Source organism: Phyllobates terribilis, unplaced genomic scaffold (assembly GCF_046119375.1).
Source record: "Phyllobates terribilis strain yellow unplaced genomic scaffold, ASM4611937v1 Scaffold_11__3_contigs__length_659146591, whole genome shotgun sequence".
Lineage (NCBI taxonomy): Eukaryota > Metazoa > Chordata > Amphibia > Anura > Dendrobatidae > Phyllobates > Phyllobates terribilis.
Genome location: NW_027362771.1, coordinates 459726278 through 459870456, shown reverse-complemented (window position 1 = coordinate 459870456; position 144179 = coordinate 459726278).

Sequence of the window (144179 nt, the reverse complement as noted above, 5' to 3'; positions counted from 1 at the left end):
CGCCGGGGCAATGTCACACACGTGCCTTGTATGGCTCACGTGTTGAACCTGGTTGTCCAGCAATTTTTAGCCCACTATCCCAGACTAGATGGCCTTCTGCAGAGGGCACGGTCGCTGTGTGCTCACTTCCGCCGTTCGCATCCCGCAGCTCAGCGACTTACATCTCTACAGAAGTCGTTGGGCCTGCCACTTCACCGGCTAAAATGCGATGTGCCTACCCGGTGGAATTCAACTCTGCACATGTTGCAGCGACTGTGGCAGCACCGACAAGCCCTGGTGCAATACGTTCTGACGTATAGCCTGGGCCAACGAGATTCAGAGGTGGGGCAAATCACGCTGGAGGAGTGGTCTCAGATCAGGGACCTATGCACCCTTCTGCACAGTTTTGAAATGGCGACGAAGATGTTTAGTGCTGACGATGCCATTATCAGCATGACTATTCCGGTGATTTACATGCTGGAGCACATGTTAAACAGAATTCGGAGTCAGGTGGTGGCACAAGAGGAGGTGGAGGAAGTAGAGGAGGAGGAGTTGTATGCGGAAGGGCTAACATCTGCAAGGTCCAGACGGTCGGCAGCACCAAGGCGGCAGGCATGTGAGGGTGGGGGAGATGGTTTTACCAGGGCGCATGGTAGCAGCCAAACTAGTGAGGAAGGTGCAGGAGCCCAGGAAGAAGTGGAGGACGAACTGATGGAAGACTCATCAGATGAGGGAGACCTTGATCACATTTCTGTTGTGCGAGGTTGGGGGGAGAGGACAGAGGAAGGAAGCATGATTGTTACCTCGCCACCAACACAACAGGGACTTGGTGCTCCTGGATGCGCAACACACATGAGTGCCTTCTTGCTGCACTACCTGCAACATGACCCTCGAATTGTGAGAATTAGAAATAATCCTGACTACTGGGTTGCCACACTGTTAGATCCCCGGTACAAAAGTAAATTTGCAGAAATTATTCCTGCCATAGAAAGGGATGCACGCATGCAGGAGTATCAGCAGAGACTGTTGCAGAATCTTACATGTGCTCTTCCACAAAATACCAGTGGTGCACGTAGTGAATCTCACAGTTCCAACTTGCCAACCGTGGGACCGTCAAGTGTTCAGCACTCAAACCGTAACAGAACCACAGTATCTGGTGGTAACATCAATTTTGCGGAATCATTTCACCACTTTTTTAGCCCATCCTTTGCAAGGCCACAGGAGACAAGAAGTCTGACACATAGTCAACGCCTAGAGACGATGGTACAGGAGTATCTCCAAGTAAACATTGAAGCCACGACTGTGTCACTGGACCCTTGCTCTTTTTGGGCTTCCAATCTGGATAAATGGCCGGAGCTAGCCACTTACGCCTTGGAGATCTTGTCATGCCCCGCAGCCAGCGTTCTGTCTGAACGTGTGTTCAGCGCTGCTGGTGGTGTGCTGACAGATAAGCGCACGCGGCTCTCCACTGATAATGTAGACAGACTCACGTTCATAAAGATGAACAAATCATGGATCCGAAACGACTTTTCTACCCCTGTGTCATCCTGGGGAGAGTAAAAGCTTGATGATTGTTTAAAATCACCCTACCAACCGTTTTAAGCTTTCAAATTACTAATCATGTTTATCTGTATCTTGACTGGAAAATAATTTGGGCTTTGTAGCAGTGTGCAGCACTGATCCTATTAGGCCATCTATAATAAGCTCCACCAGATTTAAAATTAAAAATAATTTTTAGCTGCATCTAGCCCGGAAAATAATTTTGGGGCTCCGAGATGCGCAAGACACATAAGTGCCTTCTTGCTGCACTACCTGCAGCATGACCCTCATATTGTCAGAATTCGAAGTAATCATGACTACTGGGTTGCCACACTCTTAGATCCCCCAAACTTTTCGATCAACCTTTTCATTTTAATAAAGACCAAAAAAATGGTCATTTTTGAAATTATAAGCATTAGCAGGTTGTTAGAAACTGAAATCAAACAGTTTTCAACTCAAAACTTTATTCTAGGTGATGTTACATTTTCACATAGGACCCCTTGTTCGAAAGGAGCTTCTGAACTCTCTCGTCCATTGAATTTGTCAGGTTTTGGATGGTTTCTGCTTCAATTGTTTTGCATGAGGACAGAATACCCTCCCAGAGCTGTTGCTTAGATGTGAACTGCCTCCCGCCATCATAGACACTCCTTTTAATGATGCTCCAAAGGTTCTGAATGGGGTAGAGGTCAGGGGAGCATGGGGGTCACACCATAAGTTTGTCCCCTTTTATGCCCATATCAGCCAGAGATGCAGATGTTTTATGTGCAGCATGAGATGGTGCATTATCATGCAGAAAAATGATCTTGCTGTGAAATACACGGTTCTTCTTCTTGAACCATGGCAGGAAGTGCTGTTTGAGAAAATCCACATACATTATGGAGTTCATCTTTAGCGCCTTCAGGGATCCTAAAGGGGCCGACAATCTCTCTCCCCATGATTCCAGCCCAAAACATTACTCCACCTCCTCCTTGTTGGCGCTGTAGCCGTGTTTGCGTGGGGTGTCCATCAACCAGCCATCCTCCACTCCATCCATCTGGACCATCGAGCGCTGTACGGCACTCATCCGTGAACAAAACAGTTTTGAAATCAGTCTTCATGTAATGTTTGGCCCACTGGAGCCGTTTCTGCTTGTGTGAAGTGGATAGAGGAGGTCGACAGGATGGCGTATGCACAGCTGCAAACCTCTGAAGGACCCTGCATCTTGTTGTTCGGGGGACGTTGGAGGCACAAGCAGCTTCAAAAACTTGTCTGCTGCTATGACAAGGCTTTTTTGCCGCTGCTCTTTCAACCTGACGTAATTGCCTGTAGGAAAGAGTCCTCAATTTGCCCTTATCAGCACGCACACGTGTGTACTGTGAATCAGCTACATACTTCTTGATTGCCAAGACACTTCATCCTGATCATTGCACAATGTTGATTGTAGCCATGCCTTGACCTAAACACTCCACAATTTGTTGCTTCTCAGCAGCCGACACATCCTTTTTCTTTCCCATTTTGGCAGAAAATGTAGGTACTTCTTAAGTAGTCTTGCCTTTCATTGGACACACCTGCCAAACTAATTAGCACTGGTGTCTGCAATTGCTTACAGTGATATAAAGAGCCCTGACACACATCACCATCAATGAGTTTAACTGACAAACAAACAAATTCTTCCCTTATCACTCCTAAACACTTTTTGCATAATAATTTGGAACACAGTGTACATGTGCTTTTCCACAAAACACCAGTGGTTCACGTAGTGAATCTTACAGTTCTAACTTGCCAACCGTGGTCTGTATGGAGTTGTTCAATAAAGGGCCCAAAATTAAGATAACATAGATGGGAGAGGTCTCTATGAATAGGAATTCCTAAGTATTTGATACCCTGTGAGGGCCAGGCAAAGGGAAAGTTGGACTGGATGGAATCCTATATGGATTTGGGGAGGGAGACATCGAGGGCCTCAGACTTCGCTGCATTGATTTTAAAATTTGACCATGTAACAAAGTGATCTATTTCAGCCATAACAGCATGGATGGATATATGTGATTGAGTGATATATACTAGGACATCATCAGCAAATAGAGAGCACTTGTACTCGGTGCCTCCCACCTCAATCCACCTAATATTGGGGTTATGGCGAATTGATGAGAGCAGGTGCTCCGTCACTAGGATGTATAAGAGAGGGGACAGAGAACATCCCTGCCTTGTCCCATTGGTGATTGTGAAAGGTGATGAAAATGTTCTGACGCGCCCCCTGGGCCTTGGGACACCCGGAGCCGGACCCTTTTTGGTGGATGCTGGTGGTTGTAGTCTCCGTGGCAGCAACCCGGTTCCGTGGCTCAGGGCGGTCAAACCAGTGGCGGAACTATTTATGTGGTTTTGATGTTTAAATGTCCGACTACGTCACCCGTGGATTGCAGTCAGAGTGAACCGCCGCTCCAGGGCAGACCGCTGAGGCTGGTGTTGTGGGTGCAGCAGAGCGTAGCATAACTCCCCACGGGAGGAGTATAGCCTCAGGGCAGTGTATGCGGAGGATGGGGGTGATAGTGCAGGGCAGCAGCAGTAATGACACGGAGTCAGTGATGCAGTCCAGGGCCTTTACTCACAGTTCTTATTATCCAGACCACGTCTGCAGGTAACGGCTGCCCACGTCGTACTGTGCTCACCAGGTGAGGGGCTCAGACAACTACCAGATAACTTTGGAGCGCTTCACAGGACCCCCTTTGTGTGTCCTTTGTCTGGCCTTTCTTACCAACCCTTCTGTCCGGCTGCCTCGGGCCTCCTCTTGGTAAACTTGGCGCCAGTTTCCCTGACCCTATGTGGTGCCATCCTAGCGGGTGTAGCGAGGGGCTGCGCCACATAAAATGTCACAGCCTCCTGTTTCTAGCTGAGGGTCGTTTCCTGCCTCCACTAGTTTCGGGGACCGATCTCCACCTTTGGCCTGACCCCTCCACGCAGGTGCATTCTGGCGTGCGGTGGTGACTCGCCCGTCCGCACCCCTGAGATCCCTTCGTTCCTCGTTCCTGGAGCCTTCTCCGCTCCTCTTCCTTCCTTCTCCCTCTTCCAGGCCTGGGCCTCTGTTACTAGGCCCGCCTCCGGAGCAGAGCTCATGGAGAGCCCCTGCTCCCTGCCACTTCTGCTCAGACTTCTCTGCACTGAACTAAGATGGTGCCCACCTTTTATACTCCCTTCTCAATGCACCCAGGAACTGCTTCCTCCCTGCTCCTGCACTACAGGGTTCCCCTTCCTCAGTGTTCCCTCCCCCCACTCCAGCCAGGGACAGGGACTGTCGTGCCCATCTCAGGGGCTTATTGGTCGCCCTGCCCCACGGCAATGTGGTGTAATGCATGCAGGTGTCGGGTCCTGATCCACACTACATCCTTACCTGAGAGTGAGATATCACACCTCTGGGTGAGGTGCAATACCTCTGTAGCAACCGAGCCCTCAGGGTGCAACAGTTCCATTTATCTTCAGCCTAGGTGACGTATTGCGATACAGGGCCATGATTTTGGCTATAAAAGGGTCCCCTAGACCCCTACCCCAAGCTTTTTAAGAGAATCATATATGGCGTGCCAGGAGACTCTATGGAATGCATTCTCAGCATCCAACGAGAGTATCTAATTACAAATTTTTAACTGCATCTAGCCCAGGAAATACTTTGTGCCTAGTAGCAGGGTCTGCTAGTCAGCGGATTATCCCGGCTGTTAAGCAAGCTACACCACCTGTAGTTTGGACACTTCATTTTTTCAAAGGAAATGCTTCGGGACCACGGGATACTCAGTGAAGAGCATCAGGAGGCACCCCAAGGCATAGGGGCTGGGACTGGCAGTAGGATGCCTTGCGGTGGACAGCCGAGCTCGATCCTTATAAAAGCTTTTTAACTGCAGCAGCTTTAGTGGACGCTACTGGAGCTGGAATTACGCGGCTGCTGGCATGAGACTTGCCCTCCAATAGATCCTTGTAAATGGATTTAAAGTGTATTCATTCAAATTAGAGAGACAATTTAAATTAAAAAGCTTAGAGCTGCCTCCACCACAGGGGGGCTCGCTCGACCCACCAGCGGACAGGCACCAGTATTGGGAGAGGGGGGCTGGCCGTCAGGGTTCACCGCGGCTCTGGCACAAACCCGGCGACACGGAGGTGTCACGGGCAGGAGCGGACTGGCCGTGTCGGCTTCTCACTTTTTGGATTTTAGAAGGGCATGACGTGCCTATATCTGTGTCTCCCCCTCCTTTTACTCCTCCACCTCTTTTATTTTCGCATGACTATATGTACTTGTCACTTTTCCATGTGTTAGTTATGTCTTCTGAGCAGTTTGTCAGCTTTTGGACACCTTTGAAGGTGTTTTCTATGTGTTTCTATGTGTTTTTGTTTGCCTGCCATTGGTTTTAACGGTGTTCGAAGGTGTTCGACGAACAGTTCGACGAACAGTTCGGCAAACACACGGGTGTTCGACGAACCGAACCGAACTCGAACACTACGGGGGTGGCTCAACACTATTTGTGAGCAGAAGAGAGCAGTTGTGGAGTACCAGCTGCAACAAGGCCGTCGATATTCAGGTCAGACTCCACACATAAGACCTCAGGAGTGGACCTGGATGTCTGACATATGTACCATCCTGACAAACTTTGAGGAGGCCACCAAGATGGTGAGTGGCGATGACGCCATAATTAGTGTCAGCATCCCACTTGTCTGTCTTTTGCAACGCTCTCTGCAGAGAATTAAAGAGGAGGCATTGCAGCCAGAGTATGATGAGATGGATCAAGAAGCCGTAGCGGGCGATTACACACAGCCCAGCCTCATCTCATCCCAACGTGCATTGGGGGACAAAGAGGGAGAGGAGGAGGAGGAGGAGGAGGAGGAAGAACAGGAGCTGCTATCATGCGTTGTAGACGGTAGTTCCTGTACAACTGTCATACCGTCGGTTCAGCGTGGGTGTCCTGAGGACAGGGGGGAGGAGGAAGAGGAGGAGGAGGAGAGCTTGGTCAGTCGTCATCTTGGTGAGGACACGGAAATCTTGCCCGTTACCAGTCTGGCACGCATGGCTGACTTTATGTTACGCTGCCTTAACCGTGACCCTCGCGTTGTCAAAATGTTGGGTGACAGTCATTACTGGTTGGTGACACTTGTAGACCCCCGCTACAAGGAGAACTTTCACTCTCTTATTCCTGAGGTGGAGAGGTCTACAAAAATGGGGCAGCACCAGAAGGCCCTTGCTGCAGAACTCTTAAAAAAATTCCCATCTGAACACGCTAGTGGCAGAGGTCACAGTTCATTGCCCAACCAAGGCGTACAGGCGAGAGACATGCAACTCCAATCCAGCAGAGGCAGGGGAACACTGTCAACGTTCTGGGACAGTTTTCTGACACCCGCCCAGCTTACAGGCCCTGAGGCGCGGGGTACTCTTACAAGGAGTGGAAAGTTTCATAAGATGGTGAGGGAGTACCTTGCCGACCATACCAGCGTCCTCCGTGATTCCTCTGTGCCTTTTAATTATTGGGTATCCAAGCTGTACACTTGGAATGAACTCGATCTGTACGCCTTGAAGGTCCTGGCCTGCCCTGCCGCTAGCGTGTTATCGGAGCGTGTTTTTAGTGCCGCTGGGGGAATTATAACTGATAAGCGCACTCGCCTGTCAACTGACAATGCTGACAAGCTGACCCTTATCAAAATGAACAAGGGCTGGATTGGGCCAGACTTCTCATCACTACCAAATGACAGCAGAGTAACATTAAGTCAAATCCACTGTGTTATTTCGGGAGGTGTATTCACATGCACTGCTTCACACCCACACATGGGTATACGCTTCCTCGTTTCGGCTGTTTTATCTTCTTCTCCTTATCCTCAGCCTCCACCACCACTATACCACCAGGGTGCCAGCATTGCAAGTTCCTCCGTCCTTATTTTTTGCAGCTTTTGCTTGCAAGGCATAAGCAAATAATATGGGACACCCACTCCCCAATAATGGGACTTATGTTTGTAATATGCTGTACTGCATGGCTCTTGTAAGGGGCATTGCAAGTTGCTCCGTCCTAATTTTTGGCAGCTTTTGCTTGGAAAGCATAAGCAAATATTATGGGAGACCCACTCCCCAATAATGGGACTTATGTTTGTAATATGCTGTACTGCATGGCTCTTGTAAGGGGCATTGCAAGTTGCTCCGTCCTAATTTTTGGCAGCTTTTGCTTGCAAGGCATAAGCAAATACTATGGGACACCCACTCCCCAGTAATGGGACTTATGTTTGTAATATGCTGTACTGCATGGCTCTTGTAAGGGGCATTGCAAGTTGCTCCGTCCTAATTTTTGGCAGCTTTTGCTTGGAAAGCATAAGCAAATACTATTGGAGACCCTCTCCCCAATAATGGGACTTATGTTTGTAATATGCTGTACTGCATGGCTCTTGTAAGGGGCATTGCAAGTTGCTCCATCCTAATTTTTGGCAGCTTTTGCTTCCAAGGCATGAGCAAATACTATGGGACACCCACTCCCCAATAATGGGACTTATGTTTGTAATATGCTGTACTGCATGGCTCTTGTAAGGGGCATTACAAGTTGCTCCGTCCTAATTTTTGGCAGCTTTTGCTGGGAAAGCATAAGCAAATACTATGGGAGACCCACTCCCCAATAATGGGACTTATGTTTGTAATATGCTGTACTGCATGGCTCTTGTAAGGGGCATTGCAAGTTGCTCCGTCCTAATTTTTGGCAGCTTTTGCTTGCAAGGCATAAGCAAATACTATGGGACACCCACTCCCCAGTAATGGGACTTATGTTTGTAATATGCTGTACTGCATGGCTCTTGTAAGGGGCATTGCAAGTTGCTCCGTCCTAATTTTTGGCAGCTTTTGCTGGGAAAGCATAAGCAAATACTAGGGGAGACCCACTCCCCAATAATGGGACTTATGTTTGTAATATGTTGTACTGCATGGCTCTTGTAAGGGGCATTGCAAGTTGCTCCATCCTAATTTTTGGCAGCTTTTGCTTGCAAGGCATAAGCAAATACTATGGGACACCCACTCCCCAATAATGGGACTTATGTTTGTAATATGCTGTACTGCATGGCTCTTGTAAGGGGCATTGCAAGTTGCTCCGTCCTAATTTTTGGCAGCTTTTGCTTGCAAGGCATAAGCAAATACTATGGGACACCTACTCCCCAATAATGGGACTTATGTTTGTAATATGCTGTACTGCATGGCTCTTGTAAGGGCCATTGCAAGTTGCTCCGTCCTAATTTTTGGCAGCTTTTTCTTGGAAAGCATAAGCAAATACTATGGGAGACCCACTCCCCAATAATGGGACTTATGTTTGTAATATGCTGTACTGCATGGCTCTTGTAAGCGGCATTGCAAGTTGCTCCGTCCTAATTTTTGGCAGCTTTTGCTTGCAAGGCATAAGCAAATACTATGGGAGACCCACTCCCCAATAATGGGACTTATGTTTGTAATATGCTGTACTGCATGGCTCTTGTAAGGGGCATTGCAAGTTGCTCTCTCCTAATTTTTGGCAGCTTTTGCTTGCAAGGCATAAGCAAATACTATGGGAGACCCACGCCCCAATAATGGGACTTATGTTTGTAATATGCTGTACTGCATGGCTCTTGTAAGGGGCATTGCAAGTTGCTCCGTCCTAATTTTTGGCAGCTTTTGCTTGCAAGGCATAAGCAAATACTATGGGACACCCACTCCCCAATAATGGGACTTATGTTTGTAATATGCTGTACTGCATGGCTCTTGTAAGGGGCATTGCAAGTTGCTCCGTCCTAATTTTTGGCAGCTTTTGCTTGGAAAGCATAAGCAAATACTATGGGAGACCCACTCCCCAATAATGGGACTTATGTTTGTAATATGCTGTACTGCATGGCTCTTGTAAGGGGCATTGCAAGTTGCTCCGTCCTAATTTTTGGCAGCTTTTGCTTGCAAGGCATAAGCAAATACTATGGGAGACCCCCTCCCCAATAATGGGACTTATGTTTGCAATATGCTGTACTGCATGGCTCTTGTAACGGGCATTGCAAGTTGCTCCGTCCTAATTTTTGGCAGCTTTTGCTTGCAAGGCATAAGCAAATAGTATGGGAGACCCACTCCCCAATAATGGGACTTATGTTTGTAATATGCTGTACTGCATGTGACGCGCCCCCTGGGCCGTGTGTACACGTGTGTGGGATACCCGGTGCCGGGTCTCTGGGGTCTGTAGTCTCCGTGGCGGTGACCCGGTCCCGTGGCTCAGGCTGGTCAAACCAGTGGCAGTCTTTCTTAGGTTTTGAGGTTAATTGTCCGACTGCGCCACCCGTGGATTGCGGTCAGGAAGTACCACCACTGTGAGGCAGACCGCTGAGGCTGGTGTTGTGTGCGCAGCAGAGAATGGGATAACTCCCCTCGGGAGGAGTATAGCCTCAGGGCAGTGAGTGTGGATGATGGGGGTGATGGTGCACGAGCGCAGCAGGAATGACTCAGAGACTTTGCAGTGCAGTTCAGGGTCTTTACTGATGATTATAACGTAGACCCTCCTGGGAGTACTGGCTAGCATAAGAGGCCTGGTCAGTCTGTGAGCAAGCAGGAGTTCCCCTGGGTAGAAGTAGCCCACGTCCCTGAGTGTACCGTGTAGTGCTCACCCGTATGGCTGTTGACTCTGACTGTTCTCTGTTCTCTGACTCACTCAACCCCGCCCCAGATCCAGTTTATAAGGGCAGAATTCTCCCCTCCCAGGACTGGGGCAGGAGGATGTTGCATGTTTAAGGGATCCTGACCAGGAAACCTCCCACTTGCTCTCCGACGTAATATCTCTATTACTGTGGGGACCAGACCCCTGGGGTGCCACACATGGCTCTTGTAAGGGGCATTGCAGTTCCTCATAATTTTTGGAAAGCCTTCCATTCACTGCTTAGGCCAACAGTGCACAGGAGATCCAGTTGCTATAAATGGAAAAAAAGGTTTAGTTAACGCCCTCTGACCTCCATGTCATTTCCAAGGGGCATTGGAGTGCCTCGAAATTTTTGGTAGGCATTGCACTCACTGTATGCCCTATATCTGTGTAGCCGAACTGCTCCTTTTGTTACAGAAACATATCCTACAAGACATATCTGGTTGACTGGCCTGATATTGATGTGAATGGTCCCTGTTCCTCCTGCTCTTTCTCCTTTGCCCCTACCTCATCCATCATTTATCACCTGAAGCTTTGTTTTAACGGGAGTCATAGAACTTGGATAGTAGCAGGAAAACATCCAGCAATCCTTGGAGGAGGTAGGATATGAGCCAAAACGCTGACCACCTCAGGCCTAGCCGCTACTACATACATGCGCTAGCATTACAACAAAACAAAGCAGATGCTAACTTCTATCATCATCATCATGCTCCTCACCTTGGCACTCTCAACTCCCCTGATGGAGAAGCCAGGGCCCAGCGGAGGAGTCTGATAGTCCGGTGGGCTCGGCCAATGCTGCCCTAAAGCAGGCCAGGCTAAGAAAAGTGTGGGAAAGGTTACCGGGACTAATAGGGGTGGCTGGGGACCGAGTATGGACACCCGGCCACCCCCTGGAGGCTGGGGAGCAAGCGGGGACACCCGGCCACCAGGCGGCTGGGGACTGAGTATGGATACCAGGCCGCCGACAAAGCCATGGCGTGGTGGCCAGATTCCGCCTCCACATGCCTAAAAGGCCCAATTTAAAGTGCAAGCAAGCAGTATGGTATTGCAGCCTGGGGGTGGGTGGGTGGCAGGCTGCATACTTGCGCTTGCATTGCAAGGAATGGGAGAGGTACAATTGAACACTGCCCTGGGACAAGGACTTGAATGGGGATGGTTGCAAGTCTGCAACGACAGGTGCAAGGTGGGAGGCATCTTCGCATGTACCATGAACAGGGGTTTGGCATGCACACACTACAGCGGAATAGGCTCTCCTTCCCACTAAATGCACTGGGGAGGGCACAGGTAATGTTTTGGTATACGCGCTTAATCTTATGTATAAGGCACACCAGAACAAATAGGGGCGGCTGGGGACTGAGTATGGATACCTCGCTGCCGAAGCAGCAATGAGGTAGTGGCCAGTTTCGGCCTCCTCCAAACTTAAAGGCCCCATTTCAAGTGCAAGCTAGCAGTATGGAATTGCAGTCTGGGGGTGGGTGGGTGTCAGGTGCACACTTACACTTGCATTAAAAGAAAACATAGCAGATGCTAACTTCTGTCATCATCATCATGCTCTTCACCTTGGCACTCTCAACTCCACCGATGGAGAAGTCAGGGCCCACCGGAGGAGTCTGGTTCTCTGGTGGGCTCGTCCAATGCTGCCTAAAGCAGGCCAGGCTAAGAAAAGTGTGTGGGGGGATGTTCCAAGGAGAAATAGGGGCGGCTGGGGACCGTTTATGGACACCCGGCTGCCCCCAGGCGGCTGGGGACCGTGTGTGGACACCCGGCCGCGGGGCGGCTGGGGACCGAGTATGGACACCCGGCCGCCGGGCGGCTGAGGACTGAGCATGGATTCCAGGCCGCCAGCACAGCCATGACGTGGTGGCCAGATTCCACATGCCTGAAAGGCCCAATTTCAAGTTCAAGCAAGCAAGCAGTATGGTATTGCAGCCTGGGGGTGGGTGGGTGGAAGACTGCTACTTGCGCTTGTATTGCAAGGAATGGGGAGGTACAATTGAACACTGCCCTGGGACTAGAACTTGCATGGGGATAGTTGCATGTCTGCATCTTCTGATGCGGCAAGGATCTCTTATGATGGGCACACTTTTAGACAGTGACCTGGGAGTCAGAGATGCTTCCAGGGGTCTTCCCCATGCTGTTCCCATGTCTTTCCAGCACTTTATGCATGTGTCACACAGCACATGGCCAGATAAGGTTGTAAAATGTTAAAATGACATTTCCCGGTGAATGCATTTGTCATAGTTGAAAGCAATACAAAAGTGCAAAAACGCATAAAAAATGCTACTTGTGAACATAGTCGAAGGTGTGGAGGAGTATTTTTGTTTTTGGTCATTTATTTTAACTTATTCACAAGTCTTTTCCCTGGAAAGGATGTTCCTTAACATATTTCACAGGAAAAAAGTTTCACTTTCGTTTTTGTACGTTTTATTGTGAGCCCGTAAAAGTGGCTTAATACCTCTGACCACGTTGTTGACAGCAGTGACCTGGGGGTCAGAAATGCTTCCTGGGGCGATCCCCATGCTGTCCCCATGTCATTTGAGGACTGTCACTATCGTTTTGGGCACTTGTTAGGCTTTTAAAAGACTGCCGGGGGTGCCACCGCAAAAATGCTCGAGTCTCCCATAGACTAACATTGGGCTCGTTGCTCGGGTCGAGCACCCGAATTTCACGGCGAGCTCGGCCCGAGCTTCGAGCACCCGAGCATTTTAGTGCTCGCTCAACACTAATCAAGATGCTTTAAAGATGTCGTTTTAATTTTCCTTCATTTGCATATCATTACCATGTCTATCGATTCTTTGATTTCCATTATCCCATGACTTTTCCTTCTTGGTGTAATTTCAATGTTGGGAAGTAATCCTATGACTAAGGGCTCTTGGACGCCCGAAACGCGTCAGATTTTTATATCTCTGGAATCCATGATTTTAAAGATGTCCTAATAAAATTTAGATATATTTTACCTATTGTTGGATGGATATGCCAACTATTTTCCTTCTTTCAATTTAATCCGTTGTGAAGTGTAGATAAATTTAGTGCATACTCTTGTGTACATGGAGATAGCATAGATGTTATTCTTTTTTGCATTTTCGATTCAGGAGCATGTTTAGTTCTATCTTATCACTTATTGCCATGTCAGGTGGTGTTTATAACTAGCATTAAAAAAATACTAGTTTTACATATAACAAGAACACATAATGGATTTCAGTAACACTTGACTGCTGAGCTGTTGTGTTTATAATGTTGGATCGATTGGATCCTCCAGTGAATTTGCTCCTCATTATGGAGGCAGCAGGTAGATGTTTGATATCAAGCCAATACTTAGCCCTTCACCCTTGTAACCACATATTACTATGCTAGGACTATCTAGCAGTCATTACAATGAATGCATGATTGGAAATAAAATAAACCAAGATATACACCCTACAGCAATTTCATGCAATGGTTCAGATAATTGCTTTCACCTGCTTGATCCTTTTTTATTAAAGCAAACCACAGCAAAGCTGAAGCGATTGTCGATCTTTTTGACTACCGTACATTCTTACATTTCTACTAAATAAAAAAATAAAAACTATAAATGAGTGAATTTAAAGGAATTTATTAAATGAATACAAACCCTTTTCTAAGACCCTGAAAAGAGGTAGTCAATATCGGTGACTATCTAGGGTGTCATTTACACGTGGGAGTAATTTATTGATAAATTAATAATGATAACTTTCTACTAATAAATTGGTTTGTATTCTGATTTCGACAGATCCAAAATTCTACAAGTACCAGAAAATGATAAGTGCTTTGCTTTAGTGGGATAATGCCAGGACCTAGAAGACTTAACACAAATAGTATTTACAGACCACGTATAGGGGGAAATCCCTTTTTTGGGACAATCCTCATTAGTCATAGCAGAAATCAGTTCTTGCTCTGGCTGACACAGGTTCATGCATGCATCATATTGCTGGATATTCATTTGAATAGCCAACATGTCTGTAGCATTTTCCCCACAGCAGGTGCAGCGCTGGTTTTACCTAATAATATACCATCAATCAAAACAATAATTAAATTAAAAGTGATCATTAACTTTTTTAATTGCACCACTTGATAGGTTTTTAATCATGGATGAGTTTTCTATGCAAACTTCTACTATTATAAAATGTGATTAAGGGATAACTTAATAGTGAGGAGCAGCAAAAAAGTGTGTAGGCAACACATGGAAAAGAATGAATATTAAAAGTGAATGCCTATGTCCATTATTCAGATGTTCTGGTAAGGTCTTATTCAGATATCTATTTTTTTTTATTCTTGCATATGAGATAAAAATAGATTGGTTTCCGCTGGATCTGATTTTCATTTTTAGTCCTTGTATCCTTCTTTAACGTCAATGTGTCATTGATTTTTCTTGCATGCAAAAAAAAAGTTTCAAAGTTTCTCCTACCCATTAAAAAGTGAAAATCAGACAGTACTTGAATGATTCACAGATGGCATCCTAATGCAATTTTTTTTTGAGAACCCATTCACTGGATTATGCAAGTTTGATCCACAAATTAGATAATAAGCAGGCATGTCTCGGGTTTTTTTGGACAATGGATCCTCAAATAATGAATATGTGAATATTCTCATTGACGATAAATAGTATGTGCAATAAACAAAGAACTTGACACTCCAATTTAGATGCAAAAATGATTGAAACTATTTTGTGACGGCAATCAATCACATATATACAAAATGTGACGTTTTGGCTTTTTTTAGCCTTCAGCAGAATTGAAAGCATACAGAAGGGAAATATTTTTCAATAAGATTTTCATTAAAGATCTAGACAATATAACAAAAAAATTTAAGGTATATACAAAAGTAAAGACAAAAAATAATATATGAAGATGCACAAAGTGTAGATTAAATGTCATCTAAATAGAAAACATAGGACAGTGTCCAATATCTACAGTACATGGGTTTCTAGCACGAGATCAGTATATATATTTTTTTAATTAAATATGATATATTATTTTTTGTCTGTACTTTTGTTTCCTTCAATCTTTTGTTCAATTTTCTAGATCTTGAATGTAATTCTTGTTCAAAAATATTTTCACTTTTGTATATTTTCAGCTCTGATGAAGGCCAAAATGGGCCGAAATGTCACATTTTGTATATACAACTGATTGCCAGCACAAAATAAAGTTTCCATCACTCTTGCATCTACATTGGAGTGCCAAGTTCGTTGTTTATTATATGTGTGGAGTGGAATCCTACATGATCACCCATTTCGAAGAGAGTGCCATGCAGTCCTTTAATTATATAATTGGTATGTGTCCTATCAGTGACGAACCAAATATATAAAAAATCTCTGAACGAGGCCAAATTACAACATTTAGGAGAATTGATAATATTTCACTGTTCACATTACCTTTAACTTTCATGTTAACTTTTTATTATTATATTAACTTTACAATGGCTTCAATATTATTATAATATTAATAGAATCATCAGTGATAAATTGCTTTTACTCCAGTGTAGACTAAGACTTTTCCAGCTGCTAACGCCTATTATCTTCTCATTTGTAATCTTCATGACAGTCATTAAGATTTCTGATGTGCTGTCTTCATCTTCGTGAGAATGGAATAAATAGTTATTCGGTAATTGGCATCTAAAGCTTTCTTTTTACCCATGGGCCTTACCCTGACAGCAACTCATCTCTTCTACAGCTAGAGAGGCTTCAAATGTCAGAGCTTATTGATCTGTCAAAAAGATGCAGGCCAGACATTAACCTGTTTACTGCTGGGAAGCCAATATCCTGCATACATTTCAGTATGTCGGCGGTAAAAATCGGGCTGAAGTAGTTAAATTCAATCAGCCTTAAAATATATTTCTTTGGAATGAGTGTTCCTTCCAGTTTAAGAGAAGACATCTTCTAAGTGATTGCAACCACAATCAAAATGTGAGAAGAACAGACTTTGGCTCAGATAAGACAATCATTGTATAGCAGCACTCATTGCTTTGCATTTATAACGGTTGAAAAATGGAGGGTGATTTGATGTTACCAGGCCCTGCAAAATATTATGTGACCTTTCTAACCTTCTTAACCTATATAAACTGCACATCTAGTAATTTAAGACTCATACATGCAGCAAAGCTATGTGCATAGACTCTATGCAGGAGCACACAGAGTCCACGTAGGTTCATATTAGAAGTATCACAGAATATTGTCTCTGGGAAACAGCATTAGATGAAGATTGCAAAGATTTTTCCTAATCTAAATGTATTACAATTGAAGGTACAGTATGGGCCATAGCAGCTTATCACCAGTAGTGTAGCTAGGGGTTCAGCATAGAAGGAACAGGGGGTTAAAAGACATCTGAGTGGACTTCTAACCTAGGTAATGACCGCATTTACAACTACAATGGTGCACCCTTATCATAGAGGGTATAAGGGACCCTCAGCAGATGACCATTCTGTTACTGAAAAAACTCTATATAAAGACCTAGACTAATATAACAAGCACCATAGAGTGAGCCTATAGTGGTAGATACCAGTTTTGCAGAACACATTATAGGGAATTTGTCAGTAGGCTTTACCCCCGAGGCCATCTATATGAGTATGAAGGTCATAGAAAGCTGAATAAAATGATACCTTGATATCTGTGATCCAATGTCTTATTACTAAGAAATCCATGTTTTTATTATACGTAAATGAGCTCTAAAGAGCTATTGGCCGGACAGTGATAGATAATGATCATAATAATAATACCTTCTGAGTTCTTACACTTATAATTATAATGACCGCTGAGTTATAAGTTATAATGTTACCTGAGTAACTCCCTTATATAGTAATAATGACCCTTGAGTTTCCCTACAAAAGAAGTAATAGTGAGACAGAAAATAAAAAAAATCATAAATAAAATCACATATTCCAAGAACCAGGTGAGTCCACTAACACAGTCAGTGTCCTGGTGTCACCTGCACCAGGACGGACCCTGACATCCTTTGCCTGGCTCTGACACTATGTAGGTTGCAAGCCTAAAGCAACCTGTAGCCTACAGAATAAAGTGGGCCATCCTGACGTACATCGCCCACAGCCATATTAGCACCTCGGGTAGTGCGTGTTGTGACATACAAAATCTGCATATTTTTTCACAGTTTAAAACTAATGTGTGATATTTTAAAGCTTACTAAAACGATTGTTTGACATTTTACTCAAAAAGATGCAAAGAAAGAGCTTTGAATTTGAGGCTATTCATCAAACATTGTGCACCCATTTTTATGAAAATGGTGCAAAATCTGCCATCATAGAGTGATAGATCGAGACAGTCAAAAAAAATTACTTACAAAATGGAAATGATGAATTGGAGGCCAAAATGGAGAATCTTTTTAACACCATCACTAAGAACTATGCATCAGCATATGGATCTTAATGGGTAAGAATAGGTGGACATGTCTTTCAAACATGTTTACGTCCATTTCATAATAAATGAGATTTAGTATTACCATAGAACTTATTCAGATCATCTGGGTTTTGAGACTAATAGCTCAGTTATGATATAACTTTGCCTTTGTGGACTCCTGTGGGTCTAACATTTTTTCCAGAAGAACAGAGCAGTAGGCAATTCAGAGCTATACAGACTCTGTGTACTTCCATATCTTGGCATTGCAATTTGCTGAGACATATCATGGTTCTATAATAAGGCAAGACAGGTTAGAGAATTGAGATGTGAATGATGGCTCCTGACTCAACCCAGCAGGTCTGGTTGGCAGTACACCACTTTTACATATCCTGAGAAAAGGAGTGACTACTAAAAGACTCTAGACTTGAGGAGAAGCTTCAGTGGAACCAAAAAAATCAAGCCAACAACAGCCGAGATCTCAATCTGCCCTTGCGACGCCTTCGGCCACCATTTTCCCGCAGTCCACCGCAGAGAAAACGATATGAAGTGCGGGGACTCCGCCAACATTTTCTGAAAGACTGGAGCCCGCTGCAGCCTTGCACTGCCGAAAAACCCCTCCTCAGCAGAATAGACCCCACTCCTTCTGCCGCTGTATTTCCATGCAAAACTCATGGAGAATGTTTTTTATGGAAGTAAATACCAAATCTATGGCTCTGTGAAAATAACGGACAGAACACAGATTACATTAATGTGCAGTCCGTGTGTGTTGTAATTTATTTATTTATTTATTTTTTATCCATAAATGAAAATTACTGATCACTGGTAAAAGCTGAACAAATACTGATGAAACTCGGATTCAAAACACTAATGACACCAGTACTGTTTTTTCACGTACGTGAACAAACATGGATGTCTGAACAAGACCTAATGCTTCTGATTGACACCGTTGACACGGGTAAGTAAGCCTATTGTTGCACTTATGCCCTAATATCATATAAGCTTTTGCAATCACTTATTGATTAGCCCTATTATCTCTAAATCATCCATTTGTATCACTAGGGTCCACAGGTGTCAGGATCGTCTACTACATTTATATTTCTAAAGTGTAGATAAAATCTAAAATCAGCTTATGTCTGATATAAAATTGTCCAAATCTAAAATTTTAGTTAGTTACTCTTGAACTATAGAATTACATGGCCACTTCCTAACTTTTGATTTAATTGCGTAGTCACACATCCCCTATGTATATATTATTTAATAGTGACATTTGATGTCAGGAGAAAGCAGTAAATAGTAATTGAGTTGTAAATGTGGAATACAAATAAGGAAATGTCAGCCTGAATCTGTACATGGCAGAGGTAAGAGCACTTAGTGCTAACAAGGGGAAGATTCACAGCTGTGTCTGCCTCTTAAGTGAGCTCTTTATTCACAGGACCAAGCTCCGATAATCTTGTCTGACCTATTCCTGAGATAGCCCCAATCCCACTGGAATCAAAAATACATTATTATATCCCCAAGTGACATGTCTGACCTATTAAATATTTACATTATTTTTTTAACTGATTGCAGTTTTGTGAAAGAAGCAATATCCACCATTAGTCAAGTAAACGCTAGAAGAAAACATTTATCCAGAAGACATTTTCCATCTCGCATTAAACATTAACATTGCATGGCAAGATATGGTGATGAGATCACCTACTCCTTGGGTAGTCAGGGATGCAAAAGTAGGGATGTGAAAAATTCTGTCCAGCAGCAGTTTTAAATCTGTCTAATTTTATTTACCAGAATTTGAAACCAAAACCCTAGTCTATCCAACACTAGTTCTATGTTTAATGAGAGTCCTTGTTCTTAGCAACCAATAACTGTTTTTACTTTTAAGTCTCCTATCATGATTCTTTTTCATCATCTGTTTCACTGAGGCATCTCCTCAAGTCTAGAGCCTTTAAGGGCTCGATTATGCTATTGACACTTGGCTCAAACTTTGTCAGAGTTTTAGCCGAGCATCAGTTTACTGTGACCTGATTCTCTTGCATGAGAGAATCGTAGCACAGATGCGAAAAAGATGGAGAACTAAATTTCTCCCTCTTCTCCATTGTCCGCATCTGCGCAAATTGAACTGTACTCAGATGACATCCGAGAGCAGTCCAATGTTTTACATGCACCCATAGGCTTGAATAAGTGCGCGCGCTCCGATTTACGGAGCCACTCGATGCATGCCGAATTGGCATAAGAAAAAAATAGCAGATCTGCACTGCTCCATAGCATAACATTGTTCCGAGTGCTATCCAATAAAACATCAGATAGCACTCGTCGAGTTATACGCTCATGTGGGTGAGCCTTAGGCCCACTCCTTTTCATAGGATATGCAAAACTGATGATGTGAACCAGACCTGCCGGATTGAGTCAGGAGCCATCCTTCACTTCACACTTCTTTAACCCATCTACTCTTTTATAGAACCATGTGATATCTCAGCAAATACTTTTTGTTACACGCACGCCGCTAGGTTCAGATAGGGCGAGACGGGTTTCATGAATTCTTTAGAATCCTGGGAGAACCGTTACTCAGGGCGACCATAGACTGCAGCTTCTCTCAAGCACACGATAGATTCAATTGCTGACCAGACACATCTGACAAGAGTCTTTTTCAACAGTTTAACAGTGAAATTTAATCGTAAGCACGGCCAGTGCAATTCAGGGATATTACAGCAACAATCTTCATTACAGTACCGTCTGAGTTTCTTGAGCAACCGGCTCCAGTAACAATACAGTAGTTTCTTAACAAGGCACAGTATTACAGTCTTTTCAGTAGCATAATTCAGCATAGATTAGATCTCTTAGCATCACACTTGTATGCATACACAACCACAGGCTTTTCCTTCACAAGGACACAATAGTACACAGCATTCTTTATCCTGCATGGAGATGGAGGGGGGGGGTTTGATGAGGGAGATGATCCCTGTGACACAATTCCTTTCAGTCCTTATCTTCCTGCCTGATAATACTCTGCATTGTTAGTTCAGGGAGTTTATCTGACCTGTGTTTAGTTTCTCTCCTGATCTGAATCCTGTTCAGTTGCCTTCTGTCAGATCCAGATAACACACCACCTTTCTCTTTGGCTTCAGCCAGACTACCATAACAAGTTCCCCACAATCCTCATGGGGCTCTGCTAAAACATTCCCTGTCTCCTGTGCATGTGTTATTTGTAACAGTTGCTGGATGATTTTGAAGCAACAGCACTACTTCTGCATGTCACACTCTTCCCTCCTTTTTGAATGTTGTCCTCGACATTCGTCTTAATTGGTCAATTTTACCAATTCTGAGACAGTGGTGAAAGTTGAATAACTTTATATACAAATTGGTATAACATTTATAAACATTTATGATAACCTATTCTACGACCTTTTTCTTCTGGTACTCCTGTAAGAAATAAACAATTAACACAATCAGCGTCTCTTCAGCTGGAGCTCTTCGTACGTCTTCAACTAGCTCTCTCTCACTAGGTCTTAACAGTTCTTTGTTTCTACAAGGACTTTTAAGGAAAATCAAAGCATGAAAACAAGTCTTTCCACCAGGCAACATCTTCCATACTGCCTCTCGGTGGTGAATACCACTCCAGTGGGCTTATCTTGTCCGTAGGCAGAGATACCTGTTTCCAGTCGACAGTCCTTGGCACTTGACTCATTTGACCAAGTGTCTCATACGTCAGCATCACGAGCCTCCTCACTTCTCGAGTTGACATCCTCCTGGTGAGTTGTTCCTCAGATACCACGGGTTCTGCGGTCACAGGAGTTTCTTCTGCCGCACTCACTTCCCGTGCCTCCTCAGATGCTCCTGGAACTGCCTCTGTAAGTTCCTGTACTTCTCTGGAATCACATGTTTCCACACGGTCTGGTAATTCCGCTTCTCTGTCGATCAGTCTCTCCAGTGACCGGTGTTCGATCATCAGATCTGAATTGGACTTCATCTGTACTCCTTGGTAGAAACTCTGGAGCCTCGGGACTTAGTTCACTCTCCTGAGGATGGTACATCCCTCTCCTTGCCGGTCCGACAAATACAATGGTGTGCTCTTCTTAATCGGAACTTTCAAGGTCACTATCCACCACCGGAGCTTAAATCTGTGGTGGTCTCTTAGTCGGTCAATGTCGGTCTGCTTCTGGGAAGTCTTGTTGTGGTGGGAGATAATCACAGGGTAGTAATAAATTCTGATGGACTATTCTGGTTTTATTGTCCCCTCTTTCCAATCGAATTTCATACATTGGATTGTAATCGGCTTTCCTCTTTACGACCACATATACCTTGTCTTCCCAGTACGAACAAAGTTTTCCTGGACCACCTTTCTCACGTACGTTTTTGACTAGCACCCGGCTTCCTGGTGCCAATTCTGCGCTATAACATTTTTGATCATAGTACTCCGTACTCTTGCTCTGTCCTTGCGTAACCACTTTGGACGCTATGTTGTATGCCTCTGCCATCCGTTCCTTCCATTTCGGAAACATAATCCGGACACATACTGTAAGTCTCTGACACAGGAGTATCAAACATGATGTCGATTGGCAGTCTTGGTGATCGTCCATACAATAGGAAAAAGTTATAGGCATGTACCACTTTTGACAGAGAACTCTTCCAGTCTTTCTTCTCGTCAGCTGTTAAAGTGCGCAACATCGACATTAATTTCCGGTTAAAATGTTCAACTTGTCTATTACTCTCTGGGTGATAGGGCGTTGTGTGGGATCTCTGAATTCCAAAGAGAAAATTGAATTGGCAAAGAGCTGGTTCTCAAATTCTCTTCCTTGCTCGTGGTGCAACCTCATAGGGAACCCAAACCTCAAAGCAAAATCATTGAAGATCTTCTCTGCCGCTGTTCGACCAGCTTTATTGGTTGTGGCATATGCTTGGGCAAATCGAGTAAAATGGTCCATCATCACCAATATGTATTCGTAACCACCATAGCACGTCTAGAGATGTAGAAAGTCTATTGAGACCATCTGAAACGGATACGTAGTTTGGATGTTACCCATAGGTGCCCTTGTTGATGTATTGGGACATTTATCTTTCCACTCCCTGGTCACGTACCTCTCAATATCTCTCTGCAAATTTGGCCAGAAGAAACGTTCACGGAACAAGTTGGTTGTCCTTTCCACTCCCAGGTGTCCCATGTCTTCATGGAGCTCTTTGAAGACCAACCTATGGAATACTCTTGGTAGTACCAACTGCCAGTTTTGTCCTCCTTTACGATACAGGATACCATCTTCACTGAGGTAGAGCTTCGTCCATTCTTTAACTAAAACAGATGATGCTGGTGACTCATTATCTCTCTCCTGTTTACTTGGAAACCGATTTTGGTCCACATAAAGAAGTATTCTACCAGTTATCTGATCTTCCCGTTGTGCTCTACAGATTTTTCCTTTTGGTAGTTGTTGAATGGACAGGGGGTGATCTTGTTCTCTCGCTTTTATGGTGGTTTCCACCATCAACGGACACCACAATGGTGTGTCTTCCTCTTGATAAGCTTGTATTGCTTGGTTAGTGCTCTCAATTGCTTCTAGACTGAATTCCTTCGAGCATTCTTGCATGAACTCCTCAGGCTCTAGTGGCATTCTTGACAATCTGTCAGCATCCGCATTGCATTTTCCTGGCCTGTATTTGATGTTGAAATTGAAGTCAGCTAGTTCAGCGACCCATCTCTGACCCGTTGCATTCAGTTTGGCTGTATTGAGGACATAGGTCAAAGGGTTGTTGTCAGTGTATACCTCAAACCCTTTGCTGTAGTAGAGATAATCTCTAAAGCGTTCACAGATAGCCCATTTCAATGCCAGGAACTCCAATTTTCCAGAATGTAGATGGTAATTCTTCTCAGCGTCTGTCAATGTTCTAGAGCCGTAACTGATGACTCTCAATTTTCCATCTTGATGCTGATACAGGGCAGCTCCCTGTCCAACTTGAGAAGCGTCACAATGAAGAACAAATGGTAAGTTGAAATCAGGATATCCCAAGATGGGTGGTTTTACCAGGTAGTCTACTAGTTCTTCAAATACGTCCTGGTGGTCTGCTGTCCAGAGAATGGGCTGTTGGGACAAAACTGCATTGTTTCTTTTAAGCCCGGTCCTACCCACATTCTACTTTTTCTCCGAGAGTGTTGTTGACTCTGCCCCCCCCCAAGAGGAGGTATAGCGGGGTGGCAATCCTGGAGAAGTTCCGAACGTAAGTACGATAGTAGGAGAGTAATACTAAGATCTGCCTTAACTCCCCAACAGTAGAGGGATGCTTGTCTTTTAAGGCCAGTACCGGAGCGATTTCTGCTGGGTATATCCTTCTCAGGACACAATTTCCCTTGAAATTGGACTTGCCTTTTGAACAGTTCACACTTCTTTGTGGTCAACTTAACCCCGTGTTGTTGATACCACTGTAATACGGTCCTCACATGTTCAACATGCTCCCGGAAGGTTTTGCTGTGTACCACATTGTCATCCAAGTACGGCTGGCAGATATCATCCCTCTATCCTTCCAAACAGGTTTCCATACTCCTCTGAAATTCTGCTGGAGCTGAACTGAGCCCAAATGGTATGCGGATCCACTCATATAACCCCCACTGTGTGATGAATGCTGTCAAGGGTCTACTGGACTCTTCAACAAACCCTTGATGGTATGCTTTACCTTGATCAAGGACAGAGAACCAGGTACTTCCTGATAGGCTATCCAGCATATCTTGAATCTTTGGTATCGGGTGCCGATCAGGTACTGACTTTCAGTTTAGTTCCCAGTAATCACAGCAGAGTCTCAGCGTAACGTCCTTCTTCCTAACACAAACAATAGGAGAGGAATAAGACTACTTCGACTTTTGGACCCAACCTCTGTTGATTAGATCTTGTAAATACTCTTTCACTTCACGATGTAATGGTTTCGGTACAGACATGTAACTTCTGGTTACTGGGGTCGTGTCTTTCAAATTGATTTTCAATTGCAATGATGGGATACAGCCTATGTCAGAGTCATCTTTAGAGAATGCATGACACTCTTCTTTCAGCATCTCTTTTGCTATCTCTATATCTTCAGCACACAAGTGTTCCAGGGATACTGGGGGATCCCAGGACCCTGAGGTGGGTCGTGCAATTTCCTCCCCTGGGCAACTCTCTTGATGGGGAGACTGAATTCACGGTGGACCCCTGGGCGGGTCTCACACTGGCTGGATATACCGTTTTAACAATTTCAATGTGACCTAACAGTATTTGGATCCAGTGTAATTCATCACCGGTACTGTCACTTGAGCAAACCCACCAGTAGAAATCGTAAGCACAGTCTCACCTTGAACTAGGCCTTTCCGGAAGTTCTGAGGAGTCTTTTGGCACTCTTTTTTGGACTTTTCTTCCCAGTTCTACCCGGACTCCACACCTCAACCCCACCATTTGGTCTGCAGGGATGATGGTTGGGCGCCAGCCTACCTTGACTTCTTTTAGGTCCATTGTATTTCTTTACTCTATGAATCACATTTTCCGCCATGGCATTGGGTATGGCAAGTGATGTGGCATCCACCATCAGCATCCCTGACTTGTGTTTCATGCTAACCTCACTGATTACATTTTAACCCAGGATAGGATCCTCTGCCACGTTCTGATCACTGGTCACGAGAAAAGGTACCAAAAGCTCAATGGTGTTGCTGTTCTTCATGGCCCTCAGTTGGAAAGTCACTTCCACACAGCCTATGAAAGGGATTTAGGTCTGGTTGACAGCTTTGACGTGGAGTTCCACTGGTCCTAACAGTTCTTTTAGCGACCGAAGGCCAGTATGTGGCAGGTAGCGCCTTCTCCATTTTTCATTTAAAAGGCTCGCTTTGGCTCCTGTGTCTCACAGTGCTTTTACCAGGAGTCCATCTAGCTGGCACTGTATAAAGCACCTTTCATCGATTAGGCCGATGAGGCTATCTTTACTGAACGAGGAATCCTCCTCCCAAGAGAACATAATTTGACCTCCGCACTGGGCATTAAGTAACTGATGCCACTGCCTCTCTTGCAGCTGTTGTAGACGGGAACACACTTGGGGATAGTACTGATGCAGCCGTTTTATCTCATGCGCCGGTCTGGGGTTTGGTAAGATTTGGATTTGCATCTGGGGCCTCCTCCGTGTCGTGGTTACCAGTCGCCCTGCACTGGCAACCTCCTGTCTTTTAACCCAAATGACCGTGACGATTGTCATTCTTTGGCATAATGTCCTTCCTCACCACATCTTAGAGAGTGGACACACACTGTACTCTGATTTGATGAACGGCACACTTCACAAGCCAAGTATCTTTTGTTTTGGAACCCACTCCTGGGTCTGAGGAATACAGGTTCTGGCCTGGAACAAATCAACTTTTCCACCTCAATCAACTCGGCTCACAGTTCTCCTATTACTTCCTTCCAGTCAGCGCTTGCAGTTCTCTCTTTTGTTGGTGATTTAAGGTTCCCTCTCGAAGGTGGCACTGGAGGGTCTCCATGATGATCTTCAGACTGGCCACCGGGGGTCTCCAACTTCAGCTGACTCATTTTGGTGATTTTAGGAGCAGAGCCTTTCTTTAACTTCAGTTCACTCTCTGACTCCAAGCTAACTGCCTGATTCATTTTTTCAATTAGGACTTCGTCCAGAATGCCAGAATCTTCTAGGTACTGTTTCAGCTGCAACTTCTTGTCTTTGCTGATTAACTCTGTTCCCAATGATCTCAAGAACTTCTTCTGGACTAGTCCAGCATCAAACTTCTCCTCCACTTCTACATCTCTGGATGCAAACAGCAGTCTATCCTTCAGTTCAATTGCTCTGAACAAGAAACTTTGGAGTGATTCATTATTTTTCTGTGAGAGGTTAATGAGTCGGTGGAACAATTCTGAAGTACTCTCTTCTTTATAGTACCCTTTGAAAATCATCTTTAGCTGTTGCAAGGTCAATTGACTCTTCATTTCTAGCATACTACGGAGGTTCAATCCTGGGCTGATCGCTTTCACCACCCCCTCAGCAATCTCATCTGGCTGGTAGCCGTTCTGTAAGCCTGCATCGATCTGGTGTAACAAGTTCATATAAGACAGTTTATCTTTCTGTTCACACTCTCCAATCTGTCCCAGGATCTTGAATTCTTTCCTTATGGTGATTTGTGGTGTTAGAGAGGACTGTCTTCCTGATTTATCTAACCCAAGCAGGGTAAAGGTTCTATCTGAATCTTGTCACCCGTTCAGAAGTTTTGGTCGATTCCTGCAGGGCTGTTGTTAGGGCTTTGAATTGTTCTTTCAATTCCTGTAGTTCTGTCTGCGGACGGAGATTCCTGCATTTGGTAATTGGTGCCGCCCCTCCATCCTCCAACTTCAACCTGGTTAGAAACTGTGTTAGCTCCTAGAGGAACATCCCCATGACGTCTTCAGCTTCTTTCTCCCCCAGCTCATCCATTTTTGCATTAATGGCAGGTAACAGTTGCCTGCGGTTGTGTGCTGCAACTCAGGGGGCATTATCCTTATACATGTGGGTACTCAGGGGACATTATAATTATGTTTGCAGGAGGGCATTATTACTATGTGTTTTATCACTGTCCTGCCCATAGCTCTTGACAGCTCATTTTGATATAATAAAAACATGGATTTCTCTGGAATTAGGCATTGGATCGCAGATATCAAGGTATCATTTTATTCAGCTTCCTATGACCTACATGCTTATATAGATGGCTTAGGAGGTAGATCCTACTGACAGATTCCCTTTAATGTATTCTGTAAAATTTCTATCTACCACTATATGGTTCCTGTATGGTGTTTGTCATATCGGTCTAGGTCTTTATATAGTATTTTTTTTTTCAGTAGCAGAATCTGTTGAGGGTCCCTTATGCTTTTTATCATTAAGGTGCACCATCGTAGTTGTAAATGTGGTTACTGTCAAGGTTAGGAGTCCACTCAGATGTCTTTTACCCCACAGCCTCCCACCGTGCTGAACCCTTTGCTACGCCTCTGGTGATAACTATTCTCTGAGGGTTCGTTAACACGAGCAAATAATCATTTAAATGATGAGCGATGTGATCTTTACTCACGACTATGTCAGACAGGAGTTTATAAAGAACAAAAATGATGAATTAATTGATTAATGATCTTTTCATTAAAAAATTGAATGACTGTTTTTGGAAACATCATTTAGTCACTCAACCCATTCACATTACACAATTATCGTGAACGAAGGGTTGTTAGAATCTCACTGATCATCAGCCAATGTAAATGGGCTTTAAAAGCTAAAAATGTTCCAATTACTTCTTGCATTAATAAGCAGATGAGGACATTATATCAAGTTTAGGAATGTAATGCAGCGATAAAACTGAAGAAAATGTTATCGGAAAAGATATATATTGGTATACAGTAGTTGAACTATGGCTTTTGGCCCATAGCCTTATATTAATGTTTTAATGAGCTTCACCAAATGCAGCAAATTGAGGTAAAGCCGTGTACTTTTTTTTTTTTACATAATTCATGATCGCTTGTCAACAACATCACTCCTGCTATCCTCAGGGAGAGTAAAAGTTGGCAGAGACATGAACATCTCTTTGCCAAAGACCCTATAACTTATTTATCAGAAGGATTCATCTGGATAGCAAACTATATGTATATGTACAATGTAAGAGATCCATTGTTGTAGACCAAAAGTATTCTACAAGAGCATCTTTTGGTACAAGTAAACATTGGGTTATATTTTATTTATCTATTATCGCTGTATAAATAACATAGCTATCTTAATAAGTGTTCCTAAAACAATCAGTTTGGAACATTTTAATATAATTCATTTTTATGAAAAAAATCATATCTCAACTACAAGGTAATAAATGTGATAAGAATGAGGCCTAATTTCAAAATTTTGGAATCTTTTAACATCCTGAATGAAAACTATTTACTGCAAGGTGACACCCAGAACTCCTGGCCCAGAATCCTGTTTTCATTGCCACACACTCTCCCAAGGAATTGAGTTAAAGTGGTAATTTTCTTGAGGTGCTGATCCCTTATTTAATATGCAGCAGAATTATGCCTGGCTTCCCAGTGCCCTAATATCATTTTTTATGGTACCAGAGAATAATAATCCTTAATTGATAGCTTTTCCAACTGTTGTCAGATGATTTATCCGGAATATATTCTGCACTGAAACATAATTGCATTAGCTCGGCAGCTGATTTATTGCTTTTTTTCCACAGTTACTAGGCATTTAGGACTAATTATTTCTCAGATCCAGTTTGGCTTTGGACACATGGTGAATCATCTCTGTGTGACATGACTAACATTAATGAAACTTCTTTATTCCTAATTAAACAGCAAGGGGTAAAAGTATTCTTCTTTCTCTAATGAGAATTTAAAATTGGGCTACAATCACAAGCGCGCACATCAAACAGCAGTGAAAAGTAACTCAGTAGCAAACAGGGAAATGCAGATGAAAACACTTGCTTTAAACAACACTCATAATGGACGCTAGTGAGAGATTAGCGCTACATACATGGGCGCACAGTGTACAATAAAATGGGAACATTTAATCATGAAACAAAATGTTATGAGCCTTTTCATATATTCATAGCTTGTTCATAATGGGACACAAGTGTAGGAAACAGTATAGAAATATAAAGGGTTGAATATATACAGAGCATTACAAACTCTACCTGCAAAATGTCCAAAACCTGTCCTATCCCGCTAGATCATAGGAGATAATATATTTATACATAAAAGCAAATTGTTATAATAATGTTATAATAAGGGTTATACTCCCCACGATGTTCCTTAGTCAGTATCAGTACAACCTTTTGTTTATTAATAATGGCTTTTTGTAATAAATTCATGTATTGGAAAAAGATGGAAACAAAATCTTCATGAGGCGCAATTGAAAAAAATAAATAACATACTGGCCTTTGGGTTTTGTTTTTACGATGTTCACAGTGCTAAAAAAATTATCTGTTACTGTTACCCTCCTTCTCCTAGTCGGAAGAGTTAAGGTGATACAAAATTGTTAGAGGTCTTTTTAATGTTTTACTACTATGAAAAAAATAACAGAGACCCATAATGTTTTTATTTTATTTTTTTCTAAAATGTTTTCACTTTTAATGTGATTAGAAAAGGGGGTTATTTAAATTGTCATATTTTGATATTACAAAAAAATTAATTGTTTCTTACATAATCTATGTGATGAAATGAGATATCAACTCAGTGGTTAGCACTGTTTCTTTGCAGCGCTGGGGTCCTGGGTTCAAATCCCACCAAGGGTAAAATCTGCAAGGAGTTTGCATGTTCTCCCCATGTTTGTGTCGGTTTCTTCCCAAATGTCAAAGACATACTGATAGGGAATTTAAATTGTGATCAACATTGGCGACAGTGATGATAATGTCTGTAAAGCACTATGAAATTAATGGCGCTATATAAGTGAGTAAAATAATAATAACTTTAGCAATCTCTTGTTAGAATTAATTCTATTTAGATGCTATGGTTGCTGTTGACTACAGCATCTAAGGGGTTAAACAGCTGCAATCTGAGCTAGCTCCGAATGCAGCATTCACAAGCGAGTATCAGCTGTATAATACAGCCAATTCTCACCATGTATGGTGAGCCAGCTCCATACAACTCCTGTGTACATCTGCCATACATATTCAATCAATTTTGCTGAGAGATTAATGAAATGGAAATTATTATATCACCCCTATACAATCTTGGGTATAAATAGATCATAAGATCTCTGTACGGATCGATGTACAGATAGTTTACTAAACGAAATAACCCCAATGTTATTAATCTGTCTTGGCACTGTAGTCCACATATTCCATTTATGAGCCTTCTCTGGCCCTGTCATTTGAACACTAGTACCCAAAATCCCACATAATATTCCGTGTGTGGTCTAAATAGGAACTTGTATAAAAGTAAAATTGTGTTGTCATCATCTGCATTTATGCCTATTTATATGCATCTCATGATCTTATTTGCTTTGGCAGCTGCTGCCTGGCATTGGTTTCTACAATTCTGCTTTCCCTCCTCTTATATGACCAAGTCATTTTCCATGTCAGTTTTATGCAGTGTTTTCCTATTTAGTATGCAATGGTGACACTTATTTTCCCTTTCCAAGTACATAACCTTTTATCGGTGTTGAAGCTAATTTGCCATTTCTCTCTCCAAACTTTTAACGTATCCAAATCCATTAGTAACATAATAATGTCTTCGCCTGTGTTTATTACTTTACACATTTATGTAATTGGGCTTTGGTGGGATTGCCATGAGTGTCAATTAATAAAAGGGTATGAATAATATGGGATAGAATACTCCTTGTAAATAGTATTGTGTAACATATACATTCTCTTTTATTAGGTAGTGCAAAAATAATAACATAATTACTGTATTCATATCTTGTGAGGTTTTCACTGTTGCAATGTATTTCCTATTATTCTTTTATTGTATCTCTTAAAGAAGTGACCAATTATATATTTTTTTTCAATATACAAAAAGTTTTAGGCAGGTGTAGCAAAAATGATGCAAAATATGATGATTTAAAAAACTAGAGATAAAAGTTTTTTTTATCAATTAACAAAATGTAAAATGAATGAACAAGCAAGAAATCTAAATCAAATCAAAATTTGATGTGACAGCCCTTTTTCACAAAACAGCATATATTCTTCTAGGTACACTTGCACAAAGTTTTGTAAAGAACTCAGCAGGGAGGTTGTTCTTGACATCTTGGATCTTCTGTGGATGTAGGCTTGACCAAGTCCTCCTCATGTAATCCCAGAGAGACTCTGTGAGGGCCATATCCTGATTTCCAGGACACCTTGTTCTTCTTTATGCTAAAGTTCATTCTTATTGATATTATTTGTATGTTTGGGGTAAAATTCCTGTTGCAGAATAAATTTGACACTAATCAGAAATCTCCCCTAATAGGATTAATAGTATCCTCAATGCTGAGAAATAAAAAGTAGTCACATATCCATCATGCAATATCATCAAGGAGGCATCTGATTGGCTCCAAATTTATTAGGCATCACAACAATAACCCCAAACAATATCATAAAGAACTATTTTAAGTTTAAAGAAGAACACAAAATCTTGAAAGTGAATGGCCACCAGAGTCATGATATCCATATCATCTAGTCTGTCTGGAATTACACAAGCCTAAATCTACAGAAGATCTGTGGTTGTTCTCCAAGATGTTTGCAACTACCTCCCTCCCTGACAAGTTCCTTAAAAACTTTGTTCAAGTATATGTAGAAGAATTGATGTTTTGATGCTGCTTTGAAGAAACCTGAAGAATTGAACTGGAATGTAATTTGGTGTGCATGCAGCATGTAAGAGCACGTTCACACAAATACCTTGCAATAATTAAATAAACCGCAATAGTGCATGAAAATAATAAAGGGTACTTAGTTAACTTAATCTTGATAAAATAATGAGAAAGCTATCCCGCCTCATCACGGCGACCCTTATGAGACAGTCCTAACTCTAATATTTAAAACCTTACTGTTTGTCAAGTGATATACATGTGGATAAGGGCTGAGAGACTGAGACCTATTGATGTTTATTTATTTATTGCAGGGTATTTGTGCATTGTGTTTCTGTCTTTGTTTTTTTTTGCTGCTTTGAAGGCAAAGGCGGTCACAGCAAATATTGATTGATTTATAACTCTCTTTTGTTCTTACTTTTTGCATTTTGTTAATTGAAAAAAATAAATTATTATTATTTTGATTTTTAAAGCATTATTACTTTACAGCATTTTTTTCAACACCAACCTAAAACCTTTGCCCGTTATTGTGGATTGTCTAAATTGTGTAGGAATTATTGGATTTCTTACTCTGTAGTACAATAACTGCTTCTCAGCCCTTCGCTTTAAGATTAGAAGACATGTTAATAAAATATAATAATATAGCTCCTAGTACAACAGCTATTATATAAAACAGACAAGCCTTTGAATTTACTGCAGTATTTTATTTTCCTGTCTTTTTATTGTTGGTTAATGAAAATATTCTTCAGTTTTTCTTATATCGGTTTTAAGTAACATTAAAAAAAAATATTTGAGCTACAACAATCTACAAAATATTTGTAGATTAGACATTATAAAGTCAAATTTTACATTGCCAGGGACTGAAATGAATTATATGTCTCTTTGAAGGATGAACCAGTGGTTGTCCTTGACAAATATTTTACATAAAGTCACACCGATATCCCAGCCAGTTATTGCCAGTGGTGCGCTCAATCTTTATGTATATTTTGTTTCATTCGCCACTCTCTGTCTAATCTTAGAGAAAGGTTTACTTTCTAAATTTCATTCAACAACTTTTTATTATCAGGGATGTGATAGAAGCATTACTATTATGGAACATATACTGATATCCACATTTTGTTTTCTCTTCCAAAGTTAAAAGTTAATTATTATTATTATTATTTATTATTATAGCGCCATTTATTTCATGGCGCTTTGCATGTGAATTAAGAGTTAACATTTAATTCTCAAGGACTGCATACTTTTTTTTGCCTCACCACATTCATCCATTTTTAATTTTTCAACATAACTGTTAAAACCCTTGCTTTTTTTTCAAGAGTTTAAAGCGCACCTGTCAGCAAGATTGTGCTCAGTAAACTACATACACTGCCAGATGGGTGACATTACACTGATTAAAATGATACCTTGCTTGATGAAATCCGTCCTGTGGTTCTTTTATAATCTTTATTTTCATTCCTGAGATAATGATATGCTCATGCTTCAGGGTGGCCTTTGGGGAGGGTCTTTATCTGGTGCTCTGCTAATGTGTTCATATGTATAGCTTCTGACAGGTCACTGTGCCTTCAGTGACCTTCCTCCAATTTTATATACTGCATGTATAATCGTGGTACACATCAGGAAATTTGCCTGCAGCAAAACGGCCCCACCGCCAGCACATGCACAATAGCATCTCTTGTTTGCCGAGAGATGCTACTGCGCAAGCGTAGCCGGCGGCGCTATATTGCTGAAGGCAAATTTCTTTTTCCTCCAGAAAAATGGCACCACTAGCGATGCTTGCGCAGTAGCATCTATCGGCAAGCAATAGAAGCTACTGCGCATGTGTGGGTGCCATTTCGCTTGCAGAGAGATGCTACTGCACATGCATGGCTGGCAGCACCATATCGCTGCAGCCAAATTTTTTTTCTTCTAGCAAAATGGTGCCCACGCGTGCGCAGTAGCATCTATCGCTTGCCGATACATGCTATTGCACAAGCGGCGCTAGCGGCGGAATTTTGCTGAAGGAAAAATAAATCTCCCTTTAGCAATATGGCGCCACCGGCTGCACTTGCGCATTAACATCTCTCGGCTCATGCGTGGGCTATGGGGCTGTTTTGCTGCATGCAAATTTCTTGATGTGTACCACCATTACCCAGGCAGTATTTAAAATAGGAGGCTGGTCACTGAAGGCACAGTGACCTGTCAGAAGCTATACATATGAATACATAAGCAGAGCACAAGATAAAGCCCCTCCCCAAAGGCCCGCCCAGAAGCACGGGCATATCATTATCTCAGAAATAAAAATAAAGATTCTAAAAGAACCACAGGACGTATTTCATCAACAAAGATATCATTTTAATCAGTATAATGGCGTCAACCTGACAATGTATGTAGTTTACTAAGCACAATCCTGCTGACAGGTGCGCTTTAAGTGTTTATGCCCATCAATTTGTTATTATGGAAATCACTAATGATTGCAGTGTAGAAGAAGTTAAATATAATATTTGGCCACCATCATTAGTAAGATATATGTAATTCCCCAATCCCCTCTGCATAGCATAAAAAATTCCTTTTATTTACCCATATACAGTGCGGTCTCTGGTCTTGATCTGGTGCCTCCTTTATCCCCGGCAATCTCCATTCCCCTACTTTTTTCATGTTGATGACACATCTTACGTCATCCACAAAATGTCCCCCATCATGCTCCTGTGCAGGCGCAGTTCTCTCTGCCCTGCTGAAGGCAGAACAAAGTACTGTAGTGCGCATTCGCAGGCTTTACTTCTGGGTTATTGAAGCTCTTTGGCCTTTACGAGGAAAATGTGCGCTACAGGACTTTGCTCTGCTCTTACTAGAATAACCCCCCCCAAAAAAAAATTGAGTGTGTTTGTGACTGTTCAGACACCAGTATATCTGTTTAAAAGATTCTGGTGTGGGCCACATAACTATAACTGTGGTTTTGCAGTTCCACGTTTCAAATCTCTGTATTATCCAGCTTTTGGCCTTTTTTCCGTAAAAAAAAACCAGTAATAGTGTCTCGCTGACTGTTCAGACACAAATATATCTGTTTAAAAGATTCTGGTGTAGGCCAGATCACTAGAACGTTGGTTTTGCAGTTCCATGGTTCAAATCTCAGTATTATCCAGCTTTTGGCCTTTTTTCCGTAAATAAATAGTGTCTCCCTGACTGTTCAGAAACAAATATATCTGTTTAAAAGATTCTGGTGTAGGCCAGATAACTAGAACTTTGGTTTTGCAATTCCACGGTTCAAATCTCAGTATTATCCAGCTTATGGCCTTTTTTTCCATAAAAAAAAAAAATAGTGTCTCCCTGACTGTTCAGACACAAATATATCTGTTTAAAATATTCTGGTGTAGGCCAGATAACTAGAACTTTGGTTTTGCATGTCCATTGTTCAAATCTCTGTATTATCCAGCTTTTGGCCTTTTTTCCGTAAAAAAAAAAACAGTAATAGTGTCTCCCTGACTGTTTAGACACAAATATATCTGTTTAAAAGATTCTGGTGTAGGCCAGATCTAGAACTTTGGTTTTGCAGTTCCACGGTTTACATCTAAGTATTATCCAGCCTTTTTGCATTTTTTACATAAAAAAAAAAATTGAGTGTCTCGCTCAGTATTCAGACACAAATATATCTGTTTAAAAGATTCTGGTGTAGGCCAGAGAAATAGAACTGTGGTTTTCCTCTTCCATGGTTCTAATCTCCTTTTTATTACCCTTTTTCCATTGATAGTGCGAGTGTAAGCTATTTTACTTCATTTACAATGGGCAGGGCGCGTGGCAAGGGATGTGGAACTGAACGTTCTGGTGATGGTGCGTGTAGAGGACGGGGCCGTGGCCAAGGTGAAAATGTGCCACAACCAACAGCCACATCTTCTCGCTCCCAGTTCTTGACCGAATAACTAGGGAAGCATACTACAACACCAGAATTGTGAACTGATCAGTGTGAACAGGTTATTAATTGGATAGCAGATAATACTTCCAGTTACCTGGGCACCACCACCTCCGGTCTGTCTTCCACACGGTCAAGTTTTAGTAGCCGTGAGTCTCGACCGCATACTCCTCCTCACCCTGATGCGCCTTCCTCCCACCATGCCGAGTGTCGTTAGACAGCAACTGATCCCACAGTTGGACACTCTGAAGAGCTGTTCACTGGTCCATTTCTAAATTTATGCCCATTGCCTGCTCCGCTTTAAGTGGGGGAAGAGGAGATCCCATGTAGCGATGCCCAAATATTTGAACAGCCACGGCCAGAGGTGGACGATGACGAGACACAATTGCCACGAAGTGAGGAGGAGGATCGTGGTGCGCAAGTGGATAAGGAGGAGATGGTGGATGATCTAGTAACTGACCCAACGTGGCAAAATGACAGGCAGAACGAGGCCAGCAGCACACAGGGGGAGGGAGGCAGAGTACCCCAACAGGCAGGAAGAAGCAGCGTGGTGGCCGCACACAGAAGGCGGGCAACAGTTCCCCATAACACCAACACGAGGGACGTTGCCAGTACAAGCGGTAGGTCTTCCAGAGTCTGGAATTTTTTTAAAGACTCTGCTGATAACCCCAAAAAGGCCATTTGTAACACCTGCCATGCCAGCATCAGCAGGGGTGACAAAACTACCAGCCTGACCACTACCAGCATGATCAGGCACATGTCAGCAAAGCACCCGACTTTGGGGGCCAACCCCAGGGTCCACGACCAGTGTCAGCAGGTGTCACCACTGCTTCTTCCGCTGTTGTGCGTGTAAGAGAACCCCCTGTTGTGTGTGCAAGGCAATCCCCTGTCCATACTGCATGCAAAGATGCCCCCTCCTCTCAGGCTTCACTTGTTATGGCAGTTTCTCAAGAAACAGCATCAACGTTCATGTCCACGTCCCACCACAGCTTTTAATTGTCCATATCCCAGACCTTTGAACGAAAGCGCAAATTCGCAGCCAACGCCCCACAGGCCACAGTCCTAAATTCGCACATTTCACGACTGCTTGCGTTGGAAATGCTGCCTTTTAGGCTGGTGGAGACCGAATCCTTCTGCAACCTTATGGCGGTGGCCATCCCTCGGTACTCAGTCCCCAGCCGACACTATTTTGCCCGATGTGCCATCCCCGCACTACACAAGCACGTGTCCCAAAACATCTGCCGTGCCCTCAACAACGCAGTTACTGGGAGAGTCCACCTGACAACGGATATGTGGACAAGTGCTTGTGGCCAGGGATGGTACATCTCCCTGACGGCACACTGGGTAAACATAGTGGAAGCCGGAACCCAGTCAGACCTTGGGACGGAACACATCCTCCCGACACCGAGGATTGCGGGCCCTATGTCAGTCAGAGTTGCCCCCACAGTGTACAGCTACTGCGCATCATCCTCTTCCTCCTCCTCGTGTTCAGCCTCCGTCTCAGATATCACCACATCAGTTACAAGCTGGAATCACTGCAGTACTGCCTCAGCCAAGCGGCAACAGGCTGTGCTGAAACTCATAAGCTTAGGTGATAAACCTCACACTGCTTGTGAGTTGTGGACAGCTGTGAAAGAGCAGGCAGATCTATGGCTAAGACCGCTGAACCTACATCCAGGCATGGTCGTGTGTGACAATAGCCATTACCTGGTGGTGGCTCTGAGGCGAGATCACACACGTATCATGCCTGGCTCATGTGCTTAACCTCGTGGTTCAGCGGTTTCTTAAATCGTACCCCGAGTTGCCAGATCTGCTCATCAAAGTACGCCGCTGGTCAGCTCATTTTCAGAAGTCAGCTACAGCTTCCGCCGCCCTTGCTGTGTTGCAACAGCGTTTGCAGCTTCCGGCACACCGACTGGTGTGTGATGTCCCCACACGTTGGAACTCTACCCTCCACATGTTGCAAAGGATTTGTGAGCAGAAGAGAGCAGTTGTGGAGTACCAGCTGCAACAAGGCCGTCGATATTCAGCTCAGACTCCACACATAAGACCTCAGGAGTGGACCTGGATGTCTGACATATGTACCATCCTGACAAACTTTGAGGAGTCCACCAAGATGGTGAGTGGTGATGACACCATCATTAGCGTCAGCATCCCACTTGTCTGTCTTTTGCAACGCGCTCTACAGAGAATTAAAGAGGAGGCATTGCAGCCAGAATATGATGAGATGGATCAAGAAGCCATAACGGGCGATTACACACAGCCCAGCCTCATCTCATCCCAACGTGCTTTGGGGGACAATCAGGGATAGGCTGAGGAGGAGGAGGAGGCAGAACAGGAGCTGTTATCATGCGCTGTAAACAGTAGTACCTGTACAACTGTCATACCGTCAGTTCAGCGTGGGTGGCCTGAGGACAGGGGGGAGGAGGAGGAGGAGGAGGAGGAGAGCATGGTCAGTCGTCATCTTGGTGAGGACACGGAAGTCTTGCACGTTACCAGTCTGGCACGCATGGCTGACTTAATGTTACGCTGCCTTAACCGTGACCCTCGCTTTGTCAAAATGTTGGGTGACAGTCTTTACTGGTTGGTGACGCTTTTAGACCCCGGCTACAAGGAGAACTTTCACTCTCTTATTGCTGAGGTGGAGAGGTCTACAAAAATGGGGCAGTACCAGAAGGCCCTTGCAGGCGAGTCAGACGCAACTCCAATCCAGCATAGGCAGGGGAACACTGTCAACATTCTGGGACAGCTTTCTGAGACCCGCCCAGTTTACAGGCCCTGAGGCGTGGGGTACTCTCACAAGGAGTGGAAAGTTTCAAAAGATGGTGAGGGATTACCTTGCCGACCGTACCAGCGTCCTCCGTGATTCCTCTGTGCCTTTTAATTATTGGGTATCCAAGCTGGACACTTGGAATGATCTCGCTCTGTACGCCTTGGAGGTCCTGGCCTGCCCTGCCGCTAGAGTGTTATCGGAGCGTGTTTTTAGTGCCGCTGGGGGAATTATAACTGATAAGCGCAATCGCCTGTCAACTGACAAGCTGACCCTTATCAAAATGAACAAGGGATGGATTGGGCCAGACTTCTCATCACCACCAAATGACAGCAGAGTAACATAAAGTCAAATCCACTGTGTTATTTCAGGAGGTGTGTTCCCATGCACCGCTTCACACCCACACATGAGTATACACTTCCTCATTTCGGCAGTATTTTACTCTTCTCCTTATCCTCTGCCTCCACCACCACTATACCACCAGGATGACCATGGTCCGTGTTGCCAGCATTGCAAGTTCCTCCATCCTAATTTTTCGCAGCTTTTGCTTATAAGTCATAGGCAAAGACTATGGGAGACCCACTCCTCAATAATGGGAATAATGTTTTTAATTGTATCATCGGCATCTCTGCCCCCTGCCAGGCAGAGACGCCGTCCCTCTCACCGCCGTGCACCCCGCCTGGCGTCCTCCTGCGCTCCTCTTCCTGCTTCTGCCAGCGTGCGCAGCTTCCCGGGCACTGTGCTTAGGGCGCACGAGCTCCCTCTTTCTTAAAGGGGCCGCACGCGCCGCCCTAAGGAGTTTCCGGCCAATTGCCGTAGGTCCTCCCATATATATAGCACCTCCTCCAATATGGAGGTGCCCGAGCAATAGTTGATGCACAGTATACTTACCTCTGTTTCAGCCCTCGGGTCCTGCTGCTTGCCTGACTACTAGTCCTGCCCGCCAGCCTGACTATCAGTACAGTCCGCCAGCCTGACTACTCTCCAGCCCGACAGTCTGTCTTCCGTTCAGTCCGCCTGTTTGTCTATGGGTTTTGCCTGCCTGCTTACCTGGAAGCACCTGCCTGTTACCGGTCAGCCTACCTGGAGGCTCCTGCCCGTCACTTGCCGTGACCACCTGTCTGCCTACCTGGAGGCTCCTGCCCATCACTTGCCGTGACCACCTGACAGTCTACCTAGAGACTCCTGCCTGTCACTTGCCGTGACCACCTGACAGCCTACCTAGAGGCTCCCGCCTGTCGCCTGCTGTCTCTGCCAGTTCATCTACCCGGATCTCTCGTCAGCCTGCCTGCTGTGCCCATCTGCAGTATCGGTCAGTCTCAGCTATCTGACCCGTGGGAGTCACCTGCTCTCTTACAAGGTCGTCCCCAGAGTAGCACCTGGTCCCTCTGCTCGGTCTCTCCCTGGTCACGGAGTCGTTACACGCCGTACGACCTAGGTCGGTCCGAGTTGATACTTAGTTACACCCCTCTGGGTCCCTCCTTTCACCGCAGCACAGAGGTTCCACCACCCGGATCGGTTACAGTTTGCTCGGGCCATGGAACCCGGTGGTTCCCAAGCTCCTTTGCTCTCTGACCTGTACCAGGAGGTTTCTCGTCAAAGAACCCAACAGGAAACCATCCTGAACTTCCTGCGGAGTGTCAACTCCCGCCTGGACACTCTGACTGTTCCACCTGTGTCCGTCTCGAGTCGTGCAACTCCCGCTCTGGCAGCGCCGCTGCCCACCAATACCATGGCATCCAACCCAGGTCCCTGGCTTTCTGCACCTCCTCGTTTTGGAGATGACCCCGCTCTAGCTCGGGGTTTCATAAACCAGTGCACCTTGCACTTGTAACTTCTGGCATATCAGTTTCCCTCCGACCGGGCCAAGGTGGCGTTCATCATGTCTCACCTCACTGGAGAAGCACTGGCATGGCTAAATCTCCTGTGGGAGAGAGGGGATCCCATGGTGTCCAATCTATCATCTTTCCTCGCTGCTTTCCGGAAAGTCTTCGATGAACCAGGACGAAAATCCTCTACTGCCTCCTCTCTGCTTCGTATCCGCCAATGGAGTCTCACCGTGGGTCAATATGCCATACAGTTCCGTTCCCTCGCTTCTGAGCTTGCCTGGGACAATGAAGCCCTAGTGTCCATCTTCTGGGAGGGCCTTTCCGGTCTGATTAAGGACGAGTTAGCTGGCCGGGACATTCCTACCACCCTGGATGATCTGGTGTCGCTAGCTACTCGGATCGACATCCTTTTCCTGGAACGTGCTAAAGAGACTACCCGGGAGCAAAGATTTCCTCGTCTTGCTCCTACTTTCCAGAGACCTGCCTCTCAATTAGCATGCTCACCCGAAACTATGCAGGTCGACCAGACCAACATGGTCCAATCTCGCCAAGAGTCACGCCGAGCCGAGGGGAGCTGTTTCTACTGTGGCAGTTAGGAGCACTTCATCCGTTCCTGCCCACTGAAGCCGGGAAATGCCAGTGTCTAGGACCGCTCGGAGAGGTCATCCTAGGCAAAAGTCAACCCTCTCCTTCCCTGACTTTGTCTGTCTGCATCTCCTTGGGAGAGAACCGCTACTTTGAAATTGCACACCTAGATTCCGGAGCTCCTGGGAACCTCATTTCCCAGTCTCTGGTAGAGAAATATCACATTCCCACCAAACCCCTGGCTGAACCATTGGCAGTCACCTCCGTGGATGGAAGACTCCTTCCGGTGACCATCCTGCTCATCACAGAACCTATAACCCTGCAGGTGGGAATGCTGCACTCTGAGAGGATCTCCTTCCATGTGCTTTCCGGTCTCTCTCACTCCCTATTGCTAGGTCTACCCTGGCTACAGAGGCATGAACCCGTGCTGAACTGGCAATCTGGTGAAGTTCTCCGTTGGGGACAGGATTACCATAAGACCTGCCTGGTCCCGGTCCACCCGGTTCGTCCGCCCCTCACCCTGGTTAATCTACCAGGTTTACCGGCACCTTACTGGTCCTATGCAGATGTCTTCGACAGAAAGGAAGCAGAGACACTGCCACCTCATAGGCCATATGATTGCCCGATCGACCTGGTACCTGGTGCCACTCCACCCCATCGGCGTATTTACCCGTTGTCTTCGGCCGAAACCCGGGCTATGTTGGAATATATTAAGGAAAATCTGGCTAGGGGATTCATCTGGAAATCTACCTCCCCGGCAGGAGCCAGATTCTTCTTCGTCGAGAAGAGGGATTGTTCACTACGCCCCTGTATAGACTATCGAGGACTCAACCAAATCACGGTCAAAAACAAATACCCCCTGCCACTCATCTCCGAGTTGTTTGACCGCCTTAATGGCGCTAGGATCTTTTCCAAGCTGGATCTACGTGGGGCGTATAACCTGGTCCGGATCCATCAAGGAGACGAGTGGAAGATGGCATTCAATACCCGGGACGGTCACTATGAATACCGTGTAATGCCCTTCGGTCTCTGCAATGCTCCTGCCGTCTTCCAAGAATTAGTCAATGACATTTTCCGTGATGTTCTATATTCCTGCATGGTGGTGTACCTGGACGACATCTTGGTCTTCTCTCCGGACCTTCCCACACACCGGAGGGATTTTCGTCAGGTCCTGCTTAGGCTCAGGAAGAATCACCTCTATGCCAAATTTGATAAGTGCCTCTTCGAGCAGACCTCCCTTCCATTCCTGGGCTATATTATCTCCCAGACAGGTCTACGAATGGACCCTGAGAAGCCCTCTGCCGTCTTAAAATGGCCCCGTCCAGAGGGGTTGAAGACGATTCAGCGATTACTGGGCTTCGCCAACTACTACCGTCTCTTCATCCCACACTTCTCTTCCCGGACTGCTCCCATCTCTGCGCTCACCCGTAAGGGAGCAAATCCCAAGGTATGGCCGCCCGAAGCTGAGGAGGCCTTCCTCTCCTTAAAGCAAACCTTCTCCTCTGCCCCAGTGCTGCACCTTCCGGACTGCAACAAACAGTTCTTCCTGGAGGTTGATGCTTCCTCCTCCAGAGCCGGAGCGGTGCTTACCCAAAAATCTTCATCCGGGAGAATGGTAACCTGTGGCTTCTTCTCCAAACTCTTCTCCTCGCCTGAGCACTGTTATGCACACGCCGGGACTGACTGGCATGTGCCATGAACAGGAGAGTGCCTGGAGGGGCGTAACTAAGTATCAACCCGATCCGACCCAGGTCGCACGATGGCTACGACGCCATGCACCAGGGAGGAACCGAGCAGACGGACCAGGTGCGACTCCAGGTCAGACCCCGGACACGGCTGTTGACCCACACCGGGGAATACAGGAACAGGCAGGTTAGAGCACAGGCTGGGTAGGGTCCAGTACAGACTAGGAGATTGGTTCAGAGCCGCAGATGCGGTAATCAAGCAGAGTAAAGCGAAACTGCAGGTGCGGTGGACAAGGCTGAGCAGAGCGAAACCGCAGGTGCGGTGGACACGGCTGAGCAGAGCGAAACCATAGGTGCGGTGGACACGGCTGAGCAAAGCGAAACCGCAGGTCCGGTGGACACGGCTAAGCAGAGCGAAACCGCAGGTGCGGTGGACAGGGCTGAGCAGAGCGAAACCGCAGGTGCGGTGGACAGGGCTGAGCAGAGCGAAACCGCAGGTGTGGTGGACAGGCCTGAGCAGAGCGAAACCGCAGGTGCGGTGGACAGGGCTGAACAGAGCGAAACCACAGATGCGGTGGACAAGGCTGAGCAGAGCGGTACTGCTGGAGCGGTGAGCAAGCAGAGCAGGGAGAAACCGCCGGAGCGGTGAGCAAGGCAGAGCAGGCAGGAACTGCCGGAGCGGTGAGCAAGGCAGAGCAGGCAGGAACCGCCGGAGCGGTGAGCAAGACAGAGCAGGCAGGAACCGCCGGAGCGGTGAGCAAGGCAGAGCAGGCAGGAACCGCCGGAGTGGTGAGCAAGGCAGAGCAGGCAGGAGCCGCCAGAGCGGTGAGCAAGGCAGAGCAGGTAGGAGCCGCCGGAGCGGTGAGCAAGGCAGAGCAGGCAGGAACCGCCGGAGCGGTGAGCAAGGCAGAGCAGGCAGGAATCGCTGGAGCGGTGAGCAAGGCAGAGCAGGCAGGAACCGCCAGAGCGGTGAGCAAGGCAGAGCAGGCAGGAACCGCCGGAGCAGTGAGCAAGGCAGAGCAGAGAGAAACCGCCGGAGCGGTGAGCAAGGCAGAGCTGGCAGAAACCGCCGGAGCGGTGAGCAAGGCAGAGCGGGCAGAAACCGCCGGAGCAGTGAACAAGGCAAAGCAGAGAGAAACCGCCGGAGCGGTGAGCAAGGCAGAGCGGGCAGAAACCGCCAGAGCGGTAAGCAAGGCAGAGCAGACGGAAACCGCCGGAGCGGTGAGCAAGGCACAGCGGGTAGAAACCGCCGGAGCGGTGAGTAAGGCAGAGCAGAGATAAACCGCCGGAGCGGTGAGCAAGGCAGAGTGGGCAGAAACCGCCAGAGAGGTGAACAAGGCAAAGCAGAGAGAAACCGCCGGAGCGGTGAGCAAGGCAGAGCGGATGGAAACCGTCAGAGCGGTGAGCAAGGCAGAGCGGATGGAAACCGTCGGAGCGGTGAGCAAGGCTCAGCGGGCAGAAACCGCCGGAGCGGTGAGTAAGGCAGAGCAGAGATAAACCGCCGGAGCGGTGAGCAAGGCAGAGCGGGCAGAAACCGCCGGAGAGGTGAACAAGGCAAAGCAGAGAGAAACCGCCGGAGCGGTGAGCAAGGCAGAGCGGGCAGAAACCGCCGGAGCGGTGAGCAAGGCAGAGCGGATGGAAACCGTCGGAGCGGTGAGCAAGGCTCAGCGGGCAGAAACCGCCAGAGCGGTGAGTAAGGCTGAGCAGAGATAAACCGCCGGAGCGGTGAGCAAGGTAGAGCCGGCAGAAACCGCCAGAGCGGTGAGCAAGGCAGAGCAGAGAGAAACCGCCGGAGCGGTGAGCAAGGCAGAGCAGGCAGAAACCGCCAGAGCGGTGAGCAAGGCAGAGCAGAGGGGACAGGGCTCTGTTCACACGGAACAGACTGGAAGGGAAAGGCAGAACCAGATACACACAAGATGCTTGCAATGAAGTAGCGAGTGGACTCTAAACTCACAAACGGAAGTACAGCGACAACGAGTAGGAGTTAGGTGCAGGTTCAGACTCTGCAGAAAAAGGGAAGGTATGGACATAGAGAAAAACAGGTAACAGGCTAGGAGAGTGTTCAGACAGGAACTGAGTGTGCAGACAGGAACTGACACTGCAGCGAGATACAGGAGCGAGTCTGGGTATGCGGCCCCCAGAAGGCAGGACGAACAGGCTAGGAACGTGTTCAGACTGGCCTGGAAATACAGCCTCCAGGAAGGCGGACAGACAACAGGCTAGGAGATAGTTCAGACAGGCCTGGGAATACAGCCCCCAGGTTGGCGGACAAGCAAGAACAGAACAGGACCTGGCACATTCAGAGTCAAGGAGCACACTGAATGATAGAGTTGCTCAGGCACCAGCTTCCAGGTGGAGCTGGTTTAAATATCCAGTGACAGACAGCAATAGGCTGAGGACGCATCGGGGGAGTGCCCACAGCAGCTACAAGAAACAGGAAGTAACCGGGCCGCCACCCTAAGCAGTCAGAACAGAGACAAACAGACAGCATGGATAGAAGCCAGGCTAGCAGACTGGACTGAAGATCAAGTTTGCGATCTTGCATAGTGAGAGATGGTGCACCATGCAAGCCCGCCACCAGGTATGTTACAAGCGCAACTACTCCATAGGAGACCGAGAACTGCTAGCCATCAAATTGGCGCTGGAGGAGTTGCGTTACCTGCTTGAGGGGGCTCTATACCCAGTGATCATCTATACTGATCACAAAAACCTGCCTGATCTCCAGAATACCCAAAGACTCAATCCGCTTCAGGCCCGGTGGTCTTTGTTCTTCGCTCGCTTCGACTTTATCCTACATTTCCGCCCGGCGGACAAGAATGTTAAAGCTAACGCCTTGTCCTGATCCTTCCTGTCCTCCGATCTAGAGGAGGAGCCTATGCACATCATTGACCCCTCCAAAGTGATGAGTATGGCCCCCTTAGATCTGACTCATCTCCCACCCGGTAAGACGTTTGTAGCAGTTCCAGATCAGGAGGAGATTCTTCCCTGGGGTCATTCATCTAAACTAGCCGGCCATGCCGGTCAGAAGAAAACTTTCCTGCTCATTACCCGGCATTACTGGTGGCCTACCCTGGATGTGGTAGACTTTGTCTCGGCCTGTTCGTCTAGTGCCTGCAACAAAGTTCCCAGACATCTTCCAGCCGGTCACCTCCTGCCTCTTCCCGTACCTGCTGCCCCTTGGCAACACTGCTATGGGCTTTATTACAGATCTCCCTGTTTCTGCTGGCTGTACGGTCATTTGGGTGGTCGCTGACTGCTTTTCTAAAATGGCCCACTTCATCCCTCTGCCTGGTCTCCCGTCTGAATCTGAGCTGCCTAAGGACTTCTTCCTTCACATCTTCCGTCTCCATGGCCTACCCCTCCACATTGTGTCGGATCGAGGGGTTCAATTCACTTTACGCTTCTGGAGAGCTACGTGTAAACTGCTGGATGTCACCCTGGATTTATCCTCCGCTTACCATCCACAGTCCAATGGCCAAGTGGAGCGTATCAACCAAATCCTTACCAGCTACCTCCGGCACTTTGTTAATGCCCACCATACTGATTGGGTGGATCTCCTACCATGGGCCTTGTCCACCGCACCTGCAGTTTCGCTTTACTCTGCTTGATTAGCGCATCTGTGGCTCTGAACCAATCTCCTACAACAACCATGAGAGCGAATCGACTTCCAAGTCCCCGTTTTTTGTAGTCTATGGTCAACATCCCCCAAATTCCGTTTCCCGTCTCCGCTTCTGTGGACAACCCCTCCGCAGAGTCTCTGGTCAGCGAATTTTCCACCATTTGGGAAAATACTAGGTCCGCACTTCTTCAGTCCTCCGAGCAGATGAAGAGATTTGCTGACGTCTGGATCCGCCTCAATTCCGTCCAGGAGACAGGGTTTGGCTCTCCTCCAAACATGTTCAGTTCAAAATACTCTCCTACAAGTTGGGACCTTGGTTCATCGGTCCATTTGAAGTCCTCAAACAAATCAACCCAGTGGCCTACAAGTTAAAACTCCCGGCCACCTTACGGATTCCCAACTCCTTCCACATATCTCTCCTCAAACCAGTTGTGTTTAATTCTTTTTCCAACAGTCCAAGTACTCACCCTGCTCTGGTTTCCGCTGAGGACGTTTTTGAGGTAGAGAACATTCTGGCCACCAAGAGGGTAAGAGGAAAAACCTTTTTTCTGGTGGATTGGAAGGGGTTTGGCCCAGAGGTGAGAACTTGGAAACCCAGGGAGAACATTCATGCCCCGCTTTGCCTTGAAAAATTTCTTTCTGGCCTAAAAACGAGGGGGCGTAAAGGGGGGGTACTGTAGCATCGGCGTCTCTGCCCCCTGCCAGGCCGAGACGCTGTCCCTCTGACCGCCGCGCACCCCGCCTCTGCTTCAGCCCTCAGGTCCTGCTGCTTGCCTGACTACTAGTCCTGCCCGCCAGCCTGACTATCAGTACAGTCCACCAGCCTGACTAGTCTCCAGCCCGACAGTCTGTCTTCCATTCAGTCCGCCAGTCTGTCTATGGGCTTTGCCCGTCTCCTTACCTGGAAGCACCTGCCTGTTACCTGTCAGCCTACCTGGAGGCTCCTGCTCGTCACTTGTCAAGACCACCTGACAGCCTACCTGCAGGCTCCCGCCTGTCACTTGCCGTGACCACTTGTCTGTCCACCTGGAGGCTCCTGCCCGTCACTTGCCGTGACCACCTGACAGCCTACGTAGAGACTCCTGCCTGTCACTTGCCGTGATCACCTGACAGCCTACCTAGAGGATCCCGCCTGTCGCCTGCTGTCTCTGCCAGTTCATCTACCCGGATCTCTCATCAGCCTGCCTGCTGTGCCCATCTGCAGTATCGGTCAGTCTTAGCTATCTGACACGTGGGAGTCACCTGCTTTCTTACAAGGTCGTCCCCAGAGTAGCACCTGGTCCCTCTGCTCAGTCTCTCCCTGGTCACGGAGTCGTTAGTCGCCATACCACCTAGGTCGGTCCGAGTTGATACTTAGTTACACCCCTCTGGGTCCCTCCTTGCACCGCAGCACAAAGGTTCCACTACCCGGATCCGTTACATTAATATGCTGTACTGCATGGCTCTTGTAAGGGGCATTAAAATCATCTTGTTAAGCTACTGTGACCTCCACGTCTCTTCCAAGGGACATTAAAACGGTCTTGTTAAGCTACTGTGACCTCCACGTCTCTTCCAAGGGACATTAAAACCGTCTTGTTAAGCTACTGCGACCTCCATGTCTCTTCCAAGGGGCATTAAAACCGTCTTGCTAAGCTACTGTGACCTCCACGTCTATTCCAAGGGGCATTGATATTGTCTTTTTATTCCACTGCGACCTCCACCACTCTTCCAAGGGGCAATAAAACCGTCTTGTTAAGCTACTGTGACCTCCACGTCTCTTCCAAGGGGCATTGATATTGTTTTTTTATTCCATAGCTACCTCCACGTCTCTACCAAGTGGCATAAAAACCGTCTTGTTAAGCTACTGTGACCTCCACGTCTCTTCCAAGGGGCATTGATATTGTCCTTTTATTCCACTGCGACCTCCACCACTCTTCCAAGGGGCATTAAAACCATCTTGTTAAGCTACTGTGAACTTCACGTCTCTTCTAAGGGCATTAAAACCGTCTTGTTAAGCTACTGTGACCTCCACGTTTCTTCCAAGGGGCATTGATATTGTCTTTTTATTCCACTGCAACCTCCACCACTCTTCCAAGGGCCATTAAAACCGTCTTGTTAAGCTACTGTGACCTCCACGTCTCTTCCAAGGGGCATTGATATTGTCCTTTTATTCCACTGCGACCACCACCACTCTTCCAAGGGGCATTAAAACCATCTTGTTAAGCTACTGTGACCTCCACGTCTCTTCCAAGGACATTAAAACCATCTTGTTAAGCTACTATGACCTCCACCACTCTTCCAAGGGGCATTGATATTGTCTTTTTATTCCTCTGCGACCTCCACCACTCTTCCAAGGGGCATTAAAACCGCTTTCTTAAACCACTCTGAACTCCACAGCTTTTCCAAGGGGCATTAAAACCATCTTGTTAAGCTACTGTGACCTCCATGTCTCTTCCAAGGGGCATTAATATTGTCTATTTATTCCACTGAGACCTCCACCACTCTTCCAAGGGGCATTAAAACCGTCTTGTTAAGCTAATGTGACCGCCACCACTCTTCCAAGGGGCATTGATATTGTCTTTTTATTCCACTGCGACCTCCACCACTTTTCCAAGGGACATTGATATTGTCTTTTTATTCCTCTGTGACCTCTATGTCTCTTCCAAGGGGCATAAAAACCATTGTGTTAAGCTACTGTGACCTCCACATCTCTTCCAAGGGCATTAAAACCGTCTTGTTAAGCTACTGTGACCTCCACCACTCTTCCAAGGGGCATTGATATTGTCTTTTTATTCCTCTGCGACCTCCACGTCTTTTCCAAGGGGCATAAAAACCATCGTGTTAAGCTACTGTGACCTCCACCACTCTTCCAAGGGGCATTGATATTGTCTTTTATTCCACTGCGACCTCCACCACTCTTCCAAGGGGCATTAAAACCATCTTGTTAAGCTACTGTGACCTCCACCACTCTTCCAAGGGGCATTGATATTGTCTTTTTATTCCACTGTGACCTCCACCACTCTTCCAAGGGGCATTAAAACCGTCTTGTTAAACCACTCTGAACACCACAGCTCTTTCAAGGGGCATTAAAACCATCTTGTTAAGCTACTGTGACCTCCACGTCTCTTCCAAGGGGCATTAAAACCTTATTGTTAAGCTACTGTGACCTCCACGTCTCTTCCAAGGGGCATTAAAACCTTATTGTTAAGCTACTGTGACCTCCACATCTCTTCCAAGGGCATTAAAACCGTCTTGTTAAGCTACTGTGACCTCCACCACTCTTCCAAGGGGCATTGATATTGTCTTTTTATTCCTCTGCGACCTCCACGTCTCTTCCAAGGGGCATAAAAACCATTGTGTTAAGCTACTGTGACCTCCACGTCTCTTCCAAGGGCCATTAAAACCGTCTTGTTAAGCTACTGTGACCTCCACGTCTCTTCCAGAAGAGCATTAATATTGTATTTTTATTCCACTGCGACCTCCATGTCTCTTCCAAGGGGCATGGATATTGTCTTTTTATTCCACTGCGATCTCCACCACTCTTCCAAGGGGCATTAAAAACGTCTTGTTAAGCTACTGTGACCTCCACCACTCTTCCAAGGGGCATTGATATTGTCTTTTATTCCACTGTGACCTCCACCACTCTTCCAAGGGGCATTAAAACCGTCTTGTTAAGCTACTGTGACCTCCACCACTCTTCCAAGGGGCATTGATATTGTCTTTTTATTCCACTGTGACCTCCACCACTCTTCCAAGGGGCATTAAAACCGTCTTGTTAAACCACTCTGAACACCACAGCTCTTTCAAGGGGCATTAAAACCATCTTGTTAAGCTACTGTGACCTCCACGTCTCTTCCAAGGGGCATTGAAGTGTTGTTTTTAATTACCTCTAACCTCCACGACTCTGCCAACGGGCATTGCATTGCCTCCTAATTTTAGTCAGCTTTTGCTTTTCAATGCATAGGCGAAAACTAAGGGAGACCCACTCCCCAATAATGGGTAGAAGGTTTTTAGTACGCTGTAATCCACGTCTGTTTCAAGGGGCTTTGCAGTTCCTCATAATTTTTGGAAAGCCTTCCATTCACTGCTTAGGCCAACAGTGTACAGGAGACCCAGTTGCTATAAATGGAAAAAACGGTTTAGTTAAGGCCCTCTGACCTCCATGTCACTTCCAAGGGGCATTGGAGTGCCTCAAATTTTTTGGTAGGCATTGCACTCACTGTATGACCTATAACTGTGTAGCCAAACCGCTCCTTTTGGTACAGAAACATATCCTTCAAGACATGTGTGGTTGACTGGCCTGATATTGATGTGAATGGTCCCTGTTTCTCCTGCTCTTTCTCCTTTGCCACCACCTCATCCATCATTCATCAACTGAAGCTTTGTTTTAACGGGAGTCATAGAACTGGGATAGTACCAGGAAAACATCCAGAAGTCCTCGGAGGAGGTAGCATATGCGCCAAAACGCTGACCACCTCAGGCCTAGCCGCTACTACATACATGAGCTTGCATTCCAAGGAACAGAAAGCTAAGGAGATGGATGGCCTCATGATCATGAATAATTTACTCGTTGTGTAGGAGGCTGACGACTGCCGCTGTCTACCTTCTGAATTTTGTGTTGAAGCCTGATTGACCCAGGACCCGCAATCCTCTATGTTAGGAGGACGTGTTGCATCCCAGTGTCCAACTGTGTCCCGGCTTCCACAATATTAACCCAGTGTGAAGGCGTCAGTCAGATGGACCATCCCTGGCCACATTCACTTGTCCACGTGTTTGTGGTTAGGCTGTCCTTCAAATAGGGGTTTATGGACACTCGGCCGCCCCCAGGCGGCTGGGGACCGTGTGTGGGCACCCGGCCACGGGGCGGCTGGGGACCGAGTATGGACACCCAGTGGCCCTCTGGCGGCTGGGGACCAAGCGTGGACACCCAGCCGCCGGGCGGCTGGGGACTGAGTATGGATACCAGGCCGCCGAGGCAGCCATGACGCGGTGGCCAGATTCCGCCTCCACATGCCTAAAAGGCCCAATTTCAAGTGCAAGCAAGCAAGCAGTATGGTATTGCAGCCTGGGGGTGGGTGGGTGGCAGGCTGCATACTTGCGCTTGCATTGCAAGGAATGGGGGAAGTACAATTGAACACTGCCCTGGGACAAGGAGTTGCACGGGGATAGTTGCAAGTCTTCATCTTCTGATGCGGCAAGGATCACTTCTGATGGGAACACTTTTAGGCAGTGACCTGGGTGTCAGAGATGCTTCCAGAGGTCTTCCATGCTGTTCCCATGTCTTTTCAGCACTGTATGCATGTGTCACACAGCACATGGCCAGATAACGTTGTAAAATGTTAAAATGACATTTCCCGGTGAATGCATTTGTCACGGTTGAAAGCAATACAAAAGTGAAAAACGCATAAAAAATGCTACTTGTGAACATAGCCCAAGGTGTGGAGGAGTATTTTTGTTTTTGGTTATTTATTTTACCTTATACACAAGTCTTTACCCTGGAAAGGGAGTTCCTCAACATATTTCACAGGAAAACCGTTTCAGTTTCGTTTTTGAACGTTTAATTGTGAGCCCGTAAAAGTGGTTTAATACCTCTGACTACGTTGTTGACAGCAGTGACCTGGGGGTCAGAAATGCATCCTGGGGCGATCCCCATGCTGTCCCCATGTCATTTGAGCACTGTCACTATTGTTTTGGGCACTTTTTAGGCTTTCTACAGACTGCCGGGGGTGCCGTGGCAAAAATGCTCGGGTATCCCATAGACTAACATTGGGCTCGTTGCTCGGGTCGAGCACCCGAGTATCACCGTGAGCTCGGCCTGAGCTTCAAGCACTCGAGCATTTTAGTGCTCGCTCAACACTACATACTACATGTTATTCTGCGGGAAGTGTTTAATACATATTAAACCCTGTAGATTAGAGGTGGGCAATTTATTTTCCCAAGGAGCCACATCAAAGACCATATATACAACTACATAAATAGTAAGAAACTAAAAAATAATAGTGTTGGCCCCCTTAAAAATAGTCTGGGTGAAATGGTGGATGAGAATCAGGAAAAAGCCAAAGGTAAAACACTGGGCAAAACTGTCACTGAAAAAGACCTGGGTGCATTGGTGGACGACAAGCTCACGTTTAGTGGCCAGTGTCAGGCAGCTGCGGCAAAGGCAAATAAAATAATTGGATGCATTAAAAGAGGCATAGATGCTCATGAGGAGAACATAATTTTACCTCTATACAAGTCACTAGTGCGACCACACTTAGAATACTGTGTACAGTTCTGGTCTCCGGTGTATAAGAAAGACATAGCTGATCTAGGGCGGGTGCAGAGAAGAGCGACCAAGGTTATTATAGGACTGGGGAGGTCTGCAATACCAAGACAGTTTATTACACTTGGGGTTATTTACTTTGGAAAAACGAAGGCTTAGGGGTGATCTTATTACCATGTACAAATATATGAGGGGACAGTACAGAGACCTTTCTACTGATCTTTTTATTCTGAGGCCTGAGACGGGTACAAGGGGGCATCTTCTACGTCTGGAGGAAAGAAGGTTTAATCATAATCACAGACACAGATTCTTTACTGTAAGAGCAGTGAAATATGGAACTCTCTGCCACATGATGTTGTAATGAGTGATTCACTACTAAAATTATAAGTATAATATTACAGGTTATATATACTAGATTCCTTGATAGGGCGTTGATCCAGGGAACTAGTCTGATTGTCGTATGGAGTCAGGAAGGAATTTTCTTCCCCAAAGTGGAGCTTAGTGTTTGCCACATGGTTTTTTTTTGCCTTCCTCTGGATCAACATGTTAGGCTATGGGTTGAACTAGATGGACTTAGTCTTCCTTCAACCTTAAAACTATGTTACTATGTTACTATGTTACCATGACTATTGTGGAAGGTTGAACCAACTTGCTGAACATACCGTATTTTTCGGATTATAAGACACACTTTTTTCCTCCAAAATTTTAGAAGAAAGTGGGGTGCGTCTTACAGTCTGGATGTACCTTATAGTGTGGCTGTGGAGAAAGGGGGGAGAGCGGCAGCGGTGATGGAGTGGGTCATAGGAGGCAGGAGACGGCGGCTGTGTGTCTACTGTTAAATAAAATGAATATTCACTGCTCCACACGCCCATAGTACCTCCGACCTCTATGCACTGAAGCTGTCGCCTATAGGTGGGAGGGACTATGGGCATGTGGAACAGTGAATATTCATTTACTTTAATAGCGGACACACTTAGCCTCAACCGCCGGCTCCTGCAGCAGCTGGGCGATCACGTGTGCCTGCTCTTAAAGAAAATGAATATTCACTGTTCCCTGCGCCCATAGTCCCAACCACCTCTATTCACTGAAGCCCGGATTGAGAGGTGGACGAGACTATGAGAGTGGAGAGCAGTGAATAGTGATTCTCTTTAATACCGGGCACACCGGTGTCTGTGGCTAACAGTGTGCCCCCTATTAAAGAAAATTAATATTCACTGCTCCACACGTCCACAGCCCCAGGCGTAGAGAGAAGTGAATATTCCGGCAGCTGACCTCGGTGTGTGGGGGCACATGGCAGTGACGTCATGTGCTGCTTACACACTGAAGTCAGTCACTGGTATCAGAACAGGACACCACGCTGTGAGGAAGCAGAAGGAAGGTGAATTGAATAGTTTATTTTTTTATATGTGCAGCATGATGGGGGCCATATATACCAGGATGCAGATGAGGGCGTGGGCCATGTATACCAGGATGGGGATGGGGGCCCATGTATACTAGGAAGGGGATGGAGGCCCATATATACCATGAAGGGGATGGAGGCCCATGTATACCAGGAAGGGGATGGAGGCCCATGTATACTAGGATGGGGATGGGGGCCATTGTATACCAGGATGGGGATGGGGGCCCATTTACACCAGGATAGGGATGGTGGTCGGGACTATGTATACCAGGAAGGGGATGGAGGCCCATGTATACCATGAAGGAAATGGAGGCCCATGTATACCAGGATGAAGAAGGGGGCCCATTTATATCAGGATGGGGATGGTGGTGGGGGCCTTGTATACCAGGATAGGGATGGGGGCCATGTATAGCAGGATGGGAATTGAGGCGTGGGCCATGTATACCAGAATGGAGATGGGGGCCCATGTATACCAGGAAGGAGATGTAGGCCCATGTATACTATAAAGGGGATGGAGACCCATGTACAGTACAGACCAAAAGTTTGGACACGCCTTCTCATTTAAAGATTTTTCTTTATTTTCATGACTATGAAAATTGTACATTCACACTGAGGGCATCCAAACTATGAATTAACACATGTGGAATTATATACTTAACAAAAAAGTGTGAAACAACTGAAAATATGTCTTATATTCTAGGTTCTTCAAAGTAGCCACTTTTTGCTTTCATGACTGCTTTCACACTTTTGGCATTCTCTTGATAAGCTTCAAGAGGTAGTCACCGGAAATGGTTTACACTTCACAGGTGTGCCCTGTTAGGTTTAATAAGTGGGATTTCTTGCCTTATAAATGGGGTTGGGACTAGTGTTGAGCCACCCCCGTAGTGTTCGGGTTCGGTTCGGTTCGTCGAACACCAGGATGTTCGAGGAACTGTTCGTTGAACTGTTCGTCGAATACCTTAGAACACCGTCGAACACCATTAAAACCAATGGCGGGCAAACAAAAACACATAGAAATACATAGAAAACACCTTCAAAGGTGTCCAAAAGCTGACAAACTGCTCAGAAGACGCTCTCTTTAAAAAAGCCGGCCGGCAATTCAGCAGCGGCATACACCGGTACCCGACAATTTAGACAAGAAGGAATAGAGCATCACACATAGATTAGATAGATAGAAACATGTCAGTCACATATATAAGAAGTACAGTGACAGTGTTGGTTACTGTACTTGTCATTTAGTGTAAAGGATTTATTAAAAAAATATTAGTGTTTTCATGCACCGTCTCTTTAAAAAAGCCAGCCGGCAATTCAGCAGCGGTACCCGACAATTTAGAACAGGAAGATAGAGCATCACACATAGATTAGATAGATAGAAACATGTAAGTCACGTATATAAGAAGTACAGTGACAGTGTTGGTTACTGTACTTGTCATTTAGTGTTAAAATAAAGGATTTATTTAAAAAAAATTGGCGTGGGGTTCCCCGTAATTTTAGTCTCTAGCGGAGGTTAAGCAGACGGCTGGGGCAGATGTTTGAAGCCTGGGAAGGGGGTAATACCCATGGAGCTTCCCAGGCTACTAATATCAGCCCCCAGCTGAATACCTAGCCTTTACTAGCTATTAAAATGGGGGACCCCCCCAAAAAAATGATGTGGGGTCCCCCCTATTTTAATAGCTAGCAAAGGCTAGGCAGACAGCTGGGGGCTGATATTAATAGCCCAGGAAGGGTGCCATGAATATTGGCCCCTCCCAGGCTAGAAACACCAGCCATCAGCCGTCCCAGAAATGGCGCATCCATAGGATGCGCCAATTCTGGCACTTAGCCTCGCTCTTCCCACTGCCCTGTAGCGGTGGCAGTGGGGTAATAGGGTTGGGGTTCATGTCAGCTTATAATGCCAGCTGACATCAAGCCCAGGTTAGTAATGGAGAGGCATCTATAAGACACCCCCATTACTAACCCCATAGTCAAAGTTAAAAAAAAACACAAACACCAAGAATAAAGTCCTTTAATTGAAATAAACACACAATTCTTTATTGTTCTAAATTAAACCATACTTACCATCACGCCCATTCCAGCTGAAGCCAACGATCTCCTGCAATAGAAGAAAAATAATAAAGCAACATCATCCTTACATTTCGATGGTTCCCAGGACAGCTCCAGCTCCGCTACATCGAGATGACAGGCTGGACCGCAGCAGAAAGCTGCCATCCAGCCTGTCATCCCGCAGACACTGAGAAGCGCAGGCATGCTTGCGCTCCTCAGTGTCTGGCTGTGATGGCATCCAGATGAGCCGACAATGAACTCAGCTCACCTCATGCACGTCACTGACAGCGTGGGAGAATTCTCCTGCGCATGCGGTGAGCGTGAGAGAATTCTCCTGCTGAAGTGCTGAGCGCAGGAGAATTTTCCCACGCTGTCAGTGACGTGCATGAGGTGAGCTGAGTTCATTGGACATGACCTCGGCTCATCTGGATGCCGTCACAGCGAGACACTGAGGAGCGCAAGCATGCCTGCGCTTCTCAGTGTCTGCAGAATGACAGGCTGGATGGCAGCTTTCTGCTGCGGTCCAGCCTGTTATCTCGATGTAGCAGAGCTGAAGCTGTCGTGGGAACCATGGAAAGGTAAGGATGATGTTGCTTTATTATTTTTCTTTTATTGCAGGAGATCGTTGGCTTCAGCTGGAATGGGCGTGATGGTAAGTATGGTTTAATTTAGAACAATAAAGAATTGTGTGTTTATTTCAATTAAAGGACTTTATTCTGGGTGTTGTGTTTTTTTTAAAATACTTTACTAGAAATTCATGGCGGTCATGTCTAATATTGGCGTGACCCCATGAATTTCGGGCTTTCGGCCAGCTGATAATACCAAGCTGGCCCTAACCCCTTTATTACCCAGTGAGCCACCACACCAGGGCCCTGGATGAGTTGGGTACAGCGCCAGAAGATGGTGCTTCTATGAACGCGCCATTTTCCGGGGTGGCTGCGGACTGCAATTTGCAGCGGGGGGGCCAGAAAGCTTGGGTCTCCCTGCGCTGCGGATTCCAGCCCCCAGCTGCCTAGTTGTACCTGGCTGGACACAAAAATAGGGCGAAGCCCCACATATTTTTTTTTTAATTATTTCATGAAATTCATGAAATAATTAAGAAAAAAAGGGCTTCCCTATATTGTTGTGTCCGGCCAGATACAAATAGGCAGCTGGTGGTTGGGGGCAGCCCGTTCCTGCCTGCTGTACCTGGCTGGACACAAATATAGCGCGAAGCCCCACGTCAATTTTTTTAAATTATTTCTAGAATATAAGACATATTTTCAGTTGTTTCACACTTTTTTGTTAAGTACAATTTTCATAGTTATGAAAATACAGAAAAATCTTTAAATGAGAAGGTGTGTCCAAACTTTTGGTCTGTACTGTATATCAGGAAGGGGATTGAGGCCCGTGTATACCAGGATGGGGATTGGAGCCCATGTATACCAGGATGAGGATGGGGGCCCATTTATACCAGGATAGGGATGGTGGCAGGGGCCATGTATATCAGGATGGGGATGGGGGCCCATGTATGCCAGAATGGAGATTGGGCCATGTATACCATGATGGGGATGGGGGTTATGTACACCAGGAAGGGGATGGTGGGCCATTTATACCAGGAAAGGTATGGGGGCCCATGTATACCCAGGAAGGGGATGGGGGCCCATGTATACCAGGAGGGGAATGGGGACCCATGTATACCAGGATGGGAATGGGGGACGATGTATACCAGTAAGGGGATGGGGGCCCATGTATACCAGGAAAGGGATGGGGACCCATGTATACCAGGATGGGGTGCCATGTATACAAGGATGGAGTGACATGTATAACGGGGGGGGGGCATGTATACCAGGATGGGTATGGGGGCCCATTTATACCAGGATAGGGGGCCATGTATACCAGGATAAGGGGCCATGTATACCAGGAAGGGGGGCCATTTATACCAGGAAGGGGATGGGGGCCCAGGTAAGCCAGGATCGAGATGTGGGCCCATGTATACCAGGATGGGGATGGGGGCCATGTTTACCAGGTTGGGGATGGAGGCCCATGTATACCAGGATGGGGTGCCATGTATACCAGGATGGGGTGTCATTTATACCAGGAAGGGGGGTCATATATACTAGGAAGGGGGGCCATGTATACCAGGATAGGGTGCCATGTATTACAGGATAGGGTGCCATGTATACCAGGATGGGGGGCCATGTATGCAAGGAAAGGGGGCCATGTATACCAGGAAGGGTACTCCTTCAAGATTGTTGGAAGACCATTTCCGGTGACTACGTCTTGAAGCTCATCAAGAGAATGACAAGTGTGCAAAGCAGTCATCAAAGCAAAAGGTGGCTACTTTGAAGAACCTAGAATATAAGACATATTTTCAGTTGTTTCACACTTTTTTGTTAAGTACAATTTTCATAGTTATGAAAATACAGAAAAATCTTTAAATGAGAAGGTGTGTCCAAACTTTTGGTCTGTACTGTATATCAGGAAGGAGATGGAGGCCCGTGTATACCAGGATGGGGATTGGAGCCCATGTATACCAGGATGAGGATGGGGGCCCATTCATACCAGGATAGGGAAGGTGGCAGGGGCCATGTATATCAGGATGGGGATGGGGGCCCATGTATGCCAGAATGGAGATGGGGCCATGTATACCAGGATGGGGATGGGGGTTATGTACACCAGGAAGGGGATGGTGGGCCATGTATACCAGGAAAGGTATGGGGGCCCTTGTATACCCAGGAAGGGGATGGGGGCCCATGTATACCAGAAGGGGAATGGGGACCCATGTATACCAGGAAGGGGATGGGGGCCCATGTATACCAGGAAAGGGATGGGGACCCATGTATACCAGGATGGGGTGCCATTTATACCAGGATGGAGTGACATGTATACCGGGAGGGGGCATGTATACCAGGATGGGTATGGGGGCCCATTTATACCAGGATAGGGGGCCATGTATACCAGGATAAGGGGCCATGTACACCAGGAAGGGGGGCCATTTATACCAGGAAGGGGATGGGTGCCCAGGTAAACCAGGATTGGGATGTGGGCCCATGTATACCAGGATGGGGATGGAGGCCCATGTATACCAGGATGGGGTGCCATGTATACCAGGATGGGGTGTCATTTATACCAGGAAGGGGGGTCATATATACTAGGAAGGGGGGCCATGTATACCAGGATAGGGCACCATGTATTACAGGATAGGGTGCCATGTATACCAGGATGGGGGGCCATGTATGCAAGGAAAGGGGGCCATGTATACCAGGAAGGGTACTCCTTCAAGATTGTTGGAAGACCATTTCCGGTGACTACCTCTTGAAGCTCATCAAGAGAATGCCAAGAGTGTGCAAAGCAGTCATCAAAGCAAAAGGTGGCTACTTTGAAGAACCTAGAATATAAGACATATTTTCAGTTGTTTCACACTTTTTTGTTAAGTACAATTTTCATAGTTATGAAAATACAGAAAAATCTTTAAATGAGAAGGTGTGTCCAAACTTTTGGTCTGTACTGTATATCAGGAAGGGGATGGAGGCCCGTGTATACCAGGATGGGGATTGGAGCCCATGTATACCAGGATGAGGATGGGGGCCCATTTATACAAGGATAGGGATGATGGCAGGGGCCATGTATACCAGGAAAGGTATGGGGGCCCATGTATACCCAGGAAGGGGATGGGGGCCCATGTATACCAGGAGGGGAATGGGGACCCATGTATACCAGGATGGGAATGGGTGACGATGTATACCAGGAAGGAGATGGGGGCCCATGTATACCAGGAAAGGGATGGGGACCCATGTATACCAGGATGGGGTGCCATGTATACCAGGATGGAGTGACATGTATACCGGGGGGGCATGTATACCAGGATGGGTATGGGGGCCCATTTATACCAGGATAGGGGGCCATGTATACCAGGATAAGGGGCCATGTATACCAGGAAGGGGGGCCATTTATACCAGGAAGGGGATGGGGGCCCAGGTAAACCAGGATCGGGATGTGGGCCCATGTATACCAGGATGGGGATGGGGGCCATGTTTACCAGGATGGGGATGGAGGCCCATGTATACCAGGATCGGGTGCCATGTATACCAGGATGGGGTGTCATTTATACCAGGAAGGGGGGTCATATATACTAGGAAGGGGGGCCATGTATACCAGGATAGGGTGCCATGTATTACAGGATTGGGTGCCATGTATACCAGGATGGGGGGCCATGTATGCAAGGAAAGGGGGCCATGTATACCAGGAAGGGGGGCACATGCATACTAGGATGGGAACCGATGTATACCAGGATGGGGGGCCATGTATACCATGAAGGGGGGCCATGTGTACCAGGATGGGGCGCATGTATACCAGGATGGGGACCCATGTATAACAAGATGGGGGGACCATGTATACAAGGAAGGGGGGCCATGTATACCAGGATGAGGAACATATATACCAAGATGGGGATCATACAGTATATACCTGGATGGGGATCATATATATCAGGATGGGGGGGCCATATATACCAGGATGGGGATCATATATATATCAGGATGGGGGATATTAGTACAGAATTAGGGGATATTACCCCTATACCAGATTAGCAGACCCCCTCCCCCATAACAGTGCGTCATGATCACATGTTTCGCTTCAATTTTTTTTCTATTTTCCTCCTCTAAAACCTAGGTGTGTCTTATGGTCCAGTGCATCTTATAGTCCGAAAAATACAGTAATTCTTCTCACTATTGTAGTTTTATATCAATTTTTATCACTGAAATCTTGAGCAGAATGAAGTCTGGTGACTCGCTGCTACTGTTAATAAATGTAAAGTGTCTTCACTGTAGAAGCTAATAAAAAACATATAATGTAATGCTTTTTATAAAGTTTATATAGACCAGCAAATTATTCTGCTCCTTTAATTCAGCTGCTTTTGTACCTTAATTAACAGCTAACAACTAGTGTTGAGCGAGTATGTTCTATTAACCCTTTCGCCGAGTATGCTCGGACCGAGCTTCGAGTATTTATAGCTGCTCGGTGATATGGTTGAATCGCTCCCGTGTGCATGATTTGCAATTGTTTGACAGCTTTATTACAGTTGAGGAATGTCTATTTCTTACACATTCCTCACATGTAATAAAACTGTCAAACAGTTGCAAATCATGCACACAGGAGCGATTCAAACACATCACCGAGCAGCTGTAACTACTCGGTGCTCGGCCCGAGCATACTCGGACAGAACATACTCGCTCAACCCTACTAACAACACAAAATGATGTCCCCATACTCTCCACAATCAGTATGATGTCTCCACATAGTATTTATTTATTTTACTCACTTGTGTAGCGCCATTAATTCCACGGCGCTTTAAAGACATTATCAGCACTGTCCCCATTGGGACTCACAATGTAAATAGTTTATCAGTTTGTCTTTGGATTGTGGGAGAAAACCAGAGTACAAGAAGGAAACCCACGCAAACATGGGGAGAACATACAAACTCCTTGCAGTTGTTGTCTTTGGTTGGATTTGAACCCAGGACCTGAGCGCTGCAAGGTCCCCACACAGCTACCCACATAGTATTAAGTCTCCACACAGCCCCTCAAACAGTATGATACATCCACATACTCTCTCACATTGTATAATGTACCAATACACAGTGTGATGTCCCAACAAAGCCCCCCACACTGTATGATGTCCCCACACAGTATAATGTCCTAGAGAGCTTAAGTGCAGCATATGCCCAAGCAGCCCCCCTACACAGTATTTTCTCACAAAGCCCCCCTAGTTTGTCCCCACAAAGACCCCCTACACGTTATGTTGTCCCCACACAGTATGATGTTATCACAGAGAATCCCAAAACAGTATAATATCCCCACAGAACCCCCTACACAGTATATCCTAACAAAGCCCCCATACATAGTATGATGTCCCCACATAGTATGATGTCCCCACAGAGCCCTCCATGCAGTATGATATCCTGACAGAGCCCCCATGCATTATGATATGCACACAGAGGCCCCCTACGCTGGATGTCCCCACATAGTATGGTGTCTTTCATACAGTATGTCACCACAGAGCTCCACCCCCATGATGATGTCCTCACTCAGCCCCCTTACATAGTATAATATCCCCAGACAACCCCTCATGTAGAATGATGTCCCCACACATGCCAATTAGGGCACTGCATGATGTCCCTACATATGCCTGTTAGGGTCACCCTTTAGAAGAAGCCATGGCAAAACTCTTGTCAGACATTTAAGGTATTACATCTAGGGCTGTGAGTGTCTCATAATTTACTATATATTTAGTACACTCTTTTGGGACTGGTTTGGTGATGCATTTATAATATATGTACTTGCTTGGAGGTTTTCTAATGGAATTAACCCCTTATACCACATTGTACTTTAAATATGAAAACTGTTTTAAGAATTATAATTTATTATTTCCTCTTACCTCTTGGCGTATTGCCAGTCATCCTCTCAGCAATCACAGGTGACACTAAATTACTGTTTGCACCTTGTAAATACTCCCTTTTTATATCTATGAATCAAAATCAGTTATTGTAATCACCATCACCTTAACCCATTTGTAATTGCCATCCGCTTTCTGTAATATTTTATATGTAAACCACTTACCTTATGTATCACTTCCATCTCATCTTCTTTGATACTTTTTAGATGTAATTGACCACTTTTTTATGTATTTGTATTCTCTTTTAACTATGTTGTTATTTATAAAAAATGTTGATATTTTACACTTTGTATGCAGTCATTTTTGTAGGTCTTGTGTATATGGATAGTGTAGTACTAACCTCAATTCATGCGTCTGGTTTACATGCACACACTTGGTGCAAGTTCTAAACTTAGCAAGTCCCAAGGTTTACATCCCTTGACTTCTATATACAGTAGATATTTGGCCTTCACCACAGAGGCCCTGGGTTGCTTTCATGGAGAAGCTGCAGGTGCCTACTGAGGATGGTAGAGTACAGTAGTCAGCTAGCCTGCTCAGTACCAGAGAGGCAGGGACAATGACAAAATTGTATATCAGCGACATAGTTGTGGGATAAGAGGGTTTAAGTCCATAGGGTCAGGCACATACATGATGAAGAAGAAAAAACTAAGAGTCCAGGTTCAAATTCACATAGGATTTCAAGAGATTAAACAGAGGAATATTGATTCCTATACAGAAGAACACTTGGGGTCAATTCAAACAGGGGGAGAGCTAAAGAAAATACTGGCAAAGTCAGGATAGGAATAGGATATTAAAATAAGGCTCTGTGTACCCCATTGGCCAACAAATCTTATCATTGGTACTCTGATGAAGGACCTTCATTGACATCATCATTAGCTTTATTATGTATAGCTGGGTGGTGTTTACTTTGCCAAACAATTATATCACATCCTGCTTCTCCTACAAAATCTATATAACCAGTGAAGCGGTGCCTTCATACTTTAAGCTGAAATCTACAGTTCACAATTAGTGATGAGTGAGCATGCTCGTTACTCGAGATTTACGAGCATGTTCGGGTGTTTTCCGACTATCTTCAGTGTGCTCGAATGCTATGTTTGAGTCACTGTGTGTATGATTTGCGACTGTATGACACCTTTAATACATGTGAGGAATGCCTAACAAACAGGCATTCCTCACATGTATTAAAGCTGTCAAACAGTCGCAAATCATGCACACGGAGTGACTCAAACATAACATTATAGCACACCGCAAGTACTCGGTGAGCAGCCGAGCATGCTCGCTGAAAGGGTTAACAGAACATGCTCGCTCATCACTATTCACGATACATTATGCTGTTCTCCAAAATTGCGCTATGTAAGTCATTTTTGGGGAATAACTTGCTAAAGTCAAATGTTAGTCCTAAATTTCTTTTTCTTTATATTTAAGTTTAAATTATTCATTGCAATAAAATAAAACAATAATTATGAGTTTTACATTGTCCAATACAATATTTGTTTAGCTCTTGACTTGCATTTGTTGAGCTGATTCATTTGGAATGACTACAAATCTTTGCATGTTCCTCAACTTCACTTTTCGCCAATATCCACATTTCCACCAGACGTTGATTCATTCCAAATTACCATTTGTTATACAGAAATGAATTAAACGGAGAACCGAGACTAAATGTGATCATCTAAAATTCTAAAAACGTAGATGAAAAATGTTTTAATATATTTGTGTTGGCCATGCAAAGAGATTGGAAAATTAACATTTTAGGTCACAATGCATAACAGAAAAGTAAAAATGAAGAAACTTGCTCAAAATAAACAGGATTGCAGTAATTTTGGGTTACACTATAATTGCATTCATTTAATCATGTGTAGCACATGCAAATGTGCTTAGTTAATTAAAGTCTTAGAAGGCAGGCAAAATGAATTATATCCAGCAAACACTGAAAATATATATGAATACGTAGATTTTTCTTTTCCATTAAGCTCATTTTAAATTAATTGTAACAGCTTCTCTGTGAACGTTTGCGTTCTGATTTTCAGTGTGGTGACCATTTCTTTCCTTACCTTATTTCTTATTCCGAGATTTATCATATGAGAAGTTAATCAAGCTTAAAAAAGTGTATGTCAAAAGGATACCATCCATCAGTAATCTATCGACCATCCATCAACCATAGCTCTGATGACCTATATGTTAACATTTTTTAACTGGATGGTAGGATTGTGTTGAATCAGTTATTATGAAAAATTTTTATAACTTGACATCTTAGATTTAACTTATATACAAGTCACTGATCGAAGCCAAAGCAGGAACTGAACCCACACTTTATACAGATGCTCGCTGTGTTATACAGCCTGCAACTGCCTCTAATATCAGCAACTGGAGCTATGATTGCTGTTGTTTAACTATTTAGATTCTCCGTCAACCTCTGACAGTGGCTTTTAAATGGTTGTGATCACCTTGCAACCAATAAGGCGCCCATCGACTTCACATGACTCTGTCACAGAGCAGTAATGAGCTGCTATGACAGCGAGGGATCTGTTTTAGGCATCATCATGTACTGTCTTGTGGCTGAGCATTATAGGAGATAATTCAATTTCATATACTGTATATTGCAATACTGTAGAACTGTAGCATTGCAATATTGTAGTATATAGAAAAAGCGACCAAACGATCATATTCAAATTAAAGTCTCTTAGGAGACTAAAAAATATGTAAAAAGTAGTTAAAGAAATAAATATAAGAAAAAAAAGTAGGGACTAGTTGTAATTGCAGTCCTTTTGAGGACTAGGTTACAGCATTTCCTAGGACTTTTTGTCAGGCAGGTCTGTGCCAGTGCTGTGCAAGTGTTTTTCACAGCATTTGGCTAAATTTAGCTAAGCAAATCCTTTTTGGCCTCTTGCAGTGGGTGTTAGTCAGTGGAGTAGCGTATCTGTGTTGCAAGCTACACCACCTGTGTATAGAATACAATTTTTTTTTACTGCACCGAGCCAAGTAAAACCTTTTGGGCATAGCATCATTCTATTAGGCCATCTTGTCACGGGTGTGTCGCCACAAAGATCGTCGCGATTACACAGCCTGACTTCTCGCAGCTGAGTTTTTGGTGCTTGGTGTTTTTCGGCAGGGAGGGAGTTAATTCTCTCTCTCTGTGCTAGACGAGGCCCAGCCTCGCCCAGCTGCAGTTAATTCTGCAGTATTGGGACTCCTTCAAATACCTGCCTTTCTGATAGGGTAGTTGTCGGTGAAAGCTTTTCATGCAGACTATCAGAGTGATACGTGGTATTGTGGAGTTAGGAGCGAAGTGTACTCGGTGTGGTTTTTTTCCCTTCCTCGCTTTATTCTTTATCCCCTTACCCGTTGGTGTTCCCTCCGTTGTAGTGGTGTAAGTTTTTTGTATGCGAGGTGCTTTTTGGTTTGCCCCTTGTACTGTCTCGTTCGTCTTGTACTGTGTTTGGCATATACGGTCCTGTCCCCAATTGTTGTGATCGGGGTCCTTCTCAGGACTAGATTACTGAGGTACAGGGATTCTCAGGAGGTAGGTTTACGCTGGCGGCCTGGACCTCTGTACCATCAACAGTACCTCCAGGTAGAGGGATTAGGCAGAGCCTCAGTGTAGGGTCAGCATAGGCTCCTGACCTCCTGAACGCCGAGACAGCGTGACACATCTATACTAAGCTCCACCAGCTTGCAAATTACTAATAATTTTTATCTGCATCTAGATCGGAAAATAATTTTGGGCTTGTAGCAGTGTGTGGGACTTATTCTATTAGTCCATCTATACTAAGCTCCACCAGCTTGCAAATTACAAATAATTTTTATCTGCATCTAGCTCGGAAAATAATTTTGGGCTTGTAGCAGTGTGTGGGACTTATTCTATTAGTCCATCTATACTAAGCTCCACCAGCTTGTAAATTACAAATAATTTTTAGCTGCATCTAGCTCAGAAAATAATTTTGGGCATAGTAGCAGTGTGTGGTACTCATTCTATTAGGCCATCTATACTAAGCTCCACCAGCTTGCAAATTATAAATAATTTTTATCTGCATCTAGCTCGGAAAATAATTTTGGGCTTGTAGCAGTGTGTGGGACTCATTCTATTAGTCCATCTATACAAAGCTCCACCACCTGTGTATGTAATAAAATTGTTTTACTGCATCTAACCCAGCCAATCCTTTTGGGCTAATACCACAGTTTGGCCACTCAGCTCTGCTCGGTTCCCATCCATCGTTTTTTGTGCAAACAACTCCAGAGTTGTCAATTAGTTAACCACCAAAATGAGTGGAAAAAGGCCTGCTGCTGGTGGAAAGGGGAATAGGCGTGTTGGGAAGGGAAAAAAAAGTTGTGTCCATGGGGTAGGTGTTAAAGCAACAGTAACATCTGCAGAAGAAAGACCATCTTCCAGCCAACTAAGATGTCTACTTCTTTTAGCGGACAATATGATACGATCCCTTTCTTACGGCCACGCCAATCGCTACAAATTCCAGATGAGGCACAAAAACAGCAGGTGCTTCAACGGATATCAAGTGCTACTTTAAGTGGGCTATCCTCCACCTCAACTTCAACATCACAAATACTCCAGTCCTCAGAGGTGTCACCCCAATCGCACTTGCTTCCTCACAGCTCCCAAGTCTCCAGCTGCCCGTCTGAGTATGGGGTAGAACAGATGGTTGAGTCTGCAAAGCTGTTTACTCATACTATAGCCTAGGAATCAGAGGTCGGCTCCAGAGCTTCTGTGAATCCAGACGAGGAAATGATCTGCACTGATGCCCAGAATCTTTATGAGTCGGATCCAGGACCAGACGCAGAAGGTTCTGACCATAATGTAGACCCTCGTTCACAAACTGTAACTCCTGTTGGTGGAGACAATGAGTAAGACGATGATGAGACTCAAATACCTGATTGGAGCGACAACTTGAGTTTTTTGTCAGGGCAGGAAGAAGTTGGCTCTGAGGACGACGGGTGTGAGAACACACAGGGTGATGATGACGAGGTTGCAGATCCCACTTACTGTCAACCCACAGACAGCCAGTCGATGAGGTCAGCAGAGGAGGTGGAGGATGCTAATGATGACGAGGTCAGGTTGCGCCTTCCTGGACAGAGACGTAGTACTGGAAGCACGTCAACAACTGCATCCTCAAACACAACTCTGCCTCTGACCACAAGTCGTGGTGGCTCTTCAGGTCGCATGGGTGCCCCACCTGTGTCATCCTGGAGAGACTAAAAGCTACTGCGTAGTCTTTTCCAAAAATTTGAGGGAATTACCATGGGAATGGTTTGGAAGAGGTATAAGAGTTTAGGTAGGACGTTCATTTTTAGTATACTTATTCTGCCGAACCAGGAAAAATCCTTCACCGTCCAAGAAGTAAGATCTTTATGGAGTTGTTCAATAAAGGACCCAAAATTAAGATAAAATAGACGGGAGAGGTCTCTATGAATATGAATTTCTAAGTATTTGATACCCTGTGAGGGCCAGGCAAAGGGAAAGTTGGACTAGATGGAATCCTGTATGGATTTGGGGAGGGAGACATCGAGGGCCTCAGACTTCGCTGCATTTTTTTTAAAATTTGACCATGTAACAAAGTGATCTATTTCAGCCATAACAGCAGGGATGGATATATGTGATTGAGTGATATATACTAGGACATCATCAGCAAATGCAGAGCACTTGTACTCGGTGCCTCCCACCTCAATCCACCTAATATTGGGGTTATCGCGAATATATGAGAGCAGGTGCTCCATCACTAGGATGTATAAGAGAGGGGACAGAGGACATCCCTGCCGTCCCATTGGCGATTATGAAAGGTGATGAAAATGTTCCATTTATTTTCAGCCTAGCTGACGGATTGCGATACAGGGCCATGATTTTGGCTATAAAAGGGTCCCCTAGACCCCTACCCCAAGCTTTTTAAGAGAATAATATATGGCATGCCAGGAGACTCTATGGAATGCTTTCTCAGCATCCAACGAGAGTATCTAATTACAAATTTTTAACTGCATCTAGCCCAGGAAATACTTTGGACCTAGTAGCAGTGTCTGCTAGTCAGCGGATTATCCCACCTGCTAAGCAAGCTACACCACCTGTAGTTTGGACACTTAATTTTTTCAAAGGAAATGCTTCGGGCCCCCGGGACACTCAGTGAATAGCATCGGGGAGGCACCCCATGGCACAGGGGCTGGGACTGGCGGTAGGACGCCTTGCGGTGGACCGCCAAGCTCGATCCTTATAAAAGCTTTTTAACTGCAGCAGCTTTAGTGGACGCTACTGGAGCTGGAATTCCCACAGCTGCTGGCATCAGACTTGCCCTCCAATAGATCCTTGTAAAAGGATTTAAAGTGTACTCATTCAAATTACAGAGACAATTTAAATTAAAAAGCTTAGACCTGCCTCCACCGCAGGGGGGCTCGCTCGACCCACCAGCGGACAGGCACCAGTATTGGGAGAGGGGGGATGGCCGTCAGGGTCCACCGCAGCTCTGGCACAAACCTGGCGACACGGAGGTCGCACGGGCAGGAACGGACTGGCCGTGTCAGCTTCGCACTTTTTTGGTTTTAGAAGGGCATGACATGCCAATATCTGTGTCTCCCCCTCCTTTTACTCCTCCACCTCTTTTCTTTTCGCATGACTATATGTACTTATCACTTTTCCATGTGTTAGTTGTGTCTTCTGAGCAGTTTGTCAGGTTTTGAACACCTTTGAAGGTGTTTTCTATGTCTTTCTATGTGTTTTTGTTTGCCTGCCATTGGTTTCAATGGTGTTTTCGACGGTGTTCGATGAACAGTTCGACGAACAGTTCGGCGAACATACGGGTGTTCGACGAACCGAACTCGAACACTACGGGGGTGGCTCAACTCTAAACACGAGCATATTTCCTGCGGCTCACCCCTGCGTTCTGCAGAGGGCCAAAAAATTGGCCAAGTCGATGGGAACAGTGCTCAAGTGACATGGGAACAGCATGGGGAAGACCCCTGGAAGCATTTATGACTCCCAGGTCACTGCTGTCAACAATGTTGTCAGAGATATTTCGCCACTTTTACGGACTCACAATGAAACATACAAAAACGAAACCAAAATGGATTTTTCTGGTATATATGTTAAGGAACATCCTTTCCAGGGTAATGACTTGTATATAAGACAAAATAAATATACAAAAACAAAAATGCTCCTCCACACCTTGGGCTATGTTCACACGTAGCGTTTTTGATGAGTATTTGCACTTTTGAATTGCTTTCAACGGTGAAAAATACATTCACTGGGAAATGTCATTTTAACATTTTACTACCTTACCTGGACATTGTGATGTGTGAGACATAATCAAACACATCCTGTTTCATTTATGAAAGAGGGACTCTGAAAGTCACAAACACTATTTTTATAGAGCCATCTGGTGGCCCTTACACTTCTTAAAGGGCCAGCACTCGGCTATGCTTTGCTGTTCTCTTTATTAAAGAGTGGGTCTCCTATACTGTTATTGCGTATGCAGTGACTGCAAGGGCTGCCAAAAATTTGGATGCACCCCAATACCCCTTTGGAGAGACATAGAGGAGGGTCTCAGTAAAAAAATTGTTCCCATTATAAAGGAGCGGGTCTCCTACAGTGGTAATGTTGATGTAGTGACTGCAAGGGCTGCCAAAATTTAGGAAAAACCCCACTAACAATTTAAAGACACAGAGCTGGGCCTCACTAACAACATGTTCCCATTAGAAAGGAGAGGGTCTGCTATACAGCTATAGGGTATGCAGTGAGTCCAATGGCTGCAAAAATTTAGGAGAGCCCCACTAACAATTTAAAGACAAATAGAGCTGTATCACAGTAATGACATGTTCCCATTAGAAAGAAGAGGGTCTGCTATACAGTTATAAGGTATGCAGTGGGTACAACGGCTGCCAAAATTTAGGAAAAACCCAACTAACAATTTAAACACACATGGAGCTGGGCCACAGTAACGACATGTTCCCATTAGAAAGTAGATGGTCTGCTTTACAGTTATAGGGTATGCAGTGAGTCCAATGGCTGCCAAAATTTAGGAAAAATTCAACTAACAATTTAAAGAAACATAGAGCTGGGCCACAGTAACAACATCTTCCCATTAGAAAGGAGATGGTCTGTTATACAGCTATAGGGTTTGCACTGAGTCCAATGGCTGTCAAAATGTAAGAAAAACCCATTAGAAAGGCAAGGGTCTGCTTTACAGTTATAGGGTATGCAGTGAGTCCAACGGCTGCCAAAATTTAGGAAAAACCCCAACAACAATTTAAAGACACAGAGCTGGGCCACAGTAACAACATGTTCCCATTAGAAAGGAGAGGGTCTGTTTTACAGTTATAGGATATGCAGTGAGTCCAACGGCTGTCAAAATTTAGGAAAAGCCTAATAACAATTTAAAGACACATACAGCTGGGTCACAGTAACAACATGTTCCCATTAGAAAGATGAGGGTCTGCTATACACTTATAGGGTAAGCAGTGAGTCCAACGGCTGCCAAAAATTAGGAAAAACCAAGCTAACAATTCAAAGACAAATAGAGCGGTGTCACAGTAATGACATGTTCCCATTAAAAAGGAGAGGGTCTGCTATACAGTTATAGGGTATGCAGTGGGACCAATGGCTGCCAAAATTTAGGAAAAACCCCAATAACAATTTAAACACACATGGAGCTGGGCCACAGTAACGACTTGTTCCCTTTATAAAGGAGAGGGTCTGTTATACAGTTATAGGGTATGCAGTAAGTCCAACGGTGGCCAAAATTTAGGAAAAACCCCACTAACAATTTAAAGACACATGGAGCTGGGTCACAGTAATGACATGCTACCATTAGAAAGGCAAGGGTATGCTTTACAGTTTTAAGGTATGCAGTGAGTCCAATAACTGCCAAAATTTAGGAAAAGCCCCACTAACAATTTAAAGACACAGAGCTGTGCCACAGTAACGACATGTTCCCATTAGAAAGGAGAGGGTCTGCTATACAGTTATAGGGTATGCAGTGAGTCCACGGCTGCCAAAATTTAGGAAAAACCCCACTAACAATTTAAAGACTCATAGAGCTGTGCCACAGTAACAACATGTTCCATTTAGAAAGGAGAGGGTCTGCTACACAGTTGTAGGGTATTCAGTAAGTTCAACGGCTGCAAAAATTTAGGAAAAATCACACTAACAATTTAAAGACACATAGAGCTGGGCCACAGTAATGACATGTTCCCATTAAAATGGAGTGGGTCTCCCATAGAGCTGGGCCACAGTAACAACATGTTCCAATTAATAGGAGTGTGTCTGACGCGCCCCTGGGCCTGTGTCGCGCTGCGTTGCGCACGCGGGAGCTTACCCGGAGCCGGATCTGTTTAGGGTTGTAGTCTCGTGGCGGTGACCCGGTCCGTGCCCAGGGAGTCAAACTGGACGGCAGTCTGTTAGCGGTAGAAAATGGTTGATGACTACGCCACCCGTTGAATGCAGCCAGGGGGGCTGCTGCTGCAGGGCAGACCGCTGAGGCCGGTGGAAGGATGGTGCAGCGTGATAGTATAACCCCCAACGGGAGGGGTATGGCCTCAGGGCAGCCGACGTGGATGATGGGGGTAGCAGGAACCACTCAGAGACGGTATGGTAGCGTTCAGGGTCTTTACTGGTAACAACGATAGACCCTCCCGGAGTACTTGCTAGCGAACGGGGCCTGGTCAGTCCTTGAGCAGATGGGATCTCCCCTGGCCAGGCGTAGTTGTAGGCCTCCCAAGCTGACTGTACTCTTCTGGCTACCTTGCTAGAAGCTGATGTAAGTAGCCCACGTCCCTGAGTGTACCGTGTGGTGCTCACCCGTATGGCCGGTGACTCGGGGCCTTCTAATGGCTTCCGCTCCACGATGGCGGTGCTGGTCCCACGCGTGTGACCGGGCCTTCGGGCTTCTGGGCCAGGGGACCTGAAATCCCCTGCCTGACGGATTCTGCTGCTGGGTAGAAGTTAGTCCCCACAGCCTCGGACTCCGGGTCCGGTAAAGAATCTTCTTAGTCAGGGCGAGCTCTTTAGCTGCCAGCCCCTGACTCCTTGTGACTCTGCTGCTTCCTATGCTGCTCTTGTCTCTACTCTTCCTGGACTCCCTCACCCTGCCTCAGCCCCGGGTTTATACAGGGGAAGTTCTTCCCCTCCCAAGGCTGGGCAGGAGGTGTGGCATGCACAGGATCCCTGACCAAAGGACCTCCCACCTGCTCTCAGACGTAATATCTCTATCACTGTGACAACCAGACCCCTGGGGTGTCACACTCCCCCCTAGTGAAATTTAGTACTCCGGGACTAAACACTTTTTAGAAAAATATAACAAGGTATATCAAAGAACAATAAAATACAATAAGGAAACACAATAAGATGGTCACGGATGTCCGCAACCGGGTGCAGTCTTTGAAGAAAAGCAAAGGTGTCCATTTCACCAACACAGGGAGACGTAACCAGGTAGGGGTCTGTCCTACCCCAAGTCCTTAACAGTCTCTAGTCCATCCTGGGTTACGCTCCAACTATATACAAAGGATTCCCGGTAAATCCACCGAAGACTCCTAAAAACAACTAGAAACACAAAATTACACACAAGCAACAATAAACAGGTAAACATTGTAAAACAACTTAAACATTTAGATCCTCCAACGTGCGGGTAACTGGCCTCTAGTGGCCCTAGTGGACCTACGGAGCTGACTGTCTGGCCCTGAACTACAGGGTGTAGGAGCTGTCAAGGGTAAACTGGGCAGCTGTCTACCGGCTCTTTGTCTCACTAGGGGTACGGCAGGCTCACTATAAGCAGAGGGTGGATTCTCCTGTTCCGCTTGGGTGGAGTCTTCTGCCTCCTGGACCGGCTGCTCTTCCAGCTCTACCCGTTGCTCCGTAGGTTCTTGGGATGATGGTTGGAGGAAGGTGAGTACGGGTACCACAACTGCACCATTGACTTGAGTCCAAGACCGAGGGAAGTCCCCGAGCACGGTACTAACCATATCTTCCCTTTCTTCCACGGGTCGATGGTCTTCCTGTTCCTCCTCAGGGTTCCTCAGTTGTTCGGGGCACTTCTTCAGGTGGTCCCGGGATACAATGGCTGTGGTTTCCCCTCCGTCTTTACTGATGGTACAGACCTTCGGGTTCTCGTGGCTTGAGGGCAGTACGGTGTACGGGTCCTTCTCCCACTGGTCGTCCAACTTGTGGAGCCGTCTCTTCCTCTTCAAGACCTGCTCTCCGGGTACCAGGGGAACAGCGGGAGCATACTGGTTGTAAGTCTTCTCTTGTCTTTCCCTAGCCTGACAGAGACTTCGCTCCACGCTCTCCTGTACTTTCCGGTACTGCTGCTGCCTCTCTGTGTCCCAGTCTGTTTCTGGTGAAGTGTCCTCGGGCGTCAGGACTCCCATTTCCAGGTCAACAGGTAACTTACCAGGTCTTGCCCTCATTAGGTAAGCCGGGGTACAGTTGGTGGAACCTACCGGGATGTGGTTGTATAGGTCCACCAGATCGGGCAACTTCTCAGGCCACAGACTGCGTTCTTCCAGGGGCAACGTTTTTAGAAGATCCATTACCACCTGGTTCATTTTCTCACAAAGTCCATTAGTTTGCGGATGGTAGGGTGTCGTCCTTATCTTCCGGCAGCCATACAGATTGCAGAATTCCTGGAAGACCTCCGCTTCAAAGGCAGGTCCCTGGTCCGTCAGCACTTGGTCCGGGTACCCGTGTGGACGGCAAAAGTGCTGCTGGAAGGCTCTAGCTGCTGTTCGAGCCGTTAAGTCCTTGACGGGGACGACAACCAGAAACCGGGAGTAATGATCCACGATGGTTAACGCGTAGACGTAGCCACTTCTGCTGGGGGTCAGTTTTACATGATCCAAGGCTACCAGTTCCAACGGTTGCCGGGTGACGATGGACTGCAGGGGAGTCTTCTGGCTGGCCCGGTCCTTCCTTCTCAGATTGCACGGGCCACAGTCTCTGCACCACTTCTCGATGGTTCCCCTCATGCCTACCCAGTGGAACCGCTCGCGCAGCAGGAACTCCAGCTTTTTCCACCCGAAGTGTCCAGCTCCGTCGTGGTATGCCTCCATCACCATGGCTGCGTCTCTTCGTGGCACCACTACTTGCCAGAGTAGTTCATGCGTCCTGGAGTTAACCATTCTGCGGCACAACTTCCCCTTGTAAAGGAACAGTCGACTCTTCTCTGCCCATAGTTGTTTGGCTTCCTCTGGAGCGTCTGATTCCAGGCTAGCCTCCGGGCGAGTCAGCATCTCCTTCACCAGTCGGACGGCAGGGTCGCTGTCTTGCGTTTCCGCCCAGTTGTAGTGAGGTAAGGGGTTCAACGTAGCAGCCTGCTTACTCCTTACCCGGTGGGAATACTGGATAGTCCCATGACGGTGGAACGCAGGGAGTTCAACTTCTTCCAGTCCCTCCGGATCTTCTCCTCCGTCCGGCAGGTTGGGCATCCTGGACAGGGCGTCCGCGTTGGTATTGGAGCGCCCTGCCCGGTATTTAATTGTGAACTCGTAGTTGGACAGACGGGCCATCCACCTCTGCTCCAGGGCACCGAGTCTTGCCGTGTCCAGGTGTGTCAACGGGTTGTTATCCGTGTATACGGTGAACCGGGAAGAAGCGAGGTAATGCCTAAAGCGCTCGGTGACTGCCCATACCACGGCCAGGAACTCTAGCTTAAATGAGCTGTAATTTTCGGGGTTCCTTTCGGTGGGTCGCAGTTTTCGGCTGGCATAGGAGATTACTCGTTCTCTCCCCTGCTGAATCTGGGACAGTACGGCTCCTAGCCCGATGTTACTGGCGTCGGTGTAGAGGATGAAGGGCTGGCTATAGTCCGGGTACGCCAAGATTTCATCCCCCGTGAGGGCCATCTTCAGCTGGCGGAAGGACTCTTCTTCTAGCTTTTCCCATTTGAAGGGCGGCTTCTGGTTCTTGGCCTTCCGGGACTGGCCTATCAGGAGGTCCTGCATAGGTGCTGCCTTTTTGGTGAAACCGGGAATAAACCTTCGGTAGTAGCCTACCAACCCTAGGAACTGCCGCACTTCTTTTACGCTGGAGGGGCTTGGCCATCCCTTAATTGCGGTGATCTTATCGGGGTCGGGAGCCACTCCGTCAGCGCTCACCACGTGTCCCAGGTATTGCACCTTTGGTTTCAGGAGGTGACACTTGGAGGGTTTCACCTTTAGGCCGTAACTCGCCAGAGCTTCGAACACCTCCGCCAGGTGTTTCAGGTGGTCCTCATAAGTTTTGGAGTATACGATGACATCGTCCAGGTACAACAGGACCGTCTCGAAGTTTCTGTGGCCCAGACAGCACTCCATTAATCGTTGGAAGGTTCCTGGGGCGTTGCAGAGTCCGAACGGCATGCAGGTGAACTCGCTAAGTCCCATCGGGGTGGTGAATGCGGTCTTCTCCCGGTCCGCCTCTGCTACAGGAACCTGCCAGTACCCGCTAGTGAGATCCAAGGTAGAGAAGAAGTTAGCAGATCTTAAAGCAGCCAATGACTCCTCTATCCTTGGTAAGGGGTACGCATCCTTGTGTGTGATACGGTTGATTTTCCGGTAATCTACACACATCCTCATGGTGTTGTCTTTCTTTTTGACTAAAACTAGTGGGGCTGCCCAGGGGCTACAGCTATCCCGGATTACCCCAGCCTCCTTCATGTCTCTAAGCATCCCCTTGGCGTGTTGGTAATGTGCAGGGGGTACGGGTCGATACCTCTCTTTTATGGGAGGATGATCTCCCGTGGGGATGCGGTGTTCTACCCCCTTGACTCGCCCGAAGTCTAACGGGTGTTTACTAAACACTCTCTCATACTCTTGAACCACCCGATAGACTCCTTGTTTCTGGTGTGAGGGAGTGGAGTCAGTACCCAGATGTAGTTGCTGACACCAGTCCTCCATGTCTTTCTTAGAGCCGTTACCTTCCTCCGGGTGAGATGGAGGCAAGGGTTCCACAGATTGTATAGAATTTTGATTAGTGGTATATAATTTGGCTAGCGTGGCATACCGGGGCAGGTACACTTCCCTCTCCCCGATATTTATTATGCGAACGGGCACCCTCCCATGGCGTACATTGACCACCCCCCGTGCTGTCAAAATGGTGGGCCTACTGTCTGAGTAAACTGGTTCTACCATTGCCTGGTAATCTCTACCTCTCAGACCAATAGCTGCCCGGCACCAAATCATCATTTCACTTTTTGGGGGCATGGCAATAGGAAAAGGGTCACACATTCTTACGCTACCAATCTCACCGCCGGAGAGTTCCACTTGTTGCCGTTGCATCAGTGCCCGGATCTCTTTCTGGAGCACCCGCTGCTCGCCGGAGCTGGCATTCTTGGCAACCTGCTGTAAAAGGAAAATCACCTCTGCAAGACAATTTTCAATTACATTAGTTCCTAGAGTTATTTTTGGGTGACTCTCATGTTTGTCAATATCTACAATGATCAGTCCCTGTGCGGCCAGTTCGACTCTACCAATTTTGATGGTCACCTCTTTAAATCCGATCTGTGGCACGGGCTGACCATTGCTGGCGATGATACTCAAGTCGTCGTCAGGGTAGCGGGTAATATCCGAGTCATTCCAGTACTGCTTGAAGAGCACGTACGGGATGGTGGTGACCTGTGACCCGGTGTCCAGTAGGGCACTCATGGGAATGCCATCCAGTACCACAGGCAAGACTGGACGTCCTCCCACATATCTGTCGCGCCAGTTCGATGGGCCTGGTGATCTTTTTCCTGGGGGTTGGCCCTCTACCCCAGGTTGTGCCCGTTTAAAGAACAGTACCTTTCCATATGTCCGGGTTGATTGCAGCGGCGGCAGATGGGTCGTCCGTCCTCGCTGTATCGGTCACTGGGTCTTCCTCTGGCCGGTGGGGTCCTCCTTGGTCGACGCCACGGGATGTCCTCCGGTCCGGATGCCAGCTGGATCTTCCCTGGAGTGGAAACCTGTAAAGACTGCACAGTTCGGGTTAGCGCAGCAACGCTTTTAGCTAGCTCTTGGACCTGATGGTGTAGGTCTGGAGCCGGGTCATTGTCCAAAGCCTGCGCATCAGCTCCCACAGGCCCTGCTGACAAGGGCGCCGCCTCCTGGTAGTAAGTGGTAGTGGGGCGTCTGTGGGTCACAACGCCACCTGGTGCCGGTTCTCGGAGCACCCGGATGGCTCTGTCCTTGAACTGTGCAAATTCTAGATGAGGGTCCTGTAAGGCCATTGCCCGCAACTGGGTGCGGTGGGCATTGCAATATAAACCCTCTATAAATTGTTCGGTCAACAGCCTGTCCTCGTTTCCCACTCCATTAGGGTCGGTCTGCTTAATGGCCCTCAGGGCCTCTTGTAGGTTGAGTGCATAGTCCCTTATACTCTCATGCGCTCGCTGCTTGCACCCGTAGAATCTAAGTTTAATCTCGGCCGAGGTGCGGGTATCAAAGGTGTCCTTCAGCCGGGTTAGTATCCCTGCGACAGTCTTCCTCCCAGGTGGCCAGGATTTTACTTCCCTTTTGGCTGCCCCAGTTAGTTGGGCCACCAGGATGCTCACTTTTTGCTCTTCTGTGAGGGGGTACACCTGGAAGAGGCTATCCAGCTTTTCTCTAAAGTCATGCAGGGTATGTGACTCCCCTGAGTACTGGGGTAGCCAAGCTGCTCCCGGGATATAGGGCATGGTGAAGGGCATAACTGCAACAGCGGTAGCGCTGGCGGGGGTTGAGGCAGTGGAGCTCTCCTCCGTATCCGACATCTTCCTCCCCCCTAGTGGACCGTGGCCTACCTTGCGATGATCCTGTTCCGTAGGCCGCGGCTCCGCAGTGGATCGTCAGGGTTGAGGACCTTCCGTCGCGCTCCTGTGACGTCGGCGTCTGCTGGGCTCCTTCCAGGACCTTACGCAACGTCCAGACGTGAGGCGGGGCTTCAGTTCTCGCGCGCTTTCGGAGTCCACGCCCCTCTTCTTCCCGCGCGGCGTCCTCAAGATGGCGTCCAATGGCGGGAAAACTCCACGGATGGCGGGAAGAAGGCTGAAGATGGCGCCGGATGGCGGGAAACTTCACCGATGGCGGGAAGAAGGCTGAAGATGGCGCCGGATGGCGGGAATCTTCACCGACGGCGGGAATCTTCACCACTGGTAAGTTTGAACAGTCTTTGCTTTTCAGGCACGCAGTACCCGGTGGTTGCGGGCACGTGATCCTGCCGACTACGCCAAAGTTGACGCGCCCCTGGGCCTGTGTCGCGCTGCGTTGCGCACGCGGGAGCTTACCCGGAGCCGGATCTGTTTAGGGTTGTAGTCTCGTGGCGGTGACCCGGTCCGTGCCCAGGGAGTCAAACTGGACGGCAGTCTGTTAGCGGTAGAAAATGGTTGATGACTACGCCACCCGTTGAATGCAGCCAGGGGGGCTGCTGCTGCAGGGCAGACCGCTGAGGCCGGTGGAAGGATGGTGCAGCGTGATAGTATAACCCCCAACGGGAGGGGTATGGCCTCAGGGCAGCCGACGTGGATGATGGGGGTAGCAGGAACCACTCAGAGACGGTATGGTAGCGTTCAGGGTCTTTACTGGTAACAACGATAGACCCTCCCGGAGTACTTGCTAGCGAACGGGGCCTGGTCAGTCCTTGAGCAGATGGGATCTCCCCTGGCCAGGCGTAGTTGTAGGCCTCCCAAGCTGACTGTACTCTTCTGGCTACCTTGCTAGAAGCTGATGTAAGTAGCCCACGTCCCTGAGTGTACCGTGTGGTGCTCACCCGTATGGCCGGTGACTCGGGGCCTTCTAATGGCTTCCGCTCCACGATGGCGGTGCTGGTCCCACGCGTGTGACCGGGCCTTCGGGCTTCTGGGCCAGGGGACCTGAAATCCCCTGCCTGACGGATTCTGCTGCTGGGTAGAAGTTAGTCCCCACAGCCTCGGACTCCGGGTCCGGTAAAGAATCTTCTTAGTCAGGGCGAGCTCTTTAGCTGCCAGCCCCTGACTCCTTGTGACTCTGCTGCTTCCTATGCTGCTCTTGTCTCTACTCTTCCTGGACTCCCTCACCCTGCCTCAGCCCCGGGTTTATACAGGGGAAGTTCTTCCCCTCCCAAGGCTGGGCAGGAGGTGTGGCATGCACAGGATCCCTGACCAAAGGACCTCCCACCTGCTCTCAGACGTAATATCTCTATCACTGTGACAACCAGACCCCTGGGGTGTCACATGTCTCTCATACTGTTTGCCTTTGAAGTGAATGCAACGGCTGTCAAAATTTGGAGGAACTCCAATATCTCTTGCAAGAGATGTAGAGGTCGGAAGGCCTCCTGAAACAATGTTCCCATTATTAAGTAGTGGGTCTCGCATACTGTTTGCTGATGTAGTGAATGCAATGGCTGCCAAAAATTTGGAGGAACTCCAATGTCCCTTGCAAGAGACGTAGAGGTCGGAGGGCCTCCTAAAAACAATGTTCCCATTACTAGAAAGTGGGTCTCCCATACTGTTTGCCTATGCAGTGAATGCAGCGGCTGCCAAAAATTTGGTGGAACTCCAATGTCCCTTGCAAGGGACGTAGAGGTCAGAGTGCCTCCTGAAAACAATGTTCCCACTATTAGGAAGTCGGTCTCCCATACTGTTTGCCTATGCAGTGAATGCAATGGCTGTCAAAAATTTGGAGGAACTCCAATGTCCCCTGCAAGAGTCATAGAGGTTGGAGGGCCTCCTGAAAACAATGTTCCCATTATTAGGAAATATGTCTCCCATACTGCTTGCCTATGCAGTGAAGCGAAGGCTTCAAAAAATTTGGAGGAACTCCAATGTCCCCTGCAAGAGACGTAGATATGTTGATATGGTACATATGGTGGTGATATGGTGGTGGAGGATGAGAATGCAGAGAAGGAGGAGGACAAGAGAAAATAGATAAAATCAGGAATCGTATACCCATGTCTGGGTGTGAAGACAGAGGTGCATGAGAATAGAGTTAGACCTCGCAAAAAAAGACACTGTATTTGAGTTTATGTTACGCTGCTATCATTCGGTGGTGTTGAGAAGTCTGGCCCAATCCTGGCCTTGTTCATTTTTAGAAGAGTCAGCCTGTCAGCATTTTCAGCTGACAGGCAGATGCGCCTATCGGTTATAATTCCACCAGCAGCACTAAAAACCCACTCTGACAAAACGCTAGCGACAGGGCAAGCCAGGACCTCCAATGCATAGAGAGCTATTTCATGCCACGTGTCTAGCTTGGATACCCAATAATTATAAGGCACAGAGGAGTCACAGAGGACATTGATACTGTTGGCAAGGTACTCCCTCACCATCTTCCGAAACTTTTCTCTCCTTGTGAGAGTACCCCACGCCTCAGGGCCTGTGTGATGGGAGGGTCTGGAAAAACTGTCCCAGAACTTTGACAGTGTTCCCTGCCTCTGCTGGATTGCATTTGTGTCTATCTCGCCTGTGCTCCTTGATTGTCGAACGAACTGTGACCTCTGCCACCTGTGTTTTGAGATGGGATTTTTTTAATAATTCCCCAAGGGCATTCTGGTACTGCCCCATTTTATTAGGCCTGTCCGGAATGCGAATAAGAGACAGAAAGTTCTCCTTGTTGAGTGGGTCTAGAAGTGTCACCAACCAGTAATGACTGTCACCCAAAATTTGGACAATGCGAGGGTCACGGGGAAGGCAGCATAAACTCAGCCATGTATGCCAGACTGCTAACAGGCAAGACTTCCGTGTCGTCACCAAGAAGACGACTGATAATGTGCTCCTCCACATCCTCCTTCTCCTTGACCTCAGCCCATCCATGCTGAACAGACAGTATGACAGTCGTGCAGGTAGTACCGTCTATAGCGCAGGAAACTAGCTCCTGTTCTTCCTCCTCCTCTTCCTCCTCTTCTGTCACCCAATCCACGTTGGGATGAGATGAGGCTGGGCTGTGTGAAATCACCCTTTAATTGTGAGCAGAGAGCATTTCAAAAGACAGAGAAGTGGGATGGTGACGCTAATTATGGCGTCATTGCCGTTCACCATCTTGGTGGAGTCCTCAAAGTTTTGGAGGATGGTACAGATGTCTTATATCCATGTCCACTCCTGAGGTCTTATGTGTGGAGTCTGACCTGAATACCGATGGCCTTGTTGATCCTGTTAGTCAACAACTGCCCTCTTCTGCTTACAAATCCTTCCCAACTTCTGCAATGTAGATTTCCAACGCAGGGGACATCGCACACCAGTTGGCGAGCTGGAAGCTGCAAACGCTGCTGAAGCATGACAAGGATGGCGGAAGCTGTAGCTGACTTTCTAAAATGGGCAAAAACGCGGCGTACTTTGACAAGCAGATCCAGCAGATCCGCGTTACAAGGTTAAGCACATGGGCCAGGCATGGTACTTGTGTGAGCACACCTGTCTTCAGAGCCGCCACCAGGTTCTGTCCATTGTCACACACAACCATGTCTGGCTCTAGGGTCAGCGGTGTCAGCCACAGATCTGCCTGCTCTTTCAGAGCTATCGACAACTCTTCAGCGTTGTGCGGTTTGACACCTAAGCATATTAGCTTCAGCACAGCCTGTTGCCGCTTGGCCCAGGCAGTGCTGTAGTGCTTCCAGCTTATGACTGATGTGGTCATTTTGGATATGGAGGCTGAAAAGGAAGAGGAGTAGGTGCAGGAGCTGTAGAATGTGGGAGCAACCCTGATTGACCCAGAGCCTGCAATCCTCAGCATCGGGAGGATGTGTTCCGGCCCAAATTTCGACTGGGTCTCGGCTTCCACTATAGTAACCAAGTGTGCCGTCAGCGAGACTTACCATCCCTGCCCACAAGCACTTCTCCACGTGTCTATGGTTAGGTGGACTTTCCCGGTAACTGCGTTGTTGAGGGCACGGCTAATGTTGTGGGAAATGTGCTTGTGTAATGAGGGGACGGCACAACGGGAGAAATAGTGCCGCTGGGGACCAAGTACCGAGGGATGGCCGCTACCATCAGGTTGTGGAAAGCTTCCATCTCCACAAGCCTAAAAGGCAACATTTTGAGCGCAAGCATTCGTGAAATGTGTGAATTTAGTAGTGTGGGCTGTGGGGCGTTGGCTGTGTATTTGCACATGCATTCCAAGGACTGGGGTAGGTATACTGAATGCTGCGCTGGGACAAGGACGTGGACCTGCTTGCTGATGCTGCTAGTTGAGAATGTGCAAAGACAGATGCAGGGTGGGAGGCATCTTCGCATGTGCCATGGACAGGGGATTGGCATGCACGCACAACAGTGTAAGAAGCAGTGGTGTCACCCACAGAAACTGTTTCTGTACCCAGTGGTTTGACCCACTTAGTCGGATGCTTTGTTGCCATGTGCCTGATCATGCTGGTGGCGGTCAGGCTGCTAGTTTTGCTACCCCTGCTGATGCTGGCCTGGCAGGTGGTTCAAATGGCCTTTTTGGGGTTATCTGCACAGGAATAAAAAATGTAGAATTGGGACTTCCAACCATGTAAGTGTAAATCTAGCGCGGTAGAAGGTATATTAAATTATAACTTTTAATGTTTATATATTAAAAATGGCCAATAGCTCAAAAAAAATAGACAATAGACACGATAAACCAACAAACGACACACATAAACATCAGTCACAAACCCGGGGGGGAGGGTGAGCTTGCCCAGTAGTGCAAACCCCCAGCAAGATGGCAGTGACATATAAGTAAATGAGAAAGGAACAATCTCACCGATAGTTTGAGTGTAGCCTTACTCAAAGCACAAGAAGATCCCCACTTAGCTGGTTTTTCATCCAGAGAGGCATAGTCCACAGAGGAGATACGAACAAATGGGGGGGAAAGAATTACCCACACAATACCCATGAAGAAATATCTCATGAATAGATGGATGAGCCGGGGTTCTATTGCACATGTCCCAAAGAGTTTCTCATTCCCTACAGGTTTCGTTAGTCACTCATAAGGGAATAGTGAGGGAAAAGGGACCACTGTATTAGCACAGCAGAGAAAGATTCCCTAAAACAAAATCCAAAAGGGAGTTACATGTGCTGCATACTCAGATAATAGGTGGCGTTTTAAATATGCTCATTTATGGCGCCAATTACAGACAAAAAGTGTCACTTCCGGTGCACTATGTGATGCACCACAGTGTTCATGTGACCGAACTGAAGGCGCAGGTATTGACAATGTAATGCGCTCCAAACTGGAACGCATCGCCGAACAAAGGGGAACCGGAAGGGGCAGGACAAGCATGTAACATCCGGTCCACTGCGCTCCAGCGTGGAACAGACCGGCAGGGTATCACGCGACAGTTATCTGCAGAGGCTTTAAAAAACAACCAGACTCGGAAAGACCTAACAGTTGTACTGGCAACTTCCATCGTATTGGCATTACAGGGAACGCATTTCCGCCTTGTGACTGTGGCCACCACACTGCTTCTTCCTGCCTGTTGTGGTACTACGCATCCCTTCCCCTGTGTGCTGCTGTCCTCGCTCTGTATGTCCCCCTGCCAGGTTGGGTCAGTTACTATATCATCCACCACCTCATCTTCCACTTCCGCACCCTGGTCCTCCTCCTGACTTTCTGGCAATTGTGTCTCATCATGATCATCCACCTCTTGTGTCAGTAATTTCACTTTACCACTTCGCCTTCGTATGACCGTGGCTGCTCAAATATTTGGGCATCGCTACTCGCATTCTCCTCTTGACTCCCTTGAAGCTGGCCGGGCGAGAGGAATGAATCTACAAATGGAAAAGTGAATAGCTCTTCTGTGTATCCAAGTGTGGGATCAATTGTCTCCGGGCAAATGGCATGGTGGGAGGAAGGAGAATCACGGTGAGGAATATGTGGTCCAGACTCAATACTACTGAGACTTGACCGTGTGGAAGACAGGGTGGTGGTGGTGGCAAAGTGACTGGAAACATTATCTGCTATCCAACCAACAACCTTTTGACACTGCTCTGCTTTCAATAGTGGTGTGCTGCAGTCCCCTATTAATTGGGACAGTAAGGTCGAGTGATAAGATGTGGTTGCTTGTTGTGGCACAATTTCAGCTTGCCCACGGCCACGTCCTCTGCTTCGGCCTTTGCATGCACCATCACCATCATGTCCACTTCCCCGTCCCTTGCCACACACCTTGCCCATTTTAAATGGAGGACAATATTTTCCACGTTCACGAGAAATGGCTGATTTTGGAACGCAGTTATATGTGATATGTCTGACAGAGAACCACGGTTTTAAATAGCCGGCCTGTAATTTATTAATACTATTGTTCACAGAGACCAAGTGTGAATAGCCTGACTGACACACTGCAACAGAATGGAAGGCAGAAATTGCTGATTTTGGAACGCTTTAATATGTGACATGTCTGACAGAGAGCCACGGTTTTAAATAGCAGGCCTGTAATTTAATAATACTATTCTTCACAGAGACTTAGTGTGAATAGCTTGACCGACACACTGCAACGAAATGGAAGGCAGAAATGACTGATTTTAGAATGCTGTTATATGTGATATGTCTTACAGAGAACCACGGTTTTAAATATCAGGCCTGTAATTTACTAATACTATTCTTAACAGAGACCTAGTGTGAATAGCTTGACCGACACACTGCAACGAAATGGAAGGCAGAAATGGCTGATTTTGGAACGATGTTATATGTGATATGTCTGACAGAGAACTACAGTTTTAAATAGCAGGCCTGTAATTTACTAATACTATTCTTCACAGAGACTTAGTGTGAATAGCTTGAAAGACACACTGTAACAGAATGGAAAAGGAGGCCAATATTTTCCACGTTCAGTTCAAATTTCTGGATTTTTGTCACTGAAATATGGAATAGATCTGGCTGTACTCTGCAGTGCTAACAAGCAAATGGAGCAGAAAAATTGTGTACTCTGGATTGCTTTTTAAGCAAATAACCAGGATTAAGAAAAAAACATATGGGGTTATGTCTACAAATATATGTAAGAACAGCAGCAGCAGACAGAATGTGCTATGGACCCTCTTGCACTATATGCACTGTAGTCTGCCACATACACTGTCTGCCTGCCTAACTCCTGCTATCACCACTGATTATATGCAGCTGGATTAGTCCTCAGAAGGACTGCTAGTTCAGATGAATATATAGATATGCTGTGGAATACTTTTACTAACTATAAACATGCAAATCTCTCCCTGACTCAGCAGCAGCTCTCCCTACTCTGCCTGGTTCCATTGTAGGTTGTGACGAGCATAACGGCGCAAGGTCTTATATAGACCTGATGACGCTGTGTGGCCAGCCAATCACTGTAATGCCACAACCAACATGGCTACGGCATTACAGTGCATGGCAAGCAATTCCTGCATGTTCATTGGCTCTCTAAAGAGCGCCAAACATGCAGGGAGGGGACCCAAGATTCCGACCGAGCAACCTGGAAATACTCGTTGAGCTTGTCAAGAGCACCGTGATGCTCGGGCGAGTACCAAGCAGTTGCGAGCACGTTCGCTCATCACTAGTAGGGACCCCTAATATAATCAAATACAGAGTACAACCCAGTTAAAGATGGCTTGTCACCAGGTCAAAAATGGTCAGCTTTGTGCTTTTAATTTCATGCTTGCTGCTCCCCTGCATATTCCATTTGATGTTTGTTTTTATGGTCTTTACAAGGGTGCGTTGCTCACAGGACAATAATGCAGAGCAGCCTAAAGACTTTCCCTTAGGGAATCCTGTGAGCAATGCCCCCTTCACAAAAACCATAAGAATTAACAATAAATAAAAAGCCTCATGTCTCTGGAACTGTATAATGGATTAATAATAATTATAATGGATAAATTTAAGGGAGTAACAACAACAAAATAAGAGCTGAACACTTTGTACTTGCGATAGGTCTTCTTTAAAGGGCTTGTCCACTTTGGACTAATCCCTACTTGTTTCATGAGAATAAACGATGGGTAATTTTTTTCCCTGCAGCAATACCACAGGGGAAATTAATCTTTATACAATAAACATTCAAATAAGTACATTTTCCTGTGTTTAATACAGGACAAGACAGATCCTCCAAAAATAGAGACCCTAGTTGTATCAGCTTTGTTTTCTGATCCAGAAATAATTATCTTTAGCAGATGTTCCATCTCTATTAACCACTTCGCGCCAGAGCCTGTTTTTGCCTTCGTGACCGGGCCAATTTTTTCAATTCTGACCACTGTCACTTTATGAGGTAATTACTCTGGAACGCTTCAACGGATTCCCCTGATTCTGAGATTGTCTTTTTGTGACATATTGTACTTCATGATAGTGGTAAAATTTCTTCGATATCACTTGCGTTTATTTGTGAAAAAATTGGAAATTTGGCGAAAATTTTGAAAATTTTGCAATTTTCAAACTTTGAATTTTCATGCCCTTTAATCAGAGAGATATGTCACACAAAATAGTTAATAAATAACATTTCCCACATGTCTACTTCACATCAGCACAATTTTGGAACCAAAATTTTTTTTTGTTAGGAAGCTATAAGGGTTAAAAGTTGACCAGCGATTTCTCATTTTTACAACAAAATTTACAAAAACATTTTTTTAGGGACCACATCTTATTTGAAGTGACTTTGAGGAGCCTTTATGACAGAAAATACCAAAAAGTGATACCATTCTAAAAACTGCACCCCTCAAGGTGCTCAAAACCACATTCAAGAAGTTTATTAACCCTTCAGGTGCTTCACAGGAATTTTTGGAATGTGGAAGAAAACAATGAACATTTAACTTTTTTTAACACAAAACTGCTATTTTAGCCTCTAATTTTTAATTTTCACAAGGGCAGCCAGAAAAAATGGACCCTAAAATGTGTTGTGCAATTTCTCCTGAGCACGCTGATACCCAATATGTGGAGCAAAGCCACTGTTTGGGCGCACGGCATGGCTTGGAAGGTAAGGAGCGCCATTTGACTTTTGGAATGGAAATTTGACTGTAATCGATAGCGGACGCCATGTTGCATTTGGAGAGCCCCTGAGGTGCCTAAACAGAGGAAACCCCCAAAAAATGACCCCATTTTGGAAACTAGACCCCTCAAGGAACTTATCTAGATGTGTGGTGAGCACCTTGAACCCCCAGGGGCTTCACAGAATTTTATAATGTTGAAGTGTGAAAATAAAAAAACACATTTTTAACACAAAACTGCTACTTTAGCCTCAAATTTTTAATTTTCACAAGGGCAGCCAGAAAAAATAGATGCCAAAATGTGTTGTGCAATTTCTCCTGAGCACGCTGATACCCCATATGTGGTGCAAAGCCACTGTTTGGGCGCACGGCATGGCTTGGAAGATAAGGAGCGCCATTTGACTTTTGGAATGGAAATTTGACTGGAATCGATAGCGGATGCCATGTTGCATTTGGAGAGCCCCTGAGGTGCCTAAACAGAGGAAACCCCCAAAAAGTGACCCCATTTTGGAAACTAGACTCCTCAAGGAACTTATCTAGATGTGTGGTGAGCACCTTGAACCCCCAGGGGCTTCACAGAATTTTATAATGTTGAAGTGTGAAAATAAAAAAACACATTTTTAACACAAAACTGCTACTTTAGCCTCAAATTATTAATTTTCACAAGGGCAGCCAGAAAAAATGGACCCCAAAATGTGTTGTGCAATTTCTCCTGAGCATGATGATACCCTATATGTGGTGCAAAGCCACTGCTTGGGCGCACGGCATGGCTTGGAAGGTAAGGAGCGCCATTTGACTTTTGGAATGGAAATTTGACTGGAATGGATAGCGGACGCCATGTTGCATTTGGAGAGCCCCTGAGGTGCCTAAACAGAGGAAACCCACAACAAGTGACCGAATTTTACAATCTACTCCTCTGTATAAATTAATCTAGTGGTGGGAAAAAAAGTAGGTAAATGGTCACTAAACCCATAGATGAATTCCCACAGAGGTGTCATTTCCATAATGGGGTCACTTCAGGGGGGATTATGCTGTTCTGGCACTTTTCAGAGTACCAGAGCTAAAGAATCCCCCCTGAAGTGACCCCATTTTGGAAATGACACTCCTCTGGGAATTCATCTATGGGTTTAGTGACCATTTTAACTCAATGGATGATTTCCAGACACAAGCACGCAATGGAAGGTTTAGATTCTGGAGAACCCCCCCATGGAAATTAAGTGAGCTCTACTCGAATGTGTCATTAACTAAATGAACCAAATGTTTGAATGACAAATTGGGATACATTTTTACAGTTTAAAAACGTGGTTCTGTGTGGAAGATTTTAAAGCAGTCAGTGACGCATAAGGCTGGCAATGATGGGCATTGTGGGCAATAGTAGCGGTATCACGCCTCATTCCTCTCTTAGTACATACACGACATCTTTTCTGGGGGTTCCTTCTTGTTTCCGTTGCTGGAATAAGTGCAATAAAATGTCGCTCAGTGAGTCTTTTCACATCCTCAGATTCTAATGGATGAGCGGGGCTAACACTTTGAAAGACAAGATTTTCAATTACCTTTTCTTGATAATCAAGAAAAGGATCTGAATTTCCTGCTTTTTTGTACAACACAAAAGAATTGTATGTGGCCACTTGAAACAAATAAATAACCAACTTTTTATACCAGGTATAGGACTTTCTTGATACCTGGTATGGCTGTAGAACCTGGTCTGCAAGGTCCACACCCCCCATGTGTTTGTTGTAGTCAATGACTGACTCAGGTTTTTGCTTCGGAGAGGTGGATCCTAGTTCTACAGTGGCCCTTGTGGCATCTGTGTGGATCGAGCAGAGGACAAAAATATCCTGCTTATCCCTATATTTCAGGGCAAGCAGCTCTCCGTTGCGTACAGCCCCTGACTGCCCCTTTTGCAACTTTTGGTTGTCCAATGGTTGTGGAAACCCCTGATGGTTTTTACGGATGGTCCCACAAGCCCCGATGTTGTGTTCAACCAGACTTTTAAATAGGGGTATGCTGGTGTAATAATTGTCCACATATAGATTGTAGCCTTTTTGAAAAAATGGACTTATCAGCTCCCAAACAATTTTTCCAGATGTCCCCAGATAAGTAGGGCATCCTGGTGGGTTTAGCTGGCTATCTTTCCCCTCATATATGCAGAAAGCGGATGTGTATCCGGTTGAACTTTCGCACATTTTATAGATCTTTATTCCAAACCTTGCCCTTTTAGATGGGATAAATTGCTTGAGGTGCAGTCTTCCTTTGAATTTTACAAGGGACTCATCTATAGAAATATTTTGTGTTGGGGTGTAGAGGCTTAAGAATTTTTCTGACAAATTTTCAATGATGGGTCTAATTTTATATAACCTGTCATGTTCTGGGGCATTTCTGGGCAGGCATTGGCTATTGTCGTTAAAATGCCAAAACCGCATGAGCATTTCATAACGGGTCCTAGGCAGAACGACTGAAAACATAGGGGTGGCTTGAACAGGGTGGTTGGACCAGTAGGATCGAATGCTCGGTTTTTTAACAAGCCCCATGGCAAATGTAAGTCCTAAAAATTTTTTAATTTCCGGGACATTAGTTGGTGTCCATAAATTTGCCCTAGCATAGTAAGATCGGGGATTCTGGCTTATAAATTGGGATGCATATAAATTTGTTTGCACGACAATATGCTCTAGCAAGCTGTCTGTAAAAAACAAATTAAAAAAATGAATTGGTCCAAAATCTTCCACCTACACATTTATACCAGGAATGGCGTTGAAATCAGGGCTGAATGGAGCAGCCGAATCCAAAGCCTCCCATCTGGGAAATGCTAGATCATGTGGCACCGCCCCTTGTACACTGGCGTGCGCCAATTCACTAGTAGCAGGGACAGCGCTTGTACTGGGCAGTGTTCCCTGATTTGGAGACGTTTCTCCAGTAGCGCTATTTGCCCCTATTGCTGTACTGGTCCTTGGGCTTGAGGATGGAACAGAATCACTGCTCATTTCTGAGCTCTCAGTGTCGCCGCTACTAAAGCCCTCAAAATCCATATCTCCATCTGAGATTGCACTGTCATCAGTGTCAGAACATAGCAGGACATACACCTCTTCTGCGGTATAAGTCTGACGGGCCATTTTATTTTTATATTTTTTGACCGGACTGAACGGACTGGACTAAACGGACCGGACTGAAAGGACGGAACCGGACTGGACTGACCGGACTGGACTGACCGGACTGGACTGACAGGACTGACTGACCTGACAGGACTGACTGATCTGACAGGACTGACTGGACTGATCTCACAGGACTGACTGACTGACAGGACTGACTGATCTGACAGGACTGACTGACTGAGAGATCTGACAGGACTGACTGACTGGACTGTGTAGCATCGGCGTCTCTGCCCCGTTCTAGGCAGAGACGCCGTCCCTCTCACCTCCCCGCTCCTGGCGCAGCGTCCTCCAGCGCTTCTCTCCCCGCTGCTTCCGGCACGCGCTCCTTCCCCGGCAGTGTGCTTAGGGCGCGCGCGCGCTCCCCCTCTCTTAAAGGGACCGCGCGCGCCGTCCTAAGGAGTCCCCGGCCAATTGCCGGAGGACCTCCCATATAAATGGCACCTCCTCCAAAATGGAGGTGCCCGAGCAATGTTGTAGCACTGTTCACTACTCTGCTTCAGCCCTCAGGTCCCGTTGCCAGTTACCTGCCAGATACCTGCCAGATTCCTGCCAGTCTGCTGTCTAATTCCTGCCTGATATCCTGCTACCTGCCTGCTAGCCTGAGGTCCGACGGTCTGCCCTCCAACTTCTGTCAGTCTGTCTAAGGACCAGCTTGCCCGCTCACCTGGGAGCGCACATCTTCTACCTGCCTGCTTGCCTGAGGTCCGACGGTCTGCCTTCCAACTCCTGTCAGTCTGTCTAAGGACCAGCTTGCCCGCTCACCTGGGAGCACTCATCCGCTGCCTGTCTGCTAGCCTACCAGGAGGCTCTGCCGTCACGTGCTGTGACCACCCGCCTGTCCAGAGACTCCTGCCTGCTCACCTGGGAGCGCTCATCTGCTACCTGTCTGTTGGTCTTCCTGGAGGCTCCGCCGTCACATGCTGTGACCACCCGTTTATCCAGAGACTCTCGCCTGCTCACCTGGGAGCTCTCGTCTATCATCTGCCGCCACAGGTCGTACCAATCCTTTACCCAGAGACTGCCCCGGTCACTTGCCGTGACCTCCTGCCCGTTCATCCAGAGACTGCCCCGGTCACTTGCCGTGACCTCCTGCCCGTTCATCCAGAGACTGCCCCGGTCACTTGCCGTGACCTCCTGCCCGTTCATCCAGAGACTGCCCCGGTCACTTGCTGTGACCTCCTGTCCGTTCATTCAGAGACTGTCCCAGTCACCTGCTGTGACTGCCTGCCCGTCTACCCTGGTCGCCACCCGCTCCCTTACAAGGACCGCCCCCTTGTATAGTAGCTCATAGGTTCCGCCTCCCAGACCCGTTACAGACTGACTGATCTGACAGGACTGACTGACTGACTGGACTGACAGATCTGACAGGACTGACTGACTGATCTGACAGGACTGACTGACTGATCTGACAGGACTGACTGACTGACAGATCTGACAGGACTGACTGACAGATCTGACAGGACTGACTGACTGACAGATCTGACAGGACTGACTGACTGACAGATCTGACAGGACTGACTGACTGGACTGACTGACTGATCTGACAGGACTGACTGACTGATCTGACAGGACTGACTAACCCTAACTCTTACTTTCTTTTTTATTTTATTTTTTTCACTTTTACTGTGGCAAGGCTGACAGCTCTTGTCACAGTGTTTCTCCTCTGCTCTCTCACTGAGATCAGAGGAGAAACAGTGTATTTATCAGGCAGATCGCCCGGGAAAGTTTGTTGCTAAAACAAACTTCCCTGGTGATCTCTCTGATTGGCTGGTGTGACGCTGACATCATCGAGACCTGAGCCAATCAGGTCTCGATGATGTCAGAGGTCACAGCACCGGGATCCCCGCCGCTGGCAGGTATGTGGGGGGTCTCGATCGCCGACCACCAGCTGTCACTATCTTTTAAATGCCGCGATCGCTATGGATCGCGGCATCTAGAAGATAGGAACAGGTTAACATCATGGGGACCTGATCCAATCAGGTCCCCATGATGCCACATGTCAGAGCTATCGCTCTGAACCGGTACCGCAGCGCTAGCAGGACCCTGGGGGTCCTGAGCGCTGCGGGACCACCCACCGTTTTTAAACGTCAGCGCTGCACAGAGCCCAGGCAGCGCCGACGTTTATGTACAGTGGGCGGTCGGGAACCGGTTAACTCAGCATTCCCTAATTTGCCTAGTGAAAACTAAATAACCCCTTTAAAGGGAATATTTCAGCAGGTTTTTTCTAACTCATCTGAGAGCAGCATGATAGAGGCAAAGAGACCCTGAATCCAATGAAGTATTACTTAGGTTACTGGATGCAGCAGTTTTGACACAATCAGAACTTTTAGGCTATGTGTCCACAATGCAGATTGCAAGTAGAAATTTCCTGAGCGTTTTTTTCCTCTCCCTGGCAGAAAAAATGCATGCAAATTTTACATGCATTTTTTCTGCCAGGGAGAAGTGTTTTCTACATGCATTTATGAATGCGGTTTTTCAAGCGCTTTTCCAAGCGATTTTGAGCATCACTTGGAAAAGGGCTTGACAAGTTGGTCACACAATATAAATCCATGCAGAGAGTTCTGCTTGCAAATGCTGCATCCTTACTAAAAAAAAAGAAATAAAAAAGTTAAAAATAAAATAAAACTTATACTCACCTCTCCGGCTGCCCCCGGTCTCATCCCCGCGACGATCCTCTCTCCTTGGCGGCCAGCGGTGCACTGGCAGGACCTGGGGTGACGTAATTTAATCAGCTGATGGTCACCTGACCGCTGACATCAGCGGTTGCGTGACCATCAGCTGACTAAATGATATCACCGCAGGTCCCGCCAGTACACCGCTGGCCGCCAAGGAGAGAGGATCGTCGCAGTAATGAGACCGGGGGCCGCTGGAGAGATATGAATATATTTTTTTATTTTTTACTTTAAATTCTTTTTTAACTTGCAGGTATGATGGTACCTGAGTCGAATGAGAGTCTCCTCTTCTCCGGACCCGGGTAGCATCCACACATTAAAATGCATAACATCCGCATGTCAACATGTAGACATGCGGATTTTATGTGGTTCAATGCAAGTCAATGGCGCCGATTTCGCCGCGAAATAGCACAAGAAATGGTTGTGCTGCGGATTTTTCCACAATGATAATCTGCAGCGGAAATTTCTGCAGCATGTGCACAGCACATGCGGATTATCATTGGGAAACATAGCAGACATCTTAAGAAGTGATTTTAATGTGTTTCCGCAGCAGAAATGCCGCTGAGGAAACGAATTAAATCTGCATCGCGGGCATATAGCCTCAGATGTAGAATACAGCAAAGCTGAGAAAGCTAACCCCGCCCACACCTACTTCTGTTTGTACATTGTCTGTGGACAGTGAACTGCTTATCACAACAGGGAGTGGAGTTGGACTAGTAGTTTCTTGCACATCAGACCTGGCATTGATAATCTCCTAGTGATAAAACCTTCACTATAAGTAAACAATAATACACAGCCTGATAAGTGACACATCATTGAACTCAGTTTTTTAACCCCTACCTTATGCTGATTACAGAGAAAAAACCTGATGACAGATTCCCTTTAAATTGAAATCTGGCTCATTATGCGATAGATCCATAACTTTGGATCATTGACAAAAAGTACAGAAAGAAGAAGGGGACCCACAGCAAAATCAAAACTTTTGTACCCACTTCTGATTTTAAATCTTGCCTCTTGTCCATACTCCCTATAAAAGCCCCCTAAAGTGCATCTTAACCTGTTTTCAGTGCCAATGTGGAAAGGGTAGTTTTATTATCCCTGCAAGTAAGGATCCATAGAGGTTACATGAATTACTTCTATAGCAGTTATGAAACTGTGAGCGAGCTTTCAGACATAAAACAATTTGTAATGGAGCTCGACAGGATGTTCCTATGGAGGAAGATTCAGCACATTCCCTATGACACAATATTCAATTTCAGGTACAATTTCTTAGCAATATGTTCTGCCTTTAAGGGTTTGTTTACTTGATACGTGATCCACATAACAAAATCGTTACCTGGAAGACTGCCCCGTCTATAGTTAAATTCCCCAGTATTGATATTCTGCACACAACAGTGAAGGGCGGCAATGTCGGCAGCCTGTGATTATGACATATCTGTATAGGGTAACGAGAGACAATACGCTGACACTGCACAGTAAATTGAGTTTTGCTTCATGTTTCACAGTAAAGGTACTTGCGTTTCTGTTATAGAAAATCGATCTGGTCTATACCAGCAGCAGAAACAAATTGCTACATTTGTCCTGATCTGTCCTGAAGGCAGTTATGTGAGAAAAGGGACGCTTTACATTGTGTTCTTTCTTTTTACTGTTAGTGGATTTTTCTATCATAATGTTAATTATTGCAGTAGATGATATTATTTTTCAGCCAGCTTAGTGCGGTGATAGGTGACACGATGAGTAATCACTATTGGCACTTGGCAAACAATTTATTTAATCTTCTGCATTGTTTTTCTAGAATAAACCATAATTGCTTGTAATAATGCCCAATGCACATTAGGCAGTCATTCAGATAGGAGATTTCCGGGATAAATATTTAGCCAAATGCCTTTCATAAAATTTCAACAAGGAAAATTTGTCACTCTTTGCCCTCAGCTAATTTTCAGTGTTAGAAAAAGATCAAATCAAATTGGCCTGAGGGTAGTAAGTTTCATCCCATGTCTTTTTACATCGGTGTTATCATTATATTTATATATACAGTAAAACAATACTCGATGCAGTGAAGCTCGGTTAAGCATTTTATGACCAGACACTTGTAATTTTTATGTTTGTTTTATGTTACTCTTCTGTCTTTTCAGCAATATAATTTGTTTTGAAATTTTTTTTTTTCAAATCACAAAAATATATCAGTAACTACAAGGTCGGACATGAAAAAAAGAACCCCGCTTTATGCTGGAAGGAACCATACTCACGCTCTTGATCAATTACCTTTTACAGGTGTCCATGTACACAGCTGTATTTACATTTTCATCAAAAACATTTGGCCCACTATTATTGTACTCATAGCCACATACCAAACACTGATTTTGGGGTTATAATGTGGAAGCTGGTGCAGTTTCAGTGAATTCTCTATGTGCAAGGACCTATGGTTCTTGTAATTAATGTGCTTAGTTAGAGGAACCATGCATCATCAGACTTGAGTTGTTGCAACGGGTCTAAATGGCCATCTACATTCTTATTCAGTAGCCAACTGCAATACACTACATACTTCTGCTCTTTCTCCTCTTTTAACTCTTGCATAACTGACATTAACCATGGCTTCAGTTTAACCCATTACAGTATATGTTGACATGGCGTTCTGCTGACGTAGACTTCGTTTAATTTCTGGGCTTCTCATGGATGTCTGCAACAATGATGGGTGTTCAAACATATAGTTGTCTATTTTTTTGGCAGTGGCCATGAATTCTGTGTTATGTCACTTCTACACCAAACCAAACCAAACCAATGAGCTTTTGGTGAGTTTCTGATGCTACATATTTTCTCTGCGTCAGGCAGCATTTTATAGTTCCAGCAAAGCAGATGGGATTGATAGAAATCTCATGCCCACTGTGTTTTTTTTATGCAGCGTAAACTGACCTGCGGTGCGTGTTTCAAATCCGCCAATTTGTCAATTACTCTTTCGGGTATGCTGAGTTTTATGTGCAGATTATTCCCATAGACTTGCATTAAAAGTGGAAAATCCGCAGTTAAAAAACACACTTGTATTTCCGCTGCTCCCCACAAGAAGGCACGTAGCCGAAACACGCGTCGGGGTCCTCACACCACACCATAATAGAGGTATTGGTTACACTGTATTATTTGTCACTTGGTTTTTAGGTTTTACCCACCACCATTATCTGTGTGGTTGTTAAATATTCATACCATTTTGGCATCTAGCTTTTATGCTCTTACTTGATATAATCAGCTACTCTACAGTAGCTTACTATTTTACCTACTATAACCAGCCACATTATTTTAGTATATTACCTCTAGTTGTACTTTGGTGCCATTTACTGGCTGACTTACCTTTTTTAATCAGCATTTCTTGTTTAAAGGGGTTGTCCACTACTAAGACAACCCCGTCTCGATCTGAGTGTTTGGCCCAGATAAAATTATACTCACCTCCTATGTTGGCGCGGTTCCAGTGATATCGACATTTGCTCTCCTGGAGCTCATGTAAGGTTCTTACGTCACATGAGCCCTGCGCTCAATCAGCACCAGTTTCACTGTCCTCGCCTTCAGATGAATCAAACATCAACAGGAAGCGAGAGCTGTGGCTGGCCGCTGACTTACTGTTGATTACTTATATATCTGAAAGTGGGAACTGTGACAACAGCACTGATTGGGCGCAGGGATCATGTGACTTAAGAACCTTACATGAGCTCTGGGGAGCGAGTGCTGACACCACTGAAACACTGCCGGCACGGGAGGTGAATATAAGTGTTTTTATTTTATCAGGGCCAAACATGGGTAGTTGTCCTTGTAGTGGACAACTGCTTTAATGTATTTAATAAAGATATTGTTTTTTACATTACTGGTCCTTCTTTCTTAGCCTTCTTTTTTACTCAGCATAAACTGATGTGGAATGTGTTTTTCAAATCCGCAACATGTCAATTTCTCTTGCGGGTATGCTGAATTTTATGTGCAGATTTTTCCCATAGACTGGCATTAGATGCAGGTAAAAAATGCACAGAACACATCAAAAATGCATGTCATCGCACATGACTGTATCAATAAAGTTTTGTGAAAGCCAAATACAAGGCAGCATCAAAAACAAAGCAGATTTGTTGAAAACATGACATACCAACAAAACACAAAAAAATGCAGCGTCATAAATGCAGAGTCAAAAACGCATGTCAAAAAAATGCAATGCAAAAACGCAAGTAATCGATTTTACATAATAGATGCAGAAATGGTGCAAAAAATCTGCAACATCAAAACCTCACCAAAAGCTCATCGTGGGAACGAAGCTTTAGGTAACAGAAATGTCATTAAAAACTACAACTCGTCCCACAAAAAAAAACCCTCATATGGCTATGTGAGTGAAAAAATAAAAAAAAATTATGGCCCTTGGAAGATGGGGAGGAAAAATTGAAAACCCCAAAAGGAAAAGATCGAGGTCCAGGTTTTGAATTAAACAAATAAATAAATACAGTTAAGAAACTAAATATCATCAATAAGACATAATGTATTGGAACTTTCAGAACTGGTTAGTGCAGATATCTGCAATAATATTCACATAGAAATATAACACATTGGAGCAACTGAGAAGCCATAGATACAGCTGATTTGTCGTACGAGTAATTTCCACATAAAAGTATTGGTATTCAAAAGCCATAGCCTGTGCCATAAATAAACATTTGAATTTCCAAGTGGCAGAAGACATTTCAGCCAACGTGCTGAAAGTACGTATTAGTTCTTTGCAGGTGAGCTGAAACATGGAAAATATAGCACAAGCAATGCTCTCTTAAATTAGTTATTTTAGGGATTATATACATTTCTAATATGAGTCAAACATCACAAGGATGTCTATCATCCAAATTTACAGCAGAATTACCCATCATAAAATGTAGTCTCTGAAAGAGCCAGCTTACCTAGAATTTATTTCTTACTACTTACATAGGAATGGAATCATAATAAATCAAGATACCTTGCAACATTTCTAGCAGTTCACGATAAAACTTATACTGCAAATGTCTTTCTTTCAGCATTCAAATAAACACATTGATCAATTCAACATCAGATATTAAAGCAACACTCCAGAGGTTTGTTTATATTTTACCACTGGAGTGGTGCCAAAAATATAAGTATCCTGCCCCTAGAATTACACTTCCCAGCCGCCCTCTTCTTCTGTTCTCGGCGCTGCGACGGGCGTCTTCTACAGTTTGTGACCTGCCAGTACTCTCCAATGTTTGCTGGGCAAGCGGGAGGTCACTTCTCATTGTAAATCTATGAGAGCCAGAATGTGACCATTACAGATGACTTCCAGTCATTCAGAAGTAGCTGTCATAAGATGGCAGCACTGAGAACACCTGAAGACAGCACCTGGTAAGTATAATATTAGGGCCAAGAAACTTGGATTAGTAGATCCATTTCAGTGCTGAAATAAAAAAAAAAGCCGAAGTAGTGCTTTAAAGGGAAACTGTCACGTGAAGAAACACTATTAACCTTCAGATATGGAGTTAATCTGCAGATTAGGTTAATAGCGTTCTGGACCCGTCTGGCACTAAGACCCCTACTGCTATGAGGAAATGAACTTTACTCCTTCTGGCAGCATTCAGGTTTCAGTCATGGGATCTCAATACACAGAACTGTGACTGGACCAGCACCGGCGCCATGCACGTGACTGAAACCTGAACGCTACTGGAAGGAGTAAAGTTCATTTCCTCCTGGCTGCGTGGGTATAAGTGGTGGTGCAGGGAAGGTTAACCTGCCCAGCCCCATATATGCAGGTTAATAGTGTTTTTCAAGTGACAGGTTCGCTTTAAAACACTGGGGTTTATTCATCAGGCTAAGGGCTCGCTCACAATAAGCACTCCCCAATAATTTCCCTCTTTCCCCCATTTAATACCAAAAAAAGTCATCCACAGTGATCCGCTGTAATCTATAGGGAGGTCTCACGTCACGACAATCTCCATCTTCTTCGTCCAGTTTATTGAGCCCCGTTCAGAAAATGCAGCTCCATACACTGGAGCAGCAGCCGCTGCTGAGTCTCATGCTGTGCAGCGCCAGAACCCAGCAGCTGTTACGAGCGGCGACATCAGTAAGGTTACCGCAGTTCAGCGGCTGTGACCTGTGGTCCACTTACTGACGTCAGGTTCCCTTTAAGAAATCTTACGCAAAACAGTCTGTATTATACTGCAGAGCTGCATTCACAATTCTACAGCTTGATTTTGAAAATAATCACAAGAGTTTAGCTGAGATTTTTCTACAGTACAGAAAATTAGGTTCTGTTGAAGTTAGTATAGTTACAGTAGTTAGTATAAAACCTGGGAGATTGGGTTTGGTTTCTCAAGTGACTTAATCTAGCGTGACTAAGATTAAATAAATGCATACATTTTAGGCCAAGTTTCTGTGTAGTTTTATTCCCATATTGGTTTATAAGACAGATCCTGCTGCTACAGATTTTTGGGGGAATTTTTTCCCCACATATCATTTTTTTTAATGTGCAGAATCCTCCAGGTGCAGTATTTTTTAGACAACATCCAACTTGTAGGCTTCTATTTTAAACACAAACTGCACCAAGAACAGAGGCTTGATCAAAATGGTAAAGAGGGCATCCAATTTACCATGTACCTTTTATAACACTTGTGTTCTATTATTTTACAGGGGAATATTTGTGTGTAAATACTATCCATGTAACTCCTATAGCTAAAAAAATTGCAACTACCTCCCCTGACAAAAATATTATTTTTCCCGTGAAAAATTGCAAAGACTTGACTGGCCTGTAATGCAGCATTTGGCACTTTTTTTAAAAAAAAAGTGCTAAAAAGAAAAACACTAAAAAAGGCATATAGATGACGATACAAACAGCATTACCTACCTAATAAATTCAACAGTGGATAATCTACTGATAAGGAGCATATTTTCTGTTTATGCCATCTGAATCATTTCCATTGGCTATGACATCAAAATATAATGGTGAGATTTCTATTAGGTGAATAGAAAGAGATGCGTGAATCGGTTCGTAGTAAATCCAAAATTTTTGTTTTTCGAGTCAAACAAAATAGTTTCCTGACAGCCGCCATTTTGTTGTCTTCTTTTAAGCATCGGGAAGTGTTTAAAAAGTAATAAACATTATACAGTATACTCATCTGTCCTAGGCCTGCTCCTCACCTGCCCTTATGCCTCTGTAACTCCCTGGTCCTTCGTGCTAGTCTTCATACATGGCTCACAAAGTAACCGCATAAAGCTTATTACAGACCTCAACAATGGATGGGAGCATGAAAAGATCAAAAGACCACCACAGAGAACAAGGAAGATGTGGCAGCATAAGGACAGGTGACTATATAACTAGGACAGGTGAGTGTATAATGTTTATTTATTTTTTAACCCCTTCCATCAGTTCTGCTTTCTTATTTTGGTTCGGGATCTGGAGTGATCTCAATGTAAAAATAAATTACTTTTTGGGGGCTCTTTCGATTTGGACTGATTTTTTTTGGACCAAATCAAATCTGCTGGTCGAATGAAGCGTATATGCCTGAAATAAAATTCTGGAGATTCACTCATTTATAGTGTGCTGTGCATGTAAAAAGCACAATGGCACAAAATGAAATAAAAACTGAAATAAAACATGAAAAAGTGATTTTATGTGTTTTTAACATTTGAACATTGTAAAGGTTTCATGTGCTTTGGATTAACAATTACAGCATGGGCTCTACTTTTTTAGCAGCGTGTGGTTGTTATCTCTGTGACACATTTTTCCCACACACGAAAATGTGTCAGCTGCTTTATAATGAACTTTCCCTTCATAGGTATCAGCTGTTTGGAGTACAAAATAATGAGAAGGAAAAATTATTATTATTGCTATGCTTGTAGATGATGAATACCTCTGAAAGGACATCCAATATTTTTCGGAGGCATAGAGAGCTTATGGGTGCTTATTAAGCTGCACCCAGGAAGAAAACAATATTTTCATTTATACACTTCCATTTTCATCACTAGTTATAATTATCAATAGATTTCATTAATGTAACATTGACCCGGAGTTTTTCTTTAAGGCAACGGCCCCACTATCAGTATTTGGTCACTATTCGATCAGTATTTTTTCTCAGGAGTGAGAGCCAAAACCAGGAGTGGGTGATAAATGCAGAATTGGTGACTAGTGTTGAGCCACCCCCTTAGTGTTCGAGTTCGGTTCGGTTCGTCGAACACCCGTGTGTTCGCCGAACTGTTCGTCGAACTGTTCGTCGAACACCTTCGAACACCGTTAAAACCAATGGCAGGCAAACAAAAACACATAGAAACACATAGAAAACACCTTCAAAGGTGTCCAAAAGCTGACAAACTGCTCAGAAGACACAACTAACACATGGAAAAGTGACAAGTACATATAGTCATGCGAAAAGAAAAGAGGTGGAGGAGTAAAAGGAGGGGGAGACACAGATATAGGCATGTCATGCCCTTCTAAAATCCAAAAAGTGAGAAGCCGACACGTTCAGTCAGCTCCTGCCCGTGCCACCTCCGTGTCGCCGGGTTTGTGCCAGAGCCGCGGTGAACCCTGACGGCCAGCCCCCCTCTCCCAATACTGGTGCCTGTCCGCTGGTGGGTCGAGCGAGCCCCCCTGTGGTGGAGGCAGCTCTAAGCTTTTTAATTTAAATTGTCTCTCTAATTTGAATGAATACACTTTAAATCCATTTACAAGGATCTATTGGAGGGCAAGTCTCATGCCAGCAGCCGCGTAATTCCAGCTCCAGTAGCGTCCACTAAAGCTGCTGCAGTTAAAAAGCTTTTATAAGGATCGAGCTCGGCTGTCCACCACAAGGCATCCTACTGCCAGTCCCAGCCCCTATGCCTTGGGGTGCCTCCTGATGCTCTTCACTGAGTATCCCGTGGTCCCGAAGCATTTCCTTTGAAAAAATTAAGTGTCCAAACTACAGGTGGTGTAGCTTGCTTAACAGCCGGGATAATCCGCTGACTAGCAGACACTGCTACTAGGCACAAAGTATTTCCTGGGCTAGATGCAGTTAAAAATTTGAAATTAGATACTCTCGTTGGATGCTGAGAAAGCATTCCATAGAGTCTCCTGGCACGCCGTATATGATTCTCTTAAAAAGCTTGGGGTAGGGGTCTAGGGGACCCTTTTATAGCCAAAATCACGGCCCTGTATCACAATACGTCACCTAGGCTGAAGATAAATGGAACTGTAGCACCCTGAGGGCTCGGTTGCTACAGAGGTATTGCACCTCACCCAGAGGTGTGATATCTCACTCTCAGGTAAGGATGGAGTGTGGATCAGGACCCGACACCTGCATGCATTACACCACATTGCCGTGGGGCAGGGCGACCAATATGCCTCTGAGATGGGCACGACAGTCCCTGTCCCTGGCTGGAGTGGGGGGAGGGAACACTGAGGAAGGGGAACCCTGTAGTGCAGGAGCAGGGAGGAAGCAGGTGCATTGAGAAGGGAGTATAAAAGGTGGGCACCATCTTAGTTCAGTGCAGAGAAGTCTGAGAAGAAGTGGCAGGGAGCAGGGGCTCTGCATGAGCTCTGCTCCGGAGGCGGGCCTAGTAACAGAGGCCCAGGCCTGGAAGAGGGAGAAGGAAGGAAGAGGAGCGGAGAAGGCTCCAGGAACGAGGAATGAAGGGATCCCAGGGGTGCGGACGGGCGAGTCGCCACCGTACGCCCGAATCCACCTGTGTGGAGGGGTCAGGCCAAAGGGGGAGACCGGTCCCCGAAACTAGTGGAGGCAGGAAACGACCCTCAGCTAGAAACCGGAGGCTGTGACATTTTATGTGGTGTAGCCCCTCGCTACACCCGCTAGGAAGGCACCACATAGGGTCAGGGAAACTGGCGCCAAGTTTACCAAGAGGAGGCCCGAGGCAGCCGGACAGAAGGGTTGGTAAGAAAGGCCAGACAAAGGACACACAAAGGGGGTCCTGTGAAGCGCTCCAAAGTTATCTGGGAGTTGTCTGAGTCCCTCACCTGGTGAGCACAGTATGACGTGGGCAGCCGTTACCTGCAGACGTGGTCTGGATAATAAGAACTGTGAGTAAAGGCCCTGGACTGCATCACTGACTCCGTGTCGTTACTGCTGCTGCCCTGCACCATCACCCCCATCCTCCGCATACACTGCCCTGAGGCTATACTCCTCCCATGGGGAGTTATTCTACGCTCTGCTGCACCCACAACACCAGCCTCAGCGGTCTGCCCTGCAGCGGCGGTCCTCTCTGACCGCAATCCACGGGTGGCGTAGTCGGACATTTAAACATCAAAACAACATAAATAGTTCCGCCACTGGTTTGACCACCCTGAGCCACGGAACCGGGTCGCCGCCACGAAGACTACAACCACCAGCATCCACCAAAAAGGGTCCGGCTCCGGGTGTCCCAAGGCCTAGGGGGTGCATCAGAACATTTTCATCACCTTTCACAATCACCAATGGGACAAGGCAGGGATGTCCTCTGTCCCCTCTCTTATACATCCTAGTGACGGAGCACCTGCTCTCATCAATTCGCCATAACCCCAATATTAGGTGGATTGAGGTGGGAGGCACCGAGTACAAGTGCTCTCTATTTGCTGATGATGTCCTAGTATATATCACTCAATCACGTATATCCATCCATGCTGTTATGGCTGAAATAGATCACTTTGTTACATGGTCAAATTTTAAAATCATTGCAGCGAAGTCTGAGGCCCTCGATGTCTCCCTCCCCAAATCCATATAGGATTCCATCCAGTCCAACTTTCCCTTTGCCTGGCCCTCACAGGGTATCAAATACTTAGGAATTCCTATTCATAGAGACCTCTCCCATCTATGTTATCTTAATTTTGGGCCCTTTATTGAACAACTCCATACAGACCACGGTTGGCAAGTTAGAACTGTAAGATTCACTACGTGAACCACTGGTGTTTTGTGGAAAAGCACATGTACACTGTGTTCCAAATTATTATGCAAAAAGTGTTTAGGAGTGATAAGGGAAGAATTTGTTTGTTTGTCAGTTAAACTCATTGATGGTGATGTGTGTCAGGGCTCTTTATATCACTGTAAGCAATTGCAGACACCTGTGCTAATTAGTTTGGCAGGTGTGTCCAATGAAAGGCAAGACTACTTAAGAAGGCTGTCTCACATTATTAAGCAGCCTACATTTTCTGCCAAAATGGGAAAGAAAAAGGATGAGTCGGCTGCTGAGAAGCAACAAATTGTGGAGTGTTTAGGTCAAGGCATGACTACAATCAACATTGTGCGATGATCAGGATGAAGTGTCTTGGCAATCAAGAAGTATGTAGCTGATTCACAGTACACACGTGTGCGTGCTGATAAGGGCAAATTGAGGACTCTTTCCTACAGGCAATTACGTCAGGTTAAAAGAGCAGCGGCAAAAAAGCCTTGTCATAGCAGCAGACAAGTTTTTGAAGCTGCTGGTGCCTCCAACGTCCCCCGAACAACAAGATGCAGGGTCCTTCAGAGGTTTGCAGCTGTGCATACGCCATCCTGTCGACCTCCTCTATCCACTTCACACAAGCAGAAACGGCTCCAGTGGGCCAAACATTACATGAAGACTGATTTCAAAACTGTTTTGTTCACGGATGAGTGCCGTGCAGCGCTCGATGGTCCAGATGGATGGAGTGGAGGATGGCTGGTTGATGTACACCCCACGCAAACACGGCTACAGCGCCAACAAGGAGGAGGTGGAGTAATGTTTTGGGCTGGAATCATGGGGAGAGAGATTGTCGGCCCCTTTAGGATCCCTGAAGGCGCTAAAGATGAACTCCATAATATATGTGGATTTTCTCAAACAGCACTTCCTGCCATGGTTCAAGAAGAAGAACCGTGTATTTCACAGCAAGATCATTTTTTTGCATGATAATGCACCATCTCATGCTGCACATAAAACATCTGCATCTCTGGCTGATATGGGCAAAAAAGGGGACAAACTTATGGTGTGACCCCCATGCTCCCCTCACCTCTACCCCATTCAGAACCTCTGGAGCATCATCAAAGGAGGGTCTATGATGGCGGGAGGCAGTTCACATCTAAGCAACAGCTCTGGGAGGGTATTCTGTCCTCATGCAAAACAATTGAAGCAGAAACCATCCAAAACCTGACAAATTCAATGGACGAGAGAGTTCAGAAGCTCCTTTCGAACAAGGGGTCCTATGTGAAAATGTAACATCACCTAGAATAAAGTTTTGAGTTGAAAACTGTTTGATTTCAGTTTCTAATAACCTGCTAATGCTTATAATTTCAAAAATGACCATTTTTTTGGTCTTTATTAAAATGAAAAGGTTGATCGAAAAGTTTGGGGGATCTAAGAGTGTGGCAACCCAGTAGTCATGATTACTTCGAATTCTGACAATATGAGGGTCATGTTGCAGGTAGTGCAGCAAGAAGGCACTTATGTGTCTTGCGCATCTCGGAGCCCCAAAATTATTTTCCGGGCTAGATGCAGCTAAAAATTATTATTAATTTTAAATCTGGTGAAGCTTAGTATAGATGGCCTAATAGGATCAGTGCTGCACACTGCTACAAAGCCCAAATTATTTTCCAGTCAAGATACAGATAAACATGATTAGTAATTTTAAATCTGGTGGAGCTTATTATAGATGGCCTAATAGAATCAGTGCTGCACACTGCTACAAAGCCCAAATTATTTTCCAGCCAAGATACAGATAAACATGATTAGTAATTTGAAAGCTTAAAACGGTTGGTAGGGTGATTTTAACCAATCATCAAGCTTTTACTCTCCCCAGGATGACACAGGGGTAGAAAAGTCGTTTCGGATCCATGATTTGTTCATCTTTATGAACGTGAGTCTGTCTACATTATCAGTGGAGAGCCGCGTGCGCTTATCTGTCAGCACACCACCAGCAGCGCTGAACACACGTTCAGACAGAACGCTGGCTGCGGAGCATGACAAGGTCTCCAAGGCGTAAGTGGCTAGCTCCGGCCATTTATCCAGATTGGAAGCCCAAAAAGAGCAAGGGTCCAGTGACACAGTCATGGCTTCAATGTTTACTTGGAGATACTCCTGTACCATCGTCTCTAGGCGTTGACTATGTGTCAGACTTCTTGTCTCCTGTGGCCTTGCAAAGGATGGGCTAAAAAAGTGGTGAAATGATTCCGCAAAATTGATGTTACCAGCAGATACTGTGGTTCTGTTACGGTTTGAGTGCTGAACACTTGACGGTCCCACGGTTGGCAAGTTGGAACTGTGAGATTCACTAAGTGCACCACTGGTGTTTTGTGGAAAAGCACATGTAAGATTCTGCAACAGTCTCTGCTGATACTCCTGCATGCGTGCATCCCTTTCTATGGCAGGAATAATTTCTGCAAATTTACTTTTGTACCGGGGATCTAACAGTGTGGCAACCCAGTAGTCAGGATTATTTCTAATTCTCACAATTCGAGGGTCATGTTGCAGGTAGTGCAGCAAGAAGGCACTCATGTGTGCTGCGCATCCAGGAGCACCAAGTCCCTGTTGTGTTGGTGGCGAGGTAACAATCATGGTTCCTTCCTCTGTCCTCTCCCCCCAACCTCGCACAACAGAAATGTGATCAAGGTCTCCCTCATCTGATGAGTCTTCCATCAGTTCGTCCTCCACTTCTTCCTGGGCTCCTGCACCTTCCTCACTAGTTTGGCTGCTACCATGCGCCCTGGTAAAACCATCTCCCCCACCCTCACATGCCTGCCGCCTTGGTGCTGCCGACCGTCTGGACCTTGCAGATGTTAGCCCTTCCGCATACAACTCCTCCTCCTCTACTTCCTCCACCTCCTCTTGTGCCACCACCTGACTCCGAATTCTGTTTAACATGTGCTCCAGCATGTAAATCACCGGAATAGTCATGCTGATAATGGCATCGTCAGCACTAAACATCTTCGTCGCCATTTCAAAACTGTGCAGAAGGGTGCATAGGTCCCTGATCTGAGACCACTCCTCCAGCGTGATTTGCCCCACCTCTGGATCTCATTGGCCCAGGCTATACGTCAGAACGTATTGCACCAGGGCTTGTCGGTGCTGCCACAGTCGCTGCAACATGTGCAGAGTTGAATTCCACCGGGTTGGCACAACGCATTTTAGCCGGTGAAGTGGCAGGCCCAACGACTTCTGTAGAGATGTAAGTCGCTGAGCTGCGGGATGCGAACGACGGAAGTGAGCACACAGCGACCGTGCCCTCTGCAGAAGGACCGAGAGGAGGTTGAGGAGGCAGAAGCAGTGGAGGAACTTTGACATAAAGAGGATTGACGCACAACTCGTGGGGACGGCAAGACTTGGACAGCAGCCCCTTGTCCTGCTGTCACCATAGTTACCCAGTGCCCAGTCAGCGACATGTAACGCCCCTGTCCATGCCTACTCGTCCAAGTGTCTGTGGTGAAATGCACCCTGTCACACACAGAGTTTCTCAAAGAAGCGGTGATGTTGTGTGAGACATGCTGGTGGAGCGCAGGCACACCTTTCTTTGAGAAGTAGTGCCGACTGGGCATCTGGTACTGGGGCACTGCGACGGACATAAGGTCTCGAAAATCCTCTGTGTCCACCAGGCGGAGAGGCAGCATTTCTGTAGCCAAGAGCTTGCAGATGGTGAAATTCAACCTCTTAGCTTTCTCATGGCTAGGAGGAAATGGTCTTTTACTTGTCCACATCTGAGGGACCGAGGGCTGGCTATTGTGCTTAGACGGGGTTGATAAGGGTGTCCCCGGCAAACTGCCGGTCTGTGAGGAAGATGCAGGCGGACATGTTAGGTTGCCTTGATCCAAAGGTGGTGCTATCGATGTCGGACAGCGCTCAACACCAGCTGGTGTTACCACCTCCAAAGAAAATGATGACCTGCCAATCACGCTGGCTGTTGCGGGTAAAGAGGTGGCAGGTCTGCGCCCCAAAACAGGTGTGACTGCTGTCCCCCCAGTCACAGAGGATGAAGAGGCCGCGGATGCACAAGATATGGCAGACGGTGGTTGGCCCGGCCGGCTAGGCCGCATTGTAGCACACTGAGCTTCCCACTGCAACTTATGCTTCATGTCCATGTGCCGGTTCATGCATGAAGTACTCAAACTATGTATTTTTTGGCCTCTACTTAGCTTTTGCTGACAAATGTTACAGATAACACGAGTTGGGTCATCTTTATCGATCTGAAAAAATGCCCAGGCTATGCAAGGCTTAGCACCCATGCGACCTGAAGAGCCACCACGACTTGTGGTGAGAGGCAGAGTTGTGTTTGAAGATGCAGTTGTTGACGTGCTTCCAGTACTACGTCTCTGTCCAGGAAGGCGCAACCTGACCTCGTCGTCACTAGCATCTTCCTCCACCTCCTCTGCTGACCTCATCTCTTGGCTGACTGTGGGTTGACAGTAAGTGGGATCTCCAACCTCATCATCATCACCCTGTGCGTTATCACACCCGTCGTCCTCAGAGCCAACCTGTTCCTGCCCTGGCAAAAAACTAAAGTTGTCGCTCCAATCAGGTATTTGAGTCTCATCATCGTCTTCCTCATTGTCTCCACCAACAGGAGTTACAGTTTGGGAATGAGGGTCTACATTATGGTCAGAACCTTCTGCGTCTGGTCCTGGATCCGACTCATAAAGATTCTGGGCATCAGTGCAGATCATTTCCTCGTCTGGATTCACAGAAGCGCTGGAGTCGACCTCTGATTCCCAGGCTATAGTATGAGTAAACAGCTCTGCAGACTCAACCATCTGTTCTACTTCATACTCAGACGGGCAGCTGGAGATTTGGGAGCTGTGAGGAAGCAAGTGCGATTGGGGTGACACCTTTGAGGACTGGAGTATTTGTGATGTTGAAGTTGATGTGGAGGAGAGCCCACTTAAAGGAGCACTTGATATCCGTTGAAGCACCTGCTGTTTTTGTGCCTCATCTGGAATTTGTAGCGATTGGCGTGGCCGTAAGAAAGGGATCTTATCACATTGTCCGCTAAAAGAAGTAGACATTTTAGTTTGGCTGGAAGATGGTCTTTCTTCTGCAGATGTTACTGTTGCTTTAACACCTACCCCACGGACACAACCTTTTTTCCCCTTCCCAACATGCCTATTCCCCTTTCCACCAGCAGCAGGCTTTTTTCCACTCATTTTGGTGGTTAACTAATTCACAACTCTGGAGTTGTTTGCACAAAAAAACAATGGATGGGAACCGAGCAGAGCTGAGTGGCCAAACTGTGGTATTAGGCCAAAACTATTGGCTGGGTTAGATGCAGAAAAAAATTATATTCAGTTTGCAACCTGATGGAGGTCAGTATAGATGGACTAATAGAACAAGTCCCACACACAGCTAGAAGCCCAAATATTTTTTCAGAGGTAGATGCAGAAAACAATTGTATTCAGTTTGCAACCTGATGGAGGTCAGTATAGATGGACTAATAGAATAAGTCCCACACACAGCTAGAAGCCCAAATATTTTTTCAGAGGTAGATGCAGAAAACAATTGTATTCAGTTTGCAACCTGATGGAGGTCAGTATAGATGGACTAATAGAACAAGTCCTACACACAGCTAGAAGCCCAAATATTTTTTCAGAGGTAGATGCAGAAAAAAAATATATTCAGTTTGCAACCTGATGGAGGTCAGTATAGATGGACTAATAGAGAAAGTCCCACACACTGCTAGAAGGCCAAATATTTTTTCAGAGCTAGATGCAGAGAAAAAATTATTTTGAATTTGCAACCTGATGGAGGTCAGTATAGATGGACTAATAGAACAAGTCCCACACACAGCTAGAAGCCCACATATTTTTTCAGAGGTAGATGCAGAAAAAAATTATATTCAGTTTGCAACCTGATGGAGGTCTGTATAGATGGATTAATAGAACAAGTCCCACACACAGCTAGAAGCCCAAATATTTTTTCAGAGGTAGATGCAGAAAAAAATTATATTCAGTTTGCAACCTGATGGAGGTCTGTATAGATGGATTAATAGAACAAGTCCCACACACAGCTAGAAGCCCAATATTTTTTCAGAGGTAGATGCAGAAAAAAAATATATTCAGTTTGCAACCTGATGGAGGTCAGTATAGATGGACTAATAGAGAAAGTCCCACACACTGCTAGAAGGCCAAATATTTTTTCAGAGCTAGATGCAGACAAAAAATTATTTTTAATTTGCAACCTGATGGAGGTCAGTATAGATGGACTAATAGAGAAAGTCCCACACACTGCTAGAAGGCCAAATATTTTTTCAGAGCTAGATGCAGATATAAATTATTTTTAATTTGCATCCTGATGGAGGTCAGTATAGATGGACTAATAGAGAAAGTCCCACACACTGCTAGAAGGCCAAATATTTTTTCAGAGCTAGATGCAGAAAAAAATTATATTCAGTTTGCAACCTGATGGAGGTCAGTACAGATGGACTAATAGAACAAGTCCCACACACAGCTAGAAGCCCAAATATTTTTTCAGAGGTAGATGCAGAAAAAAATTATATTCAGTTTGCAACCTGATGGAGGTCAGTATAGATGGATTAATAGAACAAGTCCCACACACAGCTAGAAGCCCAATATTTTTTCAGAGGTAGATGCAGAAAAAAAATATATTCAATTTGCAACCTGATGGAGGTCAGTATAGATGGACTAATAGAGAAAGTCCCACACACTGCTAGAAGGCCAAATATTTTTTCAGAGCTAGATGCAGAAAAAAATTATATTCAGTTTGCAACCTGATGGAGGTCAGTATAGATGGACTAATAGAACAAGTCCCACACACAGCTAGAAGGCCAAATATTTTTTCAGAGGTAGATGCAGATAAAAATTATTTTTAATTTGCAGCCTGATGGAGGTCAGTATAGATGGACTAATAGAGAAAGTCCCACACACTGCTAGAAGGCCAAATATTTTTTCAGAGCTAGATGCAGACAAAAAATTATTTTGAATTTGCAACCTGATGGAGGTCAGTATAGATGGACTAATAGAGAAAGTCCCACACAGCTAGAAGGCTAAATATTTTTTCAGAGCTAGATGCAGACAAAAAATTATTTTGAATTTGCAACCTGATGGAGGTCAGTATAGATGGACTAATAGAGAAAGTCCCACACACTGCTAGAAGGCTAAATATTTTTTCAGAGCTAGATGCAGATAAAAATTATTTTTAATTTGCAACCTGATGGAGGTCAGTATAGATGGACTAATAGAGAAAGTCCCACACACTGCTAGAAGGCCAAATATTTTTTCAGAGCTAGATGCAGAAAAAAATTATATTCAGTTTGCAACCTGATGGAGGTCAGTATAGATGGACTAATAGAACAAGTCCCACACACAGCTAGAAGCCCAAATATTTTTTCAGAGGTAGATGCAGATAAAAATTATTTTTAATTTGCAACCTGATGGAGGTCAGTATAGATGGACTAATAGAGAAAGTACCACACACTGCTAGAAGGCCAAATTTTTTTCAGAGATAGATGCAGACCAAAAATTATTTTGAATTTGCAGCGTGATGGAGGTCAGTATAGATGGACTAATAGAACTATTCCCACACACTGCTAGAAGGCCAAATATTTTTTCAGAGCTAGATGCAGATAAAAATTATTTTTAATTTGCAACCTGATGGAGGTCAGTATAGATGGACTAATAGAGAAAGTCCCACACACTGCTAGAAGGCCAAATATTTTTTCAGAGCTAGATGCAGAAAAAAATTATATTCAGTTTGCAACCTGATGGAGGTCAGTATAGATGGACTAATAGAACAAGTCCCACACACAGCTAGAAGCCCACATATTTTTCAGAGGTAGATGCAGAAAAAAATTATATTCAGTTTGCAACCTGATGGAGGTCTGTATAGATGGATTAATAGAACAAGTCCCACACACAGCTAGAAGCCCAAATATTTTTTCAGAGGTAGATGCAGAAAAAAATTATATTCAGTTTGCAACCTGATGGAGGTCTGTATAGATGGATTAATAGAACAAGTCCCACACACAGTTAGAAGCCCAATATTTTTTCAGAGGTAGATGCAGAAAAAAAATATATTCAGTTTGCAACCTGATGGAGGTCAGTATAGATGGACTAATAGAGAAAGTCCCACACACTGCTAGAAGGCCAAATATTTTTTCAGAGCTAGATGCAGACAAAAAATTATTTTTAATTTGTACCTGATGGAGGTCAGTATAGATGTACTTATAGAGAAAGTCCCACACACTGCTAGAAGGCCAAATATTTTTTCAGAGCTAGATGCAGATATAAATTATTTTTAATTTGCATCCTGATGGAGGTCAGTATAGATGGACTAATAGAGAAAGTCCCACACCCTGCTAGAAGGCCAAATATTTTTTCAGAGCTAGATGCAGAAAAAAATTATATTCAGTTTGCAACCTGATGGAGGTCAGTACAGATGGACTAATAGAACAAGTCCCACACACAGCTAGAAGCCCAAATATTTTTTCAGAGGTAGATGCAGAAAAAAATTATATTCAGTTTGCAACCTGATGGAGGTCTGTATAGATGGATTAATAGAACAAGTCCCACACACAGCTAGAAGCCCAATATTTTTTCAGAGGTAGATGCAGAAAAAAAATATATTCAATTTGCAACCTGATGGAGGTCAGTATAGATGGACTAATAGAGAAAGTCCCACACACTGCTAGAAGGCCAAATATTTTTTCAGAGCTAGATGCAGAAAAAAATTATATTCAGTTTGCAACCTGATGGAGGTCAGTATAGATGGACTAATAGAACAAGTCCCACACACAGCTAGAAGGCCAAATATTTTTTCAGAGGTAGATGCAGATAAAAATTATTTTTAATTTGCAGCCTGATGGAGGTCAGTATAGATGGACTAATAGAGAAAGTCCCACACACTGCTAGAAGGCCAAATATTTTTTCAGAGCTAGATGCAGACAAAAAATTATTTTGAATTTGCAACCTGATGGAGGTCAGTATAGATGGACTAATAGAGAAAGTCCCACACACTGCTAGAAGGCTAAATATTTTTTCAGAGCTAGATGCAGACAAAAAATTATTTTGAATTTGCAACCTGATGGAGGTCAGTATAGATGGACTAATAGAGAAAGTCCCACACACTGCTAGAAGGCTAAATATTTTTTCAGAGCTAGATGCAGATAAAAATTATTTTTAATTTGCAACCTGATGGAGGTCAGTATAGATGGACTAATAGAGAAAGTCCCACACACTGCTAGAAGGCCAAATATTTTTTCAGAGCTAGATGCAGAAAAAAAATTATATTCAGTTTGCAACCTGATGGAGGTCAGTATAGATGGACTAATAGAACAAGTCCCACACACAGCTAGAAGCCCAAATATTTTTTCAGAGGTAGATGCAGATAAAAATTATTTTTAATTTGCAACCTGATGGAGGTCAGTATAGATGGACTAATAGAGAAAGTCCCACACACTGCTAGAAGGCCAAATATTTTTCAAAGATAGATGCAGACAAAAAATTATTTTGAATTTGCAGCGTGATGGAGGTCAGTATAGATGGACTAATAGAACAAGTCCCACACACTGCTAGAAGGCCAAATATTTTTTCAGAGCTAGATGCAGAAAAAAATTATATTCAATTTGCAACCTGATGGAGGTCAGTATAGATGGACTAATAGAATGATGCTATGCCCAAAAGATTTTACTTCACTAGGTGCAGTAAAAAAATTGGTATTCTATACACAGGTGGTATATCTTGCAACACAGATAGGCTACTCCACTGACTAACACACTCTGCAATAGGCCAAAAAGGATTAGCTTTGCTAGATTCAGCCAAATGCTGTGAAAAAAACTTGCACAGCACTGGCACAGACCTGCCTGGCAAAAACTGATAGGAACTGATGTAACCTAGTCCTGAAAAGGACTGCAATTACAATTAGTCTTTACTCCCACAATCTATCTATTTAAGAGCACAGACCTGCCTGATAAAAGTCGTAGGAAATGCTGTAACCTAGTCCTTAAAAGGACTGCAATCACAACTATTCCCTACTCCCAAGCTATCTGTAGATTTGTGCGAAAATTGGCTTGAAATTAACAAGGTATAGCGCACACAGCAACAGCGGTGCCGTCTAACATGCAGCTGCAGCAGTGAGAAAATGGTGGCGACGGGGAAAATGGCTGGGTCTTATAGGGCAAGGACATGTGACATACACTGCCAATGACACATGCCCTTGCTTGTGTGAAAAAAAGCACTTCGCTCCGTGTGTGCGCTGCTGATAGGCTGACAGATTGCACCTCCCCACTGTAAATGCGGGAAAGAGAAAAAAAAATGGAGATCTTCATTATTCCTGCAGAGATCCATCCCCTGCCCCTCCCCCCACCCCGCTGTACACTCAAACTGCGTATTAACATTAATTTTCATCATTACTGAGAAAAAATCCAATTATGATTTTGGTGCACGAACAGTTATCGAACATAACCTCGAACAGCCGAATTTTTCTCAAATCGTTCGTGTTCGCCGAACGGCTCGAACCCCGCCCAAAACAGCTCGAATTTGAGATTGGCGAACAGTTCGAGTCGAACAACGCTCATCTCTATTGGTGACTTTTTTCTATTATACCTTTTCTTTGATTGTTCCTCACCTGGTTTTGTCTCCTACTCCTGAGAAAAAATACTTACTGAATACTGACCAAATACTGATAGTGGGGCCGTCGCCTAAAAGTGTTGACCTCTTTCAGAAAACTTTTTTCTATAAACTCTGGTAGTCATAAAAAAAACAAGTATTAATTACCCTCCCCAAGTCCAGCGCTTGTTCTCTTCCTCACCCTCAGTCTCTGTTGTTTGCCTGCAGCGCTGATGTCACCTTGACAGCCCTGCAGCCAATCAGTGAGCTCAGCAGCTCAAGCCATCTACACAGGTAAAACCTGTAAGCTAAGGGATGGGCTGCAGCATTGTCGACATGATGCCAGTGCTGTGGACAACAGAGACTGGGGCAGCGGCTGAGAGACAGAGCTGTACCCGTGAAGATTAATACTCAGTTTGTTTTTTCATGACTACCAGAGCTTATAGAGGAATGTTTTCTGGAAGTTAACAACCTTTTTAAGGTTCACTGTGATATTACAATGCTTAATTGTAGTAAAAAAAATTATTTTGGCATGGGCAGAGCCACCACCCACTGATTTGTCCGCTGTCCCAGCCTAATTTCTTGGCCAAGATGATTCCTACTAGCAAAGAGTGTGTTTAAATATACTATGGCACAAAGAGAAGCAGCATAGAAAAAAATGTGTTTTAGGTTATTATATTCAGTTTCACTGAATAACACACATTTATTATGAAGTTACAGCTGAATTGATCCATTTTAGGCTTTTTCATGTACAGTGATGAGAAAAACTAAGTACATCATATTTTACTTCTATCATTTTGCATATCAGAACAGAGTAAAAACATCTGGTCCTTAACCCATTAAACTCCAGAAGATTTTACATTTTTTTCATTTTCGTTTTTTCCTTCCCTTTTTCCGAGAGCTATAACTTTTATATTTTTCTGTACATATAGCCATACAAGGGCTTGTTTTTGCGGGAAAAGTTGCACTTTTGAATGACACCATTCATTTTATCATGTGATGTACTCGAAAGCAGGAAAAAAATTCCAAGTCTGTTGAAATTGTATAAAAAGTGCAATTTCACAAATGTTTTTTAGATTTTTTATTTACCATGTTCACTATATGGTAAAACTGACCTGGCAATAAGATTCCCCATGTCAGTATGAGCATGCAGAAACCAAACATGTATAGATTATGTGGTGAAAAATTTGGGGGGAAATTTGTAAAAAAAAATATTTTGCCTTTGTCGCCATTTTATGAGACCCTTAACATTTTAATTTTCTGGAATATGGGGCGGTGTGATGCCTGAATGTTTTGCAGATAGCTAGCAACTAGTGGTCACTATTAAAACATAACTTTTAATTTTTCACTTAAAAAAATGGCCAAATACTATAAACACCTAAAATTGTGCCTCTGTAGTCTTAATGTTTTGCACCCAGAGCTTACGTTTTTACTGATACCATTTTGCGGTAGAAACAATGTTTTGATATAATGTCTTGATCGATTAAATCAGCCATCATCTGCCGGGAAAGATGAAGGCTTGGAGTGCGGGCTCACGTCAAAGTTAGGGTACACTCACACAAGCATAGATTCTCTCATACTAGAGAATCGGGACGATTATGGTAATGACAATTGGCCCATACTCTGTCAGAGTTTGAGCTGAGTGGCATCTTACTGTGATCCGATTCTCCCGCATGAGACAAACGCAGCACAGGTGCAGAGAAGATGGAGAACTTAACTTTTCCATCTTCTCTATTGTCTCTGCGTGCATACATCAGACTGCACTTAGATGACATTCGAATGCAGTCTGATGTTTTTTACGCCCCTATAGACTTGCATTGGTGAGCGTGGTCTGATTTGCGGAGCCACTCGCAGCATGCTGTGATTGTTTTCTGTTATCGAATCGCCATGAGAAAAAAATTGCTGATCTGCTCTACAACACAGTATAACATTGGGCCAAGTGCTATCCCTTAGCACTTGTTTGAGTTATATGCTAGTGTGAGTGAGCCCTTAAGGACATGACTTTTGACGTACATGTACGTCAAAGGTCGTGAAGGGTTTAAAAGATCTTAAAATTAGGTAAATACAAGCTCAAATGAACAACATGACAAATTATACTGAGTCATTTAATTTATCAAAAACTGGACAAAATGCAGAAACAGTGTATGAAAAATTAAGTACACCAAAGTAAACGATGTGCACTGAGCAATCTGTAGAAGATTGCTCAGTAGGCATAAGCTGCCATTGTTCTAAACAGTGTGAGTCCCGTTTCCACAGGATGATGATCCGCCGAGAATGGTGATCTTTTATGCAGCACAAAAGATCATTTCACCCATTGAACGAGTAACATTGTAAAGACGAGTGGGCCAAAATTCCTCCGGAACGATGTGAGACACTGATAAAGTCATTAAAAAAAAATCACTACTTCAAGTTTTTGCTACTAATGGTGGTTCTATAAACTATTGATTCATTGGGTGTACCTAATTTTTCACATACTGCTTCTGCATTTTGGCCTAGTTTTTGTTAATAATTAATGACACAGTATAATCTGTCATGTATTCTTGATCAGCTGAGGTTGAATTTACCTAATTGTAAGACTTTCTAATGATAAGATGTTTTTTATGCTTTAAAGGGAATCTGTCATATCCTGTGTATTGTTTAAACTGCCCCCATTTCGTTGTTAGTGATGCACATTGCATCACTAACATGCTTTATTCATTAAAATCGTCTCTAATACCATGTGTAAAAAACACTTATATGTTTATATCATACCTGCTCATTAAGTCATAGGGGTGTGATCCATCGTATTTAGTTAGGGTTGTTGCCGCCCAAGCCATTTGAATTCTGCTCCCGGCTTGCGCTGACGCCACTATGCCGCGCTTGCGCAGTATGTCATGGCTAGCCGCGCTTGTATCTCTGGGAGTCGCGCATGCGCCGTGATGAGCAGCTTCTCACGCGTGCGCAGTGAAGCTGTGTGTAGTTCCCAGCTTCACTGTGTGCCGCCAGAGCCGCTCATCACAGTGCATGCGCGGTTCCCAGAGCAACAAGTGTGGCTAGCCATGACATACTGCGCAAGCACGGCATAGTGGCGTCAGCGCAAGCCGGGAGCAGATTTCAAATAATGTGGGCGGCGCCAAACCTGACTCAATGCGATGAATCACACCCCTATGACTAAACGAGCAGGTATGATATAAACATATAAAGTGTTTTTACACATGATATTAGCACTGATTGGAATAAAAAAAGTGTGATAGTGATGCACATTGCATCACTAACAACACAATAAGGACAGTTTAGATACCACACAGGACATGACAGGTTCCCTTTAATACGTAAAACCAGGGGAGTAACGATGACAGAGGTCGGGACTGTGACCGGGCCCGTGCCGATGAGGGGGTCATCGACACCAGGGCAAGATTCAACTGGATGTACATCCTCAGATGCACATTCAGTTGAAGAGTATTGCGGCGCAGGGGTCCATGTGCGCTCCAATACATGCTTCTGGCCAATCAGAGGCCAGCAGCTGACGTCGATGTGCATGTGACTGGGAGTGCATAGCAATGACATCATGCGCTCCCGTTGCTTGCACACTGAAGTGAGCTGCTGGCTTCAGATGAGGACACCACGTGGAGGGCAAACTGAGGAAAGGTGAGTAGAATCATTTTTTTTTCTATGCATTAAAGAACAGAGGTAGAATGGGAAAGTTATACCAGGATGAGGGATATATATACCAGGAAGGGGCCCAGGATAAGTGACATATATACCAAGATGAAGTCCAGGATAAGGAACATATATATCAGGATGGGGGAGATATACCAGGATGTGCCCAGGAAGGGGGATATATATGGCGCCCCTGCGGGTTCAGTCGCCACAGAGGTACTGCATCTCACCCAGAGGTGTGGTACCCCACTCTCAGGTAAGGAGGGAGCACTGCACGGGACCCACCCACCTGCATCCAACACTACACCATTCCAGACCAGCAGGAGGGGCAAGATGCATGAATCCACTGCTGAGCCCTGTCCCTGGTTGGAAGGGGGGGAACCAAGAGAGGGGGAACCATGTAGTGGGTGTGGGTGGAGGAAATAGTTCAGGGGAGCACTGTCAGGAAGAGTATAAGAAGAAAGGGAACCATCTAGATGTCAGTTCAGTCAGAGACAGTCCTGCTCAGGAGAGCAGTGGAGGAGGTCCAGGCTCCTGGCTCCAGTGCTTGGAGCAGGAGTTGAGAGGAGTGGGGCCTAGTAAGAGAGGCCGAGGAAAGAGAGAGAGAGGACAGGAGCAGAGGGAAGGCTCCAGAGACAGAGGGGATCCGAGGGGCACGGGGAGTGCAGGAAGCCACCCATGCGCCCGAATCTACACGGACGTGGAGGGATCAGGCCACAGAGGGGACTGGCCCCTAAACTAGTGGAGAACAACCAGGCTCAGCTAGATAACCAGAGGCTGCTGTACTTACAAGGTGCAGCGGCCAACCACCACAATTACATCGCCGAAAAGGTGGCCGCGCAAGGTCCAGGGGACTGCACGTCGCCCGACTGCACGTCACCCGTGGCTACCGGCTTGGGACACTGATTGTGAGGTGCATGGCAGGAGGGTGAGAGCCAGCACAGGGAAGACGACTGAGAAAGGAACATAGAACGGGGTCCAGTTTAAGTACTCCTGAAATACTTGAGAGCTGCTGAACCCCTTCCTTGGTGAACACAGGATGACGTGGGCGGTTTTAATCCGGAAAGTGTAACCTAAGAACTTAACAACTGTGAGTAAACCTTGAGGACTGCACCCCACTGTGTCCTGGAATTATTGCTGCGCCATCACCAGCCCTGCACTACAAAGCACCAACAACATCTACCTAATAGCATCACTATAGCCAGCCCTGGAGCTAAGCTCTGCCTGTGGAGAGCTGAACCAACTCTGGTGCGTCACCATCAGCTCCAGAGGATCTGCACCGCAGCGGCGGCTCCATTTAGCCGCATACCACAGGTAGCGTCATGAACATTATCTCTAAAAACGTAATTCCCCTTTTACTTTTCCCCTTTAATTGACCGCCCTGGGTCACGGACCGGGTCACTGCCATGGTGACATCCCCCAGCATCGACCGGCCCGGCTACCAAGTACCCCACGGCTCAGGGGGCGCATCATATACAGTATATACCAGGAGGGGGCCCAGGATAAGGGAAATATATACCAGGATGGGGGATATATATACCAGGATGCGGCCCAGCATAAGGGACATATATACTAGGATGGGGGATATATATACCTGGATGGGGCACAGAATTAAGGACATTTATACCAGGATGGAGAGCATATACATCAGGATGTGCCCAGGATGGGGACATATAAATATATATACAAGGATGGGCCCTGGATGGGGAACATATACACCAGGATGGGAAACATAAATACCAAGATAGGTGACATATATACCAAGATGGGGAACATATATAGCTGGATGGGAAATATATATACCAGGATGGGTGACATACTATATAATCCAAGATGGGCCCTGTATATATTAGGATGGGCCGAGGGTGGGGAACATATATACCCGGAAGGAGCCAGGATGGGGGACATTACTACATAATGGGGGGGGCAACTGTTATGTTCTTATAGGATTTAAACGCTACAAGGACCCATTGATCTGACCAACATGCGGGGACAGATGGAGTGGGGGGGTGTGGGTGCGGGCGGGTGTGGGGGTAGACCAGGTCCAAATTTTGCATCGGACTCTTGTTACGCCTCTCCGTAAAACCATGAAATTAAAATTCATGAGCGTTTGTTTTTTTGCAAGATGATTTGAAATTTTTTATTGGTACCATTTTGGGGCATATAACATTTTTTGATCGCTTTCTATTCCAATGTTTGGGAGGAAGAATGAACAAAAACCAGCAATTCAGAACTTTTTTTAATGCCGTTCACTGTGTGGTAAAATTGATAAGACAAATTTATTCTTCGGGTCAGTATGATTACAGCGATACCACATTTAGATATTTTTTTTATATTTTGCCACTTTTACACTACAAAAATAATTTTATAGAGAAAAAGAATTATTTGTTAGAATTATTATTAGCTTTTTATTTGTCGGCTGTGAGCTGTATGGCGGCTTGTTTTACGCAGGACAAGCTGATGTGTTCAGCAATACCATTTTTATTTGCATTCGACTTTTAGATCATGTTTCATTCCATTTTTTTAGCAGTATCATGAAAAAGCATAGTTTTTTACCATGTTATTTTATTTTTTACGGTGTTCACTGAAGGGGTTAACTAGTGTGACAGTTGTTCTGGACATGGTAAGACCAAATATGTGTACTTTTTTTTATATTTTTTTATATAAACATCCGTAATTATTGGTATAATTTTTTACTTTTTTTGTTCTTTATTTTGTGATTTTTTAAAATATTTTTACAATTTTTTCAACTTTTTTTTACTTTTTTACTTAGTCCCTCTATGGAACTTTATCTTTTATTTCTCTGATCACTGGTATAATGCATAGCAATGCAGTATATTACAGAACATTGCAATACAGTCCAACTTTCAGTGTTACATTGACAAAACACCTTTTAGACCATACTTTGCGTCTGGCTCCCAGAAGATATGCTGTTGTAATTGCCTGTCCACGGCAGGCCCTAGTTCACTAGTGATTAAAGTGCCAGCTCTTTTTCACTTGGCAGTTATAATTAATCCAATATGTTCAAGTGTGATGGTGACACGTCTTCCCTCAAGAGATGGTTTTATAGATTTTACAATTATATCTATGACATTTATCAAGAAGGGAGCAGAAGATTCTGAAGATGAAGGGATGACTGTGACAACAGAGCTAGTGCCAAGGCACAGGAAGCAAAGCAGAAAGGCATAAAACAACATGCAACTTGGCAGAAAGGTATATAAGGATATTTAGGGGCACTATCCTTAGCCATTCATGACAAACCCAGTAACTGAGTCAGGGTAGTGGAAAACTTCTTTATGTCTATGAAAGAGAAGGAGGGAAAAAGAAGGAGGAGCAATTGGAAAGAGGCAGAGGTAGATCCTACTACTTTTACTTTTCCCATTGAGCTTGATTCACAGTTACACTGCTCGGTATTGTGGTATATGCTTCTGTAGCGATCCCTCAGCCAAAAACCGGAGGTCATGATCATCTATTGGTGCGACCCCCCGCCAAACCTGCTAGGAAGGCACCATATAGGATAGCGGGAAACGGGGGCCAACGTTTGCCCGCAAAGATCAGCGGGCAGCTGGACAGAAGTTTGGTCACTGGTGGGGCAAGAGAGGTCAGAGAAAGGACAGAAGGGGGTCCTGTGCCATACTCCTGAATTGCCTGGGGGTTGACCGAGCCCCTCACCTGGTGGACGCAGCACGGCTTGGGCAGTCATTGCTGACAGAAGTGACATGGATAACAACTGTGAGTAAAAACCCTGGACTGCATCATTGGACTCTGTGTTATTTATGCTGCGCCTGCACCATCACCCCCAGCATCCACTTACACTGCCCTGAGGCTATACTCTTCCCGTGGGGAGTTGTCCTATCCCTCTGCTGCACACCAACACCAGCCTTAGCGGTCTGCCTTGCAGCGGCGGTCATCCCTGACCGCAATCCATGGGTGGCGTAGTCGGACATTTCATAGCTCTAAAAATAGACTGCCACAGCATTTGGTCTGACCACCCTGAGCCACGGGATCGGGTTGCCACCACTACCCCCATCATCTCACTGAAGCCCGGTTCCGGGTACCCCACGGCCCAGGGGGCGCGTCACTTCTAAAAAGTGTGCTACATAAAGATAGGAATGAAAGAATCTCTCATGTCTCTGCGTACTGTGCACAGGATACAGACTAGATAAGAGGATAGGTGTTTGAAGATGACCGTGCTGCATAGACCGATGTACACAGGAACCTACATTGATCCATGCAGCGCTGTCATCACTAAATGCCTATCTTCTTATCTAATCTACATCCAAAGTGTGCAGAAGAAGGGATTCTTCTACCTGCTGGCGGGACTGTAGTGGCTGTTTTTAATGTGGCACCCCAGGGGTCTGGTTTCCACAGTAATGCAATGTTATGTCTGAGAGCAGGTGGGAGGTCTCTTGGTCAGGAATCCTATGCATGCCACACCTCCTGCCCAGTCCTGGGAGGGGAAGGACTTCCCCTATATAAACCTGGGGCTGAGGCAGGGTTAGAGAGTTCAGAGGGAGAGTTCAGTCAGGAGGGCTGACAGGGAGCTGTGGCTCCGGCTGGGCCCAGCTCCTGGGCCATGCCAGAAGTAGAGAAGAGAAGCAGCATAGGAAGAAACAACAGGAGCTCTGTGGGAGCAGTGTTACAAGGAGTCAGGGGCTGGCAGCTGCAGAGCTCGCCCTGACTGAGAAGATTTCTTACCGGACCCGGAGTCCGAGGCTGTGGGGACTAACTCCTACCCAGCAGCAGAATCCGTCAGGCAGGGGATTCCAGGTCCTCTGGCCAAGAAACCCGAAGGCACGGTCACACGCGTGGGACCAGCACTGCCGTCATGGAGCGGAAGCTACTAGAAGGCCCCGAGTCACCGGCCATACGGGTGAGCACCACACGGTACACTCAGGGACGTGGGCTACTTATACCCGCCTCTAGCAAGGTAGCCAGAAGAGTACAGTTAGTTTGGGAGGCCTACAACTCCGCCTGGCCAGGGGAGATCCCATCTGCTCAAGGACTGACCAGGCCCCAATCGCTAGCCAGTACTCCGGGAGGGTCTATCTTTGTCACCAGTAAAGACCCTGAATCACACCGCATCGTCTCTGAGTGATTCCTGCTACCCCCATCATCCACATCTGCTGCCCTGAGGCCATACCCCTCCCGTTGGGGGTTATACCATCTACGCTGCACCATCCATCCACCGGCCTCAGCGGACTGTCCTGCAGCGGCAGCTCCATAGCTGCATTCAACGGGTGGCGTAGTCGTCCTACATCTACCGCTGATACAGCGCCACTTAGTCTGACTCCCTGGGCACGGACCGGATCACCGCCACGAGACTACAACCCTCAAGAGATCCGGCTCCGGGTAAGCTCCTGCATGCGCAACGCAGCGCGACACAGGCCCAGGGGCGCGTCAACTTTGGCGTAGTCGGCAGGATTACGTGCCCGCAACAACCGGGTACTGCGTGCCTGAAGAAAAGTTCACCGTTACCTTAAAAAGAAGTCTCCCGCCGGTTCCGGAGGGTCCCCGCCAACGGACCCCATCACAGGTCGTTTCCCGCCGGTTGTCCGCCATTTGCAGCTTTTTCCCGCCATCCATGGAGTTTCCCGCCACTGGGAGACGATTCCCGCCATTTCCAAAGATTTCCCGCCTTGGAAGAGCGGACGCCATTATGGGCGTGCCAGAGGGTGGCAAGAGGCCACCTCCCATCGTGGGCCAGGTCGAAGAATGGCGCCAAAAGCGGAAACCGCGCCCACCAACAGAGACTGTGATGCTGGAAGTGTCCATCAGCGTAAGAGAACTGCCCCTGGAACTGACAATCACAAAGTTGCCCCGGGACCACCCTCAATGTGGGCGGAGACAGAACAAGAGAGCAAAGATGGGTGTCGCCTGGAGCAGTCTGGAGAGAGCGCACCCGGAGACAAGAAGTCTGGAGAGGAGTCCAGAGAAAGCCTACCCGGAGATGGAGGGAGAGTCAGGCAGCACCGACCCAGTGGTCAGGAGCCTGCTGCAAGCAACAACCCCACTAGGCCTAGTGGAGGTCCTGGCACAGCTCCCCCCGAGACCGGGAGTGTGCACAGACTGCGCTGGAGGGCCTCGCACGGAGGATGGCCCGGGTGCAGCGAGAGACGTTGGCGGAGTGGAGCCGAGAGATGGCCCAGCAGACCGGAACCCGTCAGCGGAGCACGCCACCCGAGACGAGGAGACAGACCGCCTCTGAGGATGGTGCAGGAGGACTCAAGGCCGGAGACGGCGCCGAGAAGGGAGCTGAACGGACGGAGGCAGGTAAAGGGGACGTCTCTACCCCGAGCCGGGAAACCGTGTACCTGCCCCAGCTCCCCGTCGCAGAGCCCGAAATTCCCCCTGCCGTGCCCGTCGCTGCATCGTCACCGCCGCAGACTAGGCCTCAACCGGAACCCGCGGCCGCGACCCCTGTGACGTCACGCGCTTAGACCCTGAGCGCGGCAAAGCAGGAAATACCATCAGCCTGGTCGCAAGGCCTAGTACCCCCGGGCGCCGCCATTCCAACAGCGCCCCCTACCTCCACGGAGCTACCAGCCTGGTCGCAGGGCCGAGTAACCACGGGCGCCGCCGTTCTTACGGTGCCCTTTTCCTTTAGCGTGCCCCAAGCCTGGTCGCAAGGCCTGGTCAACCCGGGCTCCGCTACCACCACAGCGCCCATAACACCTAAAGTACCGCACCTGGGTGAGGACCTGTTCGCCCAGCATACGTGCCCAGATGGGCAGCCCTTCATATGGCCACCAGAGTTTCACCATCCCCGACTCCGGAAAGAAAGACCCCTAGATGAACCCCTGATTCCGGTTCCGAAGCCCGTCAGGAGGACCCAGCCCCCGCTAGAGGAGGCACAGTTTGAGTGGGACCCCACCGGAGGAGACCTCATGGGGTTCACTCAGGAGACTCGGGCGGCCGCAGCGGAGCATGCAGAGTGCTGCCGCCAGCAGCTCGAGGTCTTCGATAAGGAGCGGAGAGAGAGGCGGGTCCGGGAACAGCAAGCACAGATAAGGAGCGCGGAGCAGAAGAGCCGGACCAGGAGGAACCCCCGTGCAGCTCATGGTCCCCGTACCACCGGGACTGTGATTAAATTCAACCTGCAGCATGGGTGGGGCTTCATAAAAGACCATCATACCCCCAGCGACGTCTTTGTCACACGCAGAGACGTAGAAAGCCATCTGCCGGAGGGACACAGAGGTCGTGACCTGTACGTAGGGGACGAGGTCACCTTCACCCGGCACAAGTGTGCCAAAGGACCCTACGCCCTCCATGTACATCGCCTGACGGAGGAGGAGCTGCGGTGTGAGGAGGAGCAGGAGGACCCGGACGGGTCTAAATCCAAAGAAGGAGCAGGAGGACGCCGTCGTTAAAGTACGGTAAAGAGACTGTAAATAGTTACCCATCGGGGTACAGTGAACTGTTGCTGCTTTAAATAAGTCCCCGTTGGGACAAGAGTGAACTGTTAACCCGTGTGTCCCTATTCCCATTACCTGGCCGAGCACTGAGAGCGGCCATATTCCCCTTGTATATAGTTGCGCTTCCTAAGGCGCCCCCTACCGGTTTTATAGTAAACTGTTGTTTTTCTTAAAGAGACTGTCGCGCTTTTCCCGGTCACAAGTTGCACCGTGGCCGGAGGAGCAAGAGTGTTTACAAGGACGTTATTTATGAAGAGTTTTTATGAAAAGTTTTATGTGATGTCTTATATGTTTATGTTTATGAAAAAAAATTGTATGTTTTGGATGTTTTTATATCTTACAGCCCGAGGACGTGCTGTGATTTACCAGGGGGGAATGTAGCACCCTGAGGATTCGGCTGCTACAGGGGTATTACACCTCAAGCCAGAGGTGTGGTATTCCACTCCGGGTAAGGATGGAGTGTGGAACTGAGCTCAGTAGGCTGCATGCACTACATACATCCCATTTCCGGGGGACAGACCAATGGTACTCCCACTAGAGAAATGTGCAGGTACGACAGCGTCTGTCCCTGGCTGGAGTGGGAGGGGGGTGGAACATCCCAGTAGTGTAGGGGCAGATAGGGGGAGCAGTCTGGGTAATGCTAGGAGCTCATTGGGTGCTGGTCACCTGAGCTCACACATAGAGGGAGTATATAAGGTGGGAACCATCTTAGATCAGGGTCAGTCTGTCAGAGTTGAGTCAGAGAAGCAGAGCAGCTCAGCCAGCTCCAAGGCCAAGAGAGAGAGAGAGGAGAAAGAAGGACCCAGAGGGGGAGAAGAGGGAACTCCAAGAACCCAAAATTAGACCAGAGGGTGAAGAGTTGGCACAAGGGTACCGGATCCCAAGCTGGTGGAGGGCCCTAATCCTTAGCCAGAGACCGGAGGTCGTGGGCAGGATCTGCCACGACCACCCACTAAATCCACCCGGAAGGCAAACCAAGAATAGGGTCAGGGAACCCAGAGACAAGGGTTTTACCAACAAGAGGCCCGAGGGAGCCGGACTTAGGTGGATCCCTGGTGGGGAAGGCCAGAGAGAAGGACAAGTCAGAAAGGGAGCTCAGGACCACGCTCCAGAATCACCTGGGGGTTGGCCGAGTCCAGGACCTGGTGGACGCAGCACGGCTCGGGTGGTCACTCAAGGCCGGAGTGACCAACACAAAAGCAGTAAGTAAAACCCTGAACTGCACAGCCCGACTCGGAGTCTTATTACCACTCTCACTGCACCACCACAACCACCACCCTCTACAACTCACCCCCTGAGGCTATACCCCTCCCGTTGGGGGTTATACTACCTGAGCTGCACACACACCACCAGCCTCAGCGGACCCTGCTGCAGCGGCGGCCGTAGTGACCGCAAATCAACGGGTGGCGTAGTCGACACTAAAGAACATCCAGCAACATCTGTAGGACTGCCACACACTGAGCTTGACACCCTGGGCACGGACCGGGTCACCGCCACTCGGAGACTACAACCCCCATCTGATCCGGCTCCGGGTATCCCCCAAACAACACTGGCCCAGGGGGCGCGTCATTAACACAGGCTTTTATTGGAGTTTTGTCACTCAAAACTCCATCAGGTGAGCAACATCTCACTCTCCACCTTCATTTTACCACACAGTGTCACCCTATGGGAGTTTGTCTCTTTTCTCTCTTTTTACCATATGTAGGAGACATCATAGCTCAGAGATGGCTTAAAACTGGATGAGGTCCTCCTGTTTTAACACCTCTAGAATGAAGGAAAATATATGATTAATACTCTGCACTTTTAAAGACTCACATCTAATCAGTGGCCTGAACATATTCTTTTTGATTCATGTTTATGTCATAGATAAATTCAAAGCAGAACTCATGATCACCGGTAAAGTCCTACTTATCCTTTAAAAATCTTTTCAATCTTATGAAACTCAACTGTCAATCAAATAGTAAGTTCTTCTAAAGCAGGGGTGTACAACCTTTTCTGGCCTAAGGGCCACATTTCATATTGAATGACTTCCAAAGTCCACAGTAAAACTTAATGTGGTATTACCATTTGAGAGGTTTATGGAAGCATATCAAAAGTATATGCTATAAATGTCTAAAATAAGTGGGTTCCACTACCAGGACTCCTACATGTCTGGAGAATGGAGGTGCTTTTTTTCCACCAATCAGTACTCTAGAGAGGAGGAGATCCTGCCCAACTGAAAATTATGGGTGTTGTAGTAGCTGGTAGCATTTCACAATTCCATCAAAATAGTAAGAATAGTAAGAGCTGCTTGTATGGGCCACTACCACTTAACCCACATATGCCAGTCTGGAGTGCCAAATAGGGGTCAAGGAAGGATAGTTTCCTGATGTACGGAGAACCCGGATTTGGTTATATAGCATTCTATTCATGATGCCTATCCCTACATCTTCTTCCGTTTGCCATGGAAACCATGCAGAAGGTTGGGGGGCACACAAAACGACACTATCCGCAGGTTGTGTGCCTCTGTTCTAACTGGGGAAACCTTCTTATATTGTAAAAAAAATGACATACATTAAATGACATTTGGATTTAGCATTTGTAAAAATTGTATTTATTAATATATATTTTTCCAATATAGTAAGGTAAGACAAGAATACCACACTGACAAACGGGTAAATGTAAGCCAATAGATGGGAGAATGAACAGACCTGTCGGATTAATTTGTGCTAAGCATGGTATGGACACAGTCAATCCAGAAATGCCAGATCTTGTCAAACTGTCACTATTTCTGAGGGAAGTTTTAATTGCATGAAGCCAATGAGATGAACTCTGCTTGTTAGACATTTTCCATGATCAGGCTTTTGGTTTCTTGATATGTGAGAAATGTCATTTTTACAGATAATATGCAGCAAAGAAACTGCAATAAATGAGGTACATACACAGAGTACATAGATGTAGTTCACAAGAAGCCAGTGAATTTTTTTTTCAGCCTGAACGGTATTTCTGCACTTTTATAAATTATGCTTAAATGGCATATTCATCAAAAAAGTGATAAAAATTACTATAAAAAACACCAAAAACTTTTAAAGCGGATGTGCACCTTTTGCCACCATTTTTACTTCTAAAATTCTCTTCTATATAATTCCTTAAAATATCATTATAACCGAACCTGAGATAAAAGCAAAATGAGCAAATACCCTGTAGTATATAAGTAAATAGTAATAATAAATGTAAATAACACAGGGTACTTAGTTAACATTGCTTTGATCAAAAAAAATTAAAAGCATTTGTGGCACCCCAGGGGTCTGGTTTCCACAGTAATGTAATGTTATGTCTGAGAGCAGGTGGGAGGTCCTTTGGTCAGGGATCCTGTGCATGCCACACCTCCTGCCCAGTCTTGGGAGGGGAAGAACTTCCCCTATATAAACCCGGGGCTGAAGCAGGGTTAGCAGTCAAGGAGAGTAGAGACAAGAAACAGTCACAGGAAGAAACAGCAGAAGCTCAGTGGGAGCAATACTACTACAAGTCAGGGGCTGGCAGCTGCAGAGCTCGCCCTGACTGAGAAGCTTTCTTACCGGACCTGGCGTCCGAGGCTGTGGGGACTAACTCTTACCCAGCAGCAGAAGCCGACCGGCAGGGGATTTCAGGTCCTCAGGCCCAGAAACCCGAAGGCACGGTCACACGCGTGGGACCAGCACCGCCATCGTGGAGCGGAAGCCATTAGAAGGCCCCGAGTCACCGGCCATACGGGTGAGCACCACACGGTACACTCAGGGACGTGGGCTACTTATATCCGCTTCTAGCAAGGTAGCCAGAAGAGTACAGTCAGTTTGGGAGGCCTACAACTCCGCCTGGCCAGGGGAGATCCCATCTGCTCAAGGACTGACCAGGCCCCGTTCACTAGCAAGTACTCCGGGAGGGTCTATCGTTGTTACCAGTAAAGACCCTGAATTACACCGCACCGTCTCTGAGTGGTTCCTGCTACCCCCATCATCCACATCTGCTGCCCTGAGGCCATACCCCTCCCGTTGGGGGTTATACCATCTACGCTGCACCATCCATCCACCGGCCTCAGCGGACTGTCCTGCAGCGGCAGCTCCATAGCTGCATTCAACGGGTGGCGTAGTCGTCCTACATCTACCGCTGTTACATCGCCGCTCAGTTTGACTCCATGGGCACGGACCGGGTCACTGCCACGAGACTACAACCCTCAAGAGATCCGGCTCCGGGTAAGCTCCCGCGTGCGCAACGCAGCGCGACACAGGCCCAGGGGCGCGTCAACTTTGGCGTAGTCGGCAGGATTTCGTTCCCGCAACCACCGGGTACTGCGTGCCTGAAAAAGAGACTTTTCAAACTTACCTGTGGTGAAGATTCCCGCCATCCGGCGCCATCTTCAGCCTTCTTCCCGCCATCGGTGAAGTTTCCCGCCATCCGGCGCCATCTTCTGCCTTCTTCCCGCCATCCGTGGAGTTTTCCCGCCATTGGACGCCATCTTGAGGACGCCGCGCGGGAAGAAGAGGGGCGTGGACTCCGAAAGCGCGCGAGAACTGAAGCCCCGCCTCACGTCCGGACGTTGCGTAAGGTCCTGGAAGGAGCCCAGCAGACGCCGACGTCACAGGAGCGCGACGGAAGGTCCTCAACCCTGACGATCCACTGCGGAGCCGCGGCCTACGGAACAGGATCATCGCAAGGTAGGCCACGGTCCACTAGGGGGGAGGAAGATGTCGGATACGGAGGAGAGCTTCACTGCCTCAACCCCCGCCAGCGCTACCGCTGCTGCAGTTATGCCCTTCACCATGCCCTATATCCCGGGAGCAGCTTGGCTACCCCAGTACTCAGGGGAGTCACATACCCTGCATGACTTTAGAGAAAAGCTGGATAGCCTCTTCCAGGTGTACCCCCTCACAGAAGAGCAAAAAGTGAGCATCCTGGTGGCCCAACTAACCGGGGCAGCCAAAAGGGAAGTAAAATCCTGGCCACCTGGGAGGAAGACTGTCGCAGGGATACTAACCAGGCTGAAGGACACCTTTGATACCCGCACCTCAGCCGAGATTAAGCTTAGATTCTACGGGTGCAAGCAGCGAGCGCATGAGAGTATAAGGGACTATGCACTAAACCTACAAGAGGCCCTGAGGGCCATTAAGCAGACCGACCCTGATGGAGTGGGAAACGAGGACAGGCTGTTGACCGAACAGTTTATAGAGGGACTGTATTGTAATACCCACCGAACCCAGTTGCGGGCAATGGCCTTACAGGATCCCCATCTGGGCTTTGCACAGTTCAAGGACAGAGCCATCCGGGTGCTCCGAGAACCGGCACCGGGTGGCGTTGTGACCCACAAGCGCCCTGCTATCACTTACCACCAGGAGGCGGCGCCCTTGTCGGCAGGGCCTGTGGGAGCTGATGCGCAGGCTTTGGACAATGACCCGGCTCCAGACCTACACCATCAGGTCCAAGAGCTAGCTAAGAGCGTTGCTGCGCTAACCCGAACTGTGCAGTCTTTACAGGCTTCCACCCCAGGGAAGATCCAGCTGGCATCCGGACCGGAGGACATCCCGTGGCGTCGACCAAGGAGGACCCCACCGGCCAGAGGAAGACCCAGTGACCGATACAGCGAGGACGGACGACCCATCTGCCGCCGCTGCAGTCAACCTGGACATATGGCAAGGTACTGTTCTTTAAACGGGCACAACCTGGGGTAGAGGGCCAACCCCCAGGAAAAAGATCACCAGGCCCATCGAACTGGCGCGACAGATATGTGGGAGGACGTCCAGTCTTGCCTGTGGTACTGGATGGCATTCCCATGAGTGCCCTACTGGACACCGGGTCACAGGTCACCACCATCCCGTACGTGCTCTTTAAGCAGTACTGGAATGACTCGGATATTACCCGCTACCCTGACGACGACTTGAGTATCATCGCCAGCAATGGCCAGCCCGTGCCACAGATCGGATTTAAAGAGGTGACCATCAAAATCGGTAGAGTCGAACTGGCAGCACAGGGACTGATCATTGTAGATATTGACAAACATGAGAGTCACCCAAAAATAACTCTAGGAACTAATGTAATTGAAAATTGTCTTGCAGAGGTGATTTTCCTTTTACAGCAGGTTGCCAAGAACGCCAGCTCCGGCGAGCAGCGGGTGCTCCAGAAAGAGATCCGGGCACTGATGCGACGGCAACAGGTGGAACTCTCCGGCGGTGAGATTGGTAGCGTAAGAATGTGTGACCCTTTTCCTATTGCCATGCCCCCAAAAAGTGAAATGATGATTTGGTGCCGGGCAGCTATTGGTCTGAGAGGTAGAGATTACCAGGCAATGGTAGAACCAGTTTACTCGGATAGTAGGCCCACCATTTTGACAGCACGGGGGGTGGTTGATGTACGCCATGGGAGGGTGCCCGTTCGCATAATAAATATCGGGGAGAGGGAAGTGTACCTGCCCCGGTATGCCACGCTAGCCAAATTATATACCATTAACCAAAATTCTATACAATCTGTGGAACCCTTGCCTCCATCTCACCCGGAGGAAGGTAACGGCTCTAAGAAAAACATGGAGGACTGGTGTCAGCAACTACATCTGGGTACTGACTCCACTCCCGCACACCAGAAACAAGGAGTCTATCGGGTGGTTCAGGAGTACGAGAGAGTGTTCAGTAAACACCCGTTAGACTTCGGGCGAGTCAAGGGGGTAGAACACCACATCCCCACGGGAGACCATCCTCCTATAAAAGAGAGGTATCGACCCGTACCCCCTGCCCACTACCAACACGCCAAGGGGATGCTTAGAGACATGAAGGAGGCTGGGGTGATCAGGGATAGCTGTAGCCCCTGGGCAGCTCCACTAGTCTTAGTCCGAAAGAAAGACAACACCATGAGGATGTGTGTAGATTACCGGAAAATCAATCGTATCACACACAAGGATGCGTACCCCTTACCAAGGATAGAGGAGTCATTGGCTGCTTTAAGATCTGCTAACTTCTTCTCTACCTTGGATCTCACTAGCGGGTACTGGCAGGTTCCTGTAGCAGAGGCGGACCGGGAGAAGACCGCATTCACCACCCCGATGGGACTTAGCGAGTTCACCTGCATGCCGTTCGGACTCTGCAACGCACCGGGAACCTTCCAACGACTAATGGAGTGTTGTCTGGGCCACAGAAACTTCGAGACGGTCCTGTTGTACCTGGACGATGTCATCGTATATTCCAAGACGTATGAGGACCACCTGAAACACCTGGCGGAAGTGTTCGAAGCTCTGGCAAGTTACGGCCTAAAGGTGAAACCCTCCAAGTGTCACCTCCTGAAACCAAAGGTGCAGTACCTGGGACACGTGGTGAGCGCTGACGGAGTGGCTCCCGACCCTGATAAGATCACCGCAATTAAGGAATGGCCAAGCCCCTCCAGCGTAAAAGAAGTGCGGCAGTTCCTCGGGTTGGTAGGCTACTACCGAAGGTTTATTCCCGGTTTCACCAAAAAGGCAGCACCTATGCAGGACCTCCTGATAGGCCAGTCCCGGAAGGCCAAGAACCAGAAGCCGCCCTTCAAATGGGAGGAGCTGGAAGAAGAGTCCTTCCGCCAGCTGAAGATGGCCCTCACGGGGGACGAAATCCTGGCGTACCCGGATTATAGCCAGCCCTTTATCCTCTACACCGACGCCAGTAACATCGGGCTAGGAGCCGTACTGTCCCAGATCCAGCAGGGGAAGGAACGAGTAATCGCCTACGCCAGCCGAAAACTGCGACCCACCGAAAGGAACCCCGAGAATTACAGCTCATTTAAGTTAGAGTTCCTGGCCGTAGTATGGGCAGTCACCGAGCGCTTTAAGCATTACCTCGCTTCTTCCCGGTTCACCGTGTACACGGATAACAACCCGTTGACACACCTGGACACGGCAAGACACGGTGCCCTGGAGCAGAGGTGGATGGCCCGTCTGTCCAACTACGAGTTCACAATCAAATACCGGGCAGGACGCTCCAATACCAACGCGGACGCCCTGTTCAGGATGCCCAACCTGCCGGACGGAGGAGAAGATCCGGAGGGACTGGAAGAAGTTGAACTCCCTGCGTTCCACCGTCATGGGACTATCCAGTATTCCCACCGGGTAAGGAGTAAGCAGGCTGCTACATTGAACCCCTTACCCCACTACAACTGGGCGGAAACGCAAGACAGCTACCCTGCCGTCCGACTGGTGAAGGAGATGCTGACTCGGCCGGAGGCTCGCCTTGAACCAGACGCTCCGGAGGAAGCCAAACAACTATGGGCAGAGAAGAGTCGACTGTTCCTTTACAAAGGGAAGTTGTGCCGCAGAATGGTTAACTCCCGGACACATGAATTACTCTGGCAAGTAGTGGTGCCACGAAGAGACGCAGCCATGGTGATGGAGGCATACCACGACGGAGCTGGACACTTCGGGTGGAAGAAGCTGGAGTTCCTGCTGCGCGAGCGGTTCCACTGGGTAGGCATGAGGGGAACCATCGAGAAGTGGTGCAGAGACTGTGGCCCGTGCAACCTGAGAAGGAAGGACCGTGCCAGCCAGAAGACTCCCCTGCAGTCCATCGTCACCCGGCAACCGTTGGAACTGGTAGCCTTGGATCATGTAAAACTGACCCCAAGCAGAAGTGGCTACGTCTACGCGTTAACCATCGTGGATCATTACTCCCGGTTTCTGGTTGTCGTCCCCGTCAAGGACTTAACGGCTCAAACAGCAGCTAGAGCCTTCCAGCAGCACTTTTGCCGTCCACACGGGTACCCGGACCAAGTGCTGACGGACCAGGGACCTGCCTTTGAAGCGGAGGTCTTCCAGGAATTCTGCAATCTGTATGGCTGCCGGAAGATAAGGACGACACCCTACCATCCGCAAACTAATGGACTTTGTGAGAAAATGAACCAGGTGGTAATGGATCTTCTAAAAACGTTGCCCCTGGAAGAACGCAGTCTGTGGCCTGAGAAGTTGCCCGATCTGGTGGACCTATACAACCACATCCCGGTAGGTTCCACCAACTGTACCCCGGCTTACCTAATGAGGGCAAGACCTGGTAAGTTACCTGTTGACCTGGAAATGGGAGTCCTGACACCCGAGGACACTTCACCAGAAACAGACTGGGACACAGAGAGGCAGCAGCAGTACCGGAGAGTACAGGAGAGCGTGGAGCGAAGTCTCTGTCAGGCTAGGGAAAGACAAGAGAAAACTTACAACCAGTATGCTCCCGCTGTTCCCCTGGTACCCGGAGAGCAGGTCTTGAAGAGGAAGAGACGGCTCCACAAGTTGGATGATCAGTGGGAGAAGGACCCGTACACCGTACTGCCCTCAAGCCACGAGAACCCGAAGGTTTGTACCATCAGTAAAGACGGAGGGGAAACCACAGCCATTGTATCCCGGGACCACCTGAAGAAGTGTCCCGAACAACTGAGGAACCCTGAAGAGGATCAAGAAGACCATCGACCCGTAGAGGAAAGGGAAGATATGGTTAGTACTGTGCTCGGGGACTTCCCTCGGTCTTGGACTCAAGTCAATGGTGCAGTTGTGGTACCCGTACTCACCTTCCTCCAACCAGCATCCCAAGCACCTACGGAGCAACAGGTAGAGCTGGAAGAACAGCCGGTCCAGGAGGCAGAAGACTCCACACAAGCAGAACAGGAGGATCAACCCTCTGCTTATAGTGAGCCTGCCGTACCCCTAGTGAGACAAAGAGCCGGTAGACAGCTGCCCAGTTTACCCTTGACAGCTCCTACACCCTGTAGTTCAGGGCCAGACAGTCAGCTCCGTAGGTCCACTAGGGCCACTAGAGGCCAGTTACCCGCACGCTGGAGGATTTGAAGTGTATAAATTGTTTTATTTATGTTTATCTGTGTATTGTTGCTTGTGTATAATTTTGTGTTTCCAGTTATTTTTAGGAATCCTTGGTGGATTTACCGGGAATCCTTGTACATAGTTGGAGCGTAACCCAGGATGGACTAGAGACTGTTCAGGACTCGGGGTAGGACAGACCCCTACCTGGTTACGTCTCCCTGTTTTGGTGAAATGGACACCTTGCTTTCTTCAAAGACTGCACCCGGTTACGGACATGCCGTGACCACCTTTATGTGTTTCTTATTGTATTGTTATTGTTATATCTTGTTATGTTTTTCTAAAATGTGTTTAGTCCCGGAGTACTAAATTTTACTAGGGGGGAATGTGGCACCCCAGGGGTCTGGTTTCCACAGTAATGTAATGTTATGTCTGAGAGCAGGTGGGAGGTCCTTTGGTCAGGGATCCTGTGCATGCCACACCTCCTGCCCAGTCTTGGGAGGGGAAGAACTTCCCCTATATAAACCCGGGGCTGAAGCAGGGTTAGCAGTCAAGGAGAGTAGAGACAAGAAACAATCACAGGAAGAAACAGCAGAAGCTCAGTGGGAGCAATACTACTACAAGTCAGGGGCTGGCAGCTGCAGAGCTCGCCCTGACTGAGAAGCTTTCTTACCGGACCCGGCGTCCGAGGCTGTGGGGACTAACTCTTACCCAGCAGCAGAAGCCGACCGGCAGGGGATTTCAGGTCCTCAGGCCCAGAAACCCGAAGGCACGGTCACACGCGTGGGACCAGCACCGCCATCGTGGAGCGGAAGCCATTAGAAGGCCCTGAGTCACCGGCCATACGGGTGAGCACCACACGGTACACTCAGGGACGTGGGCTACTTATATCCGCTTCTAGCAAGGTAGCCAGAAGAGTACAGTCAGTTTGGGAGGCCTACAACTCTGCCTGGCCAGGGGAGATCCCATCTGCTCAAGGACTGACCAGGCCCCATTCACTAGCAAGTACTCCGGGAGGGTCTATCGTTGTTACCAGTAAAGACCCTGAATTACACCGCACCGTCTCTGAGTGGTTCCTGCTACCCCCATCATCCACATCTGCTGCCCTGAGGCCATACCCCTCCCGTTGGGGGTTATACCATCTACGCTGCACCATTCATCCACCGGCCTCAGCGGACTGTCCTGCAGCGGCAGCTCCATAGCTGCATTCAACGGGTGGCGTAGTCGTCCTACATCTACCGCTGTTACATCGCCGCTCAGTTTGACTCCCTGGGCACGGACCGGGTCACCGCCACGAGACTACAACCCTCAAGAGATCCGGCTCCGGGTAAGCTCCCGCGTGCGCAACGCAGCGCGACACAGGCCCAGGGGCGCGTCACATTCCCACCACAACAAGGTGCACCCCAATCGGGACGGTACCTAACTCTTGTAGTTCACCTCACTATGTATATGTAAGCAGACATAAAAAATACACAAGGACACATCTGGGTCCCAACTATTCAGACACCCGCGGAAAGCTATATAAACAAAATGAACGGCCTAAAAAATCTTTATAGCCATCAGAGCTCACAGTTTCTGAGTTCTTCATTGACCATATGGGATTTAATGATGGTAAAATATGTTTGTCCCTGACCAGGGGCATAACTATAGTGTGTGCATGGGTTACAGTCGCACCCAGGCTCTAGAGCTTTAGGAGATCCAAAAGGTGCTACATAACCCATTGGAGAAAACTTGCAATAGAGATCTGTGATAGTTGAGGACCCTGATGGAGAGTTTGCATTGGCGCCCATGAGTCTCAAGTTACGACACTGAGTGAAAAAATAAGTGTATATCTGTCTCCGACCACACAAAGGGTGTTTCTGTGTTCCAACTTTATATTTTTCCTTTAGTTAATGGTGTGATTTAAATATTTTTAGGGTATTGGGAAGTGCCATGAAGCTAAATTTACCGTGGACACTAATTTTTCTGCTCCACCCTACACTTCAGTCCTGGATCCATCTCTCCATGAATCTCATTATCTTTTCTTCAGGTGCTGACAAAGAAGAGAGGGCATTCCTGGCTTTACTACAGGGATCTATGAATTCACTCAACACTCCTGATAGAGTGCCTGCCTATAACAAGTATATCATATCTGAATTACAATATCCTGTATACAAAGCAAATAAAAATATAGCTCAGGACTCATGGCAAGTATTTTTTAAAAAAAAGTCTAAAAACAATAATGCAAAAAGATGATGAAATGTGTTATCAAAATGCAAAATTGGTGCACCTCTGTTATTGGGACATCTAAAACACAAAATTATAGTAGAACTAAACAGAAATATTTCACAACTGGCTCTTTAAATAACTCGATATGCAAAATTCTCAGTTCTTTAAGCAGTTAGCTACAGAGGGAACATCAGAGCCTGCAGGAGGAATGATCTGTTACTCCAATTAGTGAATGTGTTATTTGCTTCTTGTTAGGAAAAGCAGCCTGCCTGTCAGGTCTTGTAATAGGCAGAAATAAAGAAAAGCGTGTTCGTACTAGACAAATGTCCTCAGGATTGCTTAAAGGAGAAGTAATTCTGACATTAACATATGGAAAACGACTTATCCAGAAAATATGTTAAGCATGACAGTGTCATACATCTACATTCATCTGTGATGATTCAGTTCACTAGCTCATGTGTAAAATAGGAGATCAACTGCAGCTCTGAATGATGGCTGCTATGTACATTTTTTAGTTTTCATGACTATCTTCAAAAAAACAATTCCTTAGAATTTAGTAAATTGTAGTGATGAGCAAGCATGCATGCCACTATTCAGTACTCGGTCAAGCATCACAGGCTCGGTGCTCGACGAATAATTCCGGTTTGCTCGGGCGGTAGTTCGGGTCTCCACCCCGCATTTTTGGAGCTTTTTAGACAATCAATTAACATGCAGGGATTGCCTGCCAGTCACTGTAATGTTGCAGCCATGTTGGTTGTGGCATTACAGTGATTTCCTGGCCGCATAGCGTCATCGGGTCTATATCAGACCCGGTGACTCTATGCTCGTAACAGTCTACCCTTCAGACAGGCAGAGTAGGGAGAGCTGCTGTTGGGCTATGAAGAGAATTGATGGTTTATTAGTGAGGTATTAAGTATTCCACAGCTATATATACACATCTGAACTAACAGTCCTTCTAAGGACTAATCCAGCTGCATATATTATTAATCCTAGTGATATCAAGAGTTAGGCAGGCAGAGTTTGTGGAGAGTATATGAGCAGAAAAGGGTCCATTGCGCGTTCTGTCTGCTCTGCTGCTGTTACAGATATCCATAGCCCTAGATATTAGGGCTAATTTTCTTTTGCTCTTACTCCTTATTATTTGCTTAAAAAGCAATACAGTACACCATTTTACTGCTCCATTTGCTTGTTAGCAGAATACAGCCAGATTTTTTTATTTTATTCTCATTGCTGTATTTTGGAAGCAGATAAACTTGTCCATCATCAGACGTGATCCGATATTACTGCGATAATAATCGTCACATTTTTTGGAGCGTGCCAAATATTACTCTAAAATTAAAGTCTGCCAGCTGTGTGGTGTTCAACCTATTCACACTTGGTGATTGACCAATACCTTATCTCTAACGCCACTGCCTAAAACCATGGTCATCAGACGTGGTCCCATATTACTGCGATGGTAATCATCACATTTTTTGGAGCATGCCAAATATTACACTCCAGTTAAAGTCTGCCAATTGTATGTTGCTCAACGCATTCACACTTAGTCACAGACCAATACCATATCTCTAATGCCACTGCCTAAAATCGTGGTCATCAGACGTGATCAGAAATTACTGCGGTAATTATCGTCACATTTTTTTGTAGCGTGCCAAATATTACACTCCAGTTAAAATGGGCAAGGCGCATGACAAGGGACGGGGAAGTAGACGTGATGCTGATGGTGCATGCAGAGGTCGAGGCCATGGGCAAGATGAAACTGTGCCTGCTGAGGGACCACAACAAACACCCACATCATGTAGAACTACCTTCCTGTCCAAATTTCTAGAGGGCCACAGAATACCACTCTTGAAGCCAGAGCAGTGTGAAAAGGTTGTTGGTTGGATAGCAGATAATGCTTCCAGTAAGTTTGCCACCACCACCACCCTGTCTTCCACATGGTCCAGTCTCAGTATCCATGAGTCTGGACCACATATTCCTCACCCTGATCCTCCTTTCTCCCACCATGCCGAGTGCCTGGAGACAAGTGATCCCACACTTGGACACTCCGAAGAGCTATTCACTTTCCCATTTATAAATTCGGGCCTCTCGCCCAGCCCGCTTCAATCGGGGCCAAGAGGAGATCGCATGTAGCGATGCCCAAATATTTGAGCAGCCATGGTGACATGAAGGCAATAGAGGGAAAGTGCAATTACTGTCGCAAGAGGTGGATGATGATGATGAGACACAATTGCCAGCAAGTCAGGAGGAGGTTCAGGGTGCGTATGTAGAAGACGAGGTGGTGGACGATGAAGTCACTGACCCAACCTGGCAAGGTGACATGCATAGCGAGGACAGCAGCATATAGGGGGAGGGAGACATAGCACCACAACAGGCAGGAACAAGCAGTGGGGTGGCCAAAGACACAAGGCGGGCAACTGTTCCCTGGAACGCAAACACAAGGGAAGTTGCCAGTCCAACTGTTAGGTCTTCTAGAGTCTGGCTCTTTTTTAAAGACTGTCCAGATAACCCCAAAAAGGTCATTTGCAACATCTGCCATGCCAGCATCAGCAGGGGCAGCAAAACTACCAACCTGATCACCACCAGCATGCTCAGGCACATGACAGCAAAGCACCTGACTAATTGGGCCAAACACCAGGGTCCAGAAACAGTGTCTGCAGGTGACACCACTGCCTGTACCGCTGTTGTGCATGCCAGCTAATCCCTTGTCCATGGCGCAGGCGAAGATGCCTCCCGTCATGCACCTGTCGTAGCACACTCACAACCACCACCATCAGCAACCACGTCCATGTCCTTGTCCCAGAGCAACAATCAGTTGTCCCCACCCCAGTCCTTTGAACACAAGCGCAAATACGCAGCCAACCACTCACAAGCCACAGCACTAAACTGCCAGATTTCTAGAATCCTTGCACTTGAAATGTTGCCTTTTAGGCTCGTGGAAACAGAATCTTTCCGCAACCTCATGGCGGTGGCCGTCCCTCGGAACTTGGTCCCCAGCCGCCACTGTTTCTGCTGGTGTGCCGTCTCCGCCTTAAGCAAGCAGGAGTCCCAGAACATTATCTGTGCCCTCAGCAACGCAGTTACTGGGAAGGTCCACCTACCCATGGACAAATGGACAAGTGCTTGTGGCCAGGGACAGTACATCTCGCTGACGTCACATTGGGTTAATATAATGGAAGCCTGGACTCAGTCAGACCTTGGGACGGAACATGTCCTCCTGAGGCTGAGGATTGCGGACCCTGGTTCAATCAGTGTTGCCCCCACATTCTAAAGCTCCTGCACCTCCTCCTCCTCTTCAGCCTCCATCTCCCAAATTGCCACATCAGTCAGAAGCTGGAAGCACTGTAGTCCTGCTTCGGCAAAGCAGCAACAGGCTGTGCTGTGCTTATAGGACAAACCGCACACCCCTGCAGAGTTGTTGACAGCTAAAACAGAGCAGGCAGATCTGTAGCTGTCACTGCTGAATCTATAGCCAGGCATGGTCGTGTGTGACAATGGCTAGAACCTGGTGGTGGCTCTGAAGCTAGGCAAGCTCACAAACGTACCATGCCTGGCCCATGTGCTCAATCTAGTGGTTCAGTGGTTTCTCAAAACCTACCTGGATCTGCCTGATCTGCTTGTCAAAGTATGCTGTGTGTCTGCCCATTTCAGAACGTCAGCTACAGCTTCTGCCGCCCTTGCCATACTTCAGCTGCGCTTGCAGCTTCCAGCTCACGGATTGGTGTGCAATGACACCAGATATAGGAACTCAACCTTGCATATGTTGGGAAGGTTTTGTGAGCAGCAGAGGGAAGTTATTGAGTATCAGCTTCAAAACGCCCATCGGTATTCAGGTCAGCCTCCAAACATAAGAGCTGATGAGTGGGCATGGAAGTCTGACATCTGTGCTATCCTCCAAAACTTTGAGGACTCCACCAAGATGGTGAGCGGCGATGACACCATAATTAGCGTCACCATCCCGCTTCTCTGTCAACTGAAATACTCGCTGCTCACAATTAAAGAGGAGGCATTGCAGGCAGAGCACGATGAGATGGAGCAAGGAATTATACAGGGTGATGCTACACAGCCCAGCCTCATCTCATCTCAATGCAGATTGGGTGATAATGAGGAGCAGGAGGAATAGGAGGAACAGGAGCTGTTTTCTGCGCTACAGATGGTACTACACAACATTCATACTGTCTGTTCAGCATGGATGGCCTGAGAAGAAGGGAATGAGGAGGAGGACCAGGAGAATGAAGAGGAGGAGAACATGGACAGTTGTCCTCTTGCTGGGGAGAGGGAAGTCTTGGCTGTTGGCAGTCTGACACACATGGCTGACTTTATGTTACGCTGCCTTTCCCATGACCATAGCATTGTATGCATTTTGGGCGACAGTAATTACTGGTTAGTCACACTTCTAGACCCGTGCTACAAGGAGAACTTTGAATCTCTCCTTCCCATGGCGGAGAGGTCTAATAAAATGGTGCAGTACCAGAAGGTCCTTAAGAGGAATTATTAAAAAAATTCCCATCTGAAAACGCTGGTGGCAGAGGTCACAGTTCATTGAACAACCAAGGAGTACAGGCGAGGGAGACACAAATATGCAGCAGAGGCATTGGAACACTGTCAAAGGTGTGGGACAGTTTTCTCAGACCCTCCCAGCGCACAGGACCTGATGCGTGGGGTACTCTGACAAGGAGGGAAAAGTTTTTGAAGATGCCGAAGGAATACCTTGCCAGCCATACCAATGTCCTCCGTGACTCCTCTGTGCCTTATAACTATTGGGTATTCAAGCTGAACACATGGTATGAACTGGCTCTCTATGCCTTGGAGGTCCTGGCTTGCCCTGCTGCTCGCATTTTGTCAGAGCGGGTTTTTAGTGCCACCGGGGGCATTATAACTGATAGGCGCATCCGCCTGTCAACTGAAATTGCTAACAGGCTGACTCTTATCAAAATGAACAAGGGCTGGATTGGACAAGACGTTTCAACATCACTGGATGATAGCAGCGGAACATAAAGTCAAATCCAGTGTTATTTTGGAGGGGGCTATTCCCATGCACCTGTTCACACCCAGACATGGGTATACTCTTCCTGATTTTGTCTATTTTTTTTGTCTTCCTCCTTCTCCTTCTCCTCATGCTCCACCACCATATCACCACTGTGACTGTGATGCAACACCCACATAATTTTTTAAGGTTGCTTATGGTGCCCGTACAAAAAATTTTTAGAGGCCTACATCTAACATTATGTATGTTATACAGTATGTTCATGTATACCCCCCAGAGGTAAATATTTTTCAGCCCACTTAGTGCATGGGCAATACCAGTATAGGAGACCCACTACTTAACAATGGTAACAATTTTTTTAATGAGGACCTCCTCTACGTCTCTTCATAGAGGTATTGGAGTGCGTCCAATTTTTTGGCAGCCCGTGCAGTCACTGCATGGGCATTACCACTATAGGAGACCCACTCTTTAATAATGGGAACAATTTTTTTATTAGGACCTATTCTACATCTCTTCAAAGGGGTATTGGAATGCGTCCAATTCTTTGGTAGCACTTGCAGTCACGGCATTAGCATTACCACTATAGGAGACCAGCTCCTTAATGATGGGAACAATTTTTTTTAATGAGGACCTCCTCGATGTCTCTTCATAGTGGTACTGGAGTTCATCTAAATTTCTGGGTACCCTTGAACTTGCTGCATACGCAATAACAGTATAGGAGACCCACTCTCATATAATGGGAGCATTTTTTTTAATGAGGCCCTCTTCTACGTGTCTTCAAATGGATATTGCAGTGTGTCTAAATTTTTGGCAGCCCTTGAACTTGCTGCATATGCAATAACAATATAGGAAATCGACTCCTTAATAATGGGAACATCAAAGTATAGCCGGCTGATGGCCCTCTAACAATAGTGAGGGACAACTGCTGGCCCTCTAACAATAGTAAGGGTCGCCTTATGGCCTTGTAAAAATAGGCTTTTTGACTTTCAGAGTCCCTCCCTCATAAATTAAACAGGATGTGTCTGATCATGTTGAAATCAATGCAAAAACGCATCAAAAACGCTACGTGTCAACATAGCCCAAGGTGTGGAGGAGCATTTAAGTTTTTGGTTATTTATTTTGCCTTATATACAAGTCATTACCCTGGAAAGAATGTTCCTTAACATTTTTTCCAGGAAAATCCATTTTGACTTTGTTTTTGTATGTTTTATTATGAGTCCGTAAAAGTGGCATTATACTCTGACAACATTCTTCACAGCAGTGACCTGGGAGTCAGAGATGCTTCCAGGGATCTTCCGCATGCTATTCTCATATCATATGAGCACTGTTCCCATTTATTTGGGCAAATTTTAGGCCCCCTGCAGACCCTCGGGGGGGGACCGCCGGAAAAATACTCGAGTTTCCCATTGACTTACCTTGGGTTTGTTAATCGGGTCGAGCACCCGAGCATTACGATTTGCTTGACCCGAGCAATGAGCACCCAAGCATTTTAGTGCTCGCTCATCACTAGTAAATTGTCCAAAACTTAAAGAGAATATTTACCATTGCCAATGCGCCAATAAGAAAGGAAGGCCAGTTAGCAGACTGAAAAAAAATGTTAGTTCATTGTCCAAACAGGGGTAATGATGCCCTATTTAGGTTTCCTTTTCATACAAAAAAATGAACACAGCAGCAACACTCTGTAAGGGCCAAGATATATTCAAACACTAAGTGCATGACATCTAAACTACATTGTTGCTAAATAGAATGGACTTACAAAAATGAATGTTCTTAGTGCATAAATTGGCCAATTCATGTATGCCCATCAACCACGGCAAGGTGACTGTTCTCTGATGAGTACCTAGCCTAATACTTATCAAACATGCCTCTCCTGGGCT